This window comes from Perca fluviatilis, chromosome 5 (genome assembly GCF_010015445.1).
Source record: "Perca fluviatilis chromosome 5, GENO_Pfluv_1.0, whole genome shotgun sequence".
NCBI lineage: Eukaryota > Metazoa > Chordata > Actinopteri > Perciformes > Percidae > Perca > Perca fluviatilis.
In genome coordinates this window covers 24838301-24940386 of record NC_053116.1, presented here as the reverse complement: position 1 = coordinate 24940386, position 102086 = coordinate 24838301, and the positions used below count along the sequence as shown (strand labels likewise).

General features: G+C 39.7%; 1 protein-coding gene and 1 long non-coding RNA gene across 5 annotated transcripts; one reads left to right on the top strand and one right to left on the bottom strand.

Annotated features, from left to right (window-relative positions):
* Positions 1-11735: 11735 nt before the first annotated feature.
* Positions 11736-14630, top strand: LOC120559116. The gene is made up of 4 exons (XR_005639213.1): positions 11736-11844; positions 12559-12709; positions 13998-14173; positions 14463-14630. It is a non-coding gene; the product is annotated as an uncharacterized LOC120559116 (long non-coding RNA).
* A 5990-nt stretch (positions 14631-20620) lies between these two features.
* LOC120559115 (TOX high mobility group box family member 2-like) lies at positions 20621-101803 on the bottom strand. Of its 4 annotated transcripts, none has more exons than XM_039800571.1 (9): positions 101186-101803; positions 68759-68851; positions 59458-59517; positions 44044-44304; positions 28806-29036; positions 26242-26322; positions 23702-24100; positions 21761-21900; positions 20621-20860 (listed from the first exon to the last, which is right to left on the bottom strand). In XM_039800571.1, the coding sequence occupies exons 1-9, from the start codon at positions 101288-101290 to the stop codon at positions 20818-20820; spliced, it is 1413 nt and encodes a 470-aa protein (XP_039656505.1). In that variant the 5' UTR covers positions 101291-101803; the 3' UTR covers positions 20621-20817. The 4 variants fall into 4 exon arrangements, with proteins under 4 accessions (XP_039656505.1, XP_039656506.1, XP_039656507.1 ...); XM_039800572.1 differs by having other exon boundaries at positions 20621-20857; XM_039800573.1 differs by lacking the exon at positions 68759-68851.
* Positions 101804-102086: the final 283 nt, after the last annotated feature.

Genomic DNA, 102086 nt, shown 5'->3' with positions numbered 1-102086 from the left:
CATGGTCACCACAGACTGTAGTCATGTAGCCTGTTCAGTGACTAGAGAACCCGGTTTGGGGAGCTACATGTTTTTCGACAAAACACTCCACAGAAATACAGCCATTATATCTTTCACAAGAAAAGTGCTACACAGGGGAACATCTTGTCTTTAGGAATATTTGCCAGTATATATATATTTTTTTTTTCTCCATTTTACAGGCCCTTGATGGCGAGCTCCAAAGATTTGTGGTGCCACAAATCCACATCCACAATTGATGATATTACTGAAGGTATGTCTTCAAGATAGATGTTATAAATATCTTGCTCTTATTGTTGTATCTTGGAAGAGTTGTCAGTGAGTTACAAAGCAAGAGCTTCAGCTTCTCCCTCTGTCTGTCAACAGTAGAGATGGTTCGATTTCAACTGAATTATAAAATATCCTCTCTAGTGTACATTCCCAGGACTTTCTCTTTGTGTCCTTTTGTCTCTGTTTCATCTTCTACAGCTGACCACAAGGCAAGTGCATCCATACAGCTCATCCAGCCACCCAAATCAGACCAGTCAGGCTCAGCCCTCTCATCAAGGTTGGACGGAGTGGAAATTAAATCTGATGTCCAGCTTAATTGGGGATTATTTGTGGTAAAATGTAATTCCTACAAACCTATATTTCAACATATTTCAATGTGTGTGTGTTTGTATGTGTTTGTGGTTGGGCAGTCGCCTACGAGTAGAACATGCCTTATGTGGACAATGTTGAGTAGAACATGCTTTTATGTGGACAATGTTGAGTAGAACATGCTTTATGTGGACAATGAAATGGAAGGACATTGTCTGAACATGCTTTTCAAGCTTTAGTCAGTATATTATCTGAGTGTATGTGTATCAAACGGTGAACCCACCCAAATATGACTTGGGAGGACCATACTGTTTAGAGGGTCATGTCATCAGACTTTGGTTTTAAGAACAATTGGACTGCCTGCATTTGATTTATATGTTGGTTTAATTCTGAATGATACGCGTTGTTTAGGTACATCTAGTGGATGAGCACCCACTCAACAGCACTGATGAAAATTCATGACAAGATGTCATTTAAAAAGAATCCTAGCAAATCTAAGAACTATAAAAGGACTAAAAAGTCACTCAGTGTAAAGCTTACAGCCCTTTTTCTAGAAGTGCGATCATTCTAGCAAGTGGGCTGGCAATAGATAAACAACGGTAAACAAATGCTGTATTCATCAGAGGTATAGTTTTCATAGTCTACAGACTGTAGTCATGTGGCCTGTTCAGTAACTAGAGAACCATTTTGGGAGAATACATGTTTCCCACAAAACACTCACAGAAATACAGCCATTATATCTTTTCACAGAATGCTACACAGGGAACATCTTGTCTTCAAGATATTTATGATAATATATATATTATTTTTCCATTTTACAGGCCCTTGATGACAAATTGGCTCCAAACATTTGTGGTGCCACAAATCCCCATCCACAATTGATGATACTCGAAGAGGTATGTCTTCACAAAAGATAGATTTTTATAAATATCTTGCTCTTATTGTTAATATCTTAGAAAAAGTTGTCAGTGAGTTTCAAAGCAATGTTTTCCTCTGTCTTTCTGTCAACAGTAGAATGGTTTCTTTTTTATTCAGATGCCAAATATCCTCTCTAGTGTACATTCCCAGGACTTTCTCTTTATTGTCCTTTTGTCTCTGTTTCATCTTCTACAGCTGACCCCTGAGAGCAAGTGCATCCATACAGCGTCAGCCACCCAAATCAGACCAGTCCAGAGCCTCGGCCCTCTCACCAAGGTTGGACAGGTAAATTAAATTCTGATGATCTACTTAGTGAAGTTATTTGTGGTAAAATGTTAACTCTACCAACCTATTTCAACCTATTTCAATGTGTGTGTGTGTATGTGTTTGTGTGCAGTCGCTGGCCTAGAACATGCCTTATGTGGACAGTGTTGAGTAGAACATGCTTTATGTGGACAATGAAATGGAAGGACATTGTCTGAACATGGTTTTTCAAGCTTCAGTCAGTATATTATCTAGTGTATGTGTATCAAACGGTGAACCCCACCCAAATATGACTTGGGAGGACCATACTGTTTAGAGGGTCATGTCATCAGACTTTGGTTTTAAGAACAATTGGACTGCCTGCATTTGATTTATATGTTGGTTTAATTTGAATGATACGTTGTTTAGGTACATCTAGTGGATGAGCACCCACTCAACAGCACTGATGAAAATTCATGACAAGATGTCATTTAAAAAGAATCCTAGCAAATCTAAGAACTATAAAAGGACTAAAAAGTCACTCAGTGTAAAGCTTACAGCCCTTTTTCTAGAAGTGCGATCATTCTAGCAAGTGGGCTGGCAATGAATAAACAACGAAGTAAACAAATGCTGTATTCATCAGAGTATAGTTTTCATAGTCTACAGACTGTAGTCATGTGGCCTGTTCAGTGACTAGAGAACCGGTTTGGGAGACTACATGTTTTCGACAAAACACTCACAGAAATACAGCCATTATATCTTTTCACAGAATGCTACACAGGGAACATCTTGTCTTCAAGATATTTATGATATATATATATATATATATATATATATATATATATATATATATATATATATATATATATATATATATATATATATATATTTTTTTTCTCCATTTTACAGGCCCTTGATGACGACATGGCTCCAAAGATTTGTGGTGCCACAAATCCCCCATCCACAATTGATGATACTGAAGAGGTATGTCTTCAAAAAAGATAGATGTTTATAAATATCTTGCTCTTATTGTTAATATCTTAGAAAAGTTGTCAGTGAGTTACAAAGCAAGCTTCAGCTTCTCCTCTGTCTGTCAACAGTAGAATGGTTCATTCAGATGCCAAATATCCTCTCTAGTGTACATTCCCAGGACTTTCTCTTTATTGTCCTTTGTCTCTGTTTCATCTTCTACAGCTGACCACTGAGAGCAAGTGCATCCATACAGCTGTCAGCCACCCAAATCAGACCAGTCCAGAGCTCGGCCCTCTCACCAAGGTTGGACAGTTAAATTAAATCTGATGTCCAACTTAGTGAAGTTATTTGTGGTAAAATGTTAACTCTACCAACCTATTTCAACTTATTTCAATGTGTGTGTGTATGTGTTTGTGTGCAGTCGCCTGAGTAGAACATGCCTTATGTGGACAGTGTTGAGTAGAACATGCTTTATGTGGACAATGAAATGGAAGGACATTGTCTGAACATGCTTTTTCAAGCTTCAGTCAGTATAATATCTGAGTGTATGTGTATCAAATGGGTGAACCCCCCAAATATGACTTGGGAGGACCAAACTATTTAGAGGGTCATGTCACCAGAGGTGTCGCTTTGGTTTTAAAGGGGTGATAGAATGCAAAACTGAGTTTTACCTTGTCATAGTTGAATAATGACAGTTTAGTGGGTAACTAGAACATACATAGAACATCTAAATCCCATTGACACCTCTTTTCTCTGCAAATCTCACTATTTGAAACTGCCTCTGAAACGGGCGAATCTCCCACGAGCCCCATAGTTGACATAGTCAACTATTGGGGGCTCCTCCTCATTTGGCTCTAGTCTCTCTCTTTGTCATGCCCCAACATTTACATAGGCTACACAATTGACCTGAGATCAGTTAGTCTTCTGAATCTAGGTCGTGCAGATCTCAGAAATTGTATACATTGTTTATATGCTATTTTACCATTAAATTCACTTCTGAGACTTTTTTATGCGAGAAATCATGTGTAGAGGTCACATATGGGCCGTTTTACGAGAATTTATGTCTAATTGCAAATTTTGTCCGACTGTGTCGGAGTTCAGAGGCTGGTGCTGCCTGTGTAGCTGCCTCGCCGCCTGGCCTGCCTTCCTTCACACACCTGCTGTGAGATACTTGGAGCTCAGTCACGTCTGGCAGCCCGAGCACTCCATACCCGTGCAAAGTCACCCTTTTGGGCTAATGGACTACGAAACAGTGCTGCTCTGACAGAGCTCCAGGGCCTCCAACTCCCCTCTTCCGGCTAGCTAAATGCCCGGTGTATGTGAGTGAAAGCGCGGTCAGCGAGCTTGTTACGCCAGCAATCTTTTACCACAGGTTTCAGTTAATATTTTAATGTGTGTAATTATAATGTGTTGAGTTATTTAAACAAACGATTGGGGAAATAAACGCCGCTTGTCCGTGAGTCTCATTGATAGAGCCTGCGGCTGGATGGAGCTCTATCAATGAGAGCTAGCTAGCCTCCTCTTAGAATTCCTCTGGAATTCACAAAAATTCATTAACTTGAAATCTGACACAGTTGTTAGCTTTATAAGACATTTAGTTAGATGTTGTGTAAGTGGCGTGACGAAATTCAAACTGTAAATATACTTGAATTAAGGCGAAAAGGAAGCTAACTATCCGTGATTTGTAGCTAGGATTGAAAGGACAGTCACAGCTAACGAAACACCTAGTTAGTCTTCACAAATATTAACTTGAAATCGGACACCGTTGTTAGGTTTATAAGACATTTAGTTAGATGTTGTATAAGTGGCGTGACATGTGTGTAACATGTGGTAAGAGATTGCTGGTGTAACAAGCTCGCTGACCGTGCTCTCACTCTCACACAACGGGCCATTTAGCTAGCAGGAAGAGGGGAGTTGAAGGCCCTGGAGCTCTGTCAGGGCAGCGGTGTTGGTAGTCCCTGCTGTGGGCTGCCAGCCGCACGAGCCTCCAAGCACTCATAGCAGGCCGGGTCTGTGAAGGAAGGCAGGCCGGGGTCTGTAAAGGAAGGCAGGCCGGGGTCTGTGAAGGAAGGCAGGCTGGGGCGCGAGGCAGCACCAGCGGCTGAACTCCGACACACAGTCTTACCAAATTTACAATTAGCCATCAAAACGGCCCATATTTGAGCTTTATATAGTTAATTTCTCGCTTAAAAAGTATCAGAAGTGAATTTAATAACTAAATATCCCGATAAACAATGTATAACTTTGCAATGAGACCTGCTGTCTAGTCTCCCATGTGTTTCTATGTAGTTTGCTCAAACCAATCGTAGCGTAGCTCATTCTGAATATTCATTAGCATACCATATTTGGAAGAAAAGCTCTTGTTCCAAATAGAGCCATATTCACAGGGTAGTTAAAGGGCCTAATAAAATAGCATTCAGGCAATTTTCAGCCCAACCAATGTTACATACCCCATTAGGAGACCTTAAGGAACAGTGTAAAATACCCTATATCATCATTCTATCACCACCTTAAGAGCACTTGGACTGCCTGAATTTGATCTGTATGTTGGTTTAATGTGAATGGTAAGTTGTTTGGTTACAGGTAATGGATAGGCACCCTATTAGTTATACTGGGCTACAACAAGTCAGCTCCTAGCACTGAGGCTAACTACAAATTCCCCCATCTACAATTAAAAATATGAAGGAAGGTATATCTTCATTTAGGATGTGCTATAAATAAGCTGGTATAAATAAGATACGCTATGAATAACCATAAAATACAATGCAATAAAAGGGTAATATGTATGAGGTAAATTAAATGTCACATTGGTATTGGATTTAAAGGGATTAAATATTGATATGTAAATATGTAATATCTTTATGTCCAAACTATGTGGCATAAATAAATACTAAAATAAAATTTTCGCCAACAGTGTCAAAACCCTGCCTGCTGTCCACAACAGTATCCTCCTTGGATAAGTGTGTTCATTTTGTGAGACCTGTAACTTCCTTCAAGTGACGCTTGGCTATCGATGCACAGGTTAGATATTTAGTGAATTAGTATAGAGTGTAATGTGTTGTGTTCCTAACCACTTAAATAGACCTGCAGTGTTAACATTATATAGGTATAATAGCTCAAAACTACTCAAGTAAAAATAGTTACTTTGCGAAAAGTGGCAAGTACAAAACCACAGGCCAATCTATTCCCCAGGTCTTTTTATTTGATGTGGCTATTTCAACCACAGATTTTTCTGTCCAGCTAGTGAGTTTTTAGTAATGCCATTTTTCCAGATGAGGTTCGTTAAGTAAAGCTGAAGACAGTGGGGGGCGAATCTGATAACGGCAACACAGAAGTTACAGCATCAGAGTTTGGAACTGTGGAGCCTGTGGATTTTGACTCTACAACCACAGAGCAAGACCATGACATTGGAGTCTTTGGTATGTTGACTCACTTCATAGTCACTGCTCATAAAATTATTTTTTTCCTGTGACAAAAGTAACTTTTGTTAAATTGTGTGTTCAACAGGATCCGTGTCATTTGTGTACGTCCACAGTAAATGAGAGTGTACATCCCTCTGAAGGTAAGATTCAGATTCAAGAGGTTTATTGTTTTATGCACAGAAAAAACACAGTGGTTTATACCATACAATGGAATTCTTACTTTGCCCAACTCCCTTAACAGAACAGTTCAATAATAAGACAAATACACAACACAAATAGAAAAATTAAATAAAGTAAAAGGGTTAGGGTTAGGCAAACTTAAGTTGGAATTAAAAGAAAAGAAACCTGAGTTGAATAAGTTGCTCTGTACCTCAGTTACAGTTAAGGTGGCGATAGTCATTCAGACAAGTCACAGTGTCCTTTGGGAGGGCACAATGGTGGTGGACTTGTATTAGATGGGGACAGAGTGATGACACAGAGTGGCGTCCAGTATGCCCTTGTTGGCCATAGTCCTTCCCTTTCAGCTGGCGTTGAGGGCTTCAAAGTGAGCCGTTTGTTTTCTCTTTGCAGTCTGTGATGTGTTGCAGACCTTGCCACATGCTCCCGGGATCAGGAGTGGTGTAATATCCCTCCAGCTTCAGTCTGTATTGTCTCTTGGCCTGTCTGATTGATGTGCGCGGGTCATATCTGGCCTTTTCCACACTTCAGTTAGGTTTTTCAGGGTTTGTCGTTGGTGTAGGTCTTGCAGCGTTTAGTGGGGATAATTTTCTTAGTGTATTTACAAATGTAGCCAGTTACAGCTGCAGCATATTCCTTTAGGTCCACAGTACAGTCTCCTCTCAGAGCAGGAGTTTTAAACACACCTACCATGCCTCTACTGGTAAAGCAGACCTGAAGCACTAGTTCAGATCCTTCATTCCATACTTTAATAGTTTTACTTACTGGGGGAGCTTGTTTGAGGAGTTGCCTGTAGGCTGGGTAGAGGAACACTGAGATGTGGTCTGATAGTCCAAAGTATGGCCGAGGCACAGCCTTGTAGGTGTTCTTCACATTGCTGTACACTTGGTATTCTTCTCCCTCGAAGGAAAGCTCGTGTTGATGGTACTTTGGTAGGACGCTCCCTGAGGTTGCAGTAGTTAAAGTCACCAGCCACGATGAAGGACAGCATCTGGGTGTGCAGTCTCCAGCTTGCTGATGAGGTCCTGTAGCATCCCCATCGCGGTCACGTGATCAGCCCGTAAACAGCAAGCAGAGGCACAACGCTGAACTTGCTTGGTAGATAAAAGGATCTATACTTTAGCATTACAAGTTCAATGTCCGATGAACCGTGCTTTTCAACAACCTGCACATTCCCACACCATCTGTTGTTAATGTACACACACCGCCTCCCCTGGTCTTCTTCGAGGCCTCTGTGCGGTCTTCGTGGTGGATGGAGTGTGTGTGGAGCAGGAGAACCGAGTTTGGGGTGCTGTCAGAGAACCAGATCTCAGTGATAATAAGAGCACAACATTCTCTTATCTCACGCTGAGTTGTAGTCCTAGTTCTTAGCTTGTCCATCTTATTTGTCAAGAGAACGGACATTAGCCAGCATTGTCCTGTAGCTCAGCCTAGCATGTAGCCCACCTCTCTTGCCTCGTCCCCATTGTGGGCGCATCGGTGTTGCTGTGTCCTACTGGCAGGAGTTGGCTTGGTCCAGGCAGAGAAAGTCAAAGTTCAAGAGGCAGTGTTGTAAGCTTGTGTTGAACATTGCAAACAAAGTTCTTCCCTGCTGTATCTTACTGTTGCACACACAAGCTGTGTGTAAGATGCAAAATAACAAAATAAACAAAGTCAGTGTCAGAGGAGGCGAAGCAAACACCAAGTCGACTGTGGGCACCATGTTGAATTGTGAAGCACCTTAATGTGCTTTGAATAAGACACATCCTTTTAGGCCAGGTATGAAAGGAAGAAAAAGATAAATAAAAAACTCATTTTTCAACACATTTTAAAAAGAATAAAATGAAGTATAGGAATAAAACCGAAGACCAAAAATGACTGCAGTGTATTCTACACATGCCACAAAACTGCAACATCCACAGTTGGATTCCATCCAAGGATATTTATGCACGTCTCTGTGATGTTTCCTTTCTCTGAAGTTTTCAACTATCAAAATGCAAGAGTAATCTTAAAGAAAGGGATATAAATAAATAGCCCTAAATGTTACTGTACTGCATTTGTAAAAACATCTTGTCTGCAAGGGAGCATATACACTTAAGTAATGATCAGGAAATGTATATTGAATTTGAGATAAAAGTAAAGTTACCTCCTTCTCTTCAAATGTTCTCTTGATTGCCCATGAGTATGTTCTATTAACTCTCTTTTTGGCTAGTTGGTTAAAGAGACAAAAATGAATTGGTCTGAATGACCAATTCAGAATTGTTTAAAAGTAGTATTAGGCTGATTGTTACGTACTTTATGTGTTATGTTTCCATATCAAGCCTAAACTTTCAGACCAAGTTCCTACACTATTTAGCTAACTCTATGAAATCAGATTTAATCAGACCTTAAACCCCATAGTCTTTGTTTCATTTAAAATAAGGTGTGTTGAAGTACAATGCCAAAATAACTTAAGAAATTTTACTAATTGTAGTATTATTAACTGTACTTAAATTAATTCATATATCAAAAGGTTTAGCCACTTAAACAGATGAACAGCAAAGACATTCTAAAAATGTTTTAATGCTGATGACTTTAATACACTCCATATTGTCCACACTATAATGTGACCAATCAACTGATACCCAAAGGGAATTATTTAGAAAAGTAAACTGCAATTTCTTGTCAACTGTGGCACTAACTGATCTCATGTTTTGATGGCTTCAACTGTCACATTTTGTTTAAGATATATCTTTTTCTTGTTTGCCTATCTTCCAGGGAATTATGCTGATAAAGAACATGGATCCAGAAGAGTGGCAAAGAAAATGTGGTCTAAGGCTGAGGTTGCTGCTGTAATGTGACACTTCAAAGATCATATAAGCAGGGGAAACTGGCCACCAAAACTGAATGCAGTCACCGCTAACTGGTGGAAGATCCAGTGTTGGCACAAAGAACATGCAAAATATAAGGGACTTTGTTAGAAATAGAGGAATAATTGCAAAGAGGCAGTCACAAAATAAAAGATTTAAATACACTGACAGTTGTAGTGGTGTTTCTGTTAGTTTTAAAAAGTGTTACAAGTTATCTGCCTGTTATAGGTTGTAATAATGCCATTTTAAAGGTTAAGTACAAAAATATAAGGTTGAATTATACAAAGAGGCCATCATAACAACAAACTGTAAAACCAGCACTTATTTTTTATACATGTTATTAATTTATTTTTGTTATGAGCAAACATGGGTCTTTTGAAGTTGAGTAAGAATGAGATTTGAGCAAAAAGCTAAAATCAGTTATTGTCATGACACTTGTGTTGTGTGACAATCTATTGTTAAGCTGTTACATGCTCCTATCTGGCTGTTAGTCAGTGTCACCAACTAACAATGGTGATATTTGAGTTGTACAATGAAATAATAATTAAGTCCCATTAACGCTTGGGTGGTGTCAGGTTAATGTGTATTTATGTTAATGAGCCCAAGTTATTTTATGGACGTCCATTGTCCCTTTAAAGTCCCAATAATGTTTGTTTGGACCTTATAAGTCACATAAGGAGGACTCGTCTCTATAAAAAACAACAATAGTAGGGGGGGAAGCTCGAAGAATAGTTTAAGGGGGGTGGTTTGGGGGGGGTGTCCTGACTCTAAAGTCACCCGAATTTTTTCAGATTTTTGAGTGTTTTAATCTAACTCCCATAGCTCTAGGACCTCAGGAAAGGGTAGTCCATCTAAACCACCACCGGGCCTGTTTGGAGAAAAAGTCCAGCTAAACCACATAAACCGGTATTGTGTGTTGTGTTTTTGTGTGTGTGTGTGTGTGTGTGTGTGTGTGTGTGTGTGTGGTGTGTGTGTGTTGCAGGGGATGTGCCGTACCTGAAACCAGACAAGGCGTTCGGGGCAGCAAACTGGGAGTGGACAATATTGTCTTAGCTCTGTACAGTGGTCTCTTTGCTTTTGGAGGCTGGTGAGACCTTTGTGATCTATGTTGATGTAATTATAGACCAGAAATTGAAATTATTTATTCAGTAGCTGCCAAGTGATTGCTTTGCGAAAACAATATTCAGTAATTCCAGTATTTTTCCAATCCCTAAAATATTGTTGAACTCTATTTATTTTAGGGAATTACCTGAATTACGTGACTGAGGAGATGATCAATCCAGAGAGGTGAGTTTGTTTACCATAAGTTGATTGCATGGAGATACAGTGTACAGTAACATGATGCCCCTTTATATTTTACACCCAATCCAATACAAAAGCAGTCTCAAAAACGGGCAGTAGAGCTGAATCAACATCTCTTGACAAAAGGAAATTACAAGCTTGAGTTTTGGATTGTCTAGCATGGCTGACCACTACTTACATAGAAAATGTTATGGTCACATTTTGCGTTTATCTGTGTTTGCTCCCCGAACGGCTCCTTCCAGGCAGAGCTGCCTGGAAGGCACTAGGATTAGACACTGGTTATGGTTATGGTTAGGTTTAGGTGCCTTGAAGTCAACGGTCGCAGCGCCGCCTTGAACTGAATTAGGCAATGGTTAATGTTATGGTTAGGGTTAGGGTTAAGTTTAGGTTAAGGTGCCTTGGAGGCAGCGGTCGTAGCGCCGCTGCCTTGAAGGGAGCCGTTGGGGCAAAAACACCATTGAGCCACATTACCAACTGGATTGCATAAAATTGGACACACATTAATCACTAATCTCATAAATACAAAGAAAACAACACTATTATTAGATAATATGTCATTTTCCCTCAAGTGACCTTTGACCTCCCCCATAGAAACCTGCCCTTGTCCATCATCATATCCATGCCGATAGTAGCCGGTGGTGTATGCGTTCTGACCAACCTGGCCTACTTCACCACCATCTCTCCTGAAGTCATGGGTCGAGTCTGAGGCTGTTGCCGTGGTGAGCTTCAAACTTCTGTCATACATTTACCACAGCTACAACTTGCAGGCTGTAACTCAAAGCCATCCGTTGCATCTTGTTGGTAGGTTGTATTTTCTCATATTATGTTTGTGCTGTTTGGCAGAGTTTTGGGGAGTACCATCTTGGTGTGATGTCCTGGCTGATTCCTGTCTTTGTGGGACTGTCCTGCTTCGAGCCGTCAACGGATCCCTGTTCACCTCAACGGTGTGTGTTTGGACATAGAGAGTAAAACAGTTTATAACTGTTACAGTTAATTCAATATGTTTAGGGTGGGAACTAAATTTCCGGAGTTCTTGTTTGGTGGATGTGAGTTTAAAAGTAAAAAAATATATATATATAAAATATATATAAAAACCAAACCAGTTTTGAGCACAATATTCCTTTGCAATGATTAAACTGCAGTCAGACATAGGTCTTTGTGGGGTTAAACACTGTAAAATGTTCCATATGATATCAGGGTAAATCTGAGACTGTTACTGGTTGGAAAATATTATTAAGGCAAACTATTTCATCACTAAATAACCATAACAAAACTTTCTCTCTTCTAGGTTGTTCTATGCTGGAGCTCGAGAGGGTCAACTCCCTGCTGCTCTGGGTTTGGTCCACACAGACCTCTTCACACCAGTGCCGTCCCTCATCTTCACAGTAAGATGCCTGCTACTAACAGATATGATCTGACATCTTGCTTTTGTGTTTTATAAATGATCACCTTTAAAATTCTTGGTATCAAATAATCCCAACAGTCGACTATGACATCCAATGAGGTTTTAGTAAATAAAGGTGTATTGAGTCATGTATGACTTTTATTGACGTCTATCTGCAACAGCATCAAAAGTTTTCTGATGTGTGTCCTCCAGTTTTGAGCGGTTACATATGGTTGTTAGTTTTTAGTTATTTTTTATTAATTTCAATTCAATTCAATTCAATTTTATTTATTTATAGTATCAAATCATAACAAGAGTTATCTCGAGACACTTTACAGATAGAGTAGGTCTAGACCACACTATAATTTACAAAGCCCCAACAATTCTAATAATTCCCCAAGAGCAAGCAGTGCGGCAGTGGTGAGGAAAAACTCCCTATTAGGAAGAAACCTCGGACAGACCCAGGCTCTTGATAGGCGGTGTCTGGCGGTGTCGGTTGGGGATGTGATGAACAGTGGCAACAATTAGATAATTAGACAAGATTTCTGTTGTCAAAGCCCCTAAAATTAGTTACAACTCTCTGAATGTTCACAGCATGAACGCATTTACCATAACACATATTCCACAAGAACATATTTCCAAATAACTTGAGGAGTACATGTGTGTGTTTATATGCTACAAGACTAATACAAAACTTCCTTTTCCCTTGTATCAGTGTTTGCTGTCCATGATGTACGCCATCTCCCAGGACATCTTCTCTGTCATCAATCTCTTCAGCTTCTTCACCTGGCTGTGTGTTGGTATGGCCATTGCTGGCATGCTCTGGCTGCGCTTTACCAAAGCCCGACCTCAGAAGGCCAATTAAGGTAGAGTACCCTAGTCTAAAGGTTGTGTTGCATTTAATAATCACTAAGAGGTATACAAGTGATGTAAGACCTTTGCTCTACCTGAACCTCAGCCAGTTTCTTTGTCTGGCCAAAACATCAACATGTCTCCCTGGTTTCATTGAGCATCCACCTATTATTATTATTATTATTATTATTATTATTATTATAAAAAAAATGAAAGCACCATTGTATCACTGCTCCTGTTGTCGGTTGGAAGTGGAACCATACTGTGTTTTTCAGAATAAGGAGGAGTGGTGTTTGCACACATATACATGGCTCTTTGTTTCTGTTTCATCATGGGAATATTACTTTGGTTGACCAGTCTTTCATCTTTCCTTTGAGCCTGAGGCTTTCTTCCCATTTGTTTTAAAAGATGAACCTCTAACAAGGAGTAAATATAGCTCAAACTTCAAGTATCAAAATAAAAGTGTAAGTACTTATCATGCAGAATGGCCCATTTATTATATAATTGGAGACCACTTGAATTACAATTTGTTGAAAGATTATTATGGAATTGTTGCCCAACCAGCCAAAAATAAATGGCAGCTGATAAAGATGGAAATAATTTTAATTACTTTAAATACTGATGGGTGAGTACCTTGTGAATTGCCCCTGGAAATCAATAAAGTCATATCTTAAATTATAATGATACATCATAATTTACTTGTTGATTCTATTTTGTATTATTCATTTTAATTTGTAGTAACCAGTGAAAGTTATCAAATAAATGTAGTGGAGTCAAAAGTAAAATCTTCCCTCTGAATTGTAGTGGAGTGTCGGTATACAGTAACAGAAAATTGAAATACTTAAGTAAAGCACAAAATTTGTACTTAAGTACAGTATTGAGAAAATGTACTTTCTTACTTTCCACCACTGGTTTTAATTGATTATATACACAAATAACACAGTTAGGCAAATATCTTCGACTGCTTATCATTATCTTATTAAATCATCAGTCAAAGTTGCATTATTATGATGCCTTTACATTATTCAGTTCATGACATTTATAGTTTTCCTTACATTTTTCAGCTTTTTAGAGATGCATATATTATTTCACAAACCGTATACTGTAAATAACCAAAGGCGCCGCAATGGAATGTCGCCGAAAAAGACTAAATTAATAAATTAAATTAAAACATTTCAGAAGATCCATTCTCTCTAAAAATGCCGTCATTTTTTCAAATATTAGTATTTTATCTACTCTCCTCTTCCTCTCTTTGTTCTAACAGAAACAAACAGCTACATCTATTGTAATGTCTTTCTGCAGGTGTATCTGTTCATCCCTGTGACTTTCGTTTTGGGCTGTGTCTTCATGATCGTTGTGTCGTTCTGGGCTGCTCCATTTGAGTGCCTGTTAGGCAGCGGCATTATTCTTACAGGCATCCCAGGCGTACCTACTGGGCTACAAGTGGAAAAAACCCCATGTGATCAAGAAGATGCTGGGTGAGTGAGCCATTTTAGTTGTTTTTTTTAATACCGTCTTTGTCTATTTGTTTAGGCAAGGCCGGAGAAGCATTCATTACAGTTTTTGGGAAATCCTGTGAGAATATCCACTCATGTGCAGCTGTGGTCATTGATACATTTGGTTTGTTTATATAGTGCGGCTTGAAGGACTCAAACCAAGGTGTTGATCCAATGTGTAATACAATCTGACAACATTCGACCTACAGTGACCCGAAAAAAGAAACAGACAGGGCTGATAGGGCTGATGTGATGAGTTGTTTCTCCTCAGAAATCTTCACCATGTTCTGTCAGAAGATCTTCATGTCTGTTCCTGAGGAGAGGGAGCAGCGAGGAGGATGAATAATGCTGGACAGACTGAACAAGATGGACTGTCAATATCTTCGCCTGAACATTCTTAATATGTTTATATTAATTCACTTGTGATTTGGCTAAAGCAGTTTTTAAAGGCATATTTTGTGAACACTACAAAATGTTTAAAAACGAAAAATCTTCGTCAAGGTTTTGACATTTTCCAAGAATGCTAGAACATGCTTACATGTTGTATGTTAGTTAGTTAATGGAGAGTCATGCTATGATCTTAAAATGTGAGTAATTGTTGCAGACACATAATTAATTGTGTGTGTTAGAAGTTGCATACAATATACTCTGGTGGCCTAAAACATACAAGTTAATTGTTCACCTAAAGTTTACAAATGAGTGGCTTAAGTGAGACATTTGATAAAAACTAACAACCAAGCTTCACATATTTTATTATAGTTTACAGTTTTATAGAATATGAAAGCTAATAACCTTTGAGTTAAAACTGAGGACTTTCTGTTACAGTCAATGATGTATGGACTAATTCAAAGTAAAAAGACATAAGGAACATACGTAACTCGACAGTGTATAGTGTATAAATAAGATCAGGCTTGGTAGAGGAAATAGTTAACTAGCATTACACTGATTACATTATACACATACGCTACTAATATTTGTGGTAATGACAACTGATTTCAATATTTGTATTTTTTGTATGCATTTGTAAAATGAATCCACAACACTATCTGCAAGGACAAGCTAAAGTGAGATAAGACAGTGTATGTAATGTTTCCTGAAGATGTATCATGTTATTCTACCCGTGTCAGAGTCAGTGCTCCACATGTGATGTTATTTGATGAAATGACAGTGAATACCAGCGGTTGTTTGTGAGGCATTATTATAAGAAACTGAAGACCTGCGTAGATGTCCTTCTAGTTGTGTTTAGAAGACTCCATTTTAGCGTTAGTGTTTTTTATTGCTTGTATCATTATTATCTGTGCCAGCCATGTCAGTGCTGATATTCCAGTTTTTCTTTGTTGCATTGGCACTAAAAGACCAAAATGAATGTTGCAAATTTAGTGACATCAGCTTTGCTTTTATATTTTACCTATACAATCTTACTTTTAAAGTGAATATCTGGGGTTTTCCCAAAGTTATTGTAAGCACATTACCAGTCTACTCAAAATAACAGTCGCAGAGGGAAGTGAAGGAGGGTCAGCCTCTACAGTCCAGGTTTTGCAGGACACTGCCGGGTCAACTGGAAATGCATACAGTAAAATTCAATAATAATGCATAGACACAAAACAAAAAATAGTGCCATTCTTCCAACATAAATGGAGCTGAAGTGTTTTGAATTTCTCACAGCGACAGACAGCGTACGAGGGAGAAGGCTGAAAGAATGGAAATTGGAAAGCATCACAACAAACTGGACAATGATCAACCAAAGTTTAAAAATACCACTATGTAAATAAATCTACATGTAAAAGAAGTGAATACATCTTCAGTATAATTACCACCTGATGGCAACAACGCCCTAACAACTCTAATGAAAATGGAAGTTGATATGAAAGTTTATTACAAACTTTTGAACATAATGCACCTTTTTCACCCCAATATTTATTTTTCTTCAACAGTCAGATAGCTAGAGACACAACAATGAACAGCACAATGGATGAAGTAATAGCCAAATTATGAATGTGCCCTTAAAGCTTTAGTGCTTTACGATGGCGATAAGCGCAGCAAGCAGCTTTTGTACATTCAACAGGGCGCCACTACACCGGGCGCAGCAACCCTGTTAATGCCGCTGTCGCTGCACGTGACCCGGATCGTTGGTCTGATTGGTTGGACTATCTAATTGCGCCCAGAATCATTTGAGCAGCGTCCGTTGGTGACGCCCTTAGGAAATGAGCTGTGAATGAAGCTTGCCAACCAGGCCATTACAATTCCTCATGGGGCGATATAAACTGCCCACTATAGCTTCAATAAACCCAATTAAATTATAACAGAGGGTGTCTAAATAACACATCATATTGGTTACTATGCAGATAAATAATCTCTGCAGATCCCATCATATATTTCATGTTATGCACAACATGCTGTATCTCTGTGTACAAAGTGGTAAGCATTGGTAATTCATCTATGGTGTTTGCTTAATGAAAATGTTATGGAGAACAAACTCTGTTAGCATATTTTTAATCTTAAAAATTGAAAGTACCCATGTCAATTATTGTAACTGTTGTATGTCAGTGACTATGGGGGGTACATGTAACAATAAACTATACAATAAAATATTTTTGTTCAAAGTCGGCCTGGTTGTTTGTGTTTTGTAAAGCCAACAAAGGATGTGTTCCTCAGAGGGTTGAAATCAGATTACTCACTGCTGCGTAAATGCAGCGTCCTAATATACTTGCATCAGTTAACAAAAGGCCAGGCCCAGCCTCTCAGCAGATAACAGTTTCTAATAGAACAAGCAATCCCAAAACACAAGATAGATTCTATCCAAATGAGGATGTTTCACAAGCAGGATTTTCTCAAAATGTCGTCCAACGGTGGTATCATCTCAGCCATCAAGTGTTTGGGTAGTGATCTGTCCTCTCTTGTTTGTCTTGTCTTGTTTGTTGGCTGTCAGACAATGGTGCTGCCGATGCCTGTGCTGTCAGGAGAGTTCATATCCGTCTGAAGAGAAGAAGAGAGGTCTGATGGTTGCCGATGGAACCAGTATCAGAGCTGCAGTAGACAATATTAGTGATGGGAGATTGGACCGCAAGAAGCCAATATTGCACAAGTGACGGTATAGAGTATTTTGATACCTTTTGCAGAAGGGAGGGCATCATGTAGGGACTTGACCAGTTCATTTAAATTTGTAGCCTATTATTATAAATCAGTACATACAGTATAGTAAAGCCCAGCTGTGGAGTCTAATATCACAGTACATAAAAGACATTAAAACATACTTAGGTTTATTTATTATGAACAATCTTTCCATACAATATGCTAGTTGGAAATGTATTTTACAGATTTAATTAATTATCGACATATAATTTTTCTAAGTATCCTGGCCAGCTTCGATGTTGTGAAATAACCCCTGGGCAAACTCTATCTGCATGGAGTTTCAATTTTATTTAACTAGCTGAGGTGAGATTGACTCTCAACTTCACAGAAAACACATCATCAACATTAATCTTCATACATAATGTAGTTGTTTGTATTGAGCCTTCGAGATCAATTTTTCATAAAACAAGAACATTTTTGCCTGGCTGGTGAAATAAATCCACTTGTCCACTGAGCATTTTGACTTGTTTCAAGATTAGTCTTACAATAAAAAAGAAAGAAAAAAGCCCAAAAGAAATTTACTAATTCATGTTTATACATCATTTTAAAATCTTTCCTCATTTGTAGATTTTGGTTTTGGCTTGGTTCATTACAACATTTTTATTAAAGTTGTAGGCCTCAATCCTAGACTAAATGTTTTTTTCTTATTCTGTTGAGAAGCCCTCAAAATGAGAAAAAACAAAGTAAAGGTCATACAGACCAGGATAGACTTGCGTTTTCTCTTTATAAACCTTCCTTTTTGCATTTCTGAAACATATAAAATGAAGATGTTGTTGATTACCTTTAATAGTTTTTGAACCAGGGACTCACCACCAGCACTAGATGACACCAGCAGATGGCGATAGAGGAACATCAGTATGAGACGTAAAACAGCAGAGAGGCCCAATCCAACACATTATTGCTTTCATACAGTTGTAATCAGCCATAACAGTGTTTGTACATAAAACATCTGTCTTTAAAGCTATGTGTAGTGTGAAATATTCCATTATTCTGCTCCCATCTGCCAACAAATGAAACTTCTTGAGTGTATTTAACTTTTTAAATATTTTTTTAATGTAATTGTATATTTGCTGAGAGCAAAGCCCTCTTCTTTTCTGTTCACGCTCATACAGTTACACACATTCACATCTGGAAGCTGCCCAGAAAAACCAAGGGTAATGGTGGTGAGGTAAAGGTCTTTGTTGTCTTTTATTGTCAATACAACACATCAGTATTACACTTCACCAGCAGTCTAGCTGAAGCCATTGAGCTGTAATGATCTGATTCTTTTTAGGTTAGGGGAGCTGAAAAACAATAAGGTAAATTTTATGAATCAGCTCTAGGGGGCACTGCGTCATCATCATCATAGAAAAAAAAAAAAAAAAAAAAAAAAAAGAAAAAAAAAAAGGAGGGATGATAAATTCCATTTCTATTCTATCTTTAATCCAACTGTGAAATTTATAAGTAAATGGCAGTCCTATTTTTCTTCTCAGGTAGATCTCTGAAAGACCATGTACTGCTGCATCAACTCTTTCATCATCACACCTTTAGCAGAAAACACAACCAACGAGCAAAAAAATGTTGCTTGATGTACTATACTGATTATGTCTGGATGTCTTTTATGAAAGAAAAAAAGAAAAAACTGTGGAAAGGTTAAAGTTTATTAAAGGTACACTGTGAAGCCTAAACTGCTCACCTAATGAACCCCCGTGAGAGCAGTCACATACTAGTCCTACAACATCAGAGATAATTCTCCCTCATTAACCTCAGCAAGCGAATGCAAAGTTATGTTTATAGACTGCCACAGCTATCAGGGCGCTACTCATCAAATTACTAATGAATGTGTTGAGATGTAAACCAAATGATAAAATAAGTAGAGACATGCACATCAGTTTCTCCACTTTAAACATTTTATTACAGACAAAGAAACAAAAGAAGTATTTGTGACTCAAAATGAATCTAATGCTGGTACACTTGTATTGCACCAACAACAATTTCTGAAAAAATATTTATTATTCTAATAATCATGTTGTTTGATCAATAATTATAATAATAATAATGCACCCTGATGAAAAATAAGCCAAAACGTTACTTCATATCATTCATAAATAGATGTGAAAACTGCAACCAAATTAAATAGAATGACCATATTGTAAAACATGTGATTTTCAACAAAACAAAATGGGTTCTCTCATCACTGGCTTTACAAATTAAAGAAGTACATTTGGCAGGTTTATACACAAACTTAAAATATCTACCCCCATGACTGTTCCTCCGAAGCATAAATCCTGCTACAATGAAAAAACAAAATATCTTCAGAATTTTTTTTGTCTTCACAAAAAATGATAAAGATAAGTTCAACACAATTCTAAAACACCTAATAAAAACTAATTCAAAACTTTAAAACCCACTGTTATGTTTTTTTTTTCTTTAGTAACATTTCACATTTAGCAACTTTTTTTTTTTATTCACCTGTACAAGTGGTGTCAGGACTAAGGGTAGGTGGGGGTTACAGGTGGGGTGGGGGGCGGTCCTTATTGACCGAGAGGAGGATGAGCTAAAAGGAGAGGTATCAACCTTTGACCTCTACAGTTCTGTAACGTCCTGAGGCCATGTGGCGAGAGTGACACTCTCTATCAGAGCTCCGCCAGTTAAGGAGGAAATGGAGCGTTTTACAGTCTTTGCATTTCTCTCTCGTTTATAGAGAAACAAGACCAGTGAACACAGTTGCCACACAACTTTTAGTGTGTGTATTCCCTCACTGAATCCGCCTGCACGAAAGTCACAAAACCAAACAAAAGTAATGTTTTAAAAAAAGAAAGCAAGGGACTGCAGCTAAATACACAGATAAGAGGGATCAATTTTGGTGATATTTACAATCACTCTGTGAGAAAGAAAGGAAAAGAGGGAGTCCTTTACTAGGGGGCGAGGATGATTTACAAATGTCTTAAGTGTATGTGACTATCTTCATTATGATTTCACTTTGCTTTTACTCAGTCGGGGTGTTTCAGTCTGTCCTGAAGTACATCCACCCCTGCTGAGGTGACTATATTCTAGTTTCCTGCATTAGCTTTTCTACCCCAAGACCCCTACGCTTTGAGTATGCTTAGAGCATTTCATCTCCCCAATGAGGGCAGTCCATGGCAAACACAGAGTAATGGAGTGAAGAGGAGCAAAGTTTTAAAAAATTCAAAAGAGAATAAGAAGACTTTTTTTTTTTGGTCTTCATTTTCCAGTATGTTGGCATGAGCTTAAAGCTCACTGCCCCCACAGAAAAAATGGAAAGTTCGCTGATAAGGAAAAAAGCAAGAGAAAAAATGCAAGAGAAGTGCCTCAGGCTTCTGGCCGATCTAAGTGCTTGGCAAATAGGTGAAGTTACTGTAGCAGTCTTTGGGATTTTCGAAATCCGTCACAAAAAAAAAGAAAAACAAAATGGTGTAAAAGCAGATACATCGATGACGTTGTTGTTATGGTGGAACGCTCCCTGGAGTCTGACATTTGGAGGTCTTTCAACTTCAAGTGAGGTAGAGAGGCTTGTCCGGAGCTCCCATGCCACTGCTAAAGAAGAAGAAACTGCATTAATGTCTGACATGTGAATACAATGATTGACTACATGTATTTTCTGTGTATCCTGTATTTCATCAGGATATCCCAGTGAGAGATCTATTTCAAGGAAGACCTGGCGAAGGTAGCAGCGCTCAAACAAACATAAAAGCTGTCAGCAGACATCAATCAGTATAATGAAAAAACTAAAAGTCAGAAATTTGCAAATCACTTGAGTTTTCGAAATGTCAAATACAAAGACTGTTCTCCAGTTATCTTTACCGACACACAGGAAATAATTTAGCCGCGCTCCAAAACTCCAAACTAAGGTTCAAGCAAAGACTCAATCTACTTCAAAGAGCACCAAACATGATTTGACCGGCGCGTGATCCCATTTGACATACAGATGAATCAGCTCTAAATACTGGAGACCTCCAGCTCTGCTGCGCTCTCAGAATAGCAACACCAAGTTTCAGGTGTGAAACAAAACAACATTCCTCTTGTACCTGCTTGAATAGCTTGATTCAATAAGGCAATGTGTGCTGAGCAAAACACAGGCAAACTTAATTGGATGTCACACTTTCTCCAAGCTCGGTAATAGCATTGTTCTACTGCTGCATTACTCATTTCAATTTCAAGGAGATGCCTTGCTTTAGCAGAGAAATCGCAGTTCATGATTAATACTGTCTGAGTCTCTGAGTGTGAAAGTGAAGTGGTTTAGAGCAACTCATTTGGAAAATGAGTAACTGTCAGACAACTACTTACTATTCTCAACAGTCAAATGTCCAGGATTGGATTTACAGAGGTAAAGACATTTTTATTCTGGGCCATCTTTTCAAAGTGATTTCTTCTTCTTAACCATCATGTTCATAACACAATGATCACTATACATAACACAATATGTGATGCACTCACTTGCAGTGGTTGGGTCCACAGTCCCTGTTGCAGTACTCGCTGTCCCAGTCAGGGTTCTGGCCGTGCCCTGGGTTAGGGGCCCCTGGAGACTGTGAGCCCCCGACACTGTTCTGGTAATCAGCCTGAATATGGGAGAATCCCTGCCGAATGGAGAAGAGAGAAAGGAGAGAAAAAGCAGTTATATCGTTGTAGCTTTGAGATGGCCAGCCATTAAAGTTTGCTGAGCCATGATACTGTATGAGGCCAAATGTTGTCAGTGTTTTTTATAAGTTGCTTTTGAGCTTGGTGGGTGGGAAACAGGAACAGGATCTTAAAATCACACTTCTTACACAGACATGTCAAACCCCCTGCTGGATTGGAGACATTTTAGACTCCTAGAAACTAGGGAAAGTAGAAAAAGTTTGTTTGCCACTAAATTAGAGAGAAAAAGTTACGTTTTTTAAAGCTTTGTTCTTCTTCATTTATATCAGTGGTTCTCAACTGTTTTTGTGTTCACGCCCCCTATCCATTATTCAGGTCCCTAACTGCCCCCACCATCAAATAAGATGTAGGCTAATTGCCCCGAATATTAATGATTATGCCCTAATATTAGGCCTATTATTGTTGTTACTATTGTTATCACAAATAATCATCACAAAAAATCATATCATTGAATGACAAACAACATATTTATTAGTTTCCCAGGTATCAAAAAAGCCATGTGAATATAGAAATTATATTTACAGGTGTTTAGCAGAAGGATTTACTTCCGAATGGAAATAAGTTTACAACCTTTGAAAGTTAGTGTGAGCACTTTGTTGATGCTTAGAAGAGTATATGTCTGCTATCGCCTGTCTTGCGAGTAAATAGCAGAAAAAAAAGTTTGGAGAAACGCAACCCCACATCGCGCTGCATTTTGTGCAGGTGTGAGAGTCCTGTACAGTAAACAGTTACATCACTGCCTCTATCACTTCCACAGGACAGTTTTAAAACACCAAACACAAGCCCCAAACTGCCCGGGAGCTTGTGAAACAGCTAAATGTTTGCCAAACAACTAAGCATAGTCAATGTCTCTCACTCGTCTCTTTCTCTCTTTCTCCGTGAAATGAAGCTGCATTCAGGTGCAGTAGGAAACGTTGTGTTCTATAAATGATCTGACGAAAATCTGTTACCGGTACTGTGAAATATAAAGTCTACTTGTGTTACATTGGGGGGTTAAAGAACACAACAGGACGTCACACCACCCTGCAGTGATTGCTTTTTTTTTTTATCTGAACGCAGCTTCACGCTGAAGTACGGAGCTCATTTAAGATGATGCTCTTACGTCCCGTTTCCATTAAAGGCAGCGCCAAACAAAGCTGACAGAAGCACAGAAGAGAAGAAGAGTTATGATACACCGTCTCGTCCAGTCGCAGTGCTGTAAACTGGCAGGTTTTAATGTTGCAGACCACTGTTTTATGCAAGTAGTTGAGAGTGTAAACATGTATCGTTATTGTGAATCTTTGGTTTAAACTAGCTTTCAAACAAACGCCCCCCAAGGGCACCGCAACGCCCCCCTTTTGAAAATATTGCTTCCAGCGCCCCTCGTCATCTTCTGAACGCCCACGTTGAGAAACACTGATTTATATGCTTAAAGTGTGATTGAGGCCTGTTATACAATACAATGAGATTGAATGGAGAGTTTTCCCATTTTTATCAGAAACTGATAAAAACATTGGATACTTAAATTTAAATCATAGCCAAAAAAGCATTACAGTCCGAGTTTCTATGCAATATCAACAATGCTTCCAAGTGTAATAAATATATATCAATAATTAGCAATAATAAAAAAATTAAATTAGATGTGATTACGTGATAATATCAGTACATTCTGCAGACATTTTATAAGGTGATTATATGAGGAGCTTTGGCAGATGTATGTGTTTCATGTTCATGTTTCATTTTAATAATAGCCATACCAACCTGTTGGCTGAGAGGAGGGGAATGCAGAGGCGCCTGGAGCCCCATTTGGTGTGAGATGATTGGCTGCGACTGCTGCATGCGGATTGGCTGGTTGAGCAGGGAGCTCTGATGCAGGGAGAGTTGGGCGTGGGGGTGCAGAGGTGGGCTGATCTGGAAGGGAGATGGGGGAGAGGCACTCATGCTGGGTGGCAGCATCTGGGATTGGCTGAGGGTCTGGGCCAGGGTGTGGCGGGGCGGGCCTGCGTAGCTCTGGAGGTCTGACAGGGGGAAGGAGCCCGGCGGGCCTAGATAGGGTGAGGAGGGCTGGGGGGGCACGCTGTACAGCGGCTGCTTCGGGGGCAGCATGTGGGAGGGCTGGCTGGTCTGCTGGGCACTTTTTGGTTCAGGGTCATTGTATGTCTGTGGATGAATGAAACAGATTTTTAATAAGATACCTTTTTAATTCATTTTAAATCATCACATCAATCATAAAGCTCTGATCACATTTTCTCTTTCGTTTTTTAATAGCAGCATCCATTACACTTACCCCTGACCTGGGAAATTTCGTTTTCAACCTGGTTCTTATTATACAGTAGGTAATTCAGCCAAGTTGAAAAGGAAGCGTTGTGTTGTTTACTACAACAGCTGCAGGGATTTTCAAGGGACTACTTTCTGTCTTTACTTTTTGTTGGACTCACAGACAAGGCTTTAAAGGAAGAGTTCAGGAAAAACAGTCGATATTCGCTATTTTTCTTTCTTGCTGACAGATGCCAAGATTGACAGAGCCAGGTTACCTGTTTCCCCTTGTTTGCAGTGTTTGTGCTAAGCTAAGCTAACTATCTCTTGGCTTCAGATGGACAGACATGAGAGTGGTTTCGATCTTCATATCTAGTACATTTTCCAACATATTCAACTATTCCTTTAAGATTATGTTACATTTACTTTTGGGTGATGAGTGAAATGTTATCATGACGAATAGTCATAATTAATAACCAGGTTAAGAAATACCGTAATTTCTATATAAACATTTCCCCACTGCCGTCCTCAGTACTGGTTGATTCTGTCACAATGATCTGCTTCTCTACAGAGTGAAGCAGCTGACAGAGTGAATGTGTGTTCCTGGCTTGCCTGGTGAAGCTGTCCAATACAGGATAGTTGACACTCAAAGCTCCTAACAGCAAATCTTTTTCAGCATATTGATGCTCACTATGTAACATATATTACATTTTTTGTGTATCCTCGGCCTGACAGCTTTCACTTCAAACAACACACACGCACGCACGCACGCACGCACGCACGCACGCCACGCACGCACGCACGCACGCACGCACGCAAACGACACACACACACACACACACACACACACACACACCGTAGACAGTCTGACAGATGAGGAAACAGGGTCAATGTCAACACCAAACTCCACCAAAAACCAAAATCACCTGAACGTGACCTTTCTCTTTTTGGACAGTTTCACTCTGAGCAGGTGCAGCACCTACAAAATACCCCCACCTCCACCTCACCCCGCCCCACCCTCTCCAGGACCTTATGATGAGCTGTCAGATTGCTCATCTCCAGCCATCAGTGTTGATTAGAAGGTAATGGAGCCCATTTGTATGAATAGAGCTGGGGCCGGGGTAATGATCAATAGACACCTTGACAGATAGATGGGAAAAAGAGGGCACACACACACACACACATACACACACACACACACACACACACACACACACACACACACACACACACACAAAAAAAAAAAAAACACACACACACACACACACACACACACACACACACACACACACACACACACACACACACACACACACACACACACACAGGAGCCCAGGCAGAGAAATGAGGCTGTTTGCCTGCAGAACAAATGGAATGACAAAAGGAATCTTCCCCACACTACATTGTGTAATGTTAATACAAGACGGCACTAAACAATGCAATCCACAGTCCGCATCCTTTCCTTTCTTTATTCCCAGTGCTACTATGCTGGTGCATACAAGATGCCATCATTCACTGGGCAAAAAGGATGTCATAGATCTGGATTAGCATGAAGGTGTCAAAGGTGGAAACAGTAGAAAAACCTATGATTGCCTGCGTTGATTTGGATGTACTTCCTGTTGTAGATGATGAGATGGAGAAAATCGATCTAATACATGACACAGGTGTCTGTTGGTGTAAGATGCATTTAGGGTTTGTATTCTCTAACGATACATATAATACTTCAACCTGATATTATGTAAAGCACATGAGGGAGCAATCATTTTCTATCCACCCTCATAGATGCTTTGGCCATATACTGGTGCTGACCCCTCCCCCAACCATATCACCATACCAACTACAATCCCCAACCCCCAACATCTGCACCCTATGGAAATCAGGTATTGTTCCAAATACGGACTGCTTATTTGCATCAGATGCCCCCTCCCTCTCCACCACCACCACCACCCCCTCAGCCCAAGAAAGCCCTGCCCAGCCCATTAGCAGGGATTTTCCATCCAATCCATCATCAGTCTTAGCCCGGGCCGGTGTGTCATAAGCGTTACCTTGGAAACCAGACTGGCTCGGTACGCGGCCAAGGCTTTCAGGTACTCTTTCTTAGCCGCCTCGGTTTTCCTCTTGTACCCCTGTGAAGAGAGAGAAAGAAAAAATCTAAACGAGAGGCTTCGGGTGAGAGGAGAGGTTGACATGCTCATAAATGTGCAGACACACGTCTGTCTCTCAATACACACACACATACTTTTTATCTAATACTTTCTTAAACATATCACACACACACACACACACACACACCCTTAATGTTTCCCTTTCCATCAGAACCAATGGTACAGAACACCTCTATTTCCTCATCACAGCACTAAAACTCCCTCATCTCAATGTGTCTCCATCTATCGTAGCAACACATCATTTCCATTCCAATCCACCTAGAGAAATGAACTGGAACTTCTCTCTCTCTCTCTCTCTCTCTCTCTCTCTCTCTCTCTCTCTCTCTCCCTTTAGCTCCACAAAAAGACTCCTATCAGCATACTGACATTAGTGATACACCACAATGGTTGTTGTCATTTGGTACATTAGGATGCAATCCCTGCCTGTCGATGAGTTTTGTTTGGAACTGCCTTCCATATTGTTAGTGTGATATACAAACCTCTGTTGTCATATAACTAACTGCTGCTGCTGTGTTTGAAAAAGCTCAGTGTGTTTGCATAAAGAATATGGGCTTATGAGTGCATATGGATGTGTGTTTGTGCACGCAGGTATTTTTTCCAGGTATTGTCTGTGTAGGATGTAGTGTCTGAAAATGGGGCTATTACTGTAGCTATAAGGGCTAAAGGCAAAATGATGTCTATTATGCAAAACAGAAAGGAGAGAGAAGTATGTTTGTCCGTATAAAACCTAAGTATGCATGCAGTGCATTGTAGCCTACTTATTAGGTAGGGCTTGATATTGACAATTCTTTTGAATATATTGTTTCTACAACCCCCTTTTTCATTTAGCAAAGAAGGCCAAAATTCTCAAATGTTAAATATTGTCTTAACACAAGCAGCAATACAAAACTTAAATACTGAATACTTGAATAATGTACAACTGGCAACATTTTGATTTAAATGAGTAAATATCTGATAAATGAAAGTAATTACTAATTTGATGATGCCCGCTTTCGTCACTTGAAAGTTTTCGATACTTAGTACTACGGACACATTAGGTCGGTCCTAATAAAGCACTGAGTTTCGATACCAAATCCTATTTTAACTGATGCTCAAGAAGAAGCAGTTCACAAAATATGATGCTTTTAAATGCATGCCACATACTAGAATACTTACTTTACAAAGTATACTTTGCAAAGAGTAAACCTTCTGCATCCCAACAGAATCGCTAATAGCAAAAGAATTTAATAACTGTGTTTTCTCTTGGAGTTGAATAACCATAATACAAAACTAAACTCTGTCATCACTAGCTTTCCCTACCTATTACTGCTGAGCTGGATGTTAAATAGCTACAAAAACAATAGACTACTCTTGGACTGGATAGCCGAGATGTCCTTCAGCTAAATCCAAGGACGAGACAATAGTGAGGGGGGAGGGATCACTAATTCTGTATTCTAGGCAGGATCAAAATAGCAGAGGTACATAATAAATAAAGAGTGGAAATGAGAACTTCACACATCCCTGCTTGTCAGAGGGCCAATGAAGATGCATGGTGCGAAGGCATCAGCTGTGGACCATACCTGGGCCTGGAGCTTTGTGGGAGTTTTGTTATTGGCAAAGAAGATATATTTTTGGAAAGTCCTTTCTTTTTTTTTTGATGGACACTACACTGCTGAGAAAAACTCAGCCTTTGCATTTTGAAAACAAGAACACTATAGCACGTGGGTATGAGTAAATCTACATACTGCATAAAATATCTGTCCTAAACTCCTTAAAATCTCCCCAGGTGCTTGTATATTTTTCCCATATTGACCATTTCTTGCCTGTAAAATGTCCAACTTTGTTAGTCTCAGACTGTTTTACGGCTGCTGTTGCACAGAATGCTCCCCCAACCTTCCCCTCCTTCCCTTTGCTTGAATTAAATTTAGAAAGAACATTTTTATGAGAGTCAGGGGAGTGGGGATAAACGGATGGATTATCTTTAGAAAGAGAATAACTAGCTCATTAAGGTGAGCTGTATCTCACAGATATGTTCTGGTAATTACACACTACACAGCACATAATGCCAGGGAAAGGCTGCTCGTTTTCTGCAGCACACATGCCATCTACTGGTTAGACCAGAATGTGTGCATGTGACTGTACATGTGTTTGTGTCAGTGTATGCATGTGCACTTGCTCCTGTATGTGTCAAACATGTTCTGTGTAAGCATAGAAAATATATGTAGAAGTTTACATACGGTACTACATTTATATACATTTGTGCAGTCAAATGTAGAGGAAATAGTAGTTCCTTTCACTTAAAACTTCCTTTTAAAGGGAAGTAAATAATGTTGATAGTGTGTGACTGTCATACATTTTTGCAATCATTTTCACAATAATTTTCACCATATCTTTTACAAATTCCTGTATGTTTCCTCATCCACTTTATTGTTTTAGATATTCAAGACCTGCATGTTTTTTTTCACCTGCTTCTGTTCCTCTCCTAGGCTGTCCCACATGGAGGCCACAATCTTGGAGACATCCCCAAAGGTGGCATTGGGGTTTTGGCCCTTGATGGCCGCCTGGGTGTCTCTGAAGAAGAGCGCGTAGGCCGACACAGGTTTCTGTGGCTCGTTGGGGTCCTTCTTCTTCTTCTTCTTTTGAGGTTTGGGTTTGGGCTTCATCATTTCTGCCGAGGCCCGCTTCTCACTGCTTATCTGGAAGCAGAAAGAAGGATGGAGAGGGAGGAAGAGAGACAAGAGAATGAGACAAAGAAATTGCTGGTCATAAATCAGTTGATGAAAATAACTCTTTTGCAGGAGGAGCTACTACAGAAATAAGCTTGAGGAGTCATCCAGTATGCCACGCATGTATGGGCATGATGCATTGACTGGATAAGATACTCTAGATTTTTGCAAGGTTAAATATATATAAAACCTCTGCATTAACAACTGTGCACATGATGCTCAGCATCATTGAAATAACCAAATAGAACATTCAATTAAGGCTGAAGAGAGAGTGAAAGCAGCAGAGTTCTGCGAAGAGCAGCTGCGGCTTGTTCTGAGAAGAGAAAACAGATCAATTTACGGACATAGGTGAAAGAAGGCTAACAGGATGTCAGTGAAGACAGGTTAGCCTCTAGGGTGTTGTCGGGTTGTCGGGAGGTGTGGTTCAGGAAAAACTGGACAAAATCACGGGGGTGGGGGGGGGTGTCCTGGGCTAATTAAAATATCACATTGGTATCACTTTATCAGCTGTTAAATCACTGGATTCATGGATATTTTCAGATATTTTGTCACTTTCATGTGGATCACAAAGCATTCAACTCCACTTTCTGAGGAAACCATAAACAATTATTAAATTTTTATTTTCCATAGGATGTACCCAGTTGGTTTGTCAACAATAACATGCTGCAATCTCACAACATTTTCAGGAGACAAAAAAAACTGCTCACATTTGTGTGATGTACTCGATCCAATACACATGAATACATTTTAATTTTCCGTGCAGGGCTTTGACGGGGAGTCAAATCCAGGTCACCTGATCCTGGTTGTGATTCTATATGGAAATTGCCTTCTTTGCCGAGTAGAGAACACATCAAGCACGGGAGAAAGAGAGGGAGAGGAAGGGAGTGGGGAGTGAGAGAGGGAAAGATAAGGAGAAAGGGAGAGAAGAGGTGCAGCTGAGGGAGGATGGCAAGGAAGAAGTGACGGCTTGATGTTGCCATTAGTATCAGTGGAACATCAGTTAACCTGATTTCTTGGATGCTATAAAGGCAGGAAATAACAATCCAATTTCCATCCACATAATAAAAGATATAATGAAATACTGAATATATAATGATATACAGTGCATTGGTATTATGTCAAATGAAGAATGCTTATGAGCACTATTTACGGGAGAAGTGTTACTCAAATATTGCTTTGAGTGAAGTGAGGGTGAACTCCTTTATTTTTGACAAAGGCAGCAAATCTCCACGGCCAAATTCCTATTTCATCAGGTTGCATTTTAGAAAATGAAACAGCTTTGAACATTCTCTTTTAAAATCCACTGATCCTGGGTTTCAGTGTTAAAACTCAGCAGGGGGAGAACAAACCACGAACAAGATTTGTTCCTGTGCTAGTATCAAACAGCAACTTGAGGACATTTAAAGACATTCACATCCATCTAATGCATACTTATCACAGGATTAAGCAACAGCTAGTTATCCCCTTTAACTGTCAATTGGAAAACAAGAAATGACTGCCTTTGAAAATCGCATTGTTTCAGCAAAGCATTTGCAGACAAACAACACACTGTATTCTACACAGCATGAAATTAACTAATCAAAATTCAAGGTCCAGGAGCACATTTGGCAGCTAGAGAAAAACTTCAAAATGGGTTTTGTGGTGTGCGGAAATGAATGGATGTTCTCATTCAGGGTGATGCAAAAGTATTGCTTGTCTATTTCACAGCTTACAGGTAATATTCTTTTTTGGTGTGTGAGTACGCCTGGTTTCATTAAAAAATAATCATCCCTCACTTTTAGGCAATGAGGCAGAAGACAGGCATTTGAAACGACATCTGTTCCACTCAAGCCTTTGAAGTGAAAATAGAATAAAATGAAGGTAGAGCTAATGGAATGACAAAATAGAAAGAAAAAAAGGCTAAATAATCTGCAGGAAAATTCACATGTATTCATACAGAGGAAAGAGCGACATGCAATCAACCAGGAGAACAAGGGGCATATTATTTCTTTTTCTTTATTTATTGTCCTCTCTTATTGTACGAGATTCCTGTCTGTGAATTTATAGGAGGCCAGATGAAATATCAATAAAAGAAAAGAATACAGATTGCTCAACACACAGCACCTCTGAAGAGTACAATAAACCAAAACTCTACACACTACAGTATAAAAGTGTCACAGGATAAATCCAGCCTTAGATACTCTGTTGGATACTTAATCAATCTGGAATCTTTTAATTTGCTTTCATTTTCTCTCAGCCTGTCTAATCAACATTTACTGCTGTCAGTGGTTTTCTGCATTTCCCAGAAGACCTTTAGAAAAAAACAAAACAAGAGTGGGTGTGAACTTTACTGCAAAAAGACCAATTAAAAATAATCTAAGAACATCTTGTCTAGATTTTACTTAGTAAGATATACAATCTATTTTTGGGCTAGAGCTGACTAAAAACAAGAGTGAAAAGTGAAGCGGCTGTCACAATCAAATCCCAAGCATCTATGTTTCAAGAAGGAGATCAGTAGACGACAGGCACAGTCCAGAGCTGGGCGATATTGTAGGGTTGACTATTGGTGCTTTCACAACATATTTACACAATGAGATTTTAGATAAATAATTAATAATGCTGATTTAATGACTAAAGCCTGGATAAAGGCAAATAATAGAACAGCTAGAACAGTCATGGTGAGTTCAGAAAATGGCATCGCTTTATTGTAATGCAGCCCTTAAAACCAGGAAAAGACAACACTCATTACAATATCCCAAATGGAAGATGATATCTAGCCTCATATATCGATATCGATATAATATCGATATATTGCCCAACCCTATTCACTGCAATATATATATATATATATATATATATATATATATATATATATATATATATATATATATACACATATTAAATCTTCAGTAAGACAGTAATAATTATAACATTCATTACACTAAAAAGAGAATTTATCTTGTTTCCAGATCCTTTATCAAATATTTTAACCAGTGGTTACCTTTGTTTATTCCTCTTTCCCTTAATCACAAACATACATCAGAGTGGTTTTACTTGCTGGCTTTACAGATTCTTGTTGGTGGATGAAACAAACCCGCCACATCTACACTATACAATATCAAGCTTTATTATCAGTTTTCTTATGCAGGTGCAGAGCACAGTAATGATTGTGAAAGCTGTTGTTGTCAGTTCAGAAAAACAGAAAGATCAAGAGTCACATCCCTTATTCATAACGCAACATCTTGTGGCTGCACTGCATTCTGGTCTATTTTCTGATACTGTCAGTGGAGAGACTGGTATATGGTCCTCTTCAACAATGGATTTCTCTCTGTGTGACTGTTGATGCAAAATAGAAACTCTAAAAGTAACTCTTTGAGTCTGATGTGCTGACACTGGATCCTGACAATTGCCGTTTGTATTTTAGATTGATGGACATCTATCTCCTGTCCTGTATCACTGTAGTTGTACTTGAGATATTGTGATGTGACATGATGCAATTTTGTGTACCTTTGGCCAGATATCTACAGTAATAGGAACAATACATGTATACCCTCTGATTAACAGACTGGATAACAATGTGCAAGCTACGTTGCTTTTAGCCGACAGAGCTAATGCGTGCTAACTACTGTGGTCCAGGGTGATAAAATAACACAGAGGCTCTGTAATCTAAACCAGCGTAAACTAAGCGGCCAACACACTTTGATTAACTCCCATATTGACAACCGCAGCGCATAGTGCTAGCTTCACTTCTTCCGTTTTTAGCCTTCACAATAAAAGCAAAACTTAAATTTAGTTATAGCACAAGAGGCAAATAAAATAGCTTACACTCCTACACACTATTTTTTTGCCGACACAAAATATCAAACAAAAGTGATCTGTAAATCCTCCACTTCTAAGCAGAAGGCAAAAAATAATGTTATCTTGCAGCCTGACCGGGCAAAGCCTCTTTTCCTGCCGGCAGCTGCCTCTGTCTCACACCTCAGTCACATTAGGTACAAGAGACAGTGACAAAGTGGCAGGCTGCCATTAATTTTCAATGGGAATGGCCAGTGGTTTGCCAGCGACAAGCGACAAGCGATAAGCGATAAGCAACAAGCAACAAGCAACAAGCAACAAGCTTGTCATGAGCAAGGCGGGGCCAAAATAGACAAGGGTCTGTTTTATGCAAATGCTGAGCGATGCGACAAAGCGACTGCCAATCGGAGTGAAGGCAGTATGAGGGCAACGTATGTACGTTGGTTACTTAAGTTGAAGAAAATCATTCAAGATGGCGGAAACGCTTCAGGACATCGTATTTCTGTATATATCTGATATGTCTGGCATTTTATCTCATATATTTTGTTAACCCTATTGAGAAATAAATACTTTTAAATCCAAAAACATTGTTCTTGTGACTTGACAATACCTCTGAAGTGACTTGTAAGACCTCTTGCAGATACTACTAGGCTATAGCATGCTACTATCGATACAGAAGCGTCACCGTGTCAAACGTTTACTTTTGATCAACGTAGGCGACAGGCACAGTCCAGAGCTGGGCGATATTATAGGGTTGACTATTGGTGCTTTTACAACATATTTACACAGTAATGAGATTTTAGATAAATAATTAATAATGCTGGATTTAATGACTAAAGAACCTGGATAAAGGCAAATAATAGAACAGCTAGAACAGTCATGGTGAGTTCAGAAAATGGCATGCAGCTTTCTACATTGAATGATTAGATTAAATTCACTTTACAGAGACGGCCAGAAACAGCACACAGCTTTTGCTAGGTGAGAAGACCACCGTGTCCTGTACAGTACAGTCTCAATATATTTTGTTTGCAGGTTTCTAGTTTACTAGCAAAGGACTGAAATATAGTGTCAGCCTCAGCTTGCTCATCCCATCAGCGTTTCTGTTGTCTGAGGGGTGGGGGATATGGGGAGACAGATAGGGAGGAGGGGGTAGCTGTAATTCTGAATGGACAGCACTGCACTGGCAAGACAAGATTAGAATTGACAGCCTGATAACTGCGTCACTATCAAAACAGCAGAGAGAGAGAGAGAGAGAGAGAGAGAGAGAGAGAGAGACACAGAGAGAGAAGAGGAATGGAGAGTGTGAGATGAGGAAAAGAGAGAGAGAGTTGATGTAGAGAGAGCAGATAAAAGGTGGAGGGGAGGTGGAGTGATGCAGAGAGAAGAGGGTAGATAACAAAAAGGACGGGCACAGACGCAGAGACTAACAAAGTTTAAGAGACATGAAAATTAGACAATAAAACCAAGTAATAATATGGGAGAGTATAAAAGTGTTTGTCCAATAACAGCCTCCTGAATATATGCATCATCATCATCATCATCATCATCATCATCATCACCACCACCATCATCACATACTTACACTGAGTAGTAAAGTGGAGAGTTCTGCACGATATCGATTTTAAAAGGCCATAAAGATACAGAGCACAACACTAAATCAAAACTGAATGCCATCCACTTCCAAAGTCTGAAACATTTCTTTGGATTCGAAGCCAAACAACTGTAAAATGGGAATATACACACTTGCTGTCAGTGTGTAGTACAGTTTTTGGTACAGAGTTAGTGTATCAACAGAGAATACATGATAAACCCATTTTTACATCCTAGTTTTTGCAGAGAAATGCTGTCTGAATGTGCACTGGCCTGAAGAATAAGCCAAAGTACAAGCACTACTCAGCCGCCGACTGTGATACAGAAGAGGCTCTTTACATCAATCAAAGAATGGTCGTGAAATAATCTTTGATCAAATACGACTTGAAAAAAAAAGACAGTAAAAGTAGTTTTAAAAGCGACTTTTTCAAAAATGAGACCAGATTTAGCATTTTCTCAGTATTTAACTGCCTAAATGTTGAACTTTGTAAAGTATGCTGTTAAGAGGCATGAAAGGAGCTTATGACCTGCAGTATATTTTCAAATCAAAGTAACTTTATTTATCCGTTAGGAACCTAATTTGTGTAAAAACGTCAGTAAACATGAATCATGAATTTTTTTTTACCACTGTTTCTGTCTACCTGATGAATCCAAGTCAAATATGCACAGTCTTTCTTTTATTAAGAGTGAATATTTACATTTGTAAAAACTAAAATTTGTAAATGTGATACTGTGGAATAAATGTCTTCAACAATTCAAGCACAGACCTCTCCGCACAAACATACTGGAGAGAAGCACAGCTTAGTGCAGCTGTTACAGACTCTAAGCCTTTGTGGGTTTATAAATAGATAAATGACCATGGTTAGAGAACCAGCAGTGAGGATAATGTAATTTCAAAATGCCATATATAACTTTTCTGCAATTTTCACCACTAGCTTTAACTCACAGCCTTAAAGAAAAAGTGAGTTCCTGAAGGTGTTGTGTAGTGCAACAAAAACATCAGGCAACAAAGTGATTGTGGCATACCGGTACCTCTTTTATGAGTGGCTACAAAGTCAGCAGGTTTACAAATGTAAAAGCATGTTTGTCATCTGAATCATCCATCTAGTTGTTAGCTGCAGCTTGTGCAGATGCAGGCAGTATACAGAAAATGAATGATAAATGATGAATACTATCCAAAGTTTTTCCAACATCATGTATTTGAAAAGAATTACAAGATGATGCAAGTCTACTTGGCTGTATGATCTGATGATTTTGGAGCGGAAGGGAATAAATGGTGGAGTGGGTTTTGAGAAAGAGTAAGCAAGTCTTTGTTAAGTTTCCATAATTGGGGTAGGAGATCATGTGGGCTTACATTTGGGTTTTTATTACATGCATTCTGTTGTTTTTTAGATATTGGTTTTACCTTACATTTCAAAGTGCCCCTGTGTGTAATGCTGTCAAGATTGTGGCCTTACAAAATGTTGGCGGGCAGGATGAGAATGTAAACAAAGCTGTTTGAGATCTGAATGAGCCAACTTTCTCTAAACTAAGACTGCCTGTAGACATCACGAATGGAATCCAAAATACAGGATGCTCGTTGAAATTGTTTGAATATTACAATCTGTGATATTTAATTTAAAATACTTCATATCTTATACTACCTGCCAATTATTTTACAATCACCCATGTGTTAGTATGTCTTTGTGTATTCCCATCATCTAGTTCACCATGAAGGCTTGATGGATAAAAAATGTCTTAAAATATATACTGTGCTTTACTCATCTGGAAGTGATTACAGCTCCATGTCAGACTGCCCATCTGTAAGCAATGAGCAGGACTGCATGTCAAAGCCGCCGCACAGATCTCTGAGTAGAACCAGGCACATATCCAGAGAGCAGCACTCATCAAATAAAAATATAGCCCAGCCCAAACAATAATGAACCGGAAGTGCAGATTCATGATCGTGATCTAAAAGACATGAAACGACATCGTATAGACCTGATCCATAAAGAGCCCATTATGGAATTTGTATCCAGTTCTGGTACCATGCCATTACAAATATGCAAGCTCTTTATGATGTGGAGTATTTCATTATTGTTTTTTAAACATGTGGGCTTGCATTACTGAGCTGGCAATGTGGATTTGATTTCAACCAATATTCCTTTTGCAGATATTTTAATTCAAACTCGAGCCCAGAGCATTGCTGAACTTAGCTGCATGATTTATCTGACTCTGTAAAATGACTGACAGCTCTGAGGAGCTCCTCCCTACAAGCTCTGCCTAACAGCACTGGACCTACTTAATAAGCCTAAATTGCAAAGTCGAGGCCCTTGTATTTGGTAATGTGGTGAAAACAGTGGCAAGTGAGAGCTAATTAGATTAACGGTAGTTTAACGAGCTGTTGGAGGGGCCCCTGCAGATTGGATTTTAATAAATAGTGGCAAAAGCATCTGCTATGCACTTCCTAGCTCTGCTGGTATCCTAATTGGCCCCAGTGGGTTGCTGTAGCTCAGCGCTACACAGTGCAATTTAGAAGGGGAAAAGGCAAAACGCTTTACTTCAGTCCAGGTAAGTCTGGGAAAAACACTAAAAAAGTCTTTATGATTGTATGGCTTCACAGGCAATGGTTTATTAACATTAATACAGCACTAATACAATTTCTAAGACTTTTATTGCGCAGGAGAAGATAATATCTCAAAGTCCAAATAAAACAGATTTGGACATATTCATCTTTTTCGTTTGTTTTCAAGATGAAATGTTCCAATGATGAGGTCTTTGTAGAGGCAACCGCACAGAAAGGAACAAAAAAAAAACAATTAATCAAACATGAATGAGCGACCACTGCAGGGTTATTTCCATAGCAACAGCCCGAGGGGACAACTTGAACCCTTTAATGTGAGCTGGTGATGTCTCTTTGTAAACATCTGTGCAGTGGGGGGAGAAAGCCAATGAGAGAGCCTGGCAACAGAGGCATCACAGGGCAGCAACCTCTTGGTATCAATCGAAGTTTCCATTATCTAGTGTTGAAAGGACCTAAAAGTGTTCTGAAATATTGCATTCGGGAGCATTTGGAGTTGATAAGCATCTTTGTACTACTGCTGTTAAGTGTACAAAAACACTGAGGTAGTTTACAGTGAAGCTCGCATATGGTAAAAACAATATGCAAATTATCAGGAAAGAGCGATGTTTCAAAAAAGAAGTAAATTTTTGCAACAATGTTTTTTTTTTGCTGCTTGGAAGAATGACTGAAGAACTGACATCAACATTTATGCAAATGCTATTTCTTGGTGTTATTTCTCTTAGATGAGGCAACAAATCACAATCATAATCTCTCTCATACTCATGATTTATGTAACCTGCAACCAGTAGGCTCTTTTAGCCTCCAGCTGTGACCAACAGAAAGCTGTATGCAAGTGCACAAACAGTACAATCAGGTATTATCAAGGGTTGCTTGTTGGTTCTAGGCTCTAGACTAATTGTCTGTCTTCATTGTCGACTGAAAATAGATGAGCTAAACTCCTCAAATCTACAAGAATTACAAGAGTAATGCATGAGCTAAGGAAGAAAAAAAGAGAAGCTCAGGATGTAACCTCATTGCAGTCCAAAAATGACTATAGCAGCATGTAGTATGCAGTATAGAGTAAGTATACAGTAGCAGAATAGTAATTCAGCACACCACAATGGCATGTAAAAGGGAACAGCCTATAGCTCAAGTCAACAATCCCTTGTACTAACTTTCAATCAGTTCTTAGTGAAGTGCACAAAACGAAAATTCCAAAATTTCAGAAACAGCAAAACCAGTCATTAAAAGCTCTAAAAAAAGATATGAACAGGGACTTTTTTGCTCCCCCTCTGTGCTGAAACAACTCATCGGTGACTGGGCAGTATGTGGAGCCTGACTGGCAGCACCACTGCTGCAGGTATCCGTAACCTTCTTACTCTTGTCCCAAACCTCAGCAGTTCCTTGGGCGAGAGTAATGGCTTCTTTGCACTGGGCCGCACCATGCTATTGTAGAATCACAGAGCGGTTAATTGAAACAAATGACTCTAATAATGGGACATTATCCCCACAGGCTGGCTTTGTGGTGGGCCTAATTAGCGTTGCGGTAGTGGTGAGGAGGACGAGTCACCATGCTGATCCCTCAAAGGAAGCAGCCGAGGCCCCCTTTTAAGTGGGCAGTTCGGGATTCTCCTACTTGCAGCGTTTAAGGGTGCCGGGCTTTTTCAAAACCAGCGTGGTAAATGTTTAGTGTCATGTTTAGTCGACCCCAAGTCCTTCCGAGGGTGAGTCCCGTTTTGTTAGGCGCGCTGCCTTTCCTTTACTGCTGTTAATGCCTTCCTGACTGAGCCAGCTCAAAAGGTTTGAGGATATACCAAATTTACTCATCAAGTTTGACCAAATTTGATTAGGGCTGCAACTTAAGATCACTTTCTTTATTGATGAAACTGTGGATTATTTATAATTTTTTTCAATTAATCAATTAGTAATGTGATATACAAAATGTTTAAAAATAATGACAAAAATGGTTTCCCAAAGTTACAGTTTCAAATTGCTTCTTTTGACCAACCAAATGATTAAATTGTAAAGGTATTCAATTTAAAATCATATAAAACAAAGAAAAGGTTCTTACATTTCCAAAGCTGGAATGAGAATAATATTTAGCATGTTTGTTTGAAAAATGATTTAGATTTTCAACATAGTTGTTGATTATTATTCTGTTGACTGACTAATTGATTAATAAACTAATAGTTCTGATTATTGCCAACTCTTCACCCCATTGTCCTCTCGCATTGTCATCACGTTCTCCTTTGGAGTGTCAATGGCCCATAACTAATGTGACAACATGAGATATTGTTTTCCAGATGTATTTTGATCACCACTGAAATCTGTTTTTGCCTTTCTTAATTGTTTACCCTTGTACAAGATGATCCCAGAAAGTCAGCTGTAATGCAATGTTCAAATCTCTGTGACCAAGCTGTTTTAAATATTCATTAGTCGTAACAGTCGCCTAAGGTTATTTGAATTAGTGGCATGAATATTCATGAACTGCAATGAATGTGCATTTGTTTTTAATGCTCAATCTGTTAATACTCCTCTTCATTACTTCACTCCGAAGGCTGCATAATAAGCTGTGCAAAACAAAGCTTTACTTTTTTAAAGCACAATTCTCTTTGGAAGCCTATTTGTTTCGGTTTAAATGAAGTGCCCTACCAATTATCTTGCTGTCATTTCTTTTGACAACTACAAGACACATTGTTCACCCCTGTTGTGGAGTGTAGCACTGAAGGGCATCTGTCTTTTTGTGAAATGAAAAGCCACAACAGAAAACATTTCTACTGTTACACAAAGTGATTTATCTGGGAATGTCACTGAGATGTCAAATCTACCCCAGTGAAAGGCAGCAGAGCAAGCAGGTCATATGAGATATGTCTAAAACCTACACAGGAAAAAAATAAAAAGATTGCTGTTTCAATTTTTTTTTAAAACACAAGTAATCCAGCTGACCTGAGCATGTGAAGTCAAGTCAAACTGCAATTTTCAGTGACATTTCTTTCTTTTAGATAAAGTTTATTTTAAGGCAGTTGTTCTAGATAGTAGGATAATAGGCCACTGGATTTCACTGTGAGTGATGTATACACTGTGATCGCTTTCTTTATATTTGCTTTCAGTGCATTTTCATTTCTATATATTATAAGAAAATATCTGTCTAACTATGTCTACAATGTTTCACAACAGTGTACAATGTTGATAGGCTTACTTTGATCTTTTGAAGGCTTGATTGGGAATATCTAACTATTGCTGTGCTGTCAATAAACACAGCTGTCAATATTGCTTTTATGTTGCTGCATTAAAATAGTTATGGCCTTTTCCCCCTGCTGTCCCAAATGCCAAGTGATGCAAAATAAAATTCCTTTCACAGATTAAATAAAGTCAAGCTCACATAACCTTGTAGCAATCAGTGACTCTGAAAAAAAGAGTGATACTGGAAATAAAGGCAAACACAACACTAATAGCACAGACATGTACTTTAGTATTTAGAGTCTGGGTTGTTTTCCAAAGTTAAAGCCCACTAATATGTTCTATATTACCAATGAATCAATGTGTAATCTGAAAGGGGTCGCTCACAGTGATTTAACAAAACTGAACAAACTTTCCATCAGGAGTCATCTGACTGAATGTGTGACATAAACTTGTAAAACTGGCAGCTGCTTTTTTTGATGGCAGGGGCTTTCCTCCTCCCTAACCAGCCTCATTACACCGGTAATGAGACAGGGGATGGTGCTCTGTTTCAATATTTAAACGGGCTAGCGCCCCTGAAGGCTCCATGTTGGGGCCGTTCTGTAACTCCTTCATGGCCCCTCATTACCGTCTGCTGGGGAGTGTCCCTCCTCTTTCATTTTTTTTCAAAGCGCTAGATCTTGCTTGCATCTCCCCCCAGCTTTAGCCTCAGTCAGACCTGAATGATCAGGGTGCTTGTTGAACATGAGACCCCTGGGTCCCACCTCTTCCCTGAGCACCGCGGTGGCAGAGGCGCTGACAGCTAAGGGTAAGACAGGGGTTCTCCCTCCGCAATGAAAATTCACACGAAGGCATGTTACATTTCGCAGTATTCAATCATCCAAGACTTGGCCCTATCTTCCTTGAGCTGACCGAGTAGGTCAGCGTTGTGGGGAGGAGTTCCCAGAATCTAAGAGCATTTCTGATTGACAGCTCTGTCTGTCTATAGCGCCGATGTTGCTCCTTTTGCTTGTTGGAGGCCTTGTGAATGGTGCAATTTCAAGTCTGAGAAATGGTTCAAAACTGGCAGTTAAGACTATTATGAACAACGTGCGACTGCAGCAGAAAGGATCAAACAATACACCTGAACAAAGTGCTGGTTCTTCCAGTTTAAAATAAAAATAGAAAAAAACAAACCTCATGTACATCAAATGTTGCCTAATAGTTACTGCATGTATTTGACAAATGTTTTTTTTCCTATCTGCTAAAAATCTTTTTGATTCACCAGCTAATATTTCTGTTGCCTGCAGAGTCATTATTAGATGGAAAAGAGGTGATTGTCAGACAGAATACATTTAGCTGGAGAAAACAGGGCTCTTGCAGAGACATATGCTGTTCTGTATGCCAGAAATCACGAGGTTATTATATAGTCAGCTCTAAATGAGCAAAAAGTGCAGACTTTAAAGCCAACAGGACGAACTGATGCAAAATTGCTGTGTGTGTACAGTATGCAGCATGAAGATAATGGTCAATCCACTGCTCTCACTGCTGGAATGATTTAACTGTGTTTGCTGCAGGATCGATTGCGCTGAAAAAGAGAATCCCAAAGCAGGAGAAGTTTACAGAGCTTTAGCCTCGGGCTAAATGTTGTACAAAAACCAGCAACAACATCCCTTGAGATGAAGCGTATCTGTTGCTCCAGCTGAGCTCGTACTTGTAGGAGGTTTATATTTGCTCTGAAGGATAGCTTTTATTGAAGAGGAGTGTATCCTTAAGGTAACAATGCTGACTTTTTATTTGCTTCTCCAGCCACCGTGAAAGAAGACTGTTGAACGATTAGCGTTTTGGTTTTCCAGCTATCTTCTCCAATTTTGTGGGTTTACCGAAAGGCTTTTGTTAATACAATACAACAAAGGTAAAGACTTGTCCCTTCATTTCCGACCCCAGTTTCACTGAGAGCCTGTTTCCATCCACCCTGATTATTCTTTAAGCACTCAGCAGGCATAAATGTAATCTTCCTTATTATACCTTTATCAGTATGAAATTAAGGTTAATTGACTTTGTTGGGGTAACATCAAATGAAACATCCCTAATGGAACCAAAATGAAAAATAACCTCATCTTCAATTGCTTTAAAATATTTCTCAATATACAGCCTACTTTTCTATTCCACAGCCTCAGAAATAAGCTCCTCTTGTCCCAGGAGATAATAAATGAATTGAATCCCCCCACTCCAACCCCCACCAACCCCCCTCCTTCTTCCTTATCGGTCATCTATTTTTCCCGAGTAAGCTATTACTTGCTGGGGTTGCTAGGCAACAAGAAATATTAATAGCAGCTATTATTAGCCAGGCTCTGCTAGAGTAGTACTAAAATGTGGAAGTGGGAAACATGAATGTGTTACATAAATCTCTGGACCTTTCACAGTGTGTGCAAGTCTCTGTTTGAGCGGTGATTTATTGCAATGACGGTTCATTTATGAGAAAAGGGGGTGTGAAATAAGAAAATGGAACATTACCCTGAAGGGCTATTTGAAAATAAATAATTGCAAAGGTGAAACAAAAGCTGTTTTAGAAGCAGGCACTCCCTCTCTGTTTCCTTCTAAAATACTATAGGCCAAAAAGGGCTGCTTTGTTACACATTAGTATAAACCGCATACATAAATACTGCATACATGCATCCACTTTATATGTTGTTATCATCTAGAATCAACTTATCCAAATGATTTCATAGGTTTCGTCAAACCAGCCATTGACACTAAAAAGCAGATCTCCTGAAAATGTTCGAGTCCACATCATCTTTCTCCTGCACCAAGCATATCCAGCACACCAATGGATTGTGACCTAATCCTGAAGACTGGCTTTAATGGAGGCCTTAGCTACCACCCATGGAAAAAAATGGAGATTGCAACTTATGCAGTTTGATTCTGAAAATCACATAAGACCTGATTAACGGAGGATAAATGCCGCGGATGCTCACATTAAAGCATAAATATTCATGATGGAGGGCAGAGAGAAAAAAGTCATATTTATGTCAGATGAAAGTATATAACATTGAATAATTCACCACACAGGCCATCTATTATTTATCTGGTTCGATCCTATGATTAAAGCATTCGAATATGTTCGCCAGGGGTGTTTACATGTTCAGTCTGAAGCATGTTTAACACAAGAAAAAGTCCCTTTACTGGAGGGGGAGTGGGGGTCCTCAGCATCCTTTTGAAAAGAAAAAGCAGCTGACAAGGGATATCCCACTCTCCTCGTCAAGATTTTCTGTTCAAATCCTGCCCCTTTCCCCCGCACACCCATGCTTCCCCGTTCCTTTTTTGCTTTGCCGATCATAACGCATGAAAATGTGCAGTGCTGAGTTTCTTGCTCCCTTTCTTGGCTCACTTTAAGGCAATGAAATCTTTGAGATGTGCAGCTGAATAGATATTAAAGGAGCTGTGATGCAAACGTCTGGCAGTTAAGGAGGCAGCAGCTCTCTGTATTTATAAATGTTGCATATGTAGACTCAGACCTTGCTCAGATTGCACTGTGTCAGCTTCCTCGGCCTCTAAACGAGCTAATTATCACTCTAATAGAAGAACAATTTGCTATTATGAAAAAATAATGGGACACTATTGAGAGCGGCACACAGAAGAATTTGTCATTTTACTGTTTCATTGGTTCATTGCTGTTTGTACTGTACATGTTTATAGATTCAATGGAGTATCATAAGAACTATAACTTTTCAAAACATTTTCAAGAGACTGAAATTTCAATGACACAAACATGTAGAACCCTTCAGACCCTTGCTGGCTGACTTGCAGCCCTCTGACCACAGAGACTAATAGCGCACCAAAGCGCTTGACTTGCACGATCACAAAGGGCCGCAGCTAAAAGGGGACAGACAAAAACAAAGGTGTACTCACAGAGTGCATAGGCCCCGTGAGGAGGTGGGTGTCCTGACCCAGCATGTTGGACATCATGAGGGCAGGCAGCTCAGGGTAGGAGTAGGTGTTGAGCAGGCCGTTGTGAGGCAGGGAGTGGAAGGGGTAACCTGACTCGTGCTCCATGAGGTGCAGCAGAGAGGGGTCGGCATGGTTGGGGGGTGTGATGGGGGGGATCTCGTAGTCTTCATCCCCTGCTCCTCCTCCTCCGCCACTGCTGCCTCTGCCTTGACCGGAGTAGTTCTGGATAGGCAGAGAAAATATTTTCTTAGAAGAGGATTCAACTGCAACACAGCAAGCTTTACTCATTTACCTACGACTGCTGCATTTTCAGGGTTGCAAGTAGAGATGGCCTGACGCTATTTTTTTCTTCCCGATACCGATTCTGATACCTGAACTTGAGTATTGGCCGACACCGAGTACCGATCCGATACCAGTGTGTCATATATATATTTTTTTTAAATTATGTTTTAACAACTGTATACTACTATCCCTGTATGGATGTGATATTATTTCTATCTTTGTTGTCAGTCTAGTTCAAGTTAAACTCTTTGTGAAACATGAACAAACACAAACAATGAATGCCACAGAACTTTCTTTTATTATCCAGTTTGACAGTCAGTTATAACAAGAAAAAGAACATAAATAAAATACTTTAACGTAGATTTTCTTTAGGGCTTTATTACGCGGTACTGGATCGGTGCATAAACTCCAGTACTTCCTGATACTGATACCAGCGTTTTAGGCAGTATCGGAGCCGATACTGGTATCGGTATCGGAACATCTCTAGTTGCAAGAGAATAATTTGTTCTGAATGTAGGAAAATGCCAGTACAGGTCACAGATAGACTTTCATATGTATGGGAAAAACAGTAATTTGTATATCTTTGGAACGTGGGAGGAAGCACACAGAGGAAGATCAGCATGAACACAACATGACTACATAAGAACGTTGTACCTGAATCTCAAAACATTGCCACATTTAGTTACAGAACAAATAAAGTAGGGGGCTTGTTTCAACACTAAGAAAAACATGCCCACCAGACAACCATACTGCTATTCAACCCTATAATGGCAAACTGAAGTTCAGGAACAATGCAGGAGAAAAACTGCTAACAAAGGATGTTCCAGAGTAATTCAAAAGCTTCATCATAGGCTTTTAAATGCACCTGTTGCACTTTGTTGTTCAGATTGGTGTTTGCACCAGACATTGAACTGCAGAATTCAATTCAAGCTGTTTTGCTGAAAATAAAAATAATTGGAAATGCAAATGCAAAAAAACTCTGAATTAATTCAACACAAACATACACAGCAAATTAATTAGAGTTAGACAACAACAGCTGCTGTACAGAATAATTTGCTTCAGAAATCTTGACAGCTTTAAAGCAACAAACTGTCAGCTTGCACGCCTTTAAAATACAGTTAATCAAATTCATTATGTGGAAAAAAAAACATTGACAATCATTTAGTGGCTATTTTATAATCTCATAATTACAATGCCAATCATATATTTTTAGAAACAGAAAAACGAAACTAAACAGACCTCACATTCCTCATTACGAAATGTATCTAGTATATCCAAATGACCTACACCAGGTAAAACACCACAGATTTTAGGGTACTAATAAGGTGATACATGAGCGGAGCCTGTGCTTGTCTTTTCCGGGGCATATCTTGGCATAATATTGCGCTGAGAAATATGGTTTTGTGCTCTCAAAAAGCATACTGAGAGTATTCACTAGGGAATGAAAAGCAATTTTGTCAGAGGCAATCTGATGCCAACTCCCCTTTATAATGACTGAAGAAAATTAATCATCACAAATAATATTCCAGTGTCAGCCATTCAAGAGCTTTTTAATAGAATTTTTATTATTCATGTCTCGTGGTACACATCAACTAGTCCGTTCTGCAACATTTCAGGAATCAATTCAATATCATCTTCATGTAGGCTGTCATCTTGCCTGCCAGTACAGCAATTCATCTTGCAAACAAATACTTCTAGCAAACGAATGGCAAGAAACGTCAAGGAACAGTTACAATGTCCCCACTAGCAGAACTGGTGCTTGAAGATAGGATAAAAGTCTCATAATGTGCACTATCATTAGGGAGAAAATAATAATAATAAAAGGTTTTGCTATCAGGGGGTGATGTGCTGTTTTCTCTTCCCATAACACTCACTCTTGGTGCTTGCTCAGAAATATTATCAATGACAATTCCTTTTCCCACGATAAAGGTTTTGCAAATGTGTCTTCGTTGTCTAACATAATTCTTGTTGTTGTTTGTTACTATTGTTAACAAGCATATGCGCTAGGTTTAATTCAATAAATAAACAATTAACTATTCTCATCGGTTTGTACCTCTGAAGCAAATATTTTGGAAGAAATGAGCATATTTGCTGCTTCTCTTAGTCAATAAACTGAATATCTTTGTGTTTTTAAACAAAACAACATATTTAAATTGGACTCTGAGAAACTGTGGTAGTGAGTTGTTTTACTATTTATAAACCAAGAGATTAATACATGTGTTAAGAAAATAATCATCAGATTCATCATTAAATTGAAATTTTTGTCTTCCTGTCTAAATGAGAAAATACATGGTTTTCCATTGCCTTTCAAAACAGCACATGAGCATTTTCCGATCTAACACACCATTACAAAAATGAGTCATATGACTGTTATCTCATCTTCCAGCAGCACGATGGTAAAGGTTTGGTTAGGCTTGAAAAAAATACTACTTGGTAAAGGTTAGGGGAACGATCATTGTCATAGTTAGATGAAATGTTGTAATTCACATGAACACTAAGGGTCTTTGTCAGGATTTTGAGCTATTTGAACTAATGCAGCTGTTTTTTTCTCTGCAAGGTTTACCTTTGCAGGACTCTGAAAACTTCAAATAAAAAAAAACATTCAAACAATCTGCGAAGGAAACATCAGTCTTTGGTTGAACTTCTTACAGCTTATTGACATATGCACGTATAGGATAGGTACTGCCTCTCTATGAAGGGTCACAAGACAAAACGGGTAGGAACTCTAGCTAGGAAGATCAACTGTGGGGTACAACCCTCTGTAACAAAGAGGAAATGAAAGAGGACAGGCTTGTTTGAGTAATTTAACATGTTGACTTATGTACCAAGATTTAAATGCTGTCAGAGGCTATTTTATTACTGTGCCTTCCATCGCTTTGGTGAATTTTTCTTTTTCTTTACAGCTTCTAATGATGCCCTTGGAGATAAGACACGGGACAAGGACATCACAAGTTTAATATTTTCAAACATAGATAAATAATTCATAAATATACTGTCTTTCAGGACATGGAGCAGAGTGGATAAAAGAGAGAGGGGTCAGAAAGCAGCGTCAAATGTTGATTCAGCCTTCTCTAACCTTCACCTCCTCCCTCCCCTTCAGAGGTGAAATTTAAGCAAATCCGTCATTTTCCTGGACAAGGACGTTACTTTGGGCCTTTGAAGAATCTACAAATCAATTCTTTCCTTATTTCCTTTCCGTAACTTCAACACGATAGCGCCAAGCGTCTTTTGTACATCAGTTGTGATTCGACATCAAAACAGCATATTGCTTTAACATAGTTTATAGATGTGAGATGCTGCTCCGAGGCATATTGACTATCATCTCACATAAAGCAGAGTCTGGTTCTTAAGAGAAAAAAAGGAGTGAGATGATTCACCCCATGGGAACAGCAAAAACATTCAATAAAACTGGTTTTAAGAAGAATCTGAAGCATACTTTTAACTATACTCACTGTTTGCTTTGAACCTTAGTTGAAAAAATATTTACATTTGCAGCATTAAATTAATAAACCACTGAGGTGTCACAAGCTCAATGAAACTAATAACATTCAGTCCTTCACAACTTACTCCAGTGCTTAATTAATGCATAAGAGATGACAGAGAAAATATTTTTTTCTTTCTTTGAAAGGTAGCGACAGCCGTAAGTAAGTAAGTATAAGTAAGTAAGTAGCAGGTAACCATTATTACAATATTTCATGAGATGAATGTGAAGATTTTTCATCAAGTTCAAAATGGGCACTGCCAAGGTGCCCTTGAGCAAGTCACCGAACCCCCAACTGCTCGCGGCGCTCATCTCAGGGAGCAGCCCCCTCACTCTGACATCTTTCCATTAGTGCATGTATAGGTCCTGTGCATGTGTGTGTGTGTATTTCAGGCCTGTGTGTAATGTGTGTAATAACTGTACCAAGCAGAGTGAAAAATATAAATTTCCCCTTGCGGGATAAATAAAGGCATGTCTTCTTCTTCTAAATTAAGCATTTAAAAGCGACACCAGTGCTCGGATTCTTAGAATTGTGTTACTTATTTTTTATTTATCTGAAATTGCAGGATTTATTTTGTAAATGTACTACATTTTATTAGACCAATGTAGCAGTAGCTGAAAATCTTGCTCTTGCTGACCCCCAGTGGGTTCACCTTGCTGCAGTGATGTAGAAGTGTACTCCAGGGCGTGTCAGTACACTGTGACAACACGGTTGGGTGTGGCTACAGGTGCAACAGAGCACACTTCTGACCACACCGAAGACCCACCCAGAGGTGCAACAGAGTTTATGTCAACCAGAGAGGGGTGTAAAACACTGCTTTTCAGCCTGGTGTTAAGATACTTTTGGAGACAAAATAACAATTTATACCTGTTTATTTATTTATACTTGTTTAGGTACAAAAAGTCCAGTACCACGCAAAGATACCCAGTCATATAGTTTCTAGTCCTCTCCCTTGCATGTGAGCCTTTTCCTGGTTTCTAACCATCTCTCACCTAGCATGTTAACATCCTTACGGCATACTAAATTCACAAAAGATTGGGGTACATGCTTGTAGCAATTGTTAGCCAGGAAAAGCTACAGTAACAGCTAAAATTTCACCTTGACATGTAAGCTTGTAGGTTGAAAAGTAACTGTGACCAAACAGCTCCACCTTGTCAAGTTATCTTTAGTAATTAAGTTATCTTAAGTGGAAACAAATTAATCAGCTCAGCTAAAAGTTTTTCGACACAAACGGCTGGGAAAATGAGATGAAGTCATTAGCTTGGTGATGGAGTCACTCGTGGCCTATGAGGTGTTTAGTGAAATACAGCTCATCTGGGAACAATGATGTGTTCGTCAAAGGGAGCAGAATGAAAATGTTGCACAGTACACCAGAGAGCCTGTCATGGCTGATAGGGGGCAAATTGCCCAAAGACAAGAGCTGTCTGTCTTTGATGGACTTTGTTATTACAGCTTCAGAGACTGACACCCTCAAAGTGTTTTCCTGTAATACGATGCAGTTTGAAAAATAACTAATCAGAAGAAAACCACTCTTTTTTTGCGTCATAAAACCGTATAACTTTGAATGAGTGTACAGTGTCCTATGGAAAGTCATCCAGCCATATGCTACTTTGTGAAAAAAATGACAGCATGATTTTACCGACAAACAACAGCTGGCCATGCATACATAAAGGTCCTCTCATCCACTCTGTGTATTCCAGATAGACGGATGGCAACAGTAAATCTTTAAAGCATCTTATGGGGAATTTCAAAATTCACCTTCAAAGATCAACCTTGCAGAGATGAGAAAGGGCAGAAATGAAACTCATCATAAGCGGGTGGTGAACATTGCTAAGGTATGCTACACAAGTGACCATTACAGTGGCGGTCTGCAGGCTCCACAAAGGCTATCTTACCTGGCTTTGATACGACAAGGAACTCCATTTGGGTGATGTATCAAGGGAAGCAGACAGAGTAGTACAATAGAAGGAGAATGGAACAGTAGACCCACCGTGCTGACTGACAGCAAGACAGAACTGGGATAAGTGAAGTGTGCAGGGGAAGAGACCATGACCGATAGTAGCTCAGGGTCATTCGCAGCGTCCGTTACTAAAGGTGGGCTGTGTTGTGCTTCAACCAATGGCAGAGGAGTAAGCTAACCTCTTCCATGCTCCCCCATGCACTGGTAATTCTCTCAAATGTCACATGAAAATGGATCTCATTTAGGTGGGTAAAAAGGATCTGACTCTCCATTGCAGATGTGGGTGGACCTGTGCTGGATTGTACCTGAACTCTAAAAACACAGCCGCAAAGGAAGTATTTTGAAAAAAAGGTGTGGAAAAATGGCCAAGTGCTGCACATTTATGTCAGTTCAATTTCTTTTTCAAACTCACAGTTATAGATCAAAGATGAAGGGTGAAAAAATATCTCTGATCTTTTTACCAGAACAGAAATAAATAGAAAATTCTTTAATGTTTGGACCAAAGGCTGTGTTTTTCTTCTTTTTTCTTTGGCAAGGGGGGACAATACTGTGGTTCCAGACACATTTCCTATTCTTATTCATTAGAGAGAATCGTATAAATAAATAAAATATGTTGTCTCGTAGTCACTCATCCCCCCCAAGGGAACATGGAAGCCCCAGTAATCACATATGGCACAATAGCTCTCCCATAATCCCCTTTATTTTTATTTTCATGATGTCACTCTCTTTAAGCCCCTTGCTTTATGAGTCGCAAACAGAGTGGTGAGGGGAGGAGAGGAGGAGCGAAGAGGAGAGGAAAAAGCAAGGGAGGGGTGAAAACAAATGATGTGGATCCCTCATTGTTCTTTCTCTATGCCCTCATTCCAGTCAGGGTAATAAGAGAACATTGTGATTTACTGTCAGTGAAGCGCAAGAGTGCATCAGAGAGAATCCACAGCGGCAGGGGCCATTAAAATAGATTTAACTTCCCACAGTATTAGGCCAGATGTCTACACTTCTATTATATTTCAATCAGCCATGACCTTGGTCTCCATATGAAGAGAAAGATCACTGGGAGAGAGGGAAAGAGAGAGTGAAAATACACGCAGAAAACCAATAGAAATATCATACTACTTAGTCCCACTAAATCCATCTACTCTACTGTGCAGCAAATACAGAGAGAGGCTGGGACAGAAATAGAGCCAAGGTTTCAAGTTCTCTTAAAAGAGTGTATGAATCATTGAGTGCACTCTCGCTGCTGATAAGTTGCTGTTTTTTTCTTTTTTTTGGGGGGGGGGGGGGGGGGGTGCTGCTTTGCTGCTGCTGGGTATGCATTTGAGGATGGACCGAGGGAGCACGCCCAAAAAGAGTGGGACAGTGGGTTGTTTTAATGTCCTTTAAAACCTCAGATATCAACAGACGTCATGAATATTCTTCGAACAAGGGACATATTATCCACCACGGATGCCTCACGTTGAACATTTCCCTGTAATATTTTTTCCTCCTGCTGTTTACTCACTAATATCTCTCTATTCTCAATACATCTTTCATTAAATTACTAAATTAAATTACTTTTCATAAAATCCTTACTCAGCCGCAGAGTAAGGATTTCCATCCATTTCAGCTCCATGGAAGCTGAGCAGAGGTCACAGCATGTTTTATTTCAGAGGCTGATGGTAAATGGACTTATTGGCTAACATGGACTGACCTACATAAAGAACTACCGATCCCTGGTTACAACTGTAACTTACAATCCCTCCTAGCATGGGCGTGTCAGTTGTGATGTTGCTGTGATGTTCCTCCAGCATTGTTTTCAGATATACATGCCCCAGTGTTGGTTTAGAGCCGAAAACAGTTTTCAGCCTGAATTCATGCTACTGAAATTGTACGCTCTCTTGAAATTTAAATACACACCGTACAATATGTATCTGTACTTGATTCTCGCGACCTTGCCAGCGGCTCCGTACGGCCTCAAAGAGGGAGTGAGATATGTGTTGGTGTTTTCAGACCCTCAATTTTCATTTTTCATCCTTTGTCTCAAATGTCCCCCAACGTTTTCTTGCAGTGGATAGAAGATAGAAAGAGAAACACTTTTACTTGTGTTGCAGTTGTGGTGGTGGGGGTATAATGGTGCACTGTGAGTCACTGTTAAGTAACGGTGCCTTTTCACATCAGCATCGCCCACATTGGGTGTGCGGTGCCAGGGTGTACTGAGGTGTCTCTGCCTCAGAGAGAGAGAGGGAGAGAATGAAAGAGTGAGGAAAGGTGTGAAATGGGGGGACATTATCATGTCATCTGCTTGTAAATAATTATCATTTCTTTTTCAGATTTTAAATACCTAGACATTTGGGGAAAGTATTATTTTACCACCTTCATATCTGTACACGTATTATTACAGCCAGCAGCTGGTTAGCTTAGCTTTAACAAACAAGATATAACGTGTTAATTAGTGGGCTTCAGAGTTGTTGGTAAGCAGAGGAAAGAGCCAGGCTAGCTGTTACCCCCTTGTCAGTTTGTAATCTAAGCTAAACTAACCATATTGAACAGGCAGACATTTCCCAAAATATTGAACTACTCCTTTAAGTATTTCTCACTTTATCCAAATGCGATGACCATAACTACACAGTACATTTCCTAATTAATTTAATCATTATTGATTTAATTGATACCACTTTTATGTCTGCAAATATGAAGCTACAACCAGGTTAGCTTAGCACAATGACTGGAAACAAGGGCAACCTCTTAGCCTTGCTCTGCCCAAAGCTAAATGAATTATTAACAAGTTCTATCTTGTTTGTTTAATCTGTGAAGTTGTGATTTCATAGGCAGTTATGTGTCAGAATATTTCTGATTCCAGTCTCTATGCTAAGCCACACTAACTACCTGCTGGATTCAGCTTCATATTTACCATACAGACATTAGAGTGGTATCAATCAAATCGTCTAACTCTTGGCAAGAAAATGAATACACACATTTCCCAAAATGTTAAACTATTCCTTTAAGTTGTTTTGAGTTATCAACAATACTTTCCAGCATGCATTGTAATTACTAAGTACTAAAATTCAAGAGTCTGCCTTTTTTTATTCGTAGAAAGTTAATTTGTTCTTGTTATATTTCTTTATAGACATATGTCTCAGATATAGATATGAGGTCTTTCTTCTGATCAAAATGAACATACCTACTTCAACCACTTCCCATACTCAAATGTAACATTCATTGATCAGCACTGATCCTCGTGTGAATGTGGTAGCTGTTACTGTATGTCTATTTATGCATATTGAGAGTAATGCAAAAAAACAAATTCCTTGTGTTCACATACTATACCAATAAATGTGACTCTGATGTATGTACGTATGTAGTTTTTAAATTCAATGAGCTGAGTAACATTACTTTATTTATAAGTACATATGCTTTGAAAACATCTTTTTTGATCAAAACGTAATGCCAATAAAGCTTCATTAAACTGAGCTGAAGTGAATTGAGAGTGGGAAGGGGATGTATAAATTGTGTGTATAAAGTTAAGAGAGCCATACATTTTCAGCTGAAAGGAGCGTGGTGGATGAATGTGGGTGAAAAACCAGAGAAAGGAGAAAGACAGAGAATGAGAGAGAGTGAGAATTAAGAAATACACAAAAATAAAGAGACAGAGAATAGCAGAAAGAAAAAGAGAGCGCCTGTATCCAACAAGTGAGGTTTCTATTCTAATCTCGACCATCAGCCACTGTTCTCTTGCAGCCAGCCAAATCGATAGAGACACGCGGATCAGCAAGACACCTGGAAACAGAAAACACAGAGGCACAAACAGGCTGAAACTTGCAGCTTCTCCGAAGACCAGTGGCCGCTGAGTTTCCTCTCCTGCACAGGAACCCAATGCAACAAGTACAACACAAGACACCAAGAGACGCACAAAACGACTCTGCCTCTTTCTGCCACTGGCTTGTTTTCTCTTTCAAACTTCATCCGTAACCAGCTATTTCTCTAAATCTACCCCTTTTGTCTCTAATTTTCCCTAATCTATGCACATATATACACATGGTGTGCTTCCACATAGACTGATTATAGGGTGAGGAGAAGGCAGCCAAAACACACAGAAATATAGATGGATGTACAAGTCTGCACAATCACTCAAACATATCAGGCCTGATAGGAATCTAAATGAAGAACACTAATTGTCCTTTTTTACTAAATTAGAATATGTGTGGGCGTGGGTGGATGCAACCATTTTGGTTTGGCTGTGATCCTTTTCAAGCAGCTTTTAGTGCTACAAAGATATGCACTGCAGTCAGCATTATTTGGCATGCATGTGCATGATAGCCAGATAATCAGACCGAATTGCCATTTTAATCATTTCAAGTGAGCCGTTTTCTGTTTGGGAGGGGGGTTTACTTTGCCCTCACTAGTGACTGACGTGTCTGCAGTAACGATTGTTAGTGCAATATTTTTCCGGTATTGGGAAGAATACCCTGATTTAAGAGTTGTTATTTCTGTAAGCCTAATTACAACAACACAGAAAGTTGACGTCCTTATTCTTAATAGAAAGCTCTGATTGGCTCAGTTGTTTTCAGCAGTCAATGAGCACACACCAGACCTACATGTATTTGAATCAGTGAAAAAATATGTTGTTTTAAGCATCTGTCCATACTCTGTGTGGCTCACAAGAACATTCTCAGTCAATCAGGATAATAGAGACGTTTAATAATCTTTAATTCAACAAACTATCCACTTAATAGGTTTGTGTGTGTGGGCAGACATAAACAACACTGGCTGATCAACAAAATAATACGCCTACACTTTTGCATATAGGCTGAAACCTCAACAGATGAACCAAATGGAAAACATCAATATCATCAAAACGTCTGGAAGCTCCACATGTGCAGAAACAGAAACCATAGAGTATTCAAAGCCTTGAAAACATCTTGTTTGAATGGACAGATTGTGTCCAAGCATACAGTAAATGGCCCCTTTAAAGCTGTTTCTGATTAGTGGTTTTCTCTTTTTAAAAGCCCAGAGATGTTATGTGTAATGCAATCTCCTGGCTGTGTCAAACTGCTACCTCAGTGCGTACGCTGTGGAAGACCCCAGACATGCAAACAAAGGAATCTCTGTTCTGGCTACATGCACCTTTTTCACAGGCACACATCACGTAAAGGCTCGGGTGGGCATCTCAACGCAGTGTTAGAAACTTGTATTAAGGAATACAGGCTCCTTCTTTCACAATATGTTAGACCATTATGAAGGTACTGTATCTCCAAACCAAAAAATACTTACTGCAGTGCTGTTTACACACAATAAACAGTAGACAGAGACATAGTGGAAATGCTACTGCCTTGCATCTTAGTATGTTGTTCTTTTACAAACACAGCTAATCTTAATAAAAATGACAAACACATACCAAAAATAATATATACACATATATATATATATATATATATATATATATATATGCACCAGAATATAGGCATGCATTCAGCACATTCATAAGACAGTAATCACCATTTCAAATTGATGCAGAAAATGATTCCATATTTAAACCTCTAATTTGTCTGATTTAACTATAAAAGCAAGCTGTATATGACAAACCACTGCACAGCTAATGCATACAATTAGGCATCAATTAAGAAATGATTCACTCACATGCTCAGCGAGCAGTCAGAGTGATGAATTTTGTATGATGCATAAAGAAAATGCAGCATTCCTTGAATGTAGTGGCTTTGAAGATTTTTATAAATTAACCTCTTCAGACCATTTGGCAGGTTAACCATTGTAAATGCATGGCCTGTACCCAAGTACCATTGAAATCCACAGAAATAATTAATTCTGGTCAAGATCCCAAACCCAGAGGACATGCTAAATGAATAGGATATATGCTTAAATGCTTTAAAAGACAACTGGAATATAATGATTTGGCAAGCTCTAACAATAAACGGGGGTTAAGTGTGTATGTTGTCAAACTCATGAAAACGTTATGCCGAGATATCAAGATCAGTGCTCAGTTATATTCATTAGGGCTGAAACTATACAACCTTTAACTTAAAAGCGCCCATCCCACCTCTTCCCAATTTCAAATGAAATCAACTGTATTAAAAAAATCCGATGCTAAACAGTGAAATCTGTGTTTGGAGGGCTATTCAGAACTGGTGTGTAAGCTTCTATTTGATGGCGCTGACAGAGCATCAACTGCAACTGGCATGTTTTGAAAAGCCCAAATTGCCTTATCCACTAAGAAGGTATTTGTTGACACAAAACGCAAACCTGGAGTGGGTGTCGATGATTGACACATGACCGCAGCAGCAGAGAAACTACAAAGCTGGACATTTATTCCAATTGGCACACACACACACACACACACACACACACACACATATATGAACACAAAGTGACATAATTAGGCCAGACAAGGAAACAGGGCTAACAACGATGGACCTCATAGTCTGTGATGTGTGCTATAAGTAGACAATAAGCTGCTAAAGCTCCCACTCGACCCCTCATTATAGTCAGTCAATCCCAACATCAAAGGAAAGACAACCTAATGGCTATAGGATGATGGTGTGTGTGTGTGTGTGAGAGGGTTTATGAGAATATGTTTGTGTGTGTGTATGGCTTTATGAGCCTATATGTGTGTGTGTGTGTGTGTGTGTGTGTGTGTGTGTGTGTGTGTATGTGTGTGTTTGTGTGTGTGTGTGTTTATGTGCACATACATATGTTCTTGTTCGTCAATCTTTTACAGACCAATTTAAGTTTTACACCCTAAGACTAAGCACATTTTTGGAAAATGAGGACATTCTGGCTGGTCTTCACATCTTCAAAGGGTTGAGGGTTTACAGATGGTGTTAGGGTTAATGTTATAATTAAATTATTTTAAAGGGTCAGTTCATACAAATTACAGTAAAACCTCTTTGGTAGAAGGTAGCTCCAGTAAAAACAGTTGAGAGCAAGGCTTGTAGATTATCCAGAGTAACCAGAAAATTGGTTTCGGAAAGGGAAGTGGCTGTTGAGTTTTTCAAACATAATTTTTCATCCATAGGGGACCACATACTACAAAACTGATTCATACCCATTGTATTAGGGTGGTAGCAGAAGTTTCAGATGCAGCTACTCAAACTTGGGGTTAGGTAGTGGTGATGGTTACATGTATTGTCATGGGAAAGGAAATGCATTATGCCAATGTGGGTCCTCACAATTATAGAAGTATCAACATATGTGTGTCTGTGTGTGTGTGTGTGTGTGTGTGTGTGTGCACAGTTTGAGTGAAACAAACTGAAATTGAGAATGTCTTCTTGTGCATGTGCTTATGACTTATGAATAACTTTGTGTCAGAGAATGTGTCACTTCCTATCACAGTATGTGTGTGTTTTTATGTGTGTGAGAGAGAGAATGTGTGTGTGTGTGTGTGTGTGTGTGTCCTCAGCCTTCTGGCCTTGTCCCGTGTCTCTCTGACAGTATTTGGCGAGGGGCTAATTGACGAGGAGCCTCCACCTCATCATGTTTTGTCAGAACATGAAGGCCACTATGCTGGATCAACAAATCCTGGAGCTCCAAATTCTGCCATATGTCCGGCCATGTGTTCCCATCTTCCAGCTGGGAGCACTCAGTGCAGCGCCTGTCCAACTCATTGACTGTGTGACTGGGACTGTGCCACTCCAGACTGGGACAAGTATTTCAATGAGCCTGGGATGGTGACATGTTAGTGCTGGTTTATCTGTGAGTGTTTCCACTGTATGGTGCAGCTCTGCTCGACTTGACTCACTTTTTTACTAATAGTACTTTTCTTTTTTCGTTTCCCACTGCGGATAGTTTACCTCCTGAGTGTAGACAGGATTATCAGCTGATTGCCATAGTGACGCCGCATGAAACTCCTATGACATCATCTTTAACGTGACACTCGCTGAATCCTTTCATCAGCAACCAAACAGAGGAGCGTCTGCACTGTACACAATTGTACGGCGTAGTGTAGGTATTGTGCATTGTAATTTTTTGTTGGCTGCCATTTTTTTTTCTACATTCGAGTCGAGTGAATACAAGAATTGCGGTTGCTATTAATGGCAGCTTGGCTTTTTTTTAAATGGCGGGTTTGTGCAGGATGCCCCGTGCCACGTTAGTGACGGTTCTCTCTGACCAATCAGTGGTCTGCAGTGTTTTAACTTCACCCTTTAGTATCGGCTCAGCTCACTTGGAACCCTGACCAAGTAGGTACTAAAACAAGTACCATGTACAAGGTTTAGGTCTATCAAGTTTAGCTAATGGAAAACCAAAAGACAGCCATTCGAGTAGAGTCGAGTCGGGCTGTACCATGCAATGGAAAAGAGGCATTAGTGAAATTGCACTAACACTGTCAGCGTTGATGGTTTAATCCCTCTGATGTTAAAGATATATGTTAAAGTGCTTTGGATAAAACCATCTTTAAGGGATACTTTGGCTTATGAGGAATTAGATGTTTTTTCTTACTTAGCAAGAGAGGGTCAAGGTCATGGAGGCCTTTTTGCTCCGACGCAGAGTGATGCTCCAAATTCAAGGCTTAATATTGCTGTTATGAAGATGTTTAGAGAAAGCTTGAGAGATCATCTGATCTGACAAACTGCATCTTTTTTATATACATTTCATACACCAGGTAAACTGCCAACCAAGAGACCACATCATGTGTTGATGTTGTCACTGGGTTCATCTGGCCATAAAACAGTCACAAATCCATAGATTTGCTAATTAGCACTAAAAACAAGTACAGCTCAGGCTGATGGGATTTGAGCTGACAAAAATGTGAACCTGCTGGTGGTACAGGAAAAGTTAGGGGACCACCAAAGTCAGTAGACTTCATCTTCTGGGGACCATGAACATCTGTACAACATTTCATTGCAATCCATTTAGCAGTTTTTGAGTCTGGACCAAAGTTGTGAACACAGACTAGACTACAGAATCTACAGACTGACAAAACGGCATAGCCAACCCTAGAGACATGCTGTTAGTGTGGCTAAAACTCTTTTTCTGCCAGTTCTGCATGTCCAGCCCCTCATGTCTAACCCATGTAGAGCTAGACAGTAACAACAAAATCTGGCCAACCATGTTTTCACTACCCGATCCAGGTTTGTGTATTTGTAGTGATTCTTATATCATAATAAAGTTTGAAAATGAAGTTTAAAGGTATGCTGAAGTGAATTTAGCTTCAACTTATAGGATAATTTCTACTGTAGCTCCTCACAGATTTCCCAGCATGGGGAAAAACAGTGGTTCCAAATGATAATGCATTTTGTTAGTTTGTTAGCACTGGTCTTTGCTTTTACCATCATCTTTTATAACACTTGGCTAATGAGAATTTTAAGTTAAGTTTTCAGATTTACACTGTTTATAGTTTACCCTAGAGGTCAATGTGAAGATGTAGCATGTCATACCCACAGCAGTTAATAATGACTTATGTTTTCCACTCACATTAACCAGTAAAATGTAGCTATTTTCCAGTTTTACCACAGTCTCAATTTACAGCCAACCCCATCTTTAGTTAATGAGCTCCTTTACTGGCAAACATAGTCATTTATTATTTTCCAACACTTACCAAAACATATAATTCTATAAACTCTTATTGCAGCTGACTGCTGCAAAACCGAAGCTAATAACACAACAGTTTCCACAGATATGTATTTAGTCTGTGGGGTTTATAGGAAAAAATTAGGGCTGTCTTACCTGGTTTGGTGACCGAAACTCTTGGTTATTGTCATTCATGTACATGTTGTCACCATCAAACTGTGGACAGAAACAAAAAGGAGAAATAAACATTGTATGCAAGAGGAGGTTTTAAAAAAAAAAAATTGGGGACCGGAGAGAAGGTGCGAAGAGGAAAATGCTCTTTACGGGTGGCCTGAAGTGTGAGACTAATGACTTTGTCACTTTGGTTAAACCTTGTGGTGGCATGGCAGCGTGGGTAATTACTGCTCGTCAGCGGGCCGGTAATTAGGCTACATGAGCACAGTGATGCGAGATGGGCTTTTCCCTGTGGGCTCTGCTGTGTGTCTGAGAGGGAAAGAGTGTGAATGAAACGGGGAGTGTATACAGTAGTAAAGGGTGTGGAGACTTCGGACCCAGTGTGTGTGTGTGTGTGTGTGTGTGTGTGTGTGTGTGTGTGTGCCACACAGTGAGGGCATGCTGTGTCTTCAGGATTGAGCTAATAAGGCACTGAACGATCACTTGCGGCAGATGCCAAAACACAGTTTGACATGAGACAAATGGCCCTTGACCCCCAAGGGTGCTGGGGAACAACACCAGGTCACCAGTTGAGCGCTACATGCAACATGCTTCCTCTGATATCTAGTGTTGGTAAGCTAAAGGCCTGATGAATTCCTCACTGAAATAAGGTTTTGAATGGGATATAAATGAAGAAAAACAACAACACAGATTCTGTTTTTAGTTACAGAGAAAATTAGATACAGTCCCATAAAAGGCTCATTAACTAAACCTGTGCGGTGTCAAGGTGACTGAGAAACTGCTACTATGTTAGGAAGAGCTGTATTGTGAAATGCCCTTGGCTTTCAAAGACATCAAGCTTTGTCATAGCACGCTTGCAGCAAATGGAACAAACCTTGACTGGACTGGATTATAACGTCCATGTACACAAACACACAGAAACCCAACGTGTCGAATAAAGCCTTCTTTTTGTTTGTTGGCTGAGGTCATTCTTTGTGATATGAAAGCATAAAAGACTTGGGGAAAAGACAGCAGAGACAACAAGATCAAACTAGACAACATTCCATGTCAAGTTCCTCAGATGTGAAGATAAGGGGGGCCCTTTTCGTTTGGGGTGGTCCGCTTTGTGCCTATGGAGAAAGCAACCAAAGGCTTGAAAGATAAACACACGCTAGATGCGAGTGAACACAAATTGATCATGAGACATACCTGCTCAAAACAATAACTAGGTAGACTAATGGACGGAAATGGGCAGAATTCCTGGGGGTGAAATCTAATATCTACACTGGTCGACAGGAATAAGTCGAAGTAGCTAAATGAGTGTGAGAGTGGTGAGAAAGAGAAATTACTGTACATTATTGCAGGAGAACAGCCAGGGGAATGAGTGCCTGCCTCAGGGCAATGGTTGGTTAACGATGCATATCATGAAAGCCCTTGTGAGGATTCACTTGGTTATTCTAATGATTACATTTACATTCAACCAAATACGCAAACACGAAACCGAGACAAGCACTGCATTTAAACCTCATTCACACCTCACAAGATTAATCTAAGAGCCCAACACTTAGCAGGAAAAAATATATGTTTATTTCAATTGAAATTGAATGTTGGCTAATTGTTTAACGCTACTGCTGGAGTTACAGACGCTAATTTAGCTCACTGAGAGGGCCAAAGTGATGACCTTGATGACATATCTGCAATAAACTCTTCGCTTCCTCACATGGAAGCCTCTTGATCTCGCCTAACTGAGCAATTTTATTCCATTGAAATTCACTTTGATATCACTGGTGACATGACGCCATTTTGAGAACTTCTTTAGGATAAGATTCTCTCGGGTGAAAGGAGAGAACAGTCATTGAATAACGGCGCGATTAACCAGAAAAAAGCTGCAAGATCTTGTATTTTAGCTTATTCTGCAAACTGAATTCTTCAACGCAAAGCCTTTTCGCTGTTTCTTTCATCTCTAACGGTAGCAATGAAATCAGACAATGCTCATTTTCACCAATTACATCTGTAATATAATATTCCCCAAAAAGGCCAAAGACAGCCTGGAAAGGTCAGCCATTTTGTGCTTCAACATGGCTGCCCATATATTGCAATGTAAAGCTGTTTCCCTCTGCTCTTCTCTCGACAGCTCTCCTTTACACTGCCTCGCTCTCCCACTTAAAATGCCAATTTATCCTCGGCTCAATGCTATCAGCTCTGCCATTACTCCACATTTACTGCAGAAATCCTCTTCTCTTTCTCTGTTGTTCCCTTTCTCTCTCTCATTTTCTCCCTGTACTCCTTTCTCTCACTCTCTCCATCTTTCTCTTTCCACTCCCCTTTATGTTCCTTTATTTCTTCCCCACCTCTCTCCGTGTTACAACCTCCCTCTACTTCTCCATCTCCCTCCCTACCCTTCTTTCCCCCTCTTCCCTCTGTTTCTTCAGTGGTCCCTGGCATCGCTTTCTCATCGGCAGTCTAATTGGGCATTCTGCCTGAGACAAGGGCCTCATTAAGCAGTAATTACACACATGTTGTTTTCGGCAAACATCTCTATTTGAATTGCTTTGCATGGTAATTGTTCAGCAGGGACCACTGCTCGCGATGTTTCCTTCCATGACACACGTGGTGCTGGGAGAGAGGAATAAAAACATGGAGAAGAAGGATAGAGAAGTGGGGAGTGGTAGAAAGAGAGAGATAGAGAGAGAGGGATGTGAGAATAGAGAAAAATAATAATAGGTTGTGGAAGGGAGACAAATTGAGAAATAAAGTATGCATACACGAGAGAGGAGGATGAGAGACCGAGAGGCAGAAAAGAGACAGACTAAAAGGATGAAGGTGATGCTAAGACAGTAATTGGAGAAAGACAATGAATAAATGACAAAGAAAAAGGTAGACAGATTCAGTGTGAGAAGAACACGAGGTGGAGCGGCAGAGAGAGAAAAAGAAGAAAAGCAAATAAGGAAGAAAAAAGTGAGAAAGTAAAGACAGTGAAAGAGAGAGAGAAAGAGAGAGAGTGAGAGAGAGAGTCCCAGAACTAGGTCATGCCTTGCAATCATCGACAAAGCTAAGCGTTTCAAAAATAATGAAGCCACAAGGTGGAAGTAATGCTAACTAGCATATCCAGGGAAAACATGTAATATTTACACAGTGCTAATGGTGTGATACAATGCTGGGATCTTTTCATCTTGGAGTGCACTGGCGAGACAGATGATGGCAGGATTGGAGGCAAAATTACAGATTCCACTGAAGATTGTTGTTGATTGATGGACAATTCAAATAAGCTCCTCATAAAGCCTTCTAGGCAACATCTGTTTGGAAAGGGGGTTGGGCGGAGATGAACCGCTTGTGTGTCTGTGTAACGTCACGACTGTCCAGTCATTAGAGCAAAAAATTACCTTGCAATGATGATTTTTTTATTTTATTTTAATAGACAGTGAAACAATTATCTAGGAAGCAAAATAAAATAATATTTGCCGTAACTTAATATCTGGAACTAATGATTTGAAATACACAAATACCACAGTAACCTCTTTTTTTATGTATCTGACATTATCACTAACTAAACTAAAATTCAGGATAATTTATCACAAGCTTGTCTCAAAGGAATTTCCAAGCGGTCAAAAGTATGTAGGTAGGTTTGCTTAAGTAAAAGTTTGCGGTACCTTGACTATATGCTACTTTCTTCTTCTTTTCTTTCTTCTTCTTTTCCACAAGTTACTGGTTATTGCAGATTAAAATTTTGCATACAAAACATATGATCAGCTTGTAAAATATGATGAGTTGCTATAGAATAAACTAATCAAAAGTATATAAATTAGTTGAAAGTGTACCTTGACCAGCTGCAACATTAATATGCTGCTTATAGGTTGATGCATTATTATTAAAAATCATATTAATTATACAAATAAGACATCCTCTGAAATGGGCAATACTACATTGGACTGTACTACTGTTTATTAAATAAAGTATCGTACTGCTTCCACCACTGGGCTTTAAAACCATACCATAGACCATATTCCAGTTCATGTAGTATGGTACCGGATATGACATTATGTAGCTGAGAATAAAAAAGGGAAGAATTCTAATTTTATACAATCAACATTCAAGTAGACTATTCGACATCTGTAAAAGTGTTAAAAAGAACATACAGTACCACACTAAGGAACAACCACAACAAACTTTTCAATTTATAAAAGCAAATCTATAAGCAGAATGTGTAATACTTGTGACTTTAAAAGCCTTTGCCAGTACACCAAGTCTCTAAAAATAATTCTCTCACCGAGCGGAATTAATAAGCCCAGAACAGTACACAGCCATTCTGTGAAGAAAGGGTGTGGTGGTGGTAAAGTGGGCGGGGGGACTCATGCAATATGTATGCCTGTTTGAGCACCCTCCTTCATCATCTTCCCCCTCCTCTCTTTATTTCTCTTTTTACATCTCTTTCTCCCTCATCCTCTGTTCATTTAAGCAGTAGGAGAGACCTAACAAACCTCAACCTGAGACAATGTGCCACTGAATTTTTGAATTTTTTGCCCAACTTGTCACTGCTGGTTCAAAGCCAGATGAGTGGATGAGACAGATAGACAGACAGACTGACAGAGAGGGAGAGAGACGCACACAAACACGTATACACACACTTAAACTGAGAAAGATTAAAAGACAAAAGGCTAAGAAGGCAGAAAAAGACATAATGAAACAAAAGAAAGAAAGAAAGAAAGAAAGCTATGTTAGATAGATACCAGAGTTGCATGGCAGGAGGAGAGAAAAAGAGGGAGAGAGGATAGGATATAGTAACAATTCTGGTGTTGCACCACGCCCCAAGCAAACAATGAACATGGGCAAACAATGAACATGGCACACACACACACACACACACACACACACACACACACACACACACACACACACACACACATATAAATACACAAACACACAAAAGCCCATAAAAAGCGCAGCCTGTGGCCATGGCGACACATGCTCTGTTGTCGTTAGATAAGGGAAACAGGGCCTCTTCCTGGGTGTGAGAGTTTGATCCTGCACACACCCTACACACACACACACTACATGTGCACACTCTGGAGCAGCACTGGGGTCACATCCACCAACGCCCAGCATCTCATGTATCCTCACCTTTATCTGCTGCACATGGTTCATTTTCATATGCAAAACACAGGCTATGTTTATCTGGACACACTGTGCTCCGGTCAGCAGCATGATCAGATATCGACAAGATATACAGAGCAGCTCCTCGTATCTGTCGAAGGGATTTTGATGGAATTCTGTTTGGAATTTCCTGGCCTCGTGCCATCCAAGAAAGTATTCGGTTAGAGGAATTGAAAACATGAATCGGTAGAGTGTTGCATTTCCTCAAATTTCTTAAAAAGTGTTAAACAACAATCTGCATTACCTCTTTCCAGCTGACTCTGTTTAAGAAATATTTTTGTTTCATTGTCAGTGATGGTGCGAGCCATCGGCTCACATCTAATGAGCATCAGCTCTGTTTGTTATGATTAGGTCTAAAGCATTCCTCACTGAAACAATATGGACTAACACACAAATACAGCACCAGAATCGGTTTGAAAAAAAGAAACCTTTTCCACAAAAGACATAATACAGGTTCCAACCGCTTCCGGCTTCACCTATACCTTGTGATGTGTAAAAATAAAAAGGCAGACTGAAGCTCTCATTCATCCACTTTCTGTTGCACTGGAGCAACCACAAAACAGAAGTAACAGTCAACAGCAGATGGGAGGAGAGATTGAGGAGAAAAGATCTGAGTGTGTGTGTGTGTGTGTGTGTGTGTGTGTGTGTGTGTGTGTGTGTGTGTGTGTGTGTGTGTGTGTGTGTGTGTGTGTGTGTGTGTGTGTGTGTGTGTGTGTGTGTGTGTGTGGAGGAAGGCCAGGTGGGGGTGGTGCTAAATACGGTTTTGTTTCCAGGATGAACTCAAGTTGACTGTGAGTTAGTGAGTTCACAACAAGATAAAAATCTAAACGGTGATGGTGACGCATGATAACTCACACCGTGATAAGAGTAGGTCAATGACTTTAAGAAAATTTGGGGTTCTGACTTATCTATCTATAAAAAAAACTCATAAAGCAATAATTTCAAATAATGATATAATTTTCTGTTTCTTTAGTTGTTCAACAGTCAAATGTACTTTTGTATAAAATCTATCCAGGTGCAAAGCTTCTCTGCCTGTTGGACGTATTGGGTCTCTCAAAGAGATCCAGGTATGTCAACATATCTTGATTGTGTATTATCAGTACAATCAGTCTGTCTGTGTTGTAGCAGAGAGCTAAATAGGTTATAGATGGTAGGGGTGAAAAAAAGAATCAAAATTCGATTTTTAAAATCGATTCTTTTCCCCAAAATCGATATTTTATTTTATTTTTTCCAATGATTCACCCAAATAGTTTCTGTTTCTACGGTACCGCTGACGCCGATTACATCATATCTGTTTCCAGTAAAACAGACCAGAAAATACATGTTATGTACTTCTTTACAAATGAAATAAATGTCAGACTGACTGACTGACATGTGATGTGCATTATTTTTAGATAACAATTAGCTTTTAGAAATGTCTCATGATATATTGTCTCTAGAAGTGTATTATCATAGGCATCGATTTCGGTGGGGACGGAGGGTACGCGTCGGGACATTCTGCTTAACGTGAAAAAGCTTAACGTGGTTTAATGTACCTCAACAACGATCAATGAGCACCAAATTTATCATGGCCATATCTTGTAATGAACACTTAAGCCTGTCAAAAGAACTAAACCGAAATCCAACGATTATAAGTTATCTCACATTAACATTTTCTTCTTCATTGGCACCTATGGCGAGGAAAAAGCTTGTACCTAAACAATGATCAATGATTACCAAATTTCTCTCTCATATTGCTCCTCATAACCACTGAAAACTGTCAAAAAATCTAACCAGAAATGTGGTGATGATTGATCGTTGTTTAGGTACATTAAACCACGTTAAGCTTTTTCACGTTATGACTTATAAAGCCTATGAGAACCGTGGGGAGTCAACCCACAGCCGCTCCGCTGCCCTGCTGAAAATGTGAAGCAGAAACACGTCAGATGTCAGATAACGTCCATAATAATTGGACATTGGGTTTGATTTTTTGACAGTTTTCAGTGGTTATGAGGAGAGAGAAGAGAGAGAAATTTGGTAATCATTGATCATTGTTTACGTACATTAAAATACGTTTTTATTCATTATTAAGCTACAGGACAGCGTCTTTCAAACATGACCTGTGCGAAAGAGAAAAAAAAAGGATTGCATCATTACCCAGCACTTCTGGAAATGTACTTCCAAATGCGTCTCTGTCCCCAGCACATTTCAAACCAAACTGACGCCCATGTGTATTATTCAACTTTTGATTTTGTTAAAGAATGAAAAGAAACTCGCAATACTTAATACTATTGAATTGCAATACTTCTAGAATCGCAATAAATGAAAAATCACAATAGAAATCGATTCGGCACCCATGTATCATGAAAGGATCGAATCGGGACAAAAGCATATTGTTCCAGCCCTAATAAATTGATTTCATTGTCCTCACAAGGGAAAAGTTGTTTCTACAGAGCGTGCCTCCACAGAGATTTACATACAACAAAATACATTGGAACACAATACAGTGTGTTATTGTGAAAGCGAGCTATGGAATTTAGCACTTCTATGGCAAAGGGGACAAAACTTCTGCTAAAATGTGCGTTTTTCTATCTACAGTAAGTGTCACATATCTGCAACCAGATGGAAGTTTGTGCAGCACGTGCGAGTGCATGTGCAGGTATGACAAAAAAAGTATGTCAGACCAAAGTGGCACCCACACGGCCTCCCTCATCCTGCCGCGGTGGCCTTCAACAACCTGCCTGCTAACCAGTGCTGGGAAACACCCTATTAGCATCTTGCATAATAATATCACATGCAATTAGCAACTAGCCCCAGCAAGTGCAGTCATGCTATACTTAACATGGATGCTACTAGTGGGAAAGTGGTTTTCCCACCAGTCTACCTGACACTCACACTGTCTGAGGTGAGAAGAACGTGCATGTATTTGCACATTTGTGTGTCTGCGTGTAGAATATGTGTGTCCGTACAGTAAGTGCATGTCTCTATGTGAGTCTATGTCAGTGAGGTTTCTCTGGAAGCATGAGAGGATGCAGAGCACAAGCCACTTTTAACTGACTGGGGTAACCAGCAATGAAAGAAGATAAAGGGCAGAGTGAATGTCACATTACCCCAGCCCTTTGCCTCTGCTCACCGCAGCATGAGATAACTGCAGCAGGAAGAAAAAGTCTGGTTTCCTCTAGCATATAATTGGTTATCTTATTGCAATCTACTGCTCTCTTGCCTCTGCACAGAATAAAGTATAAAAGAGCAAAGGAAAAATAAGAAAATAGGCTAAAGTTTGACTGTTCTGGCAGTGACTAAAATAAATCATTATGAGTATAGGAAACACATTAATCTATTTCGATAGATGTATTCTTGTGTTCATTCTTTTGTGTGTTGGATTGGGTCTCCTACATGCACCAACATGGTATGGTTGTGGTGTGTTCACTTTCAAACACCTTATAATTACAGAACTTGTAATACACACATTAATATTAACACAAACACACTTAACAGTTTACTAAACAGGAAAGTGTGCTATATTATCACCAACAATATCAACAGTCCAAAAGATTATCAGTGTAGTTTTAACAAAAGATATGAAATTCAAAAGAAGCAGGCTTTCTGAAGAACATATTTGTGTTATATTTTGGGCACTATTTGTATCTTCACTGTAAAATAATTCTGCATCAAGTAATTTATTAACCATTAATAAAAAAGCTCTTAAAGATTTACTCTAAAGATGTCAATTTTGCTTTCAATTTCAGACTTTATTTGTTTCTATGGATGCAAAAACAGCGTGACCCAACCATAACAACTGCAGGGGCGTATTTTGCACCTTTGCATGCTTTCACACATATGTTGCTGCAATAAAGAAAAATAACTTTTGACATCATCTGTAAATCCCCATAAGTGTGTTTTTGAATGCAAATATATGCAATATTTGCGTTGTGTGGTCCATGTTTTCCACATACAGCATGGACAATATGTGCATGTTCCTGTAGGTATTTTCATGAGTTAGACGTTAGAAATAAATATTTCGTCTCTGTGATGAGCAATGTCATCACAACTCTAGATATTCTCAGTTTGAAGCCTCCAAAATACCACTGGTATTGACGTACACCTTTCAAAATCAATTGGCTGACAAGCAGAAGAGGTTTCAGAAATTGGGGGCTTGGCTACTGTATCTCACCACAGCAGTGGGCAGTCTTTTCCTAGCTGGATTGATGCCTGGAGGGTGGGCAGTGTGGAGCCTAACCCCTCGTTCACCCACACTGTACCGGGCCTGTGGTTAGAGAGAGAGACAGCAGGGAGGGAAAGAGAAGAGACAGAAGACAAAAGTAGGGAAGGAAACGAGATGCCGGGGCTTTAGTTTGTGAAATACAAGCAGGGCATTTGTAAAGGAACATGTCAAACCCCCCCCCGCCCCCTGCCTCATGAACCTTTCCCTCCTCCTTTCCTCCAGTTGCTCAGCTCTTCCCATCATGCCCAGCACACGTGTGCAGGGGGAGGGGTAATGACAAGAGACTTACACACTGACCCTACGCAGTGCTGTGCTGGGGGAAGAATGGAGGTTAATGAGCTGACATCCCCTCCACCCCAGAAACGCCTCCTCCCCATGCCCACCTCCCTACTCTCTTGCACACACTGTGACAAGCATATACACAAACCCACTACAAAACAGTGGGGCTGAACGCCGGCACTGAGCCAAGGATCTGGAGACTTGAGGAGTATCATGGAGCAACGAGTGGATTTACACTGCATGTCCATTAATAATTCGTAATCTAATATAACCCACATTATCAATATGAGCTGCAAACATCAGCTCATATAATCAAAAGCGCATAACATTTCAGCAAATTCAACCACAGTAGTGGCCCATTGAGGCTGAAATGCTCATTACATACCAGAAGTTTTAGATTGTTGAAAAATGTGTCGGGTAAAAAGTGGGTGGTGCCATGCTGTAATCCAAATCAGAAGGATTTATCCTGTGTACACTAGCATTTTTAGAGTATTTTGTATAATGAGTCTGAGTTCCCTCATTAGGTTTAATCTGTGGAACTTTTGACCTGCTGATGGTACAGATGATAAGTGTGGTAACCAAAGTCATTAGGATTTATTCTTTGGGGACCACACATGTTTGCTCTAAATATAAATCCATTCAACACTCTGAACCAAATAATGTTTTGAAAAGACAAATGGACTAGCAGTCAGTCAGATGGATGGACCACTGTCACCTTGCAGTCACGCTAGTGCTGGGCAATATATCGATATTATATCGATATCGTGATATGAGTCTAGATATCATCTTAGATTTTGGATATCGTAATATCATAATATGGCATAAGTGTTGTCTTTTACTGGTTTTAAAGGCTGGATTACAGTATAGTTATGTAATTTTATGAATTTACCAGACTGTTGTAACTGTTCTGTTATTTGCCCCTACCCACTTAGTCGTTATATCCACGACTATCTCATGGTGTGGTGTGGGAGGATTGTGTAAATATTAATTTGTGAAAGCACCAATAATCAACACTACAATATCGTTGTGGTATCGATATCGAGGTATGTGGTCAAAAATATCGTGATATTTGATTTTCTCTATAGCCCTAAGTCACACTGCTACGATGGCTAAAAAAAAAACAGTCCAACCGCAAGCGTCAACATCTTTCCTAAACACTATGTAACTACAGACCTGTTAAGGACAAAAAGCTCTTGTGCCCAGACCACAGACTAAACACATCATGCTATTATAGTGCACAAAGTGCAACTGATCAGACCCTTAGAAGAGCCCCCATTTCTTGCTCGTCACGTGGTGGTATGTGGGTGTGTAAGATGTTAAATAAAACCTCAGTGGCCTTTAAGTTGCATCACCGGAAAACCAGCAAGTAAAGGTGACAATTTTTAACAGATAAGAGTTCATCTGAGCTGAAGCATGCACAGAAATTAAAAAAGACACAAAGAGGTAGAACAGTGTGGGGTTCAAAGGAAAGCTTTAGAAAACCTTTCAGTAGATAAAAACTTAAATAGAATGCAAGTTAATGTAGAGAAATGACATTTGCATCTGAGGTTAAACAAGCTTATGCAGGTGCACTCAACACTGACAAGAGGCAGATTTATTAGTTTGCCAATGAGACATCCCAAGACTACTGGTGTTTAATAATAAATAAATGTTTACTATGTAAACCCTTCCCCTTCCCAACCCCCCCCTCCTGGGCTCCCCCCCCCGGTGCCCCCCCCCCCCCCCCCCCCCCCCCCCCCCCACAAAGGGTTTTTTCTTCTTCTCCCCCCCCCCCCTCCCACCCCCTTGAGATATTTAATTCATTTAAAATAAAATGTCACTGGAAGGTATCCTGCTGTAATAGCTGATGAGCCCTAATTACCAGCAAAAAAAAAATACTGGTACAAAATGTAAAAAGCATGAGGGTTAAATAGCGTCCTTTGTAACATAAAAGAACACAACCAATAGCAGAAATAGAATAATGGTGCAGCAAAACACTTTTACAGAGCTTGAAAACAATGGAAGACGGATGGTTAGTCATTAGCGCCCATTGTGAATCTTTCCAGTGAGTAATTTGTGGAGAGGCTTGTGCATCTTTTATATTTTTAAACTGAAGAGCCCTAAGAACACAAACTCCATAAAATAATAACAGGCATTTCACCTTAGCACTATCCAAGCCTCTCAATTATTCACAACTAATGAATTGCCTTGGGCAATATTCTTCCTAAGTACAATATCAACCATCCCAGAGAGGCTGAATCAGCTCGCTCAAATACTTAAATACATTTACTCAATTATGCTCACTGTCCCTAATATGAAAGAGACAAGGATGTACGAGCTTTCTTCTCCCGACTGCTTAAAACACTCTGTTTCTGCCTTGATATTTCAAGAAAATCCTTACATGCACAACAGCTCTTATAATGATTAATAGATATAATGTTTTCATAGAAAAAGCAATAGCAAGGTTTTTGCCTTTACTCTGTTTTTGCATCTGTGGTGTGGGAGGATACAATAAAAGGATGTGTGCTGTTGTGGTGGTGTCTAGCCTCAGTAACATAACATTACTGCCGGCTTTGCACAGCCGAACATGCCCCCTTGAATATCTTGTTGTTGCCACATGGCTGATGAGCATTCACGGCCCTGAGGGAGTCAAGAGTGGGGCGTCACACAACCAGCTCCCAACAGGTAGGAAAAGGATGGACGTAAGCAGTGAGAATAAATAATGTTACACAATCTCAGTGTGGTATAATTGTGTGAGTAATGATAAAGCCATCAAACACAAACAGTGTGAGTGCAACCTCAGAGTCGCCTATATTTTAAAACAAAGTCTCTGCTAAGTGCAGGAAACTGTAGAATAACCTTAAGTATACAAACTAAGTGAATGAAAATAGATTCTGCCATCTGTTAGCTTCATCTATAGGAGACATCTTCATACTGGAGAAAAGTGTGTATCTATGTGTGTGTGTGTGTGTGTGTGTGTGTGTGTGTGTGTGTGTGTGTGTGTGTGTGTGTGTGTGTGTGTGTGTGTGTGTGCGTGTGTGTGTGTGGTTTAGCCACTGCTTATGCTGTTATTTATCCCTTCTGAAAACTCTTGTTTTCTTTACTTTGTTATTTATCTTCCTCCCTTCTGGGACAACCTCCAAACATATGCGAATTCATCACATGTGAACTAGAGCTGTCAGTCTTCCTCTATAATACCATTCAAATTTCATTTGTTATATTTTTTATATTCGAATAATATTTGAATATTTAATGCTCAAATGCAGCCTGTTAAATAAGTACTACACTACTCAGGCTTATGCATTGTCAATGCCACTATACGCATGTGGTTGTTGTTACACGTTCTGTCCACTAGAGGGACTTCCAACATCAGTCTGGCCTTGAAGGGGATCTACGTCATGGCGCGTTGCATTTCTGGCACGCCGCTCTCTGTTTACATTATATTCCACCACGAGCACACAGCGACAAACACAAATCAAGAGAGAACTCTGTAAGGTAACATTATCAAACAAGTGTAGCTAGTGAAGCGGCTCTGTTGTTAACATAGACAGTTAAAGAAATGGACAAAGTGACTTCCACGGAGAACAGTGAAGTCAATTAGAAGCACTTTTCCGGTGGTGGCTGAGGGTTGCTGCGCAGCCTCAAACTGAGCTTGACGACGTAAATGTGACATGAGCAACCTGTCTTAAAGTTGTAAGTCTTCTGGTAGTTGTGCCAAGAGAAATCTGAATCATTCAATCTTGCAGAGACGGAGAGCATGAGTAGGAGCTGTCCATGAGCATAGGAGCAGGAGCAACTTCTGGTAATTATTCTGATTAATTATTTTGTCATTTTGATTGTATGCCTCCACGTCCCCCCGATTGCCTGCGAGCTTCTCCTGACTATATGGTCATTTATCTACTGTGCGACAAAAAGTCGCATGGTTATGACACAATTGTTAGCCTATTTTTATAAAAACAGCTGCTACGGGCCATAATGTGAGATACAAGATAATGGAGCCTTTTATACATTGTCGTGTTTCTTTAGAAATAAACAATGGACAAATATAGTATTTAAACGCTTCAGATGTAAAGTTATTCACTGTCAGTCAATGGAATGCTAGCAGAAGGTGATGGCTTGTTAGCCTATGAACCCCATAGGAGGTACGCTTTTCAGATGCTCGTTTACCCCCTTGGTTGTTAAGGCTAACAGTGCTCGGTTAGCACAATGACATCATGTTAGAAAGCACAGCCAAAACGATGAGTCATAAACTAAGTAACAATAGTGTTAGCCACCATGCTAACAGCATTGATACCTAAGCCAAACAGGGCTGCCACTACTATTTTAGTGATTTATAAGCAACCTCGAAGGTAATCGATGAAGTCGATGCTAACTCTGATAGCTGTAGGGTAGCTAACATTAACTTTAGCTGTCTCCATGAAGCTCCCAGCTAAACTCCTATAACTCGCGACGCAGTTAAGAAACCAGAACGAGCTAGCTAACTAATGATAACATAAGCACTTGGGCTCAGTGAATGTCGATTTTAAAGTCATGTTAAAACTATTTTCCATCCTTCTTCTGATTTCCAGCCGCAGCCTGTCACTCCCCATGTACTAACGTTACTCTGTACATAACGTTATCTCACAATGCCGTGTGTTTCTCACTCCCGTACTTATTGTTCATCAGACGTGACATGAGAAGAGGGAGATGAGCTAACGTTAGCCAACCTATTTAAAAATAATCACTATTGAATAGTAATTTCAGCATTCGAATAGTATTGATGTTTTTACAAAAAAACCCGCATATTTTATATCTGCAGTCCACTCAAAGTAACAGACAAAACATTTTTACAATCAACTTTGTTATCACCATTCAATCTGAAAAATGTCACAACCATGATCCTTCCACTGCGTAACGGAGCAGTTCAGGTCTGACACTGAAATTTTTGTGCAAAGGATCCCGTTCCTAGACAGCTGTTTGAAAGAAAACATATACTATTTTCATTTCAACTGCTTTAAGGATTAAGGCTCAGGGCTCTAGAAAAAAAACTGCATTAAAATAATCCACCATTTGCATGTTTTATCTCACAAAGGAGGCTCACATAGACACACATACACACCAACCCCCACTCTCTCTCCCTCCCCCCTTTTTTCTCCTCCGTCCCCTCCCCCATTCTGGGTGAGCAAACACACACACAGATACAGACACACACACACACACACACACATGCTCATACGCACGTCACACACACGCTGTCATCATTAAACACACACACACACACACACACACACACACATCGAGATCAACCTGCTGCCATCTGCTCTACGCACTCTGTACAATCCTCGCAGAATACATTATTCACTACAATACATCACATCACATTCCCTCAATGTCATAGCCTTGTGATGGAGAAGAGTGAGAGAGAAAATGGGGGAGAGAGGAGAGCAAAACAGCTATTAAGAGAGAGAGAAACAGAGTGTGTGTGAGTGTGTGTGTGTGTGTGTGTGGTATCGGTTACAAGGAAAGGCACACAGGTAGAGAAAAGAGAAAATTAAAGACAGTTTGATTTGGCTTTTAGGTGAAACTAAGTTGTCAGCGAAACTTGTAACAGTTACGACTACCAGGCTAGATTAAAAATCCTGACAAGGAGGTTAGTGTATGAAAGTTAAGGAGAAGTGTAGCTGAGAAAGTGAGAAAAATAAAAAGAGAAAGAGACATCTGGTAGATCTGGCAGGAGAATATACAGTATAACTTCTTGTCATACAGCAAGGCCTACGTTTGTGTAGGATTTTCTAGTTTCTTCTTGATTTATGCAAGATTTTTCAGTTTTTTAAAGTGTTAGAGGGTAAGGCTGATATTATATTTTCAATGAAAAGTTCATCTCTTAATACTTACCACCTTCCCTACCCTGTATGTGGCACTCAGCCACACCATTTAAAAATGACTCTTTAAAAATAAATCACAAATACAGTACATAGTTTCATTTTGCAAAAAGCTGCTCTAAGGAATTTTTCATATGAACAAACAATCAAAAGACTTTGTATACTTTGGAAAGGGGGTCGCTCATAGACACAACCCCACAGAGAATTATCTGTGGAGCATTTTAGTGTCTTTCTGCTTATTGTTTTGGTCTTTTCATGGGATTTGTTAAAAATAATTAAAAAATATATAAACAACTCCAGCTTTATCCTTCAAGTGTTATCAGTTGTTAATGTACTGTGTATCACTACTTTTTTAATGTATTATTTACTTTACTCCGTATATGCTTCACTGAATAGAAATTAAATGAGAGAAATACATAAAATTATATATTTCTGCTTGCTTGTTTACATGTTTAACACTGCCCCTGTTATTTATGTGCAAAGCATAAACATCTATGTGTGTGTGTGTGTGTGTGTGTCACCATTGTGCGGTGGCAGAGCAGAGGGAGTGAACAGCTGGCAGGCCCACACTTGACTACGTATTGACCTGCTTTGCATTCACCTGTTATTCAGCCGAACCTAATGTTTCCACTTGGCTCTGCTGCAGCTGAGCTGCAATTAACCTCGCTGTGAGAGCAATGCAAGCAAGTCCTAAGTTTTTTGTCAAAGTAGTTTGTCAAATTTTGCTAAATGTCATTCTACCTTATCCTATAAAATTATTAGTTTTTTACTTTAATTTTCACACAGAATAAAAAAAGATGATCTAACCCTAGTCTAACCCTTCTCATTCTAACAGTACTTGTAAATACAGCCTACATTCGATACAGTTCCAACATACTAGCTTTATACAGTCTTAAGGGTTTAGACAGGGTGCAAGTTATCTCATGACTGCAGATAATTAGCCTTTGAAAATGTCATTTGCCTGTCTAAATAGAGCATTTGAATGGCAGAAAGCATTGCTGCCTCAGACATTTCCCTTCTCTCCACTCCACTCCACCTCTTCGCCTAGTTTTTTCCCACCCTCCATCCCCCCTCCCTCCTCTTTTTCCCAGATGCTCTCTCGGCTCTTGTCTGTGTTTGGGCTGCGACTGCGAGGGGTCACCGCCTGCCTTGTTCTCACACGTGGAGCACTGAGCGTGTGTGTGTGTTTGTACGTGTGTGGGAAAGAGATAGAAACCGCACACACTTGTCTATGAATGATTATATGAATGAGTGTGTGTGCAAGAACGTCCCAAAAAAAAGAGATGTGTGAGTGTGTGAATTTATCCCAATGTCTGTACAGTTGAGCCTGAGTGCCTTTCCCACTGTGTGTGTTTCAAAGTGTTTGAGTGTGTATCTTTCTGTGTGTGTGTGTGTGTGTGTGTGTGTGTGTGTGTGTGTGTGTGTGTGTGTGTGTGTGTGTGTGCCTTGCAAGCTCAGTGCCAGGTCTCTCTAATGAGTCTGTCAGGCGCTGTTAGCGACGGCGTGCTCCCCTGGCTCAGCCCACTCCTACAGACACACTGTGATTAGCCGGGCCAACGGCACGCCACCGGGCCAGATTAAACACTCACCACGCCGCCAGGGAACCCACACACACACACACACACACACACACTCTCTCACACACACAACACACACACACACACACACACACACACACACACACACACACTCAGCAGAGCACACATTAGAGCAAGCATTACACTCGCCAGCGAAAGCACCATACACACACACACAGACGTACTTTGACATACACAGCTACATCTTCATCGTGCCCATTAGCCTGCTCGGATACAGTAACACGTACTTGCCCTCCAGAGCCAGGTGTTGACGCCAATAGAATTGAAAATGAATATGGAATATAAACACAATACAAGCCACCTATGGCACCAGCTAAATGCTAATATTTCGTTAATCTGTCCGTTATTATTGAATTCCTGTCTGCCGCTAATATTGAACATCACTCAGAATTAAGGCCAGCTCTTCTGGCTCCAACAGCTTTCAATATCTTCATTAAAGCGACATGATTCACTAATTACAGGTAATTACCCTTTAATGAGCGGCCCAAATGAATAAGCAGATATGCAGAGGAGGGGCAGGTGTGAGGACACATCGTTTTTCATTCCTCAAGGGCCAAGAGCGGACTTTGACTGGGTGGCTAGCTTGACTGTTGCTTACACATCTGTCAGACATAAACCTGGTGGACGATACAGGATACTGAATATGAGTTACTTGACTATTTGAACCAGATGGGTACACACTGGGTCATCTCTGTTCACACAAAACCAGTAGTTCTGTACACAATCATTATATAGAAGGGCTTGCATATCAAAGTTATTGTTTTATAACACCTTTACAGTGGGTACGGAAAGTATTCAGACCCCTTTAAATGTTTCACTCTTTGTTTCATTGCAGCCATTTGCTAAAATCAAAAAAGTTCATTTTATTTATCATTAATTTACACTCAGCACCCCATCTTGACAGAAAAAAACAGAAATGTAGAAATTTTTGCAAATTTATTAAAAAAGAAAAACTGAAATATCACATGGTCATAAGTATTCAGACCCTTTGCTCAGTATTGAGTAGAAACACCCTTTTGAGCTAGTACAGCCATGAGTCTTCTTGGGAATGATGCAACACGTTTTTCACACCTGGATTTGGGGATCCTCTGCCATTCTTCCTTGCGGATCCTCTCCAGTTCCGTCAGGTTGAATGATGAACGTTGGTGGACAGCCATTTTCAGGTCTCTCCAGAGATGCTCAATTGGGTTTAGGTCAGGGCTCTGGCTGGGCCAGTCAAGAATGGTCACAGAGTTGTTCCGAAGCCACTCCTTTGTTCTTTTAGCTGTGTGCTTAGGGTCATCATCTTGTTGGAAGGTGAACCTTCGGCCCAGGCTGAGGTCCTGAGCACTCTGGATGAGGTTTTCTTCCAGGATATCTCTGTACTTGGCCGCATTCATCTTTCCTTCAATTGCAACCAGTCGTCCTATCCCTGCAGCTGAAAAACACCCCCACAGCATGATGCTGCCACCACCATGTTTCACTATTGGGATTGTATTGGGCAGGTGATGAGCAGTACCTGGTTTTCTCCACACATACCGCTTAGAATTAACGCCAAAAGTTCAATCTTGGTCTCATCAGACCAGAGAATCTTATTTCTCATTGTCTGGGAGTCCTTCATGTGTTTTTTTGGCAAACTCTATGCGGGCTTTCATATGTCTTGCACTGAGGAAAGGCTTCTGTCGGGCCACTCTTCCATAAAGCCCCAAATGGTGGAGGGCTGCAGTGATAGTTGACTTTGTTGAACTTTCTCCCATCTCCCTACTGCATCTCTGGAGCTCAGCCACAGTGATCTTTGGGTTCTTCTTTACCTCTCTCACCAAGGCTCTTCTCCCTCTTCTCCCTTCCTAGACCTGGCTGGACGGCCAGGTCTAGGAAGAGTTCGGGTCGTCCCAAACTTCTTCCATTTAAGGATTATGGAGGCCACTGTGCTCTTAGGAACCTTGAGTGCTGCATAAATTCTTTTGTAACCTTGGCCAGATCTGTGTATATAGACAGGTATGTGCCTTTCCTATGTCCTAAGTCCAATCAGTTTAATTAAACACAGCAGGACTCCAATGAAGGAGTAGAACCATCTCAAAGAGGATCAGAAGAAATGGACAGCATGTGAGTTAAATATGAGTGTCACAGCAAAGGGTCTGAATACTTATGACCAGGGTGTTTTTCAGCTGCAGGGATAGGACGACTGGTTGCAATTGAAGGAAAGATGAATGCGGCCAAGTACAGAGATATCCTGGAAGAAAACCTCATCCAGAGTGCTCAGGACCTCAGCCTGGGCCGAAGGTTCACCTTCCAACAAGATGATGACCCTAAGCACACAGCTAAAAGAACAAAGGAGTGGCTTCGGAACAACTCTGTGACCATTCTTGACTGGCCCAGCCAGAGCCCTGACCTAAACCCAATTGAGCATCTCTGGAGAGACCTGAAAATGGCTGTCCACCAACGTTCATCATTCAACCTGACGGAACTGGAGAGGATCCGCAAGGAAGAATGGCAGAGGATCCCCAAATCCAGGTGTGAAAAACGTGTTGCATCATTCCCAAGAAGACTCATGGCTGTACTAGCTCAAAAGGGTGTTTCTACTCAATACTGAGCAAAGGGTCTGAATACTTATGACCATGTGATATTTCAGTTTTTCTTTTTTAATAAATTTGCAAAAATTTCTACATTTCTGTTTTTTTCTGTCATGATGGGATGCTGAGTGTAATGAGAAATAAAATTTACTTTTTTGATTTTAGCAAATGGCTGCAGTGAAACAAAGAGTGGAAAATTTAAAGGGGTCTGAATACTTTCCGTACCCACTGTATATAAAGCAGAGTCTGCCTGTCACAAGCTGCATATGTCTATGAGTTAAGGGCACTTCATTTTTATGTTATACGTTTTTTTGGTCAGAACGAGGATTGTGGATTTTGTCCCCCAATCAGTGAAAGCACATCAGGAAGGGATCTCTTCGGACTTGCTGCAGACTTGTACTGGTCGCACAGCCAAGATGTTGCGTGCATTGTCGTGGACACATGCAGCCACTGTCATGGAACCTCTTGCGCGTCTCTGCGACAGACACAAGTCTACAGCTGTCAGTGGAGCGTATATCCGAGCGTTTATTTAGAATTATTTAGAAAAAAACGAAAAGAAAAAGAGGAGAAACAAGCAAAAGATAAAGGTATGCAACTATGTTCTGGCTGTATGATTACAGTATCCATGTCATGAAAGAATGGCTAATGTCAGTGGTGTAGTCTACGTGATACGCAGGTATACGCAGTTTTTTGTAGTAAGTTTCTCCCTGTAAGGGCCCTTTTCTTTTGCCGCTTTCTTCGCTATTTCTTCTTAATTTTCTCGTAATTTCACAGTTTAAACGCCGTGATGATAATTCCCTTGAGCTTCGAGCAGCTCCGTCTCAATGACATGTAACAACATACTTTGTATTATTATTTTTTAAATATTTTTAATTGTCATCAGTTTTTTCTTCTTCACATAGGCTAATTAAAGGTATTTCCACTGTAAATTGGTGCATAAAAGTGTGTCAGAATGCAGGAAATGAAGTCTTTGATGCTCAAAATGTTCCTGGGGGCGGATACCCAGACCCCCCACTATGATACGGCCCCGGATCCTGGCCCATACATACAGTACAATATACCCACTACAATACATTAGACTACACCACTGGCTATTGTTAATTGGTGGGTATAACTCTTACATTTGTTTGCCTTTTTGCTATGATGCTTGGTATGCTTATACAACAATAATTCGGTTTTAACTCAACAAACACGAGATCTAATAGGGTGTAATTCAATGTAGAACCGCCACTGTGGTGGGATGTGTCATGTAGCTCTACGCCAGGGGTCGGCAACCTTTTTAATATAAAGTGCCATTTTAAAATGTTCTTGTTAATCAGTGTTAGCATTAAGCCAGCCGTCATCGCGCCTGCTTAGGCAGATTTGTGTTCCTTCGCGCCACCTTCTGTGAAGAAGGCAACGAGTACTAACCAATCAAAAGCAGATCTAGGAGTAAGACGCGTCTTCGCAGAATGTGGATGGGGAAAAGTCAATCAAACTACCGTAAACAACAGGCTGTGCTCCTGCCAATGGCTGAAGAGGTCATTTTGGTAGCGGATGAGAGGACACATCAACATTTCCAAAAAACTATCCTGCACACTTGTTGCTAGTGTGCCATTGCTTAAGCAACCCTGTGCCGATGGTGGCACTGGCACGCGCGCCTTAGGTTGCTGACCCTTGCTCTACGCTGTGAACACCATCAAGCAGAGAGCTACAAACTTAGCAGAAAAAAAGACCTTAAAATGCGCTTTGTTAGTGCAAAATAAGGACTAGCAAGTTAACTAGCAGTTAAGAAATAGATTGTAGCCTATTTTTCTTTTACCATGCAAAACCGTTTTTTATTACTTGAAAAACTGCTTTGGGTTCAGGGTTCAAGTCTTTTCAGGTATCCATGCATAAAGCAGTCTGCTAGAGGGAGCCTATAGTGTTTGACACAAGAAGAAGCATGATCTTAACCGGCATTGAGAGACTGGTTTAGACAAGCTGTGATCACCTTTGAAATCAACAACAAATGTGGGTTTTTCCTTGGTCAACAATAAGAGGGGATATTACTGGCACTGTTGAGACATGAGATGTGTAACACATTTAAGGTGGTAATGGGTAAAGTGGGCAGCTTTTCTAACTGTGAAGGTGTAGGAGGTGCATACTGTAAACTCTCAAAAGAGGAAGGTGTTCATAGTTCCTTTGTTGATTAACTGGGGAGTTTTTTTCTTCTGCCGCGCCTCTCTGTCAGAAAACGAAAAAAGCAAAAATAAGATTGATCTAACAACTTGCCAACATTAAAGAGTATAGTTTCTTATCTTGGGCCTGCAGAAGAAAGTCCCTACAAGAAGACACTGTGCAAAATCTTTCCCCTGTTTCTTCTTCACTCCCTCGCTTGATGACTCTCGTGCCAAATGGCCTATTTTTACCCCTCCGTGTGGCATCTCAGGGTATTCTTTGTCACCACCACGTTTCCTGTCATCAGTGTGTAGGTATGGTTAAACGAAAAGACCCTGTCTCCCTGTCTGTCTAACTGTCTCCCTCTCAGATGTGGTCAAGATCTTTGTCTCCATTTCTTAGGTAGTGTGGCCTTGACATCTTTATTTTGCTTTTTACACCTTGCTCTTAAGATATGTTAACATACTACACAGAAATATTGGGTTAAAGTATAGTAAAAAAAATCCAGGCCCCTGAGATTAGGATATTTACATAAATAAGCCTTTGTTTACAATTCACTAATCCAATTACTGCGCTAAAGTTCATTCAATTTGTGCCCTGACAGTGAACCCCCTAGCCCCACCCTCTCTCCACTAAAGCATATTTATCATGATGCCATATGCCCCAACACAACACTGCATCTTTTCTCTAGCTGAAATGTGCAGAATGTGATATATTGTACTGTGTGGCACAATGGAGTAATTGTGTTTTGTCCCTTGAGGGAAATTATGAGTTAGAAGAGGAGGAATATCAGCGCAGGATGTATGCTTTCCAGGCTCATTTGACGATCCAGTTGTGTGTGAGAGCAGCTCGTGGAGATATAAATGAGCGACTTGATTTCTAGGATGTAACTATGTTGCCTGACCTCTATTACAGCTGGCTTCAGTTGCTTTCTTAGCTTTTCAATGTCAAGCTGTATCATATTTTTTGCAGCACGACAATGTACTTTAATAACCTCTCTTTCTGCAGGGCAAAACAGTCTAATAGGCCTATATATTTAAAACTATCCCAAATCAGTTCCAGATGTATATGACAGTAAAATGATTTCATGAAAGACAAATATAAGCTGGCTTAAAATGATAAACACTGAAATGCCAAAAGACTGCATGAAGTTGACTGTCCTCTTTGTACTGCACCTCCTCTCCAGCTTGACGCACAGTGCCTCTTTTGTTCTGCCACTCATTGCTTATGTTACTGTAGAACACTAATGCACACAGATCGATAGCACACTTTCCATTTCAACACATTGAGCTGATGTACGGACACACAGTTGGAATTGATCCTGTCCTGTCAACACAAAGTTTTATATCTGTATGTCTTTTTCCTGCTGCAAAATAAATGGTCTTTAAATAAAAGCTTTTTTTTTAACAGCGTGTTCACAATCTCAAACCTCTTTTAGCTTGACATTGACATCTCTGTATTACACGTTGAATAACTGCATTGCTGATAATGATGTAAGGCTAGGTGCTAGGTGGTTGGGAAATGGTGTAACAGAGGCATAGACACAGCACATCAAGATCAAAACAGAAAATCTGGCCCATTCACATGAATCACATATAAAAACGTTCTGTCACTTCCAAATGCCTTCTCTTGCATGTTGTAGACCGTTTATGATTGGGGAAAAAACATCATACTGGCTTAAATAAAACTATTTTGAAACAGCTGTAAAGTCATAACAGCCATACAATATTTTTAATATACTAATAAAACAATAAGGCTGAAATGTAAAGAAATAAAGAAAATAACCAAACAATGCATGACGCCTGTTGGTCTAGAACAAACAAACCCAGCGAAATCAATTTCCTCCCCCACAGGATGTCCACCGCATGCTAGCGGGTTTTTACGACCACGGCTGAAAGGTGCAAAAACACCAAGCATGTTTCAAGTAAGCAAAACTATCCATCTGCACTTTTAACAAGCTCACAGTACATGGTGCACTCCACAGTCTGAATATAGTCTGAAACCTTTACTGGCATGAAGTCTGAAAACAGGAACTGGCTGGTCTCACTCAAACAGGTCATTGTGTGCAATATACTGTGTGAGTGTATAAAAAGCGATGACGGATTTAAGGGGACACTTTTTTTATACTGAGCTTGCAGCAAGATGCACAACAAAATGTGATCATGTTTTGCTTCTGCAAACGATTTAATCTTGCAGAAATTCAAGTTCAAATGTTTGCTTTGCTTTTCATGTAATGTGACACATTTCTGTCAAGGGAGAAACACCTTCCTGGAGTTAAACTGAAAAATGTCAAAGCACGTCTTGCACATTCACAGCTTGCTGCAGGCTATACAGAATGTATTTACCTTTAGACAATTAAATCTGTCTGTTAAGACCTCTGATCCTTCCTGTACATGGCTGTTTGAGTATGAAAAACAACACCAGGAAGTATCTGAATGTTGTTTTTGCCCAGCTATAAATCATATAGTGGTCTTTTAAAATGATACAGAGTAGGAGGAAACTCCTTAAATGTTGTGAAGCTCTCAGCCCACACAATACAGTAGGTGCTTTTGAGACCAAGATAAAATGTTTTCAGTGATAACAATAAAACAGCTCTTCTTGGTTCGATGAACCAAACCATCAGCTTCTGAAAGGTAGAGATGAAGCGAGAAACAGAGAGAGGGAGAGAACTAATCTCATTACCTTCTCTTCCTGGCATGAGAGAATATTCATTTCTCTGTGGCAACCGGCAGGAGGGTGACTATGGAAAAAAAATTCAATCGCACAGCCCACCATTTCATTTTCCATGTAATTAAATCAGTTAAATGTTATAAAAACATGTAAACTCCCGTCAATGACTTTGAGCCATTTGCATTTTTAATTAGGCTAGATTAATTCTAATAAGGGAGCTGGGCGAAGGCGATGACAGAGCAGGCTTATTGTGTGTCTGTCACACTCATTTAATTCTGTCATTATGTCCCATATCCTATTATGATAATTGGCTTTTTATTCTCAATCAACAACAAGCCAAGGCTATTAACTAATAATCTCTGAATAGTGCACTTTTAACCCTAAACATGTTAGAAGTTTGCCACCTTAAAAACAGAAACTGGCTGATAAAAGAAGGGGAAAAGCAAAAGCAGTGCTATGCCCTGGCTTATTCAGCCTAGCTACTTGCTCCAAATGAAAAATGACTGTCAAGAAGCTGCATGTTGACACTTGGCATAGGGTGTAAAGCAAACACATTAGTGGGGGAAATGGGTATCACCATCTTCCCCCTGCAAGGTAACTAAGCAGAGAAGACGAATGTGTCTGATGTGTTCAGCCATTTCCTCTGCTCCCTCTCTGGGGAGTCACTTGAAAACAAAATCTCTGAAGAAACTGGCCCTGCTGTTTAATTGAAAGACACTGCTGCAAACAAATAGGGCAAGTGCTAACAGATTACAGCCTGGGAGACATGCAGCAAGCCAAACGTTTCTGACAAAAAGATGATGATGTTGTGGGTGAAAATAGCAGACATAGGCCTAGTCGTAACAATGCAGAGAGCTGCAAAAATAACTGCAAAAAGCACTGTTTCTCGTAATGGTTCATTAATTAGAGATTGTTGTAGGCTTAGTTATACTGGCATTTCTTAGAGGCAAAGCAGCTATGAAGGCATTATCTTACCTTGTTGTTAAGTTTCAATGTATAGGTGCAAAAAGCTTCTGTTGTTACTGTATGTAACTCACTTTACCTGATAATGGTCTAAGACCGAAACCGTTGTATTTTCTAAATAAATTATTGCTTGCGTAATGGTCAGTGTGCGGGATTCTTTCTAAGCTCCTGATCTGCTACAAAGGTCACATCCTACGCACCTGCCTGACAAAAGAGGTGTGCAAAAAGCTTTCCTACGTTGCACTGTATGTAACTCACAAAACTGAACAGCAAAGTGGTAAATCTAAATTAAAAAATACAAACTGTTCTATCATTAGAAATATATATATCAACATGACATTTCTGACTTAAGAAGCTTAGCGGGTAGTCAAATAAGCTAACACCTAACCTGGAAAGATTAAAATAGTTGGAGTTGCACTTTTTCCAGTTAACAAAAAGCATTATTACTTCACCAGGTCTGAGTGGTTCCTTAGCTCCATCCAATAAGGTGTAACACAATTTCTACCTCAGAGAAATCTTTGTATACATAAAACTCCATTTTGCACATATATTCCTGGACTGTGTATCTATTGTCATGATATAATTAATTCCATTATCATGTCAGGTCACACCTTGCCAAAGAAGGTAAAACCATTTTCTACATCCTATTGCTTCCTTGCACAGCAGAAAACACCAATTGTACCCATAGATTGCTGCCTCAGCAGCATTACCAAAGAGGAGCAGTCACATGCAATGTGTGGTGTTAATGCAACTATGTAGGAAAGAGAATGCCATACAGTCATATCACTAGTAACCATGCGCCATGACCTTTGTTGTCAAACGTGTGGTCAGAGACATTTTGAACCCAGTCACACTACTGCAGTGGTTAAGTTATGTGGCGTCTTGTTTAAATTGTCAAACAGGAAATGTGCATTGAGCTTTTACAGCACCACAATGCCAGTCATCTGACAACCGCAATCTAATTGTAATGTTATAACGTTTTTTTCACAAGATAATAAAAAAGTGTACAATGAATGCCGTCAAAAAATTAGGTAAAATGGATATATCTTCCAAGTTTTTTTTTTTTTTTATGAATAAGATTCCCATAATCTTCAAACATTATCTTAGACCTGCATTAGTTCTGTGGAATAGTTAACACCTAATTCAAGAGCATGATTTCCAGTCTTTCACTGTTGCAATATCAAAGTTAACTCTAACTTAAGTAGCAAAGTCAATCTTAACCAATCAAACACTGAGAGTAAAAGCAATCTTTGTATGATCCAAATGTCTTCAATCATGCTTTTTAACACTCAAAATCATGTCAGGCTGGACTGAACAGCAAACACTTTTCTTTCATCGAAGGTAAATGTCTTCATACGTGTGTTTTCTTTTTATAATCAAGTGAGATATTTCTCAGTTATTGTCTATGCTCTGTTAATTTCATATGTAACAAACAGGCTTGTCTGACTTAAAAAATAAGTCCTTACACAGCATACTTATTCATCCAATATAAAACTATGTCTGTGACATTGTCAGTCCTTTTGTCAGAAGTCAGTATAATAATGGAAAGAAAAATGCCATGCCTTCAATAACTCAAATGTACTGTTAACAATGGCAGGAAAGCGTTGGGGGCTGGGAGGGCTTTGTTTCAACAGAAGCCGCCCTGATGCAATTGACAGTTGGACCTTTAATGTTTGCAGTTTCTTACTGGCTGCTCTCCACTCAACAAAATGCTTGTACAGTCATCTCACTCATTCTTAACTCTAAAATTAGCCGTGGAGTGCAGCAAGCTGTCAGTGCTGATTCAGTCGGACAGGCACAGCTCGAATGTATTAATTTTCTCATACAGGAGAAAAGTGCTTTTCCAGGTTTCAGTAACCCCCACTTTGCCTATATCCCCGTGCATTAGAGTCCTTTTGAGAAGCCACTTTTTATTTACCGGAAGAGATTTTTGAGAGATTTATCTCCAGTATGACCCCTCAAACAGTCCAATTACATCACTTTTAGCATTCACAAGACAAGACTTGCTTAATAAACCTTTTTATTGCACAGTCGGACCGTATGAAAGTGCCGTGTGGCCTCACAATTTACATTTTACTCAGTAATTATCTGTAAGAGGACTTAATAAGTTCCCTCTTGAATACACACAAGGTGAGCGTTACTATGGGGACGAAGAGTGCTCCTCTGTGCTCCGTAGCGCTCCATTGTGGCGAGAGACAACAGCTGTCTTTACCTTTGGCAGGCAAACAGGCTCATTAAGGGCGGCCATGTTTGTTTTTGTGCCCGATACCTAGCCCTTAGCAAACACTGCCATATCTCCACTCCACAGCCCTCACAGTCTCAACATTTCCTTCCCTATTGTGAAGGGAGGCCCTGGCACGTTGAGCCTGCTGTACGTTTTTTTTTCCCCCGCAAGCTCTGGCCGTGCTGCCAGTGGCTCTCAAAGAATGCGTGTTTAATTGAGAAATTTAGTTGAGGTTGGAGCTGATGAAATGCTGAAATGCAGCTAGCACACAGCTGATATGCTATGAATGTTGCGTATGTGTTATATACATAATGTATTTCATTATAATGCCTGATATCACGCCTTGTGGTCACAAGAAAGCCGCCTTTGTTTGTTGTGCCATCAACATGATAAAGGCGTCATTATTTGGTCTGCTCACAGCTAACAGTAAAATCTGCAGTGAAAGGTTTCTTTCGCATATTTTCTCCTCTGTCAGCACTGTCTGTGGCTTGAGTGACAAGGCAGGTTGAATTCATAACGCTTTGACAAAAATCCCATTTAAAAGGGAAAATGGCATTGAATGTCATTCCATTACTGCAGACGGCAAACATGGCAACACTCTAACCCAAAAGGCATTCACATTAACTTATACAAAATAGCAGTAAGATCATATTTCTTTTTTTGTGGCTTTCCTATAATATATGTACAGCACTGGAGTATTGTCAGCCAGAGCATTTCAAGAGTACCCTTCCAAAATGTACTCACTTATATGATTTCATCCCTTTTCACCATTTGTCAAGCCCAAAGTCACAATGCATTGTGAAATGAGTTCTTAATGTGGAGTAATGAGGCTGTCATTGCAAAGCAGTCTCTGCTTGTTTGAATTTGACTCATGTCGTAGATTCAATTAAATCAGCTGAAGTCAAGCTGGCCCCAGGCCAGATCGGTAATGGGTGACCTCATTCAAACAATGCTCTGACATATTGAAACAATAAGAGGAAGGGCCTTGAGTCGACTGCAAAAGCAAACTACACTCAGAAGTGATAAGGTAGAAAAATTACAGTGAAGTCACCAAAGTGTTTGAAAGATACATGTCTTCAGGGGTGCTCATGTAGCTGTTTTTTTTTTTAAACATTTTTGCTGCCAAAGTTTTTGCTTGTGTAAGTCAGTCCTAATGGAGTGCAATAATACTCAAAATGGACATGGCACAACATGGCAAAGGCAATATCTAACCGTAAATAAAAGATAAGCATCCCTATTGTCAATATACTAAAAAAGCATATATGCTCTGTGAACTTTGACCCCAGCCAATTCCTTTGGTTATAATAACTGAAAACTAAATTGCTCGAGATAAAACTACCTTACAGATTTTAAACACAGCTGGCCCATCTCTTCTTTTGAAGGGTTTACTTGTCCTTAGAAGTCTAAACTGATTTATTTGGATGTTGAAATGCCTGGAATCTAAATCATGACACAAACACTCCCAAGGCTATGTAAACAACATTTCCAGTTCCAGTCTACAACCATGCTTGTCTGAGCAATAGGACAGCATTGAGTGCCAAGGGCAAAAGCACTTCTCACTTTTGGAAGTGTCTCTCCATTGTTACACAGTTATTAAGAGAGGGTGCCCCCAGTTTGTATAATAGGGAGTATGCATCGCTAAAAGGCGTGTTTTGACTCTGTTGTCGATGTACAATCAATTATGGTACTTATTTTAGGGTACATTTACCATTTAGTGTGTGTACATTTACAGTTTGGAAAGACAGAGACATCCTGAGTGCTTTGTAGAATAAACAGAAATGAGGGAACAAAATCAGAACGGAACATCTTGTTTTACTCACTCTTGTTTCTCTATTCACCAGGGCCAATAGCGGTTACAGTAAACAGATAAAAGAACACACATACACAGTAACTGCATCTCATTAAGCTGCATTCCCTCTGGCTCTTATTCCATTAGAAATTAGAACTCGGGACAATTAGTGGCAGATTGGTCTCAGCTCAGTGCGCTATAGTTGCACTCTCAAGGCTCCAAGATTACTTAATTACAGGCTCATCTGAAAACTGTGCGATTGTACTGTGCTGGAGCACACAGCGAACACCTGGAGTGAGGGTCAGCCACAACAAATGAATAAATGAAGAATTATCTGCTACTGTATAACGGAAAAATCAAGTCAGACAGAAGTGGGTTAATAAAGTGTGGCTGTGAGAAGGTGTTGTGATATTAGAGATGCTGCTTGTTCTAAATTTTTAAGAAGTAACTTTAAAGGTCCCATGACATGGTGCTCTTTGGATGCTTTTATATAGACCTTATTGGTCCCCTTATACTGTATCTGAAGTCTCTTTGCCAAAATTCAGCCTTGGTGCAGAAATACAGCCACTAGAGCCAGTCCCACAATGAGCTTTCCTTAGTATGTGCGATTTCTGTGTCTGTAGCTATTGAGGAGGAGATAGGTGGGGGCAAGGTGAAGAGTGAGGGTGTGGCCTTGACCAACTGCCACTTTGCTTGTTTGAAAGCCACGATGTCTCTCTCTCATGGGTGGGCCAAATTCTCTGGGCAGGCAAAGCAAAGAAAGGGGGAGGTAACCTTGCTCCTTATGACCTCATAAGGAGAAGATTCCAGATCGGCCCATCTGAGCTTTCATTTTCTCAAAGGCAGAGCAGGATACCCGGGGCTCAGTTTACACCTATCGCCATTTCTAGCCACTTAGGGACCATAGGCAGCCTGGGGGAACGCATATTAATGCAAAAAAAACTCATAAAGTGAAATTTTCATGCCATGGTACCTTTAACTTTACTGAACTATTATAAACTACATGCAAAATGTTAGTGTAACCCTGCTGGTCTGTGATCCTTTCTTCCAAAGCATACCAAATGGGATGAGAGAGGCTAATGGTGTCCTTGTTTGGGAAACTGCTTACTTCAGTTTTGGTTTGTCCCTTCTTACAGATGGAGGGGTGCAAATATTCCAGCTCTATGGCATCTCTACTGGTCAGGATGGGACTCTCTTTTATAGTGCAGCCCCATGTAGCCATTTAAGCTGCAAATACATGTGGACCAATAACTTCAATTTAGCATCAAACTTGAATGAAGTATCTTAGCCTCACTACAGTTTGTTTCCATGGACAGAGTGAGCACAGAAAGCAAGGTATTTTATCAAAATCGTCTGGTGGTTCATCACTCTGCTTATGACAAGGACACAAAGCACATTTTTCTGTAATTGAACCAACCGTAGTTTATGTAACGACTGACCGTTCTGCCCTTCAAGCTAGAGAGAGACAGAGGGAACGATTTGATCGCTCCATGGACTTTTGTTTGACTCTTGTCACGTGACACTGTGTCCCATTATATTGTGATGTTGTCATAGGAAGAGAGGAAATGAAATGCCTTAAAGCTATATGAGAAGTGTATGTGTGTGTGTGTGTGTGTGTGTGTGTGTGTGTGTGTGTGTGTGTGTGTGTGTGTGTGTGTGTGTGTGTGTGTGTGTGTGTTTGGATGGTGGGGGATTCAGAGGTATAAAAGTGAGTGAGTGAGTGTATATGACTTTTTTTTTTGTGTGTGTGTGTGTGTGTGTGTGTGTGTGTGTGTGTGTGTGTGTGTGTGTGTGTGCGCACGCGCATGTGTGTGAGTGTATGTTTGTGTTTGTGTGATTAGTCATGCAGTGTTCACAATTTGTTTGAAACTTGTGCAGTTCTAATTGGGCAAGTTGGGATTGTTGTGTTATCACTTCCATCCAATCATTGCAACTATTGGCCCACAATGATGCCTCATGTTTGTGGTTAAAGTTTGTACACAGTTTCATCAATGTGAAAAAATGACTATCACATATTCAGAATCAGAATCCTGTTATTGCGAAGTAGGTTTTCTAATACAAAAAATGTGCTTTGTTGTATTGGTGAATAGACAAGAAACAATAATATAGAATAAAAAACAATAAAATACAATTAAAAAATATTATAACAAATGCCATGTACATCTTTTTCAAATATGTACAGTGAATATAATATATATATATATATATATATATATATATATATAAGAATATATTCTAGGGGATGTGCAAAGGTTCACAATATTAAGAATAAAAAGAATATGCAATGTACAGAGATAATAGTCCAAAAAGATGTGTGTTAATGTAACGCATATTGACAGATGTGAAGAAAATTCCTACATAATGATGCAACATTTTTTTAGATTTTTGCAATATTAGCAGGAATACATGAGGGTATTTAGATGCTTAACATTAAAGCACTTTCAACTTGGAACGTCTGGGTCTGTAGCACGGGTTTTAAAACTCTGTTGAACTTGATGACAAATTAAAATTGAGCATGTTGTGTGCGGTAATGAGATTTCAGCAATCAAACCAGGCGAAACAGGAAATTATACAGTAGATGTCAAAATTCCCCAGACCTCAAACTGACGTGAGCTGAGGTCAACAATCAATCATGTCGTCTTTGGCCCCCATTGCCCCATATGAAAAACATTCGAAAGGGAGCAAAAATATTATAAGTTATTTCTTATTGTATAGAGAAATACACTTGTTTACACATGCATTTGTTTACTTTGTTTGGTTTTCTGCTACCTCTACAAACATTTTACTTTTAAGAAGTTTTAGGTTCTTTACAAAATCAAATTCTTTTTTAGCCAAAACTGACTACTCACTTAGTTTGCACTTGTTTATTTTGCAGACACAAAAAACAAAAACATAATTGTAAAATGACTCTGTACCAGGGAAGGAGGGCTACTCTTAATTTGCTATATCTCCCAGCCCTAACTTGAATGCTTTGAATATAGCTCAGTTTTGCATTTTGCTAAATTTTTATGCAAATGTAATGCCTGATGCTATATGAGCGGTATGAAAGCTTGTTTCCTTCATGACAGCAATATGAACACATATCCCTATGAATTACTATGCTTTAATCTCCAATTGTGAGTCCAATGCCACAGTACTGTTTATTATTTGTGGCAGGTGTCTGACAATACTGTGTACTCATAGTGTTAAGATTCAAATGGTTTACTAATTCACTTTCTTCAATGACTCATATAGTGCATACTGTAGGATGAGGTTTTATGAGTGACACTAAGATGCAGAGGAGATAAATGCATACTGTTTCTATATGGTTTGTTTAATTATTGCTTTCATGTCTTCTTTTATGTATAGGGGATTTTTAGCTCAAACCACCAGGCGTGACAAAGATTGTAGGGGAAACACTGCATTCAACTCAGTGAGTTAGAATTTAAACTGTGTTTCATCCAGTCATGGCAGCCGTATAGTTTCTCGAGTTTATGGTGGGTGGCGGCTGATGCTTTTGCTCTGAAACTGTACCAGATTGCATCATTATTTTAGACATTTTAATGGAGTTGCTGTCATAATCCGAGTAATTATATAACTGCGTATGTAAACATGCCTACTGTTTTACACTTGGTGATAGCCGAATCTAGATACAGATAAAGGGACATTTTTCTCAGTTTTTAACAATGGAAAAATTGGGGACAATGAGCGATGAAAGAAGCTGTTTTTTTGTTTTTTCAACAAGTCAACGTGTCAGTTGAGAATTTCCTTTGTGTGGGTCGCTGTGTTCTGGGGATGTTGCATGAATGGGCAGTCAGCATTTAGGGTTCAAAAGAAAACAGCAGCCTGAGCTCCTGTCTGTGTGAAAACCAAGGCTACAGTGCTCTGTATCAAGTGCCATTGTTTTGGTAATAGTAAACCTGGGGCACTTGCCAGGAGGCATTAGTCATTCATCTAACAAGTTCCACAAAGCAAACCACAAAGTGCTCCACTGTCATCTTCCTCTAATTGAATTCTAAGCACATAAGCACATTTCCAAGTATCTTACAGCAAGGTATACACTTTCTGATGACTAGCTACCTGAAGTATAGCTGCCATGTTTGTTTATCTGTTCACTTTCCTGACAGGAAGTCAGCTCATTTGGAAGCATGTTGGGTTTTTTGTAAGTGAGGGAGAGAATGAAGAGAGAGAAGAAGGGAGGTGGCGGGTGAAAGGCGTATAGGAGGGGATTAGGGCGGAGTGCAAATTTTCAGCAGGCCAGGCATACGACATGATCTCTAATTACCCACAAAGTAACCCGAACCACAGATTAGGCTGCATTATCAGGCTTAATAAAACATGACCATCTCTCAGTTTTCACTCCCTTTCCCTGTCCGGCTGCCGCAAACATTTGTTCCTGGTTATGACATTTCTGATGCCTTTGCTAAGTAACTGGCCTAACTGTACCTGTTGTTGTTTAACTGCAGCAATAGGTACAGTTTGCTGCTTTTCTTTTTTTATGTGATAGTAAACTGAGTATTGTTGTGATTTGGACTGTTGAGGGGACACAAAAAGAAATGTGATGACGTCACCAAGCATTATTAGAAATTGCCATTAATATTTATAAGAAATGTCTGACATTTTTGGACCAAACTAAATCATTAGTTGCAGCCCTACAAACAGAACAAAAGCCCAACAAGGTACTTCTTCATTCTCTGGGTAACAACATTAAGATTAAAGGTATATTTTCTTACTTACCCATGCAGATAGTTTGGGTTTTATTTAAACAGGTTTTAAGATTATCATCTCTGAGAGTTATGCTGCCACCACAATAAAACAGAGGTGACTGTAACTGCATTTGTGGTGCACACAGCATTTTAAAATAACACAACAACATCACTTTAGATTATTGGATCACTGGAGCAACTTTCTTCTAAAAATAGTCCAGATTTTCAAAAACATGTTGCTGTGTAATTCTTTATAGGTCATTTTTCATTGCAAATTTCAATACACCTTCATTGTATTGCTCTGGCAGCACCTGGGTAAATAAAACCGTCCAACTAGAGGTGAAATGTTTTTGTAATTTGGGTAAAATTACCCTTTAAATCACTCCCCTGATTAATCAAGTCAAGACCAAGTTCTCTTTAGCCTTTAACTTTTACTCTTTCACATACACTACACTCTGATCTGATTCCATACTGGATGCGTGCACACACACACACACACACACACACACACACACACACACACACACACACACACACACACACAAACACACACACACACAAACACACACACACACACTAAGCTACTTTACTTGGAAAAGAGTTTTCTACAGTTTCTGCTACTTTTACTGAAGTAAAGGATCTGAATACTTCTTCCACCACTGCTAAGGTGCCAGCAACCCACACTAAAGCATGCATATACACACACATACACATATACTTGCTTGGTTCACGTGGGTTGTGCCAGTAAGTGCTGCTTTAGGCTATGGTTTTTCACTACTGTCTACTGTGTTATTAACAATTCTATAAAAAGTTTCCCTTTCCTGTGTTAACCATCCAGAGCTGCTATAAGGTTGTTGAAGCCTGCTGTAGTTAAGAGAGAGACGGAGTCCTCGATAGCATAACACCATTGACCGTATGAACTGTATGTCATGATTTCCAAAATTCTACTTTCTTTCTTCTGTTTGTTTTTCTTAGCGACATCACTCATTCACTCCCTTTTCTCAACCCACAAGTCTCCTCTAACCTCTCTACCTCACTTTTTCTTTAGCAACATCTATCTCTATGATTCTTCTTTTTAAAACTCTACAGCAACTTCTCCATTTCTCTCTGTTTTAGGTGATTCCCATGTCTTAAACCAAAGATAATAGCATTGCAAGAACTAAAACCATAGAATTACCACTGTAATTTCTGTCACACTTTTCTCTTGGCCCATTTTAAACGATCATGGAGCTCATCATTAGCTCTCAAAGAGGAAGAATGAGTTTGATTACCTCTGTGGCTCTGTGGGCTCCCGCAGTCTCTACTGACTGAATTGGACGCAGACGATTACAGCCTTGCACAGGCAATTATATCTGCCTGCTAAATATGTCACACATAATAAACACATGCTCCTGACAGACAAGGGACAAGGCGAGACAGTCACAGCTGGGGAAAGAGGAAAGACTGCAAATTCAGGATCATATAGATTTATCAACCCTGTCTTCCTCAAGTGGAAACCTCTCACAGTCCAAATCAATGCATGCCAGTGAATTAATGAAAGACACCAGTGCTCAGGTTAGAAGTCAAAAATCTGCCAGTTGATGGCAACCTAAAAAAGTAATCTGATTGATCATCTATCTCCCAAGAGATTAAGATTGATCTACACAGTCAGAAAACTACTATTTAAACTTTGTCCTTTCAGATCATTCTACTTTACATGCACTGTTTATGTGTTAGTGGACAATAAGTTGAACTCTGGGCTCTGTACCTTCAGGCCGCAGTGAAAACATGGCACTGACACCAGGCTGATAATATTTGTTAAGGATATTCAGTGAAAACAAGGGAGGGAAAGAGCCTTAAATCCCTGGCAAGGAGCTTATACCATGGCCCATGGTGTTTGCACAGGACATACCTCAGGAAGCTGGGACAACTGGTAATGTTTGTCCAGTTTCCAGCCTCTTCCATGCATACATACATACATACAGTACATACAGCACAGTATATACATACTCTACACATAGTACAGATGTACATACATACATACATACATACATACAGCACAGTACATACTGTACACACAGTAGATATGCACATACATACATACAGTACATACATAATGTACACACAATACATATGTGAATACATACACACATACATACATATATTCATACATATGTGATTACATACAGTCGGCCTACAGTAGGCATGCTGTATTTATATAGGGCTGTGATTATTATTTATTCTAATGACTTTTATCAATTTTTATTTTCAATTATACAAAACAGAGAAACATTTTTTGTATCATCCCTTATACATGGACTATATACTCTCTTACAGTACACTCCTTCCCATTTGTCAACATTTGTTTACTGTCAGCACTGAAACACTTGCCTGGTTCTGTACTAGCTTAGATGTACAATATCAGGGGTATAAGTATATTGTAACTTTCCCAATTGTCCTCTCTGGGTTTTCGTTTGTTTTCTGTTGTTTAACAAAATAAAAATTGGAGTTACTTGGAAGTTACCCCATAAATTAAAATGTATTAAAAACACATAATGGTGATCTCAAAGCTCCAATCATCTTGTCAGTGCAACTGAGGTTAAACCACTAGAAAAACAGAAATATAGCTGCAACAATGCATGCTTAATTATTACAAGAGATGACAAACCTCAAACCAAAGCCTAGACTAGATAGATAGATAGATAGATAGATAGATAGATAGATAGATAGATAGATAGATAGATAGATAGATAGATAGATAGATAATAGATAGATAGATAGATAGATAGATAGATAGATAGATAGTGCTGCATTATTTGCGCATCAATTTTACCACGCTGTCATCCATTTACAAACATAATCAACATTTAACTAAACACCCAGGGGCCTACTCTGCAGCAGGTCCTGGTGCGGTTTCTTTTTCTTTCTTCTTCTGCAGTAAGAATGAGAATGCCATCGCACGGCCCCATGGGAAGGCCCAGGCTGACTAATGGCTGACTAATGTAAGCACACTACAGTGGGGCGGCTGGTCTTAATTATGGTAACAGACGCTGAGGGGGACGCACTGGTACCCACCAACGAGGAAGTAGTTTAGCACTGCCAGGGCCAATAATTAGCACATGGGTAGCCCCCACCACTGCCACCACCACACACATACATTCATACTGTCACTCTCATAACCTACATCAAACACTGCATTTAAAGGCTAAACAAAGAGACACAGTGGCATTTAAGTGGTGAAAAAGCTATATGTGATATTGCGGCATTACGTTTCTTATTACCTTTCATCAATATTAATATATTAATATTATTTATTTTTACATCCCCACAAAAAAGTCACAAAAAACAGACGTAGACAACTTGTGGTTGGTTGTGCAAAAGACTTTTTACACACTCACCTACGTGAAAATAAAATTATAAGGCAAAAAACCTTTGTGCCATATGCAGGCTCTGTGACTCAGCCAATGTCAGAGCCAATTCCAGTTTATTGAAATGATTTCAAATATTCAGAATCCCTATTAAAAATCTCCTCCATGTGTCAGGGCAGGGAGAATATGATTTAGTGGATGTTTTTGCTCTGCCCCTGCTCACTGTGTGTCACTGGCCCTTACTGTGGTATGCATGGCCTTCCTCTGCACGGGGCTATGAAAGCAATTGTGATTGTGATTCCGTAGTCAGCAAAACGCCTGAATGACCCCGAGTTAGCACACACACATGAACACACGCACACACACACACTGTCCCCATACACACACACACACACACACACACACACACACACTGTCCCCATACTGGGCCACTGATTACTTCAACCCATTTGACTCTTACTCATCCTTTGATTCTCCCTTTCTGCCTCTCTGTCACATGCCACAGAGTTTTGCATTAGCTAATAGCGACAACACCACTCAACATGAACATATACTATAGCCTGCATTACAAGGACGGGTTAATGTGTCACAACAATGTTAAAGTACTTGAGGTACTAAAAATAACCATTGTACATTTAGCCAAACAATAAATATGTCTGTGTTTATTGAAGGGCTTGTTTCACTTATGGATGATGATGGAAACCGACTAAATATGTCAATGCAAAGTAATCAAACCTTTGCACAGCATACACCAGCTAGTCCTGTAATAAAATAATAAAACTGAGATAAGGCATTCAAATGGAGCGCATCATAGCCCAGCTTATCTGAGGCAGAGGAGACCACCAACTAACAAAGCCAGCTCTTCAGTCATGCCCTATCTAGGCAGATATCAGTTGTTGGGAGGATATATGAGCTGGGTGGGGCCTGGGTGTATAAACACAGGGCCTACTCTCTCTGCACTCTATGCTATTGCTATACTGTATGCAGCACCTCACCTCAGCAGCGGCAGCAGCCAGCACTGTTTGATTAAGGTATTCAAATAAAGGAGCAGACACTGTGTTCCCATTTCACAGAGCAAACTTAAAGTGCCGGACAAACGACAATTACAGTTGTACATGTTGTGTAAGACAAAATGCATTTTTAAACTTTCAATGCTTTCTACAATACATAAAGTATAAATTTGTATTGTATTTGCACAGTATATGTGAGTAGTATATGTACCCTACAATCTGTGAGGCAGCAGACAGCATTAAAACACAGCACAGTGTAATATTACCATCAGAGCACAAAGCTGTTATAATGGTATTATTCTGTGTCATTTCTCCTCGGCTGTGGGAGAACACCATAGTAATAAGAGAAACACACACACACTCACAGTGAAATAAAGTGAGTATTAAAAGTATTGAAGTAGAAATCTTTAGGGTTATTTATGGATCTTTCTGAATCATCTCAATCTGCGCCTGAAGTACCTTGTCTGCTCATTTTATGCATTGCTTTCTTTGCGTTCTTCACCTTTTTCTATTTTTCAATTCTGAACTTCTCAGTGATTACAGCACAAACTGATTTGGCAAGCAGAGTGATTCATGTTGTTCAAGGACTCGTCAATGACAAACATTGGCTGGGAAAGGGTTCACATTTTCTCATCGCAAGACGTTTTTGTTGATCATGGTGAACGCTGCCAAAAGTAACGGAAATGGTTCATGCAGTGATTGCTGATCACAGTAAATATTAGCCCATTAAATGAGGTAAAAAAAAAAAGAATACATTCAAAAGCAGCATGCATAAACTATTATGAATGAAACAAGCTGCAGCTCCAAATGAGCAGTGTGACAAAAGCTGAAAGCATGACAGCAGCACAGCAGCACATGTGTTCTCTGGAAGTAACATAAACTTGATAATTACTCAAACTAAGGTTGTGTCGACGCACAGCATCCAGAGTGAGTCAGTGGCACAAAAGACAGGTTTGCAAATAAACAGACTATAAAGCTAAAATACCAGCACATGCTCATTTTATCCACTTCAACTTGTGTGTGATTCCGATTAAAACTGTTAATTTCACAGCGATTAAAGGAGAGAGAGGAGTTTTTTTCAGGCTGTGAATTGCTTCCTTTTTTTTAAACAAGAATACTGGAGCCGCCAGAAAGGAGCAATGGTGCTAAATCTCAACATGGTTGCCAAATTGCAACCATCTAACCAGAAGCTTCTTTTTATTCAGAGTATTTTGACTCTTTTCCAATAATTTTATCCCAACTGAATATTCTTAAGATAAACTAGAAGCCAACAAACACAACGACAAATTTAGCTACAAGCCAAAATATCCACATGATGAATATGCAAGCCAATTGACCTTAATGCTATGATTAGCCTTTTGTCTCCACACTGCTTCAGAAAGAGACCTGGGCAGAATTAGCTGTCAGAGATGATTAGCAGCAGACAGATCTTATCCATAGATACAGTACCTATAACAAATCGGATGTCTATTAGTGCCACAGCCAGTTTGACAAGCGTTTGAGGAGAGGAACTTGACCCTGTGCACTGTGTTAACAGGACACCAAGTGATCCCTGCTGCTCCCAGGCCTCATTTGCATTGCTAGTGAAGGTAGTTAGTGTTACACATGTGATGACAGCAAATTATACCTCCTCATGTGGAAAGAGCCCCCACTCCCTCAAGCAAAGGGAGTGGAGGGATTTCAATAATTCAAATGAACACTTGTAATTTTGAGGGGTGCCACGCTTTTGTATCAGTGACAGTAGTTTGTATCACTTTCTCCCTTGTGATAGCATTTTATAAAATTTAATATCTAGTGGCTTTGTTTCCAGGATCCATGCAGTGTGTGAATATCAGAATATTCTTGAGATTATCCGCCTGGAGGATGATCCTAATTCATTTGACCTACAAAAAGATAGCCTGTGTGGAGGAGACAATTATATGAGTCCATTTGTGTGTCACAGGTGTAAATCTGCCTTATCAGTAAATGTTTTGTATATACCTTATTTCATCTGTGATCAAATGCGAGTTGATCTTCGTGCTACCAGATCATTGTTTTTGTTCCATTTTTTAAAGATCTAAATTGGGAGATGATCTTTTCAGTTGATAACTGGAATGTTCCGTTCGGTTACAGAGACTTTCCATTGCCCACACAATGAAAGACAAACATCCCCAACTGTGTATTATTCCCCTCATTGTCATACCTAAAAGCCATCTTTCTGTGAGAGCCAAATAACTTTATCTCTATCTAGAGCAGCCGGTCAACATCAAGAGCCAGTTGATTTGTAATATTCCAAGGTAAGTGACAACAACAAGTCTAATTGTGTGATTGCAGATGGCTGAGATGCTGGTAACAATATTGGATCTCTTTTAATTAAACAGTTTAAAATAGTTTTCCTAGTATTTCCACAGGGTATATATTGTGTTTTTGGTACTCAGTAGTTTTGCTGTGACCTTATCTTACTTTGTGGTGTTTTGATCGCTTATGGCAATACATCTAGAGATTTCTCTCCATCCTTTCAGTTATTTATTATAGGATTAGTAAGCACTGGTTGTTTTTCTCAAAGGGTTGATGATTTATGTTTTTCTTGGAAAATGTCAAGACTGCAAAATATTCATAAAGCTGTTTTAAATGCCACCTGCGCACTTGCAATGGAGTCAGTGCAGGTCACAAGCCAAAAGCCGCGGGGTGTCAAACAGAGAGAGAGAGAAAAGAGTGATACTTGTACCAGTCGGACTCTGTGGTGTCTCCTTACAAAGTAATTAACAGTACATTACTGGCACACATCTATTTAATCGTTGAACTCCCAGCGGAAAACCATGTAAGCTATAAGAAATCATTGAGAGGGAAGATAATGTTGGAGCAGCTAGAGAGCAGAGTGGGACAGTATGGATTCTATACAGCCTCTGGTATTTCACATCGGGTGGGACACTTAATGCCAGCTTTGTGCGAAACACAACTGCACAAAAAATAGCATAATAACCATGTTGGTTGGAGGAAAAAAGTTGCCCTACACATTTTCTTTCAACAGCAAACTAGAATGATTGTAGGTTTCATTCTAAAGTGACAGTGAATACAAATCCCGTCTCTCGTTCCAGACTGAATTAAAACCAGGGCACTTTATTTGCTGACACATTTTTTTTTTGGAAAGTGTGCTGTGTGTTTGGGGTAAGTGAGCGCCCGTGGATAGCAAAGCATGCGTTTGCATTGCGTGAATGTTGCAGACTGTATTTGCTCATAGAGAGAGACAGGTGACATATTAAGCATTTCAATGCACGAGGCAACACGGTTTGTTATTTACCTTGTTCGAGTGGTAATAGTCCAACGAGCTCAGACAACTTGGATCAGTCGGTAGGGAGCATGAACCCACATTTGCCGGGGGCGCAGGGTAAAATCTCACGTCCATCTCAGGTTGTGCGAGACTGAAGGCATGAAATCACTTTCAGCGTCTTTGACTCACTATTGTCTCAGCAAACACAACGCCGAAGCAGGAGAGACAAAAAAGAAGTGGGGGAGTTTTACTCTGTACACTCTTCCCTCACATCCGTTCGCGGCCGAACTTCGGCACCAACTCTGATGATGCGCAGTCCTCTCCAGAGCCCCGCACCAGGATGCGAAACACTCACTCACTCACTCAAAACGGAGAGAACAAATTTCATGGATACACACGTGTTGGCAAAACTATCCCGTTGTTCCAGAACAAATAAAAGCAAACCTCCAACTTAGGTCCTCTCTTTTTTAGATTTTTTTTCTACGGCTGAACAGCAGCCCATTGCCTACATGTGCAGCCTCTGTTTTCTCACTGCTCTCAGGAATCCATACAGGCTTTGTTATGGAGGTGCATATTCTTGCATTGGTTCCAGTACAGAAGTGGTTGGACTTCCCTCTGCCATGCGACCTCTGCCGATAATAAACGGGAATGAGGAACGATGGGAGAAGGGGGAGGGGAGATTGGTGGCTGCCTTGGCAACCGCTCTCCTTTCTGCAACTGCGCGCTTCTGATTAGCTGGAAATGTAGTAGTGTGCACGGACGGCTGTGCATTATAAGACGCACTCTGCTCCCATCAGTGGTTCATAAAGGCTTCCATTTGGGTTATTGTGCCAAGGAAGATGGGAGGAGGTTGCACAGAGTCTCTCTGTAGTTCGACCATGTTTTTATGTAGTTTTATTTTTCATTTGCATGACTACAACCCGAACCTGTT

Coding starts and splice junctions, on each gene's coding strand:
- LOC120559115 (XM_039800571.1), bottom strand. CDS start 101,290: ATGGACGTGAGATTTTACCCTGCGCCCCCGGCAAATGTGGGTTCATGC. Junction 59,518..68,758: donor AAAGACTGCCCACTGCTGTG/GTGAGATACAGT, acceptor TTCTGTCCACAG/TTTGATGGTGACAACATGTA. Junction 44,305..59,457: donor AGTTTCGGTCACCAAACCAG/GTAAGACAGCCC, acceptor CTGCCTATCCAG/AACTACTCCGGTCAAGGCAG.